Here is a 144179-nt window from a genome sequence, read left to right as displayed (position 1 = left end):
TATTTTCAAAATTTATTGTACTAAGGTGGGATCCACTTATGGACATGAGACCTCCGGGCATGACCCCTCACAAGAGTGGGACTGACAGAACTGCAGCCCGGGGCCTGATATGGTTTTCATAATTTTTTGTTTTTCACACTATAATTTAATATAGAAGAGGGGTCTGTGCAAAATGTAGCTGAGGGCCTGCAAAAAAACCCCATCCTAGGGATCTTGCTAGGATCCTGCTGCAAAATGTAGGCGTGAAGCACGGGTGGGTCCATACCCTAAGACGGCCCTGGGTTTTATGGGTGGTTTTGTTAGATTCTGTAAGTGAATAGTCACCTTAATTTTTCTTCTCAGCTCGCGATGGAAGCTTGATTTATATACTGTTGGTGCTGCCATCTAATCTTGAAATTTTAGGCAACTCGTGCGATAATGAAAAAATAGAGAGAGAGAGGGAGAGTTTGTTATTTTTTGCATAAAGCTTTTTTAAAACGAAAATTTCGGTAACAAAATTCGTACATTTGCAATAATCGATTTTTTTTATGTAGAAAAAATAATTATTTCTTTCCACAAAATATTCGGACAATATGGATGATCGAACAAATAAGTGAAAATACGGATGATGTGGTATTCAGATAGGGTTTCCAGATTCAAAACTGAAGAAAGAGGACGCCTGGTGTGAACCTTAGGCAGTGCCGTCTTAACGCATGCCCCCCCCCCCCGGGCCGTGCCAGAAGGACCTCAAGAGAAGAGGTACCTCAGAAAAAGGAGACGTAGTTGAGTTTTTCGAGAAAAAAAATTTTTTCTTCAAAAAATCCCTTGGCTCGGGGGCCCATGATGCTATTAAGACGATCCTGCCTATCAGCCCCACCCTTTTGGGGGTCATGGAATTCCAGTACTTGATTCCTTTACCTCTATTAATTTACATTAATTAAACAAAAACAGCAATAAAAAAAATCGAAAAATGATAAAAGTTATCGAATTGCAACGTATATTTGATAAAGAGGTGATGAAGTGCTTTAAAAGTATGACAAAAAGTTATGTCTGTTCAATATGATTCGAGCCACGATGAAGTGTCAGCAGGTGGACATCGCGATAATTATTATTAAAAATCTATGAAGTTTGTAAAATTAATTTAAATGCCATTCCCTCTCAATGGATCGTGTTTGATTACGATCCAGCTTTCGACGCGTTCCTGAAATAATGAAAAAATGAGTGTGATAAAATGCGTTCTTTCTGAAAAAAAATTTCCCCTTCAAGACTTACGTTCGTAACTCGAAAAGTTTGTAAGTCGAGGAGCAACTTCGTAAAATTTTTTTAGAGGGGGGGCCGCAATTTTTTTTTTTTTTTTTTTTTTGCATTCGGCCGCGAAATTCTCCCAAGCCCACACACGTCTCTGGTTTTTGAATTTGAATATCTGAGGGAATAATGCAGTTAAAAACATGTAACTTGTTTGTTGGGCTCAGAAGAAAAAGAGCAACAACTGTCTACCTGTCTACTTGGAAGTTAGAGGACGGGGAGGGGGGGGGGGTCGTACAAAAATTAAAATTTTTTTATTTTGTGTACACTGTATTTTCATCTTCAAAACTCGTACAAGGTGATTTTTGGTCACATTTTGAGAATTTTTAAAATTAGAACTATACCACTACGACGAACGGTTGATGAGATAAAGGCTGTAACAACACTCCAAGGAGAAACCATTGAATCTTAGAATGGCCATAATATTACCAATAGGCAGGGCCGCAAGTAGTGGGGATGGGGGGAAAGCAGGTGGTTCTGGTGCCCCGGGCGCATCACAAATGGGAGCGCAAATTTCACCATTCAACCTATCTTTCAGCATTACGAGGGGAGGGGGGGGGGTGCCTAAATGAGTAGTTGCCGCGGCCCTGCCAATATGTATCTTATTTCTGATGAATCACCGTTATATTGGGTATTTTTTCTTTCAGATACATTCTCAAGTTTTTAATTTACACCTGGTGGCATTTCTTTTACTTCTATAGATCAAACTACGATCAAACTACCCACAATGAATGATCCCTAATGACCCACAAAAAGCATGTCCTTATTCTGTAGAACTTGGTTTACTGCATGGGCCCATCTGGGCACTTCTGGCATCGGGGTGTTAAGTGAGAATTAGATCTGATTCCGATTTTCTAGAGTAAATATGCAAATAGGTAGGTAGGAATTTTTAGCTAGGTAGTAGTGCCTCTCTCAGAAAAATCGCTTTGAATGTGGGCGTACGATAATGTTAAGACAGCCCTGGGCGTACTTTATGAAAATTGTGAAAAGCTAATTAAAAAGTCAGCAAAATAATGTGAAGTCTAGTTTGCATTATTATTAGTTTCTCATCTTTTGTGCCATCCTTGTGATAATGATCTTCCATTATACAATCAAGTGTTCTTAAAATTTGAGGATCTTCTATCGGATGATCGATGTTGAAAAAAAATCGTACATTTAAAAAAAACATTTGATATCTTTTTGTGGTGCCCTACTCATTTAGGCACCCCCCCCCCCTTCGTAATGCTGAAAGATAGGTTGAATGGTGAAATTTGCGCTCCCTTTTGTGATGCGCCCGGGGCACCAGAACCGCCTGCTCTCCCCCCATCCCCACTACTTACGGCCCTGCCTATTGGTAATATTATGGTCATCCTAAGATTCAATGGTTTCTCCTTGGAGTGTTGTTATAGTCTTTATCTCATCAACCGTTCGTCGTAGTGGTATAGTTCTAATTTTAAAAATTCTCAAAATGTGACCAGAAATCACCTTGTACGAGTTTTGAAGATGAAAATACAGTGTACACAAAATAAAAAAATGTTAATTTTTGTACTGATGCCCTAAGCACTTGCTTGTTTTGCTTAATGGTTAATCCGGCCCTGCATTCAGTCATAAGAATGAATGAATGAATTAATTCATTCATTTCAATAATTCATTCATTACAATGAATGACTCATTCGTTATTCATTAGAATAAATGAATTCATTCTACAAAATGAATCGTAATGGAGGAGACATTTTTTTTTTACAAAAATGACTCATTTATGGCAATTTATTCGATCATTCTAATAGATGAGTAATTCATTCATTCTACTTTATGAATCCATTCATTCATTCCAAGGCCGTAGCGGGGGGGGGGGGGACTCCCCGAAATGTGAGAAAATGACCGAAAAAAAGGAAAAAGGATGGGCAAATCTATGGTGATGTCACTTTGTTCCCCCCCCCCCCGAACGAAATTTCTGGCTACGGGCCTGATTCATTCATTACTAGACTGATCATATTTCCTCGAGAGAAATACGGGAAATTTTAATTCCAAATACGGGAAAATACGGGACATTGCCAATTATCGCCAAAAATGATGCTAAAACCGAACAAAGTTGCCAAATATTGCTGAAATCACGGATATCATAATGGTGGGAAATGAAGCATTGCTGCAAATTGGAATGGATTAAAATAAATTCCACGACAAAAAAAACGTTCACCAAGACAAATGTGGGATATTAATATTATTTATAGTTGTTATTATCATAATATAATTTATGAGTTGAAAAATAATTTCAATCTTTGACTTCAATAAAGAATAAAAATTCAAGTAGGCCTTCATGTAAAATACGGGAAAAACTGGGACACTTTTGTCAAAAAGTCGGGACGGCCAGAAAAACAAAAAATACCGGGACTGTCCCGGAAAATACGGGGCGTATGGTCACCCTATTCATTCAACACCACACTAGAAATATTTCGTGTGGTGTTGATTCATTAGAATTCACTCATATTTAGGCTGACCATATTTCCTCGAGAGAAATACGGGATATTGAGATTGCAAATACGGGAAAATACGGGACATCGCCAATTATCGCCAAAAATGACGCTAAAACCGAGCAAAGTTGCCAAATATTGTTAAAATTACGGTAAAATCACAATGGCGGGAAATGAAACGTTACTGCAAATTGCAGTGGATTAAAATGAATTTCACGAAAAAAACGTTCACCAAGACAAATGTGGGAGATACATATTCTCATTTATAGTTGTAATTATCATAATATAGTTTATTAGTTGAAAAATAATTTCAATCTTCGACTTCAATAAAGAATAAAAATTCAAGTAAGCGTCGTGTAAAATACGGGAAAAACCGGGACACTTTTGCGAAAAAGTCGGGACGACCAAAAATACAGAAAATACCGGGACTGTCCCGGGAAATACGGGACGTATGGTCACCCTACTCATATTCCTCTCATCACTGGACGTATGGTCAAGTTTCCTATTCGGACCTCGATTAGCTGTATTTCGTCCTAACAAATATGGTCAATGATTTTTTTACGTAAGTGGTTTCGATTCTGATCGTTCGTGAAGACAGATCTACGATTTTTCAGAACATGTTCAGTACTAAGTGCCGAATCATACGAAAACATTCGTATAAATCCGACTGTGATCGTTATGCTTTTAATATTTTTGTGATATTTATTTATTTACTTAAAATCAGCTCAGCTGGGAGAAAAGGAGGAGAGTTCACAGTGAGAGAAACGACAGACGAGAGGTTGTTGTTATGGTGGATGATAGCGAGATCTTTAGACCGCCGCATTAATGTCCAAGGGAAGCGTCATAGATCATTGCTGGTTATTTTCGAAATGCCGCGAGACTGTGATAACAATAATAATATGCTATTGTTCGGACCTGCTTTTATTCTCCAGCGACGTCATTGAGCCAGTTCACGCCCGATGGAAAAAGGCCAAGAGGAATACCATCATATTATTCTGGATGACGACGACGATGAGGAGGACGGCGGCGACGAAATCGTCGCTGCTGCATCATCATCTGCAGCTGGGCCATCATCGCACGCTTTCCATTTCGGCAGCAGCAGCGACGACGACCACCTCCTCCTGCACGGCGGGAACGGTCGCCGCGAGAACTACGACTGTTGGCTGAACCAAGAGTCCGAGGACGATGGTCAACTCGTGTTCCACAGGGTCAACTCGAAGGAGATCATCTATCAGGCCCGCAAGAAGAAAGCCAAGATGATCGGCAAGTACGTCATGGGAGACGTCCTCGGCGAGGGGTCCTACGGCAAAGTCAAGGAGGTCCTCGATTCCGAGACCCTGTGCCGGAGGGCCGTCAAGATACTCAAGAAGAAGAAGCTCAGGAAGATACCCAACGGCGAACAAAATGTTCAGATGTGAGCATGGGTTGTTTTTTTTTTTTGCACGATCTATATAGGTCACTCGTTTGCTCACGTACATGACTGCACATTTTCTAGGTCAGTCATGCTTGTAACTCTTTTCTCACTCATATTCTTACACACACTCTAGGTCTCTCCCTGACTTGGTCCCTCATTCTGTAGGTCACTCTTCTGGTTGCTCAATTACCCAGTAGATTCTGTAGTAGATCACTCACATTCTTGCATAATCTCTAGGTCAGGGCTGCAACTAATGCTTGGTCAGCCAGGGGAAGCATGCATTTTGGCGACCCCTTGCAATGTTTAAAGACAGGTTGAAGGATGAAATTCACACTCTCTCTCAGCTACTTTACTGCACACCAACTCCGGTCGTATATCGCCATACAGTAATTTCTAACCAGTAGAGTTGGGTGGGAAATGAAGGCTCCATCCATTGGTGGTTGCCCTAGGCTCAGTAGGTAAAGAACTTGCTTCTGATGTTCTATGCCCAGATTCGAACCCATGGACCTTGATGGTAACCTTCATAGTGGAAGACGAGCATCTTTGCCACTCGGGCACACTCTTTCTCTTAGCTGGCATGCAAGGCACTAGACCCACCTGCTAGTGCCTGGCCCTAGTTGCAGCCCTGCTCTAGATCACTTTTTCAGTCCCTCACTCACTAGACAGGCAGATTTATAGTTTTGCGCTCTTCTCCCATTCTACTCTAGGGCTAATCTTAGGATCACTCATTCCTAAAATTTATTGTCCCCTTGAACTTGCCACCCTGGTCTATAGCCCGCTGAGTCCCCTTGTGAATATGCATCTTTCTCTAAATTATTCCTTCAGTTGCTGACATGCTTTGATACCCCCCCCCCCCGATCACGCTCTAGGTCACTGTTTTTGTCACTCACATGCTTGCATATCTTCTAGGTCATTCTGACCTATTCCCTTGTTCTTGAGGTCACTGTTTTGGTTGCTCTGCTCATGCGACTGCATACCCTCTAGATCGTTCTGTTTGTCCTTGTGCATAGTCACACCCATGCTTTCTTGAACTCACTCATACTTACACACTCTTGAGGTCCCTTTCACGCTTTCACACTCTTTCTGTCACTTCTATGCTTGCACACTCTTTTGTTCTCTCATTTCTCACTAACTAGATCACTCTCGTATTTACACTCCCTCTAGGTCCCTCCTATGCTTGCATACTTTTTGTTCACCAACTAACCTGGCTCTTTGCTCTCTAGGTCACTCACATACTTGCAAACTCTCTAGGTAACTCTTTTGGCCAAACACCGGCGTAGTCCTTTATTTTTTTTAAATTCATATTTACATCTTTACAGGGAAATAATGCTACTGAAACGACTGAACCACAAGAATGTGATAAAGCTCATTGATGTCCTTTACAACGAAGAAAAACAGAAGATGTATATGGTGATGGAGTTTTGCGTGGCGGTGCTTCAAGAAATTCTCGAAAACATGCCTGAGAAGAAGTTCCCCATATGGCAGGCTCATATGTTAGTTGGTCTTGCGTGAAGTTCTCTTTCGTTTTAGTTATTTTTTAAAACAATTTTTTACTGTCTTAATATAGATATTGCTCTGGTTGTGTGCGATAATTTTTTTTTTTGTTGCAACCATATTCAGGAGTTTAAGTGATGAATGCTAAAATGTATAATTTATGTCAACATTATTATTTTTTAAATATTTCTATTTGCAGGTACTTCAAGCAACTAGTTGATGGTCTAGAGTACCTTCATAGCCAGGGTATAATACACAAAGATATCAAACCAGGGAACTTGCTCCTCACAAACTGCGGAACTCTCAAGATATCTGATTTGGGTGTAGCAGAGGTAAAAATGGAAAAAATCTATCCCAGTCTAAATTGATCATCCTGTACATAAAATGACCATGGTGACACAAAATGATCAAATTGATTTGATGTTTTAACTAGCTATAATACCCAGCGCTTTCCGGGTTTTCTTCAATGAGGCTTTTTGGATCATGTGATATCGCCCTCTTATATACATACAATATAGGAACATACAAATCATATCCAAGTTAACCAATATGGCGACTTCCTTCCTTCAGCTACTCATGAAAGAAAGAAACGTAGAAATGAATAATTTTTTTTCTTTTAATGAACGCTAGGTATTTTGATTTTCTTCCCTTGAACTTCAAGTTATCCAACTGCCTGTTTCTGCTTTAAAAAATGCTTAATTAAAGCTGTGGAATTTCTTCGATGTACTTTACGGGTTCGTAATTAATTTTAATCTTAACCTATGTGAATTTATGCAGTTGAATATTAATATAATAAGACATTATGGAGACATTAATTTTCATACTTAAGAAGATATAAATAAACGTTTGAAATCAATGTTATTACATGGATACTCAACTCAAAAGTAGGTCAGGCTAATTATTTTATATTTAATTTTCTTGGCTTCATATCTCTAAGCAAACTCTATTTCAAAAATCTGGAATTCAATTTTTAAATTATTTATGTGGTAAAAAATCCCACTGAATTTCCACATTAAAATTGGTAATTTTACCACTGATTTCTATGGGATCATCCTTTGCCTGGCCCTCAAAGTGATGCTGATAATGATTCTTAATGATTCAAAAAACCTTATTACTGAGAGGATTGAAAAAGTGACAAGCCATTATAAGGGCATGAATTATTTACATTCATACATATGTATACAGGCAGCATTAAAGAAGTGACAAACCATTGTAAAGGCATATACACATCTGAAGCACATTGCTAAGGAGCCACAGTAACCAAAATAAACATTCGGAAAATGATTTTTGAGTCCCAGAAACCATTGTTGCTTGACAGTTTTTTTTCCCATTTTGGGCATTTGCCCAGCTCTGACAAACTTTTAAAGTAGCCTATCGTTTAAGTCAGGTCCCATTTGGTATATATGTAAACTTTGTGTGTGTGTGGCTACAATAGATTTAAAATTGTAGATTTGTATAGAGAACATACACACAGACAGAAAATCAATTATATAGATTGAGATACAAGTTATTTTAATGAGACTGAATTTATTGATTTAGGTTTATTTCATTTTTTCCATGTGCGAGATAGGCTTTGGACCGATTCGCAGTTGATGACACATGCTATACCAGTCAAGGTTCACCTGCTTTTCAACCTCCAGAGATTGCTGTGGGCCTGGAGAGTTTTTCCGGTTTCAAGGTTGATATCTGGTCATCTGGTGTGACTTTGTAAGTAGGCTACCTCTTTTTTTATTGCATTGTCTTATCCTACATTTTTGTTGATGCATTTTTATTCAATGTAGTTAAAGTCTCACATGAATATTTTGTGATGGCTGCATGTAGATGATGGTAATCGGAAGGTAATTATTTGATAAGCTTAGACTTTGACCCTTGCTTGTGTTGAAATAACCACTGCAATGAAATCAGGAATGTTGGGGTTTTTTTTTTTTTATTGTAAACAAATACACACACATACACATTACACAAATAGTGGACAATAACACACAAAAAGGAATATAAAAGAAAAAAAAAAACCTCTAATTTAGCAATAATAATAAGTAGGAGCTAATTTTAGGTTCCAATATGAAGTAAAGCCCTGGTTTAAGCCAGTACGTGACAAATCAGGAAAAAAAAACAATTAGGCGGCATCCAAATTATAGTCCTCTAAGCATAAGATGAGACTTGGCTATGTCACATCATGTTGTGTTATTCTGTTCTTTTGTAGAAGGGAAAGCCAAACATGAAAGCCCAGTCTTCATAATTCTCGATGTATAATCGAATCATCAGATGACGTGTGATATAATCAAGTCCCATCTTAGGCTTGGAGGACTATATTTAAGAGCCCAGAATTTTTTTTAAAAAAAAGTGGTCCACACAAAATAGATTTTCTTTACATATTTCCAAGGTATTAATTCCTTTTTATGATCATAGATACACTGACATGAATTCTTCAAATTTTATGTTGTCCTTGGCGTCCAATTTCAATCCGTAATCATACATGGGAAATTTTAGGCATAAATACTAGTTTTTCAGTCACCACAATGAACTGTTATTTGTCAAGCTGTGGTTTATGCATGTTCACCACACACTATGTAAATGAAGTGTATGTGAACAAACTGGTCCACTGGCCACTCAGACCCACTTGCCAATTTTATACAGCCCACAAAAGAAGTCATAGAAATATTTCTTTATTTTCAATAGGAAAAAATTAAACATGTTCACCAATTATGTACATTATGTTTCCAAAAGTCTGTGTCCTTTTTTGGAGCAGAAATTTTCTCAAATTTCCAGAAAAATACTGGGCAAATTGTTCTGAAATTTCGGTCAAATAAATGCTATGCTTGGACTCGTAATATCCAGTGAAAATTTAGTCAGGAGTGCATTTAGAGTACCAAAAAAAATTTTTTTTGATCAACCCTGTTTAATAAAAGACTCGAATGATTTGTAACTTTCACAAAAAATTATTCTAACTTTGTGCAATACTTGTGTGCATTTTCATGAGAATAACATGTATATTAATGATCAAATGTTTTCTATAAAAATTCCAATTTTCATCACATGTTTTTCACTTATAACAGGTAGAGTTTTCAACCAATTTTTATGAAATTTACAGAGAAATTGGCACTACTCATGAGACACCCTTTGTAGGAATTTAAATTGTGGCAATTTTATATTCAATGAAATTTGAGCATTTTTAGTAAAAGATTTTTAAAATCTGCATGCATGCATGGAAAATGTTTTATTTTTCCATAATTTGGTTATCAGATACAGTGAAACCTGTGTAAGACAGACACTGTATGAGACAAACCTGTCTTAAACAGAATTAAAATATAGTCTGTTCAATGATTAGTGCTTTCATTTGCACTTTTATAAAACGGAAAATCCTCTGAAATGGAATATTATTTCAGTCTATGGACATTCCGTTTTGTACAGGTTTCACTGTATATGATGCAACTCGTATAAAAATTTCAGTTCAATTTCATGAAGATATATACGATATTATGAGCTGTAATTTAAGTTGCTGGCTGAAAGTACCTGGATGATTAGGGATTTTTCACAAATTCAATTACTTTCTATCAATTGATTATTTTGTTCATTTTTGTCATTTTGACGTCATGTTCAACCATTCCTCTTATATGGCACCAGATACGTCTTTGCTCATTTGCATAAAGCTGTGGGTTTACTTTGTAAATAATCAAATAACATAAATAATTGAAATACCAATTTTTGGAAAATCCTTATCATCCAATGGGGGGGGGGGGGGTGGGTATCAGAGTTTTACCTAATTCTGCTGATAAAAGTGGGGAGTAAAAATGACTAAAATTTTGCTTACATAACAATCGAATAACTTTTTTTTTAAATGATGCTGCTCTGAGATATGTATTTCATTCTAGATTTAAAATCTGTCATTTCCTTTCTCCCATTCAAGTTGAATCAATTCACTCAGTGCTTTAGGTTCCAATTTTATAATCACAGACTATTGACACTAACAATGAATATGATGAAAATATTTACTTTCCTCCTGCTTCAATGTATTTTTTATTCAGTAACTGTTTTATTTTTCTCCCCTTTAAAAGGTATAATTTCACCACTGGACGGTATCCATTTGAAGGAGATAATATATACAAATTGTTCGAGAACATTGGAAAAGGGGAATTTGAGATCAGTGAAGATTTGGATGCATCGCTACAAGATTTGTTGAGAGGTTATTTTACCTTTTTTTCCCCACAAAGTACTATATTTAAGTGTATTATTTGAAATTACTATTAAGTGTCTTACAAATTACTATTTTAGTGTATTATGAGCTAGGCTCATTTTTATTGAATTGCTTATTCATTTTCTAGCTGAATCTGTCCTGTGACACATTTCACTATGGGTTTGAAATAATTGTCTGTGTTGTGGCAATGAACCATCTGAAAGCTTTATCAACAATAAACAAATGAATGTACAGCTTCAGCTGTCCAGCTGTGATGCTCTCACATGAGAGAAAACAGCCATAGTTGTGATGCGTTCTATGACCATAATAATGTCTAGTTTGGAGAAAATGAGAAAATCCTATTGTTGGTGGTGAAGTGAGCGGTACAATAAATACTATAGTATGGAACCATGGTTCTCAACCTTCAGAATCCTGCAGCCTGACAAATTTATTTTTTTTGCAAGTGGAAGGCCTATTCATACACACGACTAATGGGAAATGAGTTCAGGCCCTGATACCAGGTTGCAGCCAGACAGTTGAGAAACACTGGTGTGGAACTGATGTTGAACTTTTTTTCCACTGGTTTTCTTTCCGATGGTGCAAAGAGGATTTTGATTAGAGAACTATTTAAACTCTTTTCAAGATATCCCATCTCGTATTGATTCTCTCCCTACATGATGTCTTAAATTTTTTTTAAAGAATGATTGACATGTTTCAGATCTCATAAAAGGGTTTTAATTTTATAATAATTTTTTGGCATGTAGCATTCATTTTTTTCAATCCAATGTGCCGCAATTGACATTAATTATGCCCATTTCTGAAATTAAATATGAATGAATGGCTTTTATGAATAATAGCAATAAAAAATGCTGAAATAGTAATGCAATTGCAAGTAAAATACGCTGAAATAGTGGAGGAAGTATTGCAAAAATGTACAGTACAATATTCCAACTATATTTTTTACACTGGCTCAGCTATGTTACTGTGTAAAAAATATTACTCAGAGTTTTGTTCCTTGTTTGTGCTTATTGGCTTTTTCTCCAACATTTACAAGATATCTGGCCCAAGCTCATGCTTTGTATTTGGGCAATGCAGAGATACCCCACCTCCTTGAAAGCCTCTTATTTCAGCAATATTGAGCCCATTTTGTAAAAGTATGCTTCTCAGTGGAACATGTTTTCTACCCTGCACCTGTCAGATCAGTTGCTAGTGCGCAGAGCCAGCTTTTGTTCACATTTTCCTAACAGAAGAAAATATATAGTGTGTGGTAGACTGGGTAGTAAAGGGATATGTTTACAGTGCGTATGATAAAAAAACCAGAGTATTTCTCTTTCTCAGTGTGTTCTCAGAGTTGGGGGTAGAGAGGCACTATATATATATATCACCTGCTCACACACAAAGTCGGAAAAAAGATGCTGCATTTTAAAGAGGTTTATAGTGATTATTTACCGCCTGATGTGGTTATCATATTTTGTTTTAAATATATTTATCAATTGACAGTTGATCAACTCAGATGGCAAGTGATACAAATCGCTGACAACCTAGTTTGAAAAAACTCTTATTTTACCAAAGTCTAGTCCTATCTTTCTTTAGTCAAAACAGGTGTCACCTCACTTGATAACTTGTGGTCCATCCTGTTCTTTACCCTTCAAAATTTTGAATGTTTCCATTTTTCTTCAAATTTAAACAAATACACAAGCCTCACATGAGAATTTCCCAACTACAATTGATGATCCCTTCATTTTTGTATTGAAAACCAACATTCTGCAAATTCTAAAAAATTGTTTGATTACATTGATGTTGGTAACACTAATGTCATAAGCAATAGATTGGCTCATTTATGTACACACAACTATATATAAGCCTACACACAACATTTCTGATTCATATCAGTAGAAGAGCATATTAATGAGAAGAGAATTACATATATATATCCAATCAATATTCTGAGAACATAGAAATTTAAAATATGAATTTTCTTTCAGGTATGCTTCGGAAGGATCCAAAAGAAAGATTCACTTTGAACCAGATCAGAGAGCACGAGTGAGTTTTCTTATTTTCTTGGCATCCCCAGAGAATCATAACCTTTTTTCGTAATCCTATATAAATTTGTTTTCATTTAGAACTAAATGTCAAATATGTTGTTTTTTTTTTACGAAATGGGAAAATCTAAACTTCATTAAATTTATTAGCCATTCCTAGTATGACAGTTTTCAATTAGAGTCGAATTGATGCATGAATATGAGTCGCAATACTGAAGAAAACAATTTTGTCAAAGTTTTAACCCTTTGAAGGGCGCAACATCGAAATATGAAAAATATAAAAAAAATAACTTGATGTACTGATGCATATGGGTGTACACATTACATTTTTCAAAAAATTGGAAAAAATTCTCACTTTTATTTATATATCAGGTGGGATACCATTCGTCCCACTGTGCACTTAGTGCTTAGCGCGGTTGAAAATGCTTGGCAGGGAAAGTAACTAAAGAACTAAGGCACATTTACAGTAGTGTTTATTTCATTTTATTAGCCAGGAAAAGATTAGACTAGTTAAAGGATGTCATAATATGGAGAAGTACTTCTAAATTGTATTTTAAATGTTGATGGAAGACAAAGTCTGAAATAATGACATGTGTTAAGTGCAAAATTGAAAACAAATTACATGAAAATATTCTATAGCAATCTCTCTGACAAATGACTCAATAAGGGTTGCACTTTATTCAGTTTATCAAAGTTGGGGTCACATTTCTTTGGCTGAACCGAATTATCGTTCAGGTGTAGGTGGGCCAGGGGAATCTTTTCACTGGCATTAGTTTGCTTATGAAACTATCACCAGAATTGGATTTGTTTACCTGTAGTCTCTGTAGCTAGGGAGTTTTTTTTATGCCCATAGCTAAATTTATGGCTAAAAAGCATAGAAACTTGTCTTTAAAAAATGGATCAAACCTCTTTCCTTCTTGGGTTGCATAAAGATTTGTTTGGAAAATGATATGCTCAATCAGGGCTGATGAAAACAAACAAAAAAAAAATCGCAATAGGAGATTGTTCTTCCAGGTCCAAAATCTCATCACTTGGCCCAGTCCTTTCTCAGAATTCTGGAACAGTGTTGTGTCGTGGGGTTTTACTCCAAGTTATTATATCTATTGTTGATGGTCCTGGAGTCAATGCTTTATCACTAATAGATTCTTCTATGATAGTCAATTCTTCATCCTCCTATACGCGAAATTCTTCCCGTTCTTGCACTTCTTCATCATCATCAAGTTCAATTGAGGATTCTAGATCCGATGGTATTTCTTCAATCAAAGCAAGAGCTTCAGATGTTAGTCCTTTTCGAGGCATTTTGAATTCTCTTCTTCTTTATAGAGGGACCATTCTCTGTACTGAAGAAGACACACAAATAAAAAAAAAATTGCCAGACGCAACAGTATCATGTTACAAAACACGTATTCCAAAGAGATTTCCCAAGGGTGAGGAAATTGGTGCTGCCCTCTGTAGAGGGGGATGCTGTAGACGCGCGGTGGGACTACATGTATCTCACCCTTTTTCTTCAGCAAATTCATTCTGAAAAAAATCTTGTGGATTCAAAAATTACTTGCAAAGACAAAATTCTTAACACTATACATTGAATTTGTATCATTTCACCCAGTTAGTAATGCAAAATTTGGTAAAAATCTGCAATCACTTTTTTTTAGTGTCAGCAAAAATATTTGACAAAAAAAAATACCATTAGTAATATGAAAAAAAGATTGTGGACAACTAGAGCCATCTTCTGATTTTTGGAATTATAAACTACATTTTAATTTGTGTGTGTGTGTGTGATTTGCAGCAAAAAATTCCTATTCCTTTCCTGTGAAGTTATGAATTTTTGAAAAAGGTGGGATAAAGGGGTTCCCACTGCCCTTCAAAGTGTTAAAAAGTCATGATATTTAGAGTTGGTAACATGTTGCGTGAAGTCTCAAACTTAGGATAAACTTGAAAAGCATTCATTTAATTTTATTTAGTTATAATCATGAATGAAGTGCCAGGTTGTTTTATGATTCACAGTAAAACAATCTTACCTCCATGCAGTGGGTAGCATGATGTGCTCACGTTGCGATGGATTCAATCCCTGCAGGTGACACAACAGTGGTGATGGAAAAAAGAAACATATGAAACAGTAACATACTAGGAAAAAACTCAGGTTAATTCATAGAACTTCTGGATGCAATGTGTAGATCACATAATTTTACAGTGAGGGTGTGGTAGCACAGGTTAAGATACTCTCAGAAACAACACAACATACTATACTAAAGAATGTTCAGTTCAATATCTGCCTAGTCTGTGTCGGAATCTTTCATGGTACAAAAGTACAACTACCACACGTGTAAAATATATTACACGGCGAGATAATTACAGTAGAGCATTGATTATCTGAATACTGATCAACCAAAACATCAGTTAACTGAAAGCATTCCAGTTGGCAAATTAAAATTTGTGTGCCATGTAGAAGTTCCGATAGAGGCCTCTAGTGCTCCCCCCTCCCTTACTTGTAAGAGGTGTGATACAAAATATTACATTTTTGTGTTTGATATCACTTTCTTTGTTTTATATTGCTCCTGTGATGCTGGAACAATTTTTTCCCCATGAATGATCTGTAAGCTGAAAAATCAGTTATTTGAACACTCCCAGTCCCCCAATTGTTTCAGATAATCAATGTTCTACTATACTCCCACAGAATGTTGACACATTCATGTACAGGACCTGGATGTTGAGGATATTTGAATTTTTTCACTGTCATTATATTTTTATGGGTTTTTTTGGTATTTTTTTACAGAAAAAGGATTGAAAAAATGATACACCATTTGTAATTGAAATTTTCTAATTGCATGAAATTGAAATTTTCTAATTGCATTTATGAAAAACTATGCTTTAATTTTGTGGAAAATATATTGAAAAACATCACTTTCATATCTCACTTCTTTCCTGTCTTCCAGCTGGATCAGAAAGAAGTATCCTGAAATAGCCGGCCATGAAGTCATCTTATCCCAGACTAGCATTGAAGATGAATTTCGCAATATGAGTGTCATACCTTATCTCATCGATCTTCATTATTCCATGGACGACGATGATGATGAGTCTCAGGAATATATAACAGAACATGACCTTGAAGGTAAACTTTTTTCCCTTCACTTTCCTAGGGTTATTTGGATATTTATTTAAGAATCAATATGGTTTATGCCCATGGGAATAGATATCAACTCACGTTTTCTCATACGTTCAGTTTTTAAACTATATAGACTGTTAAGAAAAGAATGAGACTAAATTTTTTAGAGGAAAGTGCTTCCAGTCCTCCCCCCCCCCCAGATTCTTTAATACCGTTATTGCTCTCAAAGTATTCACTATTCACTGTAGTGCAGTTCTGTAAGCAGAGCTGCTTTTAGGGGTGTATCAACACCAGTCCAGCACTTTTTTTGAGAGGAGCCTCCTTATGTGATACACAGAATATACCTTTTCAGCATATTACAAAATATGTATTATTAATTTTGTTTTGCTCTAACTCTGGGTTTGTACGGTGCTTAAAAATTCCTTAAAAGGTATTAATTTTTGTTTCCTTTTTAAGGCCCTTTGAAAACTCCTTAACCCTTTGAGGGGCACTTTATAAAAAAAAATTTTTTTTTGGCCGAACTAACTTCATATACTTGATACATAGGACTCATATAAATATGTTTTGCAACTATTCTTTTATTTTCATCAAAATCCAGCGAACAACAGGTGGTTGCACAGCGGGGACACCGCACACCTAGAACACTGAAAGCTTCCCTAGGATGTAATGCATGAAAATCATCATTTTGTTTGAAAAATTCCCTTTCCACCGATTTTGTAGGCCAAAATGATCGACATAAGCATATTGATAGCTGGTAAATCTTTTTACCAGTGTAAATTTTCCTTCTTGAGTGGCATATAAATTTATTCGAAATACCAAATTTTCCATCAGTGGCACTGAAAAAAAGAATAAGAACATAAAGATTGGCGATGTATCCGGCATTGGTAGAATTTACTGAGATGGTCCCACTTCATCCTTGAAATCTGGGTTTTGGTTTTTTCTCCTGAACCATGGGAAATTGTCGAGAGGATATAGGCATTGGGCAGTGTATACATCAGCATCATTTTCTATATAATCCATGCAGTAAGCTTTGTTTTATTTTCTTTATCTGGTGTATCATCAGATGCATTAGACTCCAGATCAGAGAGAAGCTCTGAAATTTGTATAATATTGCTACTTAGAAATTTTATAGGCATTTCACACCACCAATAAAAAATAATAAATGCCCAATAATCAGTTGGGGGGGGGGAGACTAAAGGCAAAATAAATTCCAGATAATAAAATTAAAGCAGTAGAGAAAGCATAGACAGTAGTCGTCAAAAGAAAAACTGCTCTAAAACCACTAGAATGAAAGAATGGTTATGTGTGGGACAAAAAAATAACATATGTTGTGTCTTCCATTCTAACCCCCGAAATTTCCACCACAAATACACATCTGAGATGTTTCAACACCATTGCTGCTGTCACCCATTTTCTAGTAAACAAGAAAGAGGGGAGAAAATGAAGAAAAACAAGGTCGCTTCGTCTCAGAGAGGTGGTTTCACACTGACGTCACTTGGTGTATCTCATTGCTCTAGGTGTGTGGTGTCCTCAGTATGGAACCACCTTTTTAAAACTTCCATAATTTGATTTTAAACTATTCTTAAGTTTATTGAATGGCTTGATTTCAACAAATAGGGCAAAATCTATAAAAAACCATCATCAATTTTTGAAAAAAAATATTTTTATATTAGGACATAAATTTTGATACAAGTACCATAAAAATAGAGAAAATGGCAGATTTTTTTACCACTTGCAAAACAAAACCAGTATGATGCTGCCATCTCTGACACAAAATCTAAATCTTAAGCTATTTAATAGGATTTAAATGATTATTGTGCGAAAATTAGTTATATTTTGATGGAATTTTGAAAAGGTGGTTTCGCTATGGGGACACCGTGCCGAAAAGGGTTAAAATCCTTCCAGCTGTTTCTAAAAAAAAAGTCGACTTTTCTCCCACCCTGGAATATTTCCTGCTAAGGTTGATGAATGGTTGATGAGTAGTACTTGATGTTGAAAGAAAGTCCCTGAAAAAAAAGAAGGAAAAAGAAACAAGGCGGGGCAAGAAAAATTTCTTTATAGGATTTCCAGGCCACCCTGTAGCAGGTGGGAACAGCTCTGCCGACGACCAGAGCAGCTAAGAAATAACGGCACCTGATTAGCTGGACTACAGTGGCCACACCCGCTTCTGATATGCTGAGAAAAACGGGAAAAGAAGATTGTTGTGCTATCAAAAAATTGACAATGAAATTGAAATAAAGAAGTTCTAACTATCATTCCTGTCAGAAAATGATGCTACTACTAGTGTTGGGAACTCTGCGCCAAAATTAACATCTTGCTCCTATAGTGTATTTTCGTATTTTTCTGCGTCAATATTTTTTTGTGTACTTGGAAACTCGAAATACTTTTATACCTGCCTTGTATGTACCTTAGGCCGGAATTACACTATAAAAGTTTGATAAAATCCCTTTTTTATAAAACTCGAAAAATCCAACCAATAAAGCTCATAGATTACATTTGTGCAAATGTAACCAATAATCTTATTGGTTTAATTTTTTTCAAATTTTAAAAAAGCTCTTTTAAAAAACTTATATAATGTAATCCTGGTCTTAGAGGAGAAAGAGAAATACTTATATTTTTCTCCTCTATAGTATCTACAATGACGCGCTCAGCGTATTAAATTCCCAGATTTTCTGAAAAGGGCACAAAAAAGTTTTGTTTTCGCGTGCCATGAAACAATTCTTTCCCAGGGAGTGTGTTTTATTCCTTCGTACTTCAGTACCATCCCTTCCTCCCATCTTGCATAGTCGCACTTAGAATTATCCGAGAAAATAATTTTGAAGAGTAATTTCACTCCTCTCAAATTTTAAGGGGAGGTATTTAAAAAGGAAAAATTTTTTTATTAATATTATTTTTTAATTTTTTTCTTTTTTTAAGCGGTATTTTATCTTATGAAAAAAAAGTTACGCAAAATTTGAAAGAGTATTTTCAGTCCTCTACAAAATTTGGAGGATTGAAATTGAATTTAGATGCATATTGGATTTTCCCAGCAAGTTCCCGCTCTCGATTTTGTCCCCGAAAATCAGATTGTGGTAACTGCAGCTCCTTATTCAAATTATCGGGCTTTTCATTGTGAAATTCTGATCGTACAGCTGAAGATGGTTTACTCTAGTCCAGTGTTTCTCATCAACAGATCGCGGTTTCCGTTTTCAAAAAAGAAAAGAAAAAAAGTTGCCACTGCAAACAGTAGAAATTACTATGGTCGATCGTCATTGCATCAAATCCTGATGTTTCGGGGGAGAAAAAATTCATTTCATGAATAGAAGAGCTAGTCCGCCGAATTATTAGTGTTAATTTGTGAATTTCGCCAAATAACGAGTGTTAAATCGCCAATGTCGTCAAACAACGAGTGTTAAATCACCAATGTTGCCAAATAACGAGTGCTAACTCGCTAAACATCGTGTTGAATGTCCTGAAATGTGCTCCCATTTTGCAACAATTTCTTTCTGGAAAAATAAGAAGGAAAATTGAAAAACTTAATTTTAAAGAATTTGTATGTGTTGATCCACTTTGAGCGAGAGGTGAATAAAGAGTTGCTGCTAATATAAATAATTTTGTAAGAAAAATCTTTGTCGGCTGTGGTTTTTTATTTTGAATAATTGGGGGAGGAGGAATGAATATCACTTTTAGAATATTTATAATTTATGTGATGCTGTTACGAGTTATATTTTTGACCAAAACTTGAAGGTTTTAGAACACTTTGGTAACAACAGAAAAGTATGTATGTGGAGTGATTATTTTATGATGCTGGGTAACAAATCGAAAGTTGTAATTTCTGAACCACTTCTACGTCTATATTTTTGAGAAGAGGGAAAATTTGTTTGGCAAATTAAAAATATAAATTTGCATATGTGTCCCCCCCCCCCCCCCATTTTTTTGCTGTAAAACTTGTAAGTTATGAAGTTTGCCATGACTCCTTAAAAAGTCTTAAATTTTTATTTAGGAAATTTTGTATAAACTCTGTATTTCTTGTGTTCGAAGAGAGCAATCCTGTCTGCAAGCTTGCCTTCCGGTCCTTACATACATGCTAGAGACTATTTCTGGTGCTGTCCATCAGAATCATGTCTGTTTGTTTCATTGCTGGCTGTACAATCAGAAACATCTTCCCAGCAGTTGTGCCTTTTTTGTTGGAGGAAAAAATCAGAGCCTGATCAGAGCTGTATTATGAACAAAGTGTACATAATTTTTTGGTCGATGACTGTGCCTGCACAGTAGCCATGTGGGGCCGAGCATTTTCATTATGCAGGTGGTCCACAAGATTGATAATGTTCTTGTCATTTTCCATGACACATTTTTTTGCAGAATTTGTTATCCATTCCTTAACAAGGAGCAGTCCCTGAAAAGCTTGGAATGTTTTTTGCTTATGTAGCTTATTTCATTATATGTAGCAACTCTCAATGCCGATTCATTCAGTTTCATAATTTTCTGACATAAATTCTACACACTTTTTTACTTTAAAGAATTACAGTCAAACCTCGTTAGTGCATCACCCGGTTAACACGTCACTCCGCTTACCGGGTCACTTTTTGGAAGTCCCAATTGTCCTCAGGCAGGAATTGGCACAGCTATGGCTTACTCCGTTTAACGAGTCACTACGCTTACTAAGTCATATTTTTGCTCTCCCAAGAGTGACTCATTAACAAGGTTTCACTGTATTTGAAAATGTTTTTAATTAAAAAAAAAAATTCTTTTGAATCTTGTTTGGACATCGCAGGCCACCAACAGTTCCTTCAGGAGCCCAGAGTTTGATACCCCCTGTGTTAGATAAACGGTCTTTCCCAATGTGTTGATCATGATTTCTTAGACAACAGTTGAGATCCTGCTGGTACCACCCTCCTTTCAGATGAATGTATGTAGTCCTGAAAATTTCATAACCCATGCACAAGGCAATGCATCATCATATGCATTCATGATCACTTCATGTTTCTGTTGCCATTTCACTTGAGCAAAAAAAAAAAAAAAATTTATCAGAAATTACAGTTCTGACTACTTGTGCTGTTGATTTCCACTTGGGCATAACAGTGTCATGCTTAAATGTATTGAATAAAAAGGTGTAAGGTAGGTCTATCAAAATATATAATTGTTGTTGAGGTGTTGCTCTTAAATTTTAATAAAAACTATGTTACATTCTTCAGGGCACTTGTATTTATATTTTCATCGCCCAAACAAGTTATTAATGTATGATCTTTTTGTATCTGTATTTCACCACAGAAATGAGGAAACACAAGACTCGACGGCGGAGGTCATCAACTAGACCCTTAGGTTACAAAATGAGGCACCCGTTCAAGTCATTGAGCTCCGTAGCCAGTCAAAAATTGAGCATTTGCAGACAGTCCTGACACTTTTTAATATTTATCTTCGTCTGCCGAGCTAAAGAACGAGAGATGCAGTGCTTGAAATGCATTTCTGAACTGAAACATAGGACTGATAGCATCTTGAAATTACTCTCTATCAAATTAGATTTTTTGTTTTTTTTAAATAATATTTTTTAGTGATGTTCTTTACTGCGTGTAGGGGAAAATAACATTCTCTTACCTGTTTTAGTCATGAAACTTGATTAGTAAGTTCCAGTCGTTTGATTGGACATGATACAGGAGCAAGTGCATGTTTTTTTAATGTACTTACTTTCCTGTGTCAATCCAGGTGACATATTGTGAAATGAATTCTCTCGATACAGATTTATTTATTTAAATAGAAATTTCGACAAAAAAGTGCTTTAGATGTTTTTCTTTTTTCTAAAAATTATGAATTAATATATGAGGGGGCTCTTCTGCGAAAAAGAGTGATACAGTGAAACCTCACTTATCCAACACAATTGAAACGAGCATGTGTCTGTAAATCCAAATTTTCCAGATAATCGAATATGCTTCAATTTAAATTTCTAGTATCATCTATATACAAAACGCCCGAGTTTTGTAGCCTTATGCGCGGTGGTGAGATGCTCATCTTCCACTATGAAGGTTACCAGAAAGGTCCACAGGTTCAAATCCGGGCAAAAGAACATCAAAAACAATTTCTTTACCTACAGAGCCTGGGGCAACTACTGATAGATGGCACCTTCATTTCCCACCCCAACTTCACTCTTTGTAAATTGCTGTACAACGATATATGAAATGAAAAGGTGTTGGTGTGCGGTAAAATAAGTATAATCTGTAGTCAGTATGAGGTCTATCACTGTTCTGTACAACGTCAGTTTTTTTAGAAGCCCTTCCAGTAATCAGTAAATTTAGCTAATTCAATATTAAGTCATCCTGCTTTATGAAGTCATTTTTATTCTGCCCTCAAAAGTGACACTATATAGAGTGTCTGGTTATATATCAAAGGTCCCACAGGACTCCTAAAAAATGTGAATATTTTCCAAACGAGGATATTTTTATTTTAGCGCATGCTGAATGAGGTTGGGGAGGAATGGAAAACATGTTGGTCAAGCCAAATTGCATTGGTAAGTGAGCTCATCATTGCCAAAATAAGAGGTGTTTTAAGGACGTGAGATATCTCGTAATTGCTGAAATACAAAGCATCAAGTTAGGCTTGATGCTTTGTAAGGCAGCTGTAAGGGTTAACAACATTGATTTTGACGAGTCACACTTTTGTTGCTGCTCTGAACAAGCAATGCCTTTTGAAACTTGCTCAAAGGCTGCCGACGTTGTTTCTTTGTGCTAGCAAAATCGCTTCAACTTCATCCACATCTTAAATTTCATTATTCATCTTAATTTCCTCTGTATTAAAAATTATAAGAAAACCATATCACTAAAGAAACAGACGCTGGTTAACAGTGTTCCGGATTATTGAGATTCTGCTGTATTGACGCCGATCATAAAAGGTATAATAATGTGTGATTCAATTTTTTAACAACCAAGTGTTGTGTATGAAAATGTGTTCACGTTGTCATGTAATAGGCTAATACAAGTTTAGAATAGCCGATAAAAAAGTTCTCAGCAGTTGATAGATGATATTAATGAAATAAGAATAAGCCTCCAAAAAAATGTTATTATCAACCTGTTTTCAGATCTTTCTGATTGAAAACTTGATTAAGAAGAGCTCCTCTTTTATTTCAAAAACATTTTCATTAAACAAAAAAAAAATATATATATATGATGAACCATTTGATGTGCAAAAAAAAAATGAATATTCAATGTGTGATACAGTACAAAAGCTTTCTTGTGAAAATGCTGCAAATGGTCTGACTCTGGCTGTGTTTCTGGCTCTTTGAAAAAAAAAAAAGTATGTAACTGGGTGCATGCACATTGAATGTTTTAGGCATGCAAGTTCGAGATAGAAAACCAGGGGCCTGTCCAGTCAAAATGTAGGTCTATTTTCTGAATCCCTTCACAAAATCTGAAAACTGACCCTTCACAAAATACAAATCAGTGAAACCATAAATTTGAAATTTTATTACTTTTTGTATAAAATGAATTAGGTTATTTTGCTTCCGACAAAATCACTTGATTTTCACAAAAGTATGGATCGTTTCACAAAATGACCCTCGGAGAAAAATCTGGACAGACCCCTAAAATGAATTTGATTCTTCAAGAACCTTCTTTTTCCTGGTATAAACACTGTTTGACAACGTTTTATGTAGGTTTTGAGATGCAGCGTTATGAAAACCCTGACCCATATACTTATAGTCATATCCCAATTTAATGGATCTGATTTGACAGATATTTTCATTCTCTAAATCAGTGTTTTTTTCAAAGTGTGCATCCCGGCTTCTAGGGATGCTCATCAACCTTTTTCAAGGGTGTCAGGGTTGATGGTGAGCTAGTGACATTGATGATTGCCTATTTTGAAGTGGTTAATTTTTTAGACTATTCTGGGAAGCTGTGAATAAGCTTTGTCATGGCAAGGGATCCTCAGGTGGCCAAAGTTAGAGAACCACTACTCTAAATCAATGGTGCGAAAACTCTGGCGCATGAACCAAACTAATCCATTCAAGAATTTTATCTGGTCTTCTCAGATCATTAGAAAAATTATTTTGAAATAGGATATATATAACTTGAAATTAAATGTAATACTTATAAGAGATAGGATTTTATGAACTGTGATTATCTATTAACGCTCGTGAAGATCTATGCAGGTCCTGTTCCTCAAAAGTTCAGGCCCTGAGCAAATATAAACTTTTGAGTCTTTTCCCCCATATGTTGTCTTCTTAAGGCAGAGGGGTACGAGCAGGAAGGGGGCATGTGGACTGTACCTATAAAATACAAAAGAGCAAATTTTAGGGCCTTATGCACCCATGTATGTATTTATGATCCTAGTTTTTTTATCAATCAAATACGTTTGTGCTCATAGCCATAAACAACCTTTGGCCGAGCTCCCCACCCCTAATATTTCCATAATACCTGTAGAAATATTAGGCCCCTTCTAATACTTCCAATAACTTTACACCTATGGTCATGCTAATCATAGTCAGATGCAATGAGATATTGTGCATGAAGCTATTTTTTGTCGAAAATGGTCTCAAAAACATCAACCTCTGTTGTAACAACAAAATTTCGTTGAACCTTCTGTATCGTTATAACTGAGTATGGCTGTAATTTAGCTCTCGTACAGCCTGCAATGCTATTTCTGGATTTAAATATGGCCCCTGACAAGTCAATGAGTTTGTTCACCATACATTGAATCAAGATTAACAAAAAAATGTATGCAGAAGGTATGATCTCGACAAGGGTGGAGCTGACAGGGCTTCTAACCTGGGACAATTACCATCAGTTTTTGTTTTTTTCATGCTAAAATTCACTATAGAGGGGGGCTTGTCAAAGATCCCAGCCTGGGTGTCCTGGCGGGGAATTGAAAATATTTAATAATTGAGAAAAATTTGTTAAATCAGATCACTTGCATTGGGATTTGACTGTAACTGCGTCTCCATATTTTGTATATAATTCTTGAACAGCCACGAATAACAATGTGTAGTTCTCCTCTAGCGAGATTGCATGCATCATGTGATATTGGATGCATGGTTCTATTTTTCGAATATAGCAGTTCAGGGTTATGAATGCAAATGTGCACCAAAATTGTCCTAGTTTTCATTACTGTTTTTATCACGTTACGAAATTGTGAATTTCCTTTGAAATGTATTGGCACACTGATGCACTCGTCTGCGAAAATGAGTTTCAGCTGCGAATTTGCTGGCAAATCTGAAGGATTTTCCTCCCTTTATTTCTTCCCCCCCCCCCTCGATAAATTGACCCTTTTTCCCCATGGAGGTGTTCTCCATGTCCAGTCTTGTTATAGGAGAACTATGCACGATTGAGTTAATCGAATTTTTTGTTGATGTGTGATGCCATGTTTTTGTGTTGATAATAATTTAGAAATCCTAGGGGTATTTTTTTTTTTAATTTTGAAGATGTTATTTATTGTACATATTTAAAGAAATTGGTAATGAATTTTTTAAATAGAATTTTTCGGTCACAACAGCCAGTGTACACTTAATTGTAAACAGTAGACTTTCCGAAGCATAGCTTTTTTTAAGCGACATCATCCGTGAGAGAGATGACGATAATTCAAAAGAAAACACATATATAACCTGTCTCCTTATGATACATAGTTCCAGTGGCATTGAGTCCACCCATTTTGCTTATTTTTCAGTGGAAGAGGTAACCCAAGAACCATCTTAAAGCTTGAGCCCTGTTCAGCGACCTTGGGTGCGGGGGGGGACTATGATTTTGGGAAGTATGTCAATTTGTGGGGCTGTAGATCAGCACCTCCTAGAGATAAAAGGCCTCTGTACTGTTTGCCATAAACGCCATTCAGACTACCTAGCAAGTTTGCCACATTTTGAGACACAACACATCCTATTTAGATTCTTATTTTGATGTAGAATCTTCCTGATTGGCTCACAAATACAGCATAGTGATTGGATGTGGGGCATAGAAATCGCCAATTCTGAGCCCGCTAATTTCTTTTCCTCACAACAATGATACTGTCACGAGCGGGGAATTTTTTCCCCCTGAATATTCTGAGGGAAAATAGACTACTTACTGACATCACAAGCAGACTGCGGAGGCCTTCTATCTGTAGGAGGCGCTGCTTCGGTGCAGGAACTATGATTTTGGGAAGTATGTCAATTTGTGGGGCGGTAGATGCCCTTACCCCAGAATATTACTTTCTTCTGGAACTCATGATGCTGTTAAGATGATTCTGGGGTCTTCTCTTCCTAGTGCATAGCATCAGCTGTATCCATCTTTCAGAGCTGTTTTCAGACTATCTTCTTCATACTAGTATAATGAGCATGTGCAGAGCCTGAAGTCAGACAGCAATTGGTCAAAGTATGTAAATATGTATGGGGGGGGGGGGAACTAACCAGACACTGATAACGCAATTTGTTCAAAATGTATCGAACCAATATAGAGAGAGAAATAGAGAGAGGATCACATACATATGTGCCAAGCCACACCTCCCTAACTTCATTGGTGAGAGAGAGGAGGAGGAAGCATGGTTCGGTACGTATGTAGATGGGATCCTAGTGTGCATAATTGTGCCCGAGTGGCATGGTGGTAAGATGTTCGTCTACCATCGTGAAGGTTGTTGTCAGGGTCCCGGGTTCGAACCCAAGGGAGGATATAGATAAGATATTTTCCCTAACGAACTCGAGGAGACCACCGATAGACAGCGCCTTCACTTCCAACCCATCTCACTAATGGCAGTAAATTACAATATAGCGATATGACCAGAGTTGGTGTTTGGTGAAGTAGTGTGCATGATTGAACTTATTTTCCTGCCTGCAGATGCTGCCAATTCTCAACTGACTGGATGAGTGAGGAAGTGTAAGTAAACGTCTTTACATTTTCGTTTTTGACAAAATGACAGGATAAACTCTAACGATGCTACTGCATTAATCATGATGAAGCCGCTAATTGCGATGCAGAACCTCTTGGTATTACTCCTTAGTGATGGTTGTGCCGTACATACTCGTGATGAACCACATCACTGGAGTCATAGAAGATGGTCATAACTTTTGACATTCTGTCCTAAAAAAACAAATTGTCAGTTAAAATAGAGTGAACAGATCCAATGCTAATGACTGCCTCATCTGCAAGTTCTCGGATTGTTACTCGATGATCCAGCATCACCAGAGTCCTCACTTGGTAAATAACAAGCTCATTTCTAGATGTTAAGAGCCTACCAGACAGTGCTTTACTCTTCATTAATGTGCTGCCATCTTTGAAGCGGTTGTATCACTCCTTTGTCTGTGTGTAGTATCCAGTTCTTTATATCCAAAGGTCTATTGAATCTTGCAGATCGTTTCTACTTGGAAATCACCAAGCTTCAAACAAATTTAATGCAGTAGTGTTGTTCAAATTTTTCCTGCCATTTTGTCAAAAATGAAAATGCAATGGCACTTACACATTCATTGAGGGTCTGCCATTGACTGACAGTTTCTGCAGGCAGGTAACTAGGATCACGTACATATGTGTGCCAAGCCACATCTCCCTAGCTTCATTTGTTTAAGAGCGAAAAATTATGAAATATTCTGACAGTTTTGGAACACACCTCGTATAAAGATGCTAGGAAATTACAAAATATGTGAGGACTTGCGGTAACCTTTATATGAAGACCGTTTGCTTCCTAAAAATTTTGTACATCGCATTGAAAGCTCTTAGCCTTTCTGCAAGTTAGTGGTTCTCAATGCGTGCATTGCAGCTCCTAGTGGGGGATGCTACGCCCATATCAATGTGAACCTGTCCGGTTCTTTGAATATTCTGGGCAGCAACAAATCAATGTCAGCAAAGGAGCTGCATGTGAAAAGTTTGAGAACCACTGCTTCATGTGTTTAGGATAGGGTTCTTCAAACTTTTTCAACAGCTCGTTACAAACCTCTTCATTGCTTCCGAAGTGGCATCCCAATCATTCAAGGCATAGCATCACTGTGGACATTACAGAAACTATGGATTAAACTATGTACACTTTCCACATATCCGCTTGTAGTGCACAATGGCACACCATTATTTGACAAGTCCAATATGTCTCGCTGCTTTCAACTACACTGGTAGGCACGCTTGTCTACTACGCTTCTTTACTTTTATCTCTTTCCCCTTTACTCTTGTTTCTCCCATCACACATTCAAGGGCCTGTCTAAAAGTGTGTATCTTTTTCGGAATGTCCCTCACATGTACTCAGATCTGCATCTCGTTGAATAACTGGTAGGCAATTGATACCCAGCGAGAACAAAGTGACATGCAACATCGACCAACAGGTTCAAGAACACTTCGGAAAGTTTGCTGTTGATCGAACATAGAATGTATTAGCTCTTGTTTTTTTTTTTACTGTAAAACGAGTGTCTCTAATCGAACATTTATCCTTTTTATAATTATAGTAACCGAAGTTTTTTTAATGAGATTTTTTTTTAACCTGCAGCTCTTGTGAGCCGTATCTTGTATTTAACGGCAACATATTTGAATCCAATTGCTGCAAATTATTTGAAATTTGTACCAAAAAAAAAAGGAACGGACAGAGATAGGAAATGCGACCGGTTTATTTACGGAACGATGTTTTGCGGAGAGTGCAATAACTATTATTATTTTTAAAAAATGCTACGAGCGCACAAATAATTAAAAAAAGAGAAGAAATTGTACTATTAACTGTTGTCGATTGTTTTGTTACATTTTAGGTTGTACAAAATATATATATATATCTATATACACTTGTCAGAATAATCCGGCTTTGTATGTATTGCAATTTGTTTTGTTTCTTCAGTACGTAGCAGCACTGCTGTAAAATAATTCGCTTCGATGGATTATAATAGTAATAATTAATTGAAATGCGAGTCTTTGTAAAGTGCCTTAAATGTTATTAATTTGATGTATTAATTGATATCACCATGAAATATATTAGCCGTAGATTGAAATGCGATGAAGGAAAAAAACGTGTATGGTTGGCAAATTTGACAGAGAAATGCCATTTGTATCGGAGACACTGTGGCGAGTTACCTGAATTTATACTTGATTTGGTGGTTGTTCCTTTTGTATACTTTATATGAAATCAATATGCTGTTATATGTGTGTTGTTTTCGTGAAAAACATAACAGATTTTATGCTCGTATGGATCACATGGTTTCTTATATTTAATGGTTTTTTTTTTTTTTGTTAATACTTCCGAATTCCAGTTGTAAAGCCGTAAAACAATGCTCAGAGTGATGACTATGAATATAAGGAAAGTGGAATCTGTTTTCACAGTTTTTATTCATAACCAATAGTTAGGGCCTACTCTTATGCAAAATCTTGTCCAAGTTAGTCGCAAAAAGAATCATAGGTAGGGGTGCAGCATGGTTCAGAAAACACTTGAAAAGAGAACTATAACATATGATATACAAAATAATATACATAATATAAATTACTGTATTTTAACGTGTATAAAAAAAACCCTTGTTTTTTCGGGTTTAAAATTTGGAAAAAAGTTGAAAACGGTAAATTAGTTTATTAAGAAATGACATTTACGCAAACGTTTATAATTTTAACAACTGTCAAACACTTTTATAACTGTTACTGCAACAAAACATGTTCCACAACTGACCGAAGTGTGTGCGGGGAAATGTTCAGCTCGTGGCATGAAATGTTGCCTTTAAGGTCAGGTAAAGTTCTTCGATTGACACAAGTTTCTAGGCGTTTCGAATGCCCCCAAAGCCAAAAATCGCACGGATTAAGGTCCGGGGATAGGGGAGGCCAGTGACACATGCTTCTGTGAAACGTGTTTTAAGAACATTCTTAACACACAAACTGCAATGTGTGGAAGAGCTCCGTCTTTCATAAAGGTTGCGTCTGCAAGGCAATGACGTACTTGCAGAGCTGGAACAATTTTGTTCTGTAGCGGCAATGCATGTTGCTTCCCGGTGAGCAAACATGTCACTGGACCTGTAGAACGTAACTCCTCGTAGAAGTAGGGACAGAATAAATGATGCAGTAAATCCACACCACACCGTCACTTTTGGTGACTGCAACGGAACCTTTAAGATAGCGTACAGATTTTCTGGTTCCCAAATTTGACAGTTGTGAGTATTGACTGCACCATCCAAGTCAAAATGTGCTTCGTCTGTCCGGAGGATATTCCAAGGTCATTCTGAACCGATCTCAGCGTGAGCTCGAAACTGCGGTGATGACCAGAGTCGAACGTCATAATCATGGGGAAGCAACCGCTGCACAAGTGAAAGTTTGTACAGATAATATCAGAGGATATTCCACATGATCTTATGGACAGTTGAATGTGGCATATCCACCGCCTGTGCTACACGCCTGACACTAGTGCTACCACGAGAATTTGAATCTCTGTCCCCTTCCACCTGAAGCAAAACCTCCTGTACTGGGTCTATAGAAATGGGTTTTCTTCCTTTTCCAGGATGAACAGCCAATGATCCTATGGTTTCAAATTTTGTTATCATACTCTGAAGGTTTCTAACATTCATTGGACATTTTCGAATCCTCTTCCAAGTTCAATATTTCCGTAGAGCAGTTACTGCGGAGTTGCTGTTGTGGTAAAACATTTTTACCAAGAAAGTGTGATCTTGCAAACGTATCATCACTGTGAGCAGCAAACACATTGAGAAACAAGATCTTCGTGAATGTTTCTAGGTTTTATAACAGCTGCTGCGTGACATCAAATAAATTTACATGTTTGCTACAGGTATTCAAAGTGAAATACCCTCTGGTGGCGACATGTGAGACTAATTTTTTTTCCCCTGAAACAAATTTCCCATTCACTCCATGAAGTCCTCCACAAAATTTCACATTTTTCTGATGACTGGTTTCACTTGTAGGCTACTTTGAAATAGATCTTTTAATTGTGGATGCCTTGTACATATGTTACTGCCAAAGCTCGAAATTGGTCAATTTAATTAAATATTGACCCATTTTATGAAGTGGCTGGTGATCCCTGCCAAAGCCTCGTAACAAAATACATCATTCTGGATCTTCGTCAAGTTGCCGGATTTTTTCACCATAATTATACCAACCCATCGAACTGCAGTCACAATGTGGTAATCTTTTTTTTCCCCCAAAAAAATTTGGCAGAAAAAAGAAACCTATGTTTATATAATTATTTTCATAGATTTTTTCTCTCATCACATGAAGATAATACAATACAACTGTTATATGTAGACATGCATCAGGTTGGCGATTAAAAAAAATGGATTTGACTCCTACCAGGTCGTCTTATATCAGCACATCAAGCTTTGGCCAGGGATCTCCAGCCAAAGTCAGAATCATTTCTGCAGCTCTGACTTTGGCCAATTCACGAAGTGGTTGGCCTTATTGCGAATTGACTGCACTTGGGGGCTTTGGCAGTAACATATATAGGAAACCCCCTATTCTATGGGATCCAATTTTTTTGGGGGGAAAAGGGGTTCCTTAGACTTGTTAATATACAGTAATTATTGGATTTTATCTGGAACAAAAAATATAATTATGTCCGCCATATGGTACTACACCTGTAAGAAAAGTTCCTTATATGAATAAGCACAGATACGAAATATAAAGAAGTCACCAATGAATATACAAAAACTCCTAATATATATACATTTTGACACATAGTGGGTGCTGTCTTCAGGGAAAAAAAAAAATTTGATCACTGCCATTGCTTAAATTCATTATGAACGGGAATTCTAAGAAAATTCAAACAGACCAATCAGGTAGCTCTATTCCGCAATCGTCCAATTAGGTATTAGTATCACATGCAGGCTCTCAGCTTCACATTCTGACCATGTCGTTTGAAGTGAACAAACATATATTTTCCGCTGAGCAACCGAGAGTTGAGATTTGGTATTCAACCCAAGTGGGATCCTCAGTCAGTGTGTGTGTGTGTGAGATTAGTGGTCAAATATTTTTCCCTCTGAAGACAGCACCCACTGTGTGTCGAAATGCATTATGAGTATTTTTCGTGTATTTGCCTCGTTCATTGGTGACTTAATATTCTTGGACAAAGTCGATCTATTCTTACATACAGGATAGGTATCAAGGTGGGGGCAGCACCATCTGTTGCATATAGCATATTTTAACATGTATAAGGCACCCTCCCTGATTTTTTGGTCTTAAAATTTTTAAAAAATATATACAGTCAAATCCCGTTATAACAAACTCCAAGAGACCAGAGAAATTACTTCGTTATACCGAAATTTTGTTGTAAAGGAATTCCAGGTTTTTGCTTGTTCCAAGGTAAACTTTTCTGGGAGATTAGAAAAGTATTCGTTAAAACAAGATTTTCGTTATAACGGTATATCTATAATATTATTCATGTATGAGAAACCCCTATTATTGGGACCAAATTTTTGACAAAAGGGGCAGGGGGTTCCTTACACACACGTTAAAATACAGTAATTATAATTACAGTATTTCGTATAACTCCAACCCCCAAAGTAGAACGTTTTGCAATGAATCCTTAGCTGACTCAAAATGTTCTGCAGAATAAAACCTCTATAGCACAGAGTTCTTTCTGAGATTGTTCTGCAGCATTGCAGAGCAATCAATGATGTTGCATTTTTGCCATTTTTACAATGTCCCTTTTGCCTGGTGTAGCTATCCACCAGCGAGATAGAAAAACGTCTATGTAGAACATTTTAATTGTAATTTATTCGCGTTTATGTTTGCTAAATCACTGCCACTATAAAACGGATGAATGCATTTTTTTTATGTCCGTAATTTGGTTTTTATCGCAAAGCCTTTCGAAATAACAGCATAATGATTTCATATCAATCGAATAATTTTCCCAATCACCATGTGTTTGAATATTATTGTGGTTTTTTTTAATATACCCCTTGTATATTTAATGAATTCCCGCTGAAAGTTTTATGTTATATACAGTTTGCACACGGATAATGAATTGTGTGCTTCATGCTGTCCAAAAGAGACTCGTCTTGCATATTTATTAATTGTGCCCCACACACAATTAAAATTGATACCGACCGAATTCAGAATTTTTTTTAGACGTCTTGTTTATTTTGCGTTTTATGTCTAACGGTAGCTTTCAACCTAGAGCCTTATGGCCCGAGGCTATTCTAAACAAAGGCAATGGGTGAAAATCCATGACTACTTTCAGGATCCAACAGAACTGCCCATAAAACCTAGACCCTCTTTAATGCAGGGCCTCTGTGTCCATGGGATCAACTATGTGAAATTAATACCAGATCTCATATAAGTACATGGTGTCTCAAAAGGAAATTTTAAAATGGAATAACTCTGGAACGGTGATCGAAAGAACAATAAAACAAGCGATATGTTCTTGCTGAAAGATCTGATACAGAAGTTTCATAATTAGTCCCGGATGTTGCCGACAGTTATGCTGCACCCCGCAGTACAAAGTCCGAGAAATAGGCTATAATCTGTCCTTTGCAAACAGTCATCGTATACACATCACAATAGATTCAGAACGTGCACCTTTCGCAGCATAGAGATGGCACAAACAATGACTACTGCTCAATACATTGCAGTTTTGGAACAGTTTGTTGCTTGGGTTGGAGGATCGATGAGACACTTTGTGATTCATGCAAGATGAGGTCCCTACAAGGGTGGGATGTCAGGGCTCTAGCCCGGACAATTCTCACCCTTTTTTGTCTTTCCACATACATTCGAAATGGAAAAAGCCCATAAAAAGTCTGGCTTGGGAGCCCTGCTGCAGGATGCAGCTGGGTCCAACCGTACCACAATAGTTTTTTGCCTTCTTGAGGAACACTTCTAGAATAGTCGTTGTATTGAACTATTCCACATTTACTGGAACAGGTGTGGATTAGCCTCCACACTCATCCAATCCTACCCTCTGGAACTAATTTCTGTGGGACAAATTGAAAAACACTGAGTGAGCTTCAAGATTTGATCTGTGAGGCACGTGCGTTCATTTCCATATGAGGCTATACAGAGAATGACTGAAAATTTCATTCTTCATTTGCACTCTCTGTGCTGTGAAAGGTATGCATTTTTGAATCTATTGTGATGTGATTGCAACTACTGCTTGCAAAAAGGACTGTTGCCTATTCCTCAAACTCCAAGCTGCTATTACAGCATACAGTGCCTGTCGGAAATATTTGTAACTAATTTTGAGCATTCAGTATCAGATTTTTATGGCTTTCAGAATAAACATACCGCTTGTTTTATTCTTCTATCAATCACCATTCTTGAGTTATTTCTTTTTAAAATCAGGTGAGAGACACTCTGTATGTAAGTTGTTACTTTTTAGCCAAGCAATAACCCACAGAATGTCACTCTGCCCAGCCCTGTACCGAATGATATTGAGACAATTTTGCACAAAACCAGCAGAAAAAGGAAGTTAACTGAACTCTGTCCAAAGGGACATGGGTGGGAAAAAAGGATAAGAAATACCAATCTATTATCTCTATTATTTTGTATTGCATATCTGCTAACCATGCAGAATTGAGAATTCATTACAAAAACCAAATGTAAAAAAAGGATTTTATTAATAAAAAGTAAAATCATAGGGATTTTTGTATGCGATTTTGACCCCCACTCAAGTGAAATAAAAGAAAACTCTGATGAAAAAAAAAACAAACAGATGCAAACAATTGCCACCAAACTGAGAAAAAAAAAGATTAACACTGATCATTACAAGCAATGGACACCGTGCTAACAATTCATGCACGCAGTCACTGATTATCACCGCACTCGCAAGTTAGATTTTGTCACTACTGGGGACTCGAGTCACATTCATGTGATTTGCTATCTCACTATCCCCAGCAGCAGACATTGGAAGCACGCTTGAGCTTATTTTCAAAAGGGAACATTTCCACTTTCGATAAATTTACAGTAGAAGTAAAAAATGTGAGGAACAGTTTTTTCTTTTTTACAAAAGTAGAAAATACCGTAACAAGTAGCATATGGGAGTGCATAAAAATATTTAAAAATCATGTTTCTTGATCAACATTCAAGGGAGTTAATTGCAATTGAATTTTGGAAATGTTCTGTTTTGAAGGAAAATCAGTAGAAATGATTTAAAATTGGAGCTGGTTAAAAATCTGAAAAAATTTGAAAATTTCTATGCCACCTGTTGAATCTAGGTGGTTTCAGCTAACCAAGGGAGTTACCCTTACTACTCTCTTGTAAGTAGTGTAAGAAACACATTCAACCGTGAAACCTCCCGTGATGGACACTTTTTCGAATTACTTCGATGTATTTTACTATTTATCCATTAACAGACACTCCTTGTTAGCAGTCAAAAGTTTCAGCCTCATGGGTGAAAGTGAATGAATGAGGTGGATATGTTCCTTTTTGGTAGAAACGACCAACTTTACATTGTAGTTTTTACCAGAAATATTTCCATTGGGATAAACGCTGTTGGATAATCTAACAGTACTCATCCCAAAAATTCAAAACCATTGAAAAATGATTTTCGAAAAAAAGAAAAGAAATGCTTACGTTTGAGAATAAGCTCCTCACTTGATACCTTGGAATAATGCATCTGACAATTATTTCTCCACTGCAGTGAACTGTGCAATAACATTTGTGGCAACAACTTCCACCAACCGTAAAAATTTCTTATTGTCCCCTTCTCGTCATAATGCCCTTCACCAAAGGCTGTGTTGTAAACGTCAAATATTTTTCATCCTTATTATCAAATTTTTTTGTCAACACCGATCAAAGATCTTGCTTACGTATTTTCACAAACTAAATGAGATTTGCGATGGCGTGTTCCATTGCAACTTTTGTTCCTCTCAATGTCTACTATCAGTCCTCTATAGTTTGTCATAGTCCTCCAACCACGAGATGAGACTTGGCTACGTCGGATGATTTAATTCAATTCTTTTAGATAAACAGATTGGGCATTGAAAATTGCTTGTCAGTGACTGAGCTTCCATGTTTGGCTTGTCTTTCTCGAAAAGAATAGAATCATCCGACGTGATGTGATGCGTCGAAGCCAGGTCTCATCTCGCAGCTGGAGAACTATAACCGACAACAGAATACCCTATATAACACAACCTGAAGACAATTTCTAACACAAATGAATATTAAGAAAAAAAATTTTAATATACAAATGTAAATCTAAAATTGTCTCAAAAATATACACTGTGAACGTGTAGGATGATGAAAGTTCTCGTTTGATGTGAAGTACGGTAATGTTCTAGTTTCTCCCGCCAGTAACCCTCGTCACTGTGGACATACCATCAACAAACTTTGTTCTGAACAACACATTGGCATTGGTAAACATACCTTCTTTCAATGACACCACGATGAACTAGAAATATTCGAAAAATATATCAAATGAAAATGTATTTTTTAATTTATCAATACAAAAACTTCCAATTAATATATTATGGAATTGCTTGAAAACTAGTTTAGGTTAAGGAGAGAGTTGGTGGAAACTTGGTTGGAATAGTCGGCATCAAACAGACATTGATGACTTGTTGCAGGTAATTAATTTGTTGAAGAACGCAATAATGAATTGACAAACAACGTTGAAATCCCTGTTCTTTCCCTAATACTCCTGTTTAGTGATCCCACACAACGTAGCTTTATCTATATACAGACGTGCCAACTTTTGGAATCCAGAAATCCGGGGATTCCCCCGAAGGCACTCATAGACTCGATCAAAAAAAATTCTCAAAAAAAAAAAAAAAATCTAAATTTTTTTTCATCAATTAAGAAAAAGTTCCATTCACCCCCCCCCCAAGGCAGGTCCTGCATTGCCCCCCTCCTGAGCAGAATATAATTTCACTTCAGTCTTTCCATGCCGAATAGAGAAATCACATCTACATTTTCTGTTCATAAAACATAAGTGTTTCCTTTCGTGGATGCTATCAGTGATTGATAATCTTGGGTATATGAACTCTTAAAAGATTTATATTTAGTTCAAAGTTTTATATTTTCTTTCTGAAGACATATTTAATCGGAGGAAACAATTAAAAAAAAACCCTTAAAATACAAAGCTGCTGACGAAGAAACTTGTGTTTACCGCACTGCTGCTAATGGAATACAATAACGATTATACAGGAATTTTGGCAACTAAGGTCATGATAAATGATTGCCGATAAACGCTACTTAAACAAAGTCACGTCTTTGCCAGTTGCTTAAATGCAGTCACCAAGACCTTTTTTTACAACTGCTCGATGGAAATGACTATGGCTGTTCTCTATGGGTGTTTTCCCTTACGACGACGGCAGTCATTGACGTCATGACAACATGAAAGCTCGCGTAAAATCTAATTTTCTGCGAAAATCCGGAGAAATTTCAACAAATCTGGAGAGAGGGAGGAAGGATGAAAAATCTGGAGTCTCCCGCCTAAATTCGGAGAGTTGGGAGGTATGTATATACACTGCTGGCCACCGTAAATGCAACACCCTGAAGGAAGCATGCAAATAATATGAAATTTACAACATGCATTAGCGGAGGTGAGATATGCAAATGATTAGAATTTCAGCGCAGACGCACATCACGCGCGCCTGTGGCGCCACTTCAAAGCGCTATTTAAGGCTTGGAGATTTCGACGATTTGAAGTACGGCAATTGTGTTTTTCTTGTGGTTTTTTCAAAAAAACGATCAATTATGCCTCGTAGAAAACAGCGATCATCTTTTGATCAAGTATCCGACTTCGACAGAGGAAGGATAGTGGCCTACCGAGATTGTGGATTATCTTTCAGGGAAATCGGTAGTCGTGTTGGACGAAACCAAACAACTGTAATGCGGATATGTGATCGTTGGATGCAGGAGGGTACGACGGACCGACGTGTTCGATCGCATCCACGTGTATATGCCTTTACATATGTCACTGTTTGTCACTTCTTTAATGCTGCCAGTACAACGTATAATAAATAGTTCATTCTTTCATAACGGCTTGCTACTTTTTCAATCCTCCCAGAAATTGAAGGAAACCCAGGCAACTCCATGTATTACAGCTTTACCATATATTTATGAGAGAGAAATGCAACAAATGGGAAGGGTTGTTAAGGAGAGACTCTCTTATAACTGTATAGTTCTAAGAGTAAGTAAGAGTTATAATATCTTATCTACTGTACAGAGTTTCCTCCCTTATATATTTTTTTCCATTCTGTCTCCTTTTTTCTACCCCCTCCCCCCACTTTTCTAACATGAGAACAAGAAAACCAGTACTTTTAGAATCATTACTGATACTGCAAATATAGATTGTCCTAATTTGTTGCCAAAAGCCTGCACGTGAAAGGAGGGTTAACGCTGTTTGTTTGGCGACTTAACACTCGTCATTTGGCAGGATAGCTCTATTGCTCGCAAAATGAAACATTTCATTGAGATTTGACCAATTGACAATTGAAACTCTGGTTGTTTCTGCTAATGTCTGTGATGAGATTTTTTTTTTTTTTTTGAAACAGTAACTGATTTCTATTTGAATCTGAAAAACATAGAAAACTAATCTTCAGCAGACCACGATCACGAGTATCTATCAGGCTTTCTCGATGATGGGCAAATGATTTTCAGTGATAAAATCTAGTACTGGGACTATACTAGCAGGGCAGGGCCAGAATGGGGGGGGCAGCACTTTTAGGTAAGAACACAGTTATAAATTACCTAATTTTAAAGTTGTGGGGGGTGGCAAAAATCCTAGGTCCGGACCTGTAGCAAGGAAAAATACATAACTGGGTTCATAAAAAGAATATAACCTTCTTTCTTATTTTGAGACTTTTTCTTGACTTTCATGATCTTTTCCTCACTTTGTAACCTTTCCCTGATGCCAGAAAACCCGGACAATAGTTTCACACATTTTTTTTTCCTCCGTAGCTCCCCTCCCACCTCAAGCTAAACCATAGGATCCTATAATAAACCAACCACTTCTGCTATTCCCTTAGACCATTCCATCTTCCTCCAGGAGGTGATTTGCCCACTTCAGGGAACACTGTCCTGGAGTATGTCTATGCTGCAGTAGCAGATAACAGTGTCACTATCGCAATATTGTTGCCCTTGCAAATCCAATTGTGTAGTGAGCTGATTTTTTAAGCAAAATTTTCATTATATTTACATATAATAGGCACACACATTACAATTTTAATGATTAAAAAAATATTACCTGAGAAGCTCTGAAATGCTTCTTCAACATTTCCCCAATGTTCTGGGTGTGTGATAAATCAAGAGCAGCATCAACCTCATCCAAGATGTAAATGGGAGCAGGTTTGAACAGCAGCAGAGAGAGAATCAACGAAAGAGCCACCAATGACCTGCAAAGTTATCACAATTTAAAATGTTGTGTCGATATCTGAGCCAGAATGATAACACCTAAACAATGAAGCTCAACAAATGCCAGGTAGCCGTGTTTTTTTTTTTCTTCAAAAAAGATCGTCTACAGTTAAAACTTAATGTGATTTGAGCTATCTACACAGAGCTTCAATATATCCATTATGCATACTTTAGGAATGACAAGATGGATGGAGAGAATTTCTAACCTTTAAACCGTCAGCTATGCTGAAATTTTCTGCCTTTAAAAGGGGGACTTCTCAAAAATTCTTCTCAATCCCTTGATTACAGTGATCATAAAAGAATTTCATCAGCAAATCACATTCCCGTAAACTCAGAGCCACACTCATTGGTGGATGAATGAGAAGGTGTGGAAATGGTTATGCATGCCAGAAAGGGTTGTGAATACAGTCAAACTCTCCTATTTAACAAATCCGATGAAACATTTTCATCCCCCAATCAAAATCAAAACATTAGAAAGAGTGGGGGGGGGGGGTATCACCCTTAGACAACATAATCATAGCATAATAAAAAAAAATATCCCTAAAAAAAATTCCCATAGCACTATTTCAGTATCCTGTAAGATTGACTCGAGCCAAATCAAAATGACTTGGTAAAAAAAACAAATTTTGGCTAAAACAGAGCATTAGCAACCACAGATAATCCCTCACAATATATATATATTACATTCTTTTTTTTAAAGTCTTCCACAATCCAGACTGTCAACTCTCTTCGACAATGCACACAGCAAATTATGAAGAGGTAAGTTTTTAAAAAATGATGCTCTTTCGAGATCAATTCCAAAAAGCACAATGCAAATTGTGTAAACTACAAGAGCCGATATAAATAAGTCAAAGTGGACCAGATGGTTTTACTGTGCTGTCCATCCCTTTTTTAAAAGGATTGGTTTAAAATTTATCGCTCAATTTCAATGTAATCATTTTTGACAAATGAAGCACTTTCATTTCTAGCTCTTTGCTGCGCATTGTAAACAATATTTACAATGCTCAGCAAAGCTGTTGGATGCCCTAAAAATACAGAAGAGAATTGAATGTTATCAGTCACAAAACCTAGAATAAGCCTATGTACCCAACTGCTTTGCTATGCAAACTGTTGTGTCACCCATACAAAAACTGCCCATGACTACAGCATATACTTCTTGTATACAAAATTTGAGATGAGAGAGTGTTTATTATCCAATACCTCTTGATATTGAGTCCAGTTGATTCGTTGACAATATGATTTTTGTGTGTGCAAAGAAAGTCTATTATAAAGAACACAGGGTTATGAGGTGAGCTATGCATTGGTTTGGTATAAGTTGGTATGTCAAAAAGAAAGTTTTAAGACAGGCCAAAGTCAATTGTGTCAGGTTGATATCAGCTTTGTGATGGGACATGTGTAGGGATCGTAGGTGAGTCAATATCTAGTTATCAAGGATGAATTTCCTTAGGACTCTTCCACATCTGCTGTTTTCTCTACTATTGAACATTTTGTTTTTGCTATTCCAATCACCTCCAATGAAGATAGGAATTGTGGTTCTAAATATGTGCTGAAGTAAGGGAATGTCAATGCTTTTATTGGGGATTTTATAAATTGCACAAAATAAAATGAGATTTCATTTTAATCATGGAGAGCAGCTCACATTCAATAGAATCTCATTCACAATCACATTCAATAGAATCTCATTCACAATCACATTCAATAGAATCTCATTTACAATAACATTCAATAGAATCTCATTCACAATCACATTCAATAGAATCTCATTCACAATCACATTCAATAGAATCTCATTCACAATCACATTAAATAGAACATGGTTTACGATACAAATATCTGATTTGATTGGCTGGAGTTCAAAATTCAAGGTTGGAGAGCAGACAGACCAATCCCGATGAAGTAGTGCAATTCGAGCAGGAGGAAGGCGTAAGTAGTAGTATTTTTCCGATTGTTATCTAAGATTTTATTTCTTGAAAATGTTTGCAAACATGTGAACAAAACATCGAAAGACTAAAACTTTACCTCATGTCGGCCAAAAACCTGATAATCTTTCATTTTAATTCTAGCAGAAGTTTGAAGCAGCTCACATTCAATAGAATCTCATTCACAATCACATTCAATAGAATCTCATTCACAATCACATTCAATAGAATCTCATTCACAATCACATTCAATAGAATCTCATTCACAATCACATTCAATAGAATCTCATTCACAATCACATTCAATAGAATCTCATTCACAATCACATTAAATAGAACATGGTTTACGATACAAATATCTGATTTGATTGGCCGGAGTTCAAAATTCAAGGTTGGAGAGCAGACAGACCAATCCCGATGAAGTAGTGCAATTCGAGCAGGAAGAAGGCGTAAGTAGTAGTATTTTTCCGATCGTTATCTAAGATTTTATTTCTTGAAAATGTTTGCAAACGTGTGAACAAAACATCGAAAGACTAAAATTTTACCTCATGTCGGCCAAAAACCTGATAATTAATTCTAGCAGAAGTTTGAAATCAACTTCTTACATTAGTTTCTTCTCTCATAAAAAAATAATAATAATCACAACGCAAAAAAATGGCATTACACTGACAATAATTTGACATAAATTTACCTCTGACCACCACTCAATTCCATCAAGCTCTCTTTCCACACGTCACCGAAACCAACCTTGAACTCAAGTCCTTCGATGGAATCTCTTTCCTCTTGAGGATTGAGCTTCGCTTTTGCACCAGGTAAGAGAGTCGAAAAAATTGAACCGAAATCCTGAGGAAGCACAAACGATATAATCCATCTGTGGATATTATATGTTCTTACCAAAAGAATTTTAAACAGAACATGATAAAAGCAACATTTTATATTCCTTACCTCATTGACCTTTTCGCAAGCAGTCCTCAGGGCGACTCTTTTTTGCTCATCCAATTCTTTGATCACATTCTGTATCTGTTCTCTGTCATTGAGAACTATATTTTTCTTGGCTATCAGATCCTTATACTATAATATGAGAAGGGAAGAATATAAAAAAACGATTAAATGACAGAACATGAACACACTGCGTGTCATGAGAGTTTATGCCCTGTACTACAAGCTGAATGAAAACATGTCTTTTCGATAGAACCAAAATCTATCCCTGAAAACATAATAAAATTCTAAATTTTAAGAAAAATACTAAAAAACTGAATATATAGGCACCAGGACCTAATGGCTCAAGCCACTTAAAATTTGTTACTCAAAGAAAATTCAATGAAAAAGATTGAAATTCTATTTTTTAAACGAAAGTTAGGAAACAAACAGCCTTACCTGCTCTTCTGCTGCAGATAACATATTCTGAGCTCGAGTATTTACAGACTTGCTAAGTCTTCCCTTGGCTTCTTGAAGCTTATTCAGTCGAGATGAGGCACCCCTTGCATCATAGTTTGTGAAATCGAATTCTGTATTTGGAACGCCAAAGTACTTTTCATCTTCTTCAATCCACGGGTAGGCATTCACAAAGTGTTCAACCTATTAGCATCATAAGAAAATATCACCAAGTTTTACTAATATCCCCATACTAAATTATGTACTAACTATTTCGCATGTATATTACCATCCCCTAAAGCAGAATATGCCCAAAACTGCAATGTACATCTCAGAAGAATCTAGTTAAGAATTCTAAGAAAAGAATTCGTCTGAGTGGAAAAGATCACACTATTGTGGGAATTTTTTGCCGCAGAACATTTTCAGTCAGCAGAGGGCTCATGACAAAACAATGCAAAGCATTCTGCTTCAGGAGATAACTAAGAGAGGCTTATTTGATCATTTTTGTCACACCACATTCGTTTTCTGCATACTAGAGCTAATTAGATGGGGAAACAAGTTTATTGCTCATTCTAAATGGCAGCGTTCATCATTCTTTTAAATGTGTCTCACCAAGAGGTAAGTGTGCTAACTGCTTCGTAGGTGGGGGCTACCTGATATATCAATGTGTTATGCAGTCGTGTTATCACTATTTATGTTGTACCTCAGCATAAAGAAAAATTTGACAAGGAATACACCAGATCTTTGCTAATGCCTGCCTAATTTTTTAAAATGAACTAAGCGGACACATTTCCAGGTCACTTAATTGGCCCACAAGACATCTACAGATCACTTAAGTGACCAGCAGCACAGTTCCACAGCACTTAAACAGTGTGCGATACATTTATACATCACTTAAGTGACCTATAACATATTCCCAGATCACTTAAGTGACCTATAACATATTCCCAGATCACTTAAGTGGCCTGCAACACATTTTCAAATCAATGAAGTGGTCTGCACAGTTTCCGAAACTTTTAATTCCATTATCCCCTTCTTCAGAATTTTTTTCTCTCAACCCCCCCCTCTCTCCAGCAAGCCCATAGGATCCTGTGTTATACCCATAGCTTCAATTGCCCCCTAGGAGCGACACTTTTTTTTTTTTCAAACCGAGCACAACTCAGGTCTATCGCCATAGGCAATTTACTACCTAGTGAGTTGTGCTGGAAGTGTAGGTGTACCTAACAGTCTGAGTGCGTATCTAGTGTTGTGTATGATTTTTCAGTGCTGCCATCTATATCTCAGAAGTGAGTGATGTGTAGTGACTGAATATTTGTACTGTTTGTAGGACTGTTGCTCTCTGTGGCGAGACTTTTTAATGGGGAGATTGGCTCGCATTTGCGCCTCGAAGTTGGGAACCACAGAAAAAACCAACTTCAGCCGACCACCACTGTGGCGACGGTGGGGCTCGAACCCGGATCCTCGCGATGCGAGTCCGTCACTATGACCACTCGACCACCACAGCGGCTAGGAGCGACACTGCCCACTTTGGGAAACACTGATTTACATAGATGAAGCCTGCATGGCCACTTGATTACCTAGATGAACCTATGCTTTCATACTTGGCTTCTCACTACTGATGCAGATTGCAAAGCTTCCAGCACTCTGTGTCTTGAGCCTCACTCTTCCAGGTCCTCTCCATCACCCTGACAATTGGATCATCCAATCTTGTTGGAGGTCTACCTTGTTTTTGTTGACCATATCTAGGATACCAGCTGGTGACTGGATGTCCATCTGTTGTCTTTGAATCTTGCTATGTGGTCTGCCCATCTCCTCTTGATTACATGTATTACCATTACAACATCATTCACGTATCTGTATTTCTAATGAGATCAAGTTCGGTGACATTGCACATTCGGTGCTCTATAGCGTGTTGAGTTAACTTCAGGTTTTCTTCTTCCTTTTTCGTTGGATTTCATGTTTCAGCTCCATAAATCACATTGAAGGGAGAATATAACAATTTAAAAGACTTGATCTTTTCTTCATTTCAATTTTTGAATCAATCAGAGTGCATGGCCCCAAAGCTATCTGCAATATTTAACATTGTAGGGTGAAATCCAGATTCACAAGTAATACAAGAGACTTGACAGACTCCAGGTTTCAGTGGAAATTTTAATGTGGCCTGCAATGTCTGAGAGGCTGAACTTCTCTGGTTTAGATCATCTTATACTTACATGTAGTGTGATGTTGGTAGAAACCTACAAAAAAAATTTCAGAGAAGCCATAGGGTAATACTGCTTACAAAACACCTTTGCAAAACACAATATATATATATATATATATATATATATATATATATTGTGAGATTAGTGATGGGAGAAAAATTATATATTATATAATTTAAAAGACAAAAAATTAATATCATATTATAAAATTAATATTATAAATTAATATTATATTAATATTATAAAAAATTATATATTATATAATTTTTCTCCCATCAATAATCTCTCTGCAAACAAATGTCAAACAATCGTTCTGGCATTGTATACAGTAAAGATTCGTTAATGCCAGAGAACTTCCTCATTTGTGGTGGTCAAAAAAAGTGAACAGAAAGCTCGGTTTCATTTTCAAAAAGGTCTATTCGTGTTCTGCTTACGTCATTCTTCTGCTTTTCCGAGGCTTAGTTCGTCCTGGACTGGAATATGCTGTAAAGTTTTGGAGACCATACCTACAGAGGGACACATAGACTTGGTTGAAGGGGTGCAGAGAAGAGCTATGTATGTCCTTATTGGCACACAGGGCTTGAGTTATGAAAAGAGACTTCATTTTTTGAATATGTTTACATTGGATGAACGCAGGTGTCGAGGAGATATGATCGAAGTGTTCAAAATTTTCAACGGGATGGATAGGATGGACCATGAATTATTAGTACACCATCAATTGACTGCTTTGACAAGGGGACACCAGTATCGATTGGTAAGGGACAATGGGAGGTTATAGTGTCGCAGGGAATTTTTCTCTAATAGGGTTGTTAATAAGTGGAATAGCTTACCCCCGGAGGTAGTAAATTCTAACACAATTGACATGTTTAAAAAGAAATGATAAACATTATGGGGTAAATCGAGAAGTTATCCATACTTGCAATTAGACAACCATAAGTATTCTTTATGGGCATTGTATAGTATTTCATCATGTATATACATTGTTTGTAATTGTATTTTTAATTGGGTTGCTCGTAATTTTGAAGTATATGACATCCATATTTGTTATGGGCATCTTTTTATCAGCCACCTCATTGGGCATTTTGCCTGTTGTGGCATTGTATTTGTACTACTGCTCTGCCACAAGCTAAAACACACACAAAATTTTATCTAAACTAGCCATGTTAGTGAACAGAGTGAATTGCCAGCATTCTATTAAGTTTCTTAAAAACATTAACAAAAACAAATTTTTTTAGTCATTTTTTCCCAGGAAAAAAAATTGGCCATCTCAAATATAGTTAACACTATTACTTTATAGCTACCTCTAGCAGTTACGATTTGTGACGTCTCACTTTGCTGACTGATTTTCTAGCATTTTTACTTTCATATTTTTTAGGGCTGGGAATCAATTAAAATGGTCAACTGATTAATCAAAAAATTTTGATAGATTAATCAACTGATTAATCAAATTTTAATCTAATATTTTCAAATACTATTCATTCATAGCAAATGTAGTGTTTGTAACTATATAATATAAATTGATGCTATAAAAATATATTCTGTTCATTTCAAGCTTCTATCCACTGAATGGATGTAAACAAATACAGAAATAGATTAAGAAATAAAGGTCGTTTGCTTGAAGCTATTTTAATATCATCCCTTTTTACCAGAAACATGAATGTGAAAATTTCTAGAACTTGGAAAACGACTTTTGAATGTTTACTCTACCCATGTACTCTACCTACCCCCCTGTTTACTCTACCCCTATGGAATTTTTTCTAAAATGTTTTGTAAAATGTGTTTCAATAGGGGGATATACATTCCCATTTCTGGAAAAACATAGATAGCAAAATAAGTGATCCAACCAGCTGATAAACCCAAAAATGAAAATTAGCACACATTCATGTCTCTGGTATAAGGGTAACGATATGCTGAACATACTTGTTATATCTTGGAATTTCTTAACTTTGATCTTGTCATTTTTTAAATCAATAATTTTAGAAATCATCATTAGTTTTCGTTGAACCGACTTGTGTTCACTCATGTAAAAACATTTGATCAAAATATTGATTCAAATATTTTTAAATATGATCACTTATCCGAAATGTTATGTATAGGAACACAATTTAAGACATTTGATCAGTTTAGTCAAATAAATCAAGTAAAATTATAAACTGTTAATAAATAGTTGAATTGAATTTGATCGGATTGATCAAGTTGACCCAACTAAAATTTTTAACTGTGATTAACAATTGATTGATTAATCAGACCAGCCTTAATATTTTGGCAACCTGCAATCAACAGAGAATCAGAAGTTATGTTTTAACTTGTTTCAGAAATGATGCATACATGATATGTATATTCTACTTGTGCCGGGGTCGTAAATAAAATATGTTTTGTAACTCTTATAAACCACCCATAACCTGATCGCCTTCACCTGCACACCACTACATAATGATGCATAGTACAAGAAAACACAAAAAATAGATAAAAAATAAAAACTTTTCTTAAATCCCTATTTAATCGGATCACCACATAGATTAATAATTTCATACTCACACTTTTTTGAGCATTTCTAGCATCCTCTTTGCATTTTGCAACATCATGCTCTAATTGTTGTACACTCAGCTGTGCATTGCCAATATCTCTCGTCAACCCCTCTTTAGTTTTCTGCATCTTGTTGATTTCAGCAGAATGACTTTTTAATAAAGCTTTTTGCGCTTTCACTTCTTCTGCAGCAGCTGCAACAACTTCCTAATAGAGGAAAAACAAATTTGAGGACAAAAATTGATTTTGTATTAAGAGATGGTATTTTTTCGGCCCGAAATATACTGAGAAATTGAATTTTCTGGATGTTATGCAACTAATGTCTGGAAAGAAAAGTGATATGCCTCCTCCCGGAAATTGGTTTTGTTTTTCAAATTTAGAATTTTAATTACTTCAGAGTGTCGAACAGAAACATGCATGATATAAACGCCTCACAAAAAAATACCAACTCTACAGCAATTTGAAAATTAGCAACTGCTGGGATTCACAAGTAATATTATCATATTGGCACACATTTGCCACATAAGAGTAAGCCCTGCAATCTAAAAACCACCAGCAAAAAAATGTTTATTCACTGCAGGAGTCACATGGGTATTAATGGCTGCATCTTTCAAAGGAAAAAAAAAAAAATCACACCTTCATGTAATTACTATTTTTCTGTATATTTCCCCAAACAGATAATTGTGAAAAAATGGTTGAGCACTCTGAACTGTTTTTAAATGGCTGAAATGCAATTTAATTAGCTATTATACAACAATGTTCAGCCAGTATCTTGAAAATTATATTTTTTGAAACAATACTGAAGAGGGTGTCACATCCGAGTAAGTGTTGCAAGCCTCTACAATTGTGTTTTCGAAAATGTAAGCACCACAACAAATAGGCCAAGAAATTCACCATTTTATTTTCAGCCACAAACCAATTTCTAAAGCATACTATGAAATATGAAGCCAGCAAAAATCACACTACATCAATCAAATGTTTCATATAGAAACAAGTTAATTATGTTAAACAAAATTATTGGTTTATAACTTTCCAACCAGAGTGTTGAAGCAATTAAGGACGCCTGTTGAAGTGCTTCCAGATCAGACAGGGATGCCCCAAGATATTTGAAATTTCAGAGTGCTACAAGTTTAAAAAGTTAAGGAATCCCTGTCCGATTCCATGCAAATATTAAGACCATAAATCTTGCTTATGCCTGCAATCAAAACACTTTATTTGTAAAGGTAACAGTCTAAAACAGTAGTTAAGTTACGACACAGAAAATAGATGTAGACCATCGTAAGCAAATAAATATCTGAAGATAACCATGACTTTATGGCAGACCATGTTAATCAACTGAAAGCAAAAACAGAAAATTAAGTAGGAAAGGCTAAAATGGGCGATAGTAAGTCATACCAACAGTTATGATAAAATTAAATTTCCTTTCTAAGGAGCTTGGAATATCATTTTAACTTTTGTGACAACGTGCTTGATACAGTGGAACCTTCTCAAGATAGGCACTGATTGGCATGAGACAGAAACCTATCTTGAACAGAATCAAAAGATAGCTAGATGATTAGAGTGTGCTTACATTCGCACCTTTTATAAAACCAAAATCTGTATAAAAGAAAATACTGCTTCCATCTCTTGACATTCCATTTTGTACAGGTTTCACTGTATTTTGATCATGGGTAAAACTTGTGTATCTTTGATTCAAATATAAATCAAATAAAATATTTCAAAATTTAAACTGATGGGAGGAACTTTGTTTTGAATGTTTAACGTGATGAGCAAACACTTTTTTAGACTGCTCTTAATGAATATCTCAGACAGGCTGTAGAATACCTTCCACTGTGTTAATTCTTCTTCAGCTTCAGCAATTTTTTTTTCCTGATCTAGTGTGTTGTTTGCTAAATCTCCAAGCTGCTCCTCATAGCTGAGCAAATTACTCTTCAAATCTTCACCTTCTAGTTTGAATTGCTCTAGTTCCTGGATGGGAAAACAGGAGTATTGTGTATAAATATATGTCACTACTTGCAGATTGATTAATTCAACACACAATGACTTTTTTAAAATCTAAAGGTTAGTCAAAATAACCAAATCATAAATTCCACAGATTAGAAAAAGTGATTAAAATTTAATTTTCCGATCAATAGACCCAACTAAAGAAATGTTAATGGGTCCACACATAATTATTACAGACGTGCCAACTTTTGAAATCCAGAAATCCGGAGATTCTCTCGAGGGGTTCCCCCCCCCCCCCCATCACTCATAGACTCGATCAAAAAAAAAGTTCATAAAAAAAAAATTCGGAATTCTTTTTTAATAAATTACGAAAAAGTTACATTCTTCCCCCCCCCCCCCACAAGGCAGGTTCTGCATTGCCCCTGAGCAGAATATAATTCCATGTCAGTCTTTCCATGCGGAATAGAGAAATCACATCTACATACTGTTCATAAATTATAAGTGTCTCCTTTCGTGGATGCTATCAGTGATTGATAATCTTGGGCATATGAATTCTTAAAAGCTTTATATTTAGCTGTATATAGCTTAAAGTTTTATATTTTCTTTCTCAAGATGTTTAATCGGAAGAAACGATTTAAAAAATTCAAATTACAAAGCTGCGGACGAAAAAACGTGTTTACCGCACGGCTGTTAATGGAATACAATAACGATTATACAGGAATTTCGGCAACCAAGGTCATGCCCCTGATAAATGATTGCCGATAAACGCTACGAAAACTAAGTCTTTGCCAGTTGCTTAAATGCGGTCACAGAGACTTTTTTTACGGCTGCTCGATGGAAATGATTATGGCTGTCCTCTATGGGTGTTTTCCTTAACGACAACGTGAAAGCTCGCGTAAAATCTAATTTTCCGCCAAAATCCGAAGAGCGGGAAGAAGGATGAAAAATCCGGAGTCTCCCGCCTAAATCAGGAGAGTTGGCAGGTCTGTTATTATATAAACTTTCACTAAATCATGCTAGAATTTCATGGAAAAAGACTTACCTGTTCCCCATCTTTGAAACACTTTTCTGACTCTGCTGCCTTCTTTTGTGCAGTTGTGAGAGCCTTCTCAGCATTCTTAAGTTCTTGTTCTCTAGCTGATTTAGTATCAGTACGTTTCAACTCTTTGTAACGTTCCTCTGCTTTCTTTTTCAGTTGCTTGCACTGTACAATGATATTTTGCTTTTCCTCTGAAACACAATTTCCATTGCTCATAATCACCAAAAATAACAGAAATAAAAAAATTCCATTTCCAACACATTCAACTAGTTGCTTAAAATTTTGTTTGAAAGGATTATTAATCTTTTCAATGAAAATAATTAAGCATGTTGACCCATCTGAGGCAATATAATGCAGAAGGATAGAGATCTGGTGGGTCTATCTGCAGGTGCACAGGACTCGAGCCACTGAGAGAGAAAAAGATTCTTCGACTTTTTCAAACAGAAGATCACAGGTGCGCGGAGTGTATGACTGATACTATGATTTTCAAAGGAATTGATAAGATGAATCATGAGATTCTCTTTTTCTGTCGATCTAGTGCTTCAATAAGACATCTATTCCAGTTAGTAGGAGACAATTCTAGGTTATGGCGTTACAAGGACTCACAACTTTGTTGGTAAAGAATTGCAAACAGAGCTGTGAAACATGATTACTTTTAGCAGTAAATTTTACCTTAATAGAGAAACAATACAAAAACATGCTTTATGATTTAGCTGATATTACTTGGTTAGATCATGCCTTTCATATTAAATCCATCATCACGAATGCATTTGGAAAATAATTATAATTCCAAACAAAAGGGACTTGAGAAGAATAAGGGGGAGAAGAAAGGGACTAGAATAAGAATAAACTAAAATCCAAATTTATGGTTCACCAGAGTGTGTGAAATAAGTCGAGAGAGAACTGAACCTCTTCCAAACAAAGGAGAGGAGAGGGAATGAGTAGAGAGAAAACACCTTTCCTCGGTAATTTTCATTCTATTGTATTTTGCATGGATTGGACTTGTGTACAAGTATACTAAGGAAAATATCCTATGGTTGTTATAAAATATGTTCTAAAAACATTTTGTCAATTAAACTATGAGCAAAATCATATGCATAAAAATTTCTAATCATCAGTAGTGATGTATTTCTCTTAATTCCTTTTTAATCTATTTTTTTAAGATGGCAGAAATCAATAAGTTAAGGGGTGACACATCAGAAATATATATTATACAGGTCAAAGATATTCTTACGTATAGATTCCTTGAGGTTTTCAATTTCTTGCTGTTGTTGATGGTAGTTGCTCTGCTCGATTCTCAACTTTATTGTCTCCAACTCACTGACTTTAACTTCATAAGATGACTGTAAAGACTCATACCTATATACAAGCATCCAAATATTTGTGATTCAAATCATTTGATTAAAAAAATTCATTTGACTTATTAAAGCTTGTGTTTGAAATAAATTTGTTTTTAGGAAAAAAATATATCCCAGGAATAATCAAAACCAGCCTTCTATGTTAAAGCTTTTTCTGAGAACCAATAACCTTTCAAGACAATCTGGAATTTTTAAATCTGAAACACATTACACATTAAGCCAATTCTTTAACATAACTTTTATGATCTGATCAGAGCTTCTGAATTTCCTAAAGAATTCAATCTAGCCCACAACTAAGATGTGCTTCTATATAGTGTGTTTTAAGGTTGTTTTCTTTGGCACTAATAACTTACAACACAAGAAAATATTTAAAAAAAATTTAGACTTGCTAGCAATATCTCACAATACAAGTAATATATATGTACTAAAGCCTCTCCCCTAGAGTTCAGGGGCTGAGCCCAAGCATTTTTCTGAGCTCCTCTGAATGGTATTTATAGCACATACTCATAACTGTCTCACCCTCTTGTCTTGCCTGCAACAGGGCTTTCAAAATGAAGACCCCCCGCCCCTTTTGTGTCATTCGGAAAATAATTGAACCTTTAACATGGAATATGAAGTAAAAATAAAACTAAATAATATAGAGAAAATCAACAAATGCACTTTATTTTTGAAAACAATCATGGTTGGCGTAAGAGAGACAGTTGTGGAACAAATCATTTGAGTTTCCTTTTTTTTTTTATGGGGAAGTTATCCTCTGGCCATATCGCTATATTTCAATTTACTGCCATTAATGAGTTGGGCTGGAAATGAAGGTGCCATCTATTAGTGGTCGCTTCAAGCTCATTAGGGAAAATAACTTCTCTATATTCTCCTCCGGGTTTGAACCTGGGACTGTGATGACAACCATCACAGTAGTAAACAAACATCTTACCACCACGCTATTCTGGTGCCCTCACTATACAGGTGTTTTGGATTATGAGTATGTTTACAAAAAAAATTATATTTGTGAACTGAAGTACAGTCATCCCTCGGTATTCACAGGAGTTATGTTCCAAGGGTCACTAAATAACACAAATCATAAAGTTTCGTATTTTAGGCATCTTGTTTATATCTGCTTTGAACGACAGAAGAAGGGGACATCCAGTGATTCTCAGCAATATTTCCTGAAAGAATATTATAAGTTAGCCGCTTTTTTTTGTTAGCAGTTTATTCTTCATTTCAGTTAATCTGTTGGCGTATGGTGACAAGGCATCCTCTACCAATTTTTCTACATGTGAAAAATGTACCATAGATGGGTCTATGTTACGGAAACACTCTGTTGCTGATTTAACCCTTTAAGTGGTTTTTAAAATTTTTCTGATCCGCATTTTATAATTGTCATGTTGGAAATAAAATCATGTTAAGAACCCGAGATATTTTTGGGCGGCCGAAATAAAGTTTGACGAGATATATCGGGATTGCTGTTATAAGGGTTAAACTAACGAAGCCTTTGCACTATGTTGCTCGAAATTAGCTTGTCTTCCACTTTTTAATCGTGATCATTTTCATGGAGGATCTTTCTTCGGTTTCAGAAGCAGTCGGCTTATTCCATTTCCGAATTTTTCTTTCAAATTTTCACATTCAGGAGCATTTAAACAAGAGTCTTTCAGAAATATTTCCAGAAGCACTAGAAAACCTTTAGGGAGGGATCCTTTTAAAGAGTTTATTTAGCACATGTACAATTTATATTTTATTCTAGTACGAGGGGGGGGGGATAAGCACTGCAATAGTTTTTTCCGTAAAACTGGAAAAGAGACTGTAAGTAATATTAAAAAACCGTGAAGATGAAAACCGTTGATGAAGAAGCAATCTCCACGAACACTGACAGTTTAGAGGGCGAATGGGTGGTCGTGGATGAGGTAGAGGGGGATAGTGATAGGGGTTTAATCATTAGCGATTCTATTGTTAGGGAACTTGGGAACAGAGTGTGTAGGGATTTTTGGAGTTTCGAGCGCTGTTGTCTTACTGGGGGGAAGATTGGCAACGTTTGAGACGTTTTTCATCGCCGAAAGTTGCCCTTGCGGCTGATTCTGTATGTGGGAACGAATCAGGTAGGAGCGAATATTAGTGTGTCTCTGACAGAGTACCGGGATTTACTATTATCCACTAGGGAGGGGGGGTTCAGAAGTGGCAGTGATTCCAGTGCTGCCAAGGGGTAGTAGGGGTATAGGAATAGGATCCACCAATTCAATATAGGCCTGAAGGACATTTGCTCCTCACTTGGGGTCACGTTCTTGGAGCTTCCCGCATTTACCGATAGGTGGCTTCGTTCGGATAGTCTAAATAAGAGGGGGGGGGGGTCTGGGAGGTTTACGATAGTCTTAGGTCAGGTTTTTTACTCCCAGACCATGTAGTCGGGAATGCGGGTTAGTTAATGATAATCACAACAGTACTGACGGGGAATTACCCACCTCTGACTTGGATGGCTTCTTGATTGACACTATATCACCGGGCAAATTAAAATGTGTGTTAATAAATGCCAGGAGCTTGGGTAATAAGAAAGGTTTTTTAGAAACTATGATAGTTGTGGAGGGCTTGGATCTTATAGCCATTACAGAATCTTGGGCAAACGATGGGGATGAATCTTTCTTACACATCTCAGAAATACGATACTTTTTTGAGAAATAGATCTGATAGGAAAGGGGGTGGAGTGTTGATATACGTAAAATCCTGTTTGAAGGCTAGAGAGTGTAACAGGCAGAGAAGTGATATTGAAACCATATGGGTTGAACTTGAGAACAAAAGACGTCATAAACGTATTGTTGGGGTTTGTTACAATTCACCGAATAGGGATCAAAACAACATCGCCAAATTGCATGATGAAATTTCCTACATGTGTAAGCGAAAGAGGGTTCTCATACTAGGGGATTTCAATTACCCAGGTATTGATTGGGAGAACCTTTCATCTAGAGATCAGTATGAAAGAGACTTTCTTAAGTTGGTGCTCGAAAATTTTTTGTATCAGCATGTATCAGAAGCCACTAGGGGTACTGCTATTTTGGATTTAGTCCTTACTAGTTCCGAGGATCTAGTTGAGCATGTTTTGGTGGGGGAAGAGTTTTCTTCCAGTGATCATCGTATCGTCAGATTTCACTGTAACCTTTCCTCGGGTAAGGTTGATAACAAAAGACTGGTTCCTTGTTTTTGGAGAACTAACTTTGATGTTTTGAGAAGAAGGTTAGCAGAAGTTTTCTAAGACCGGTTGGAATAAGTAGGGATAGAAGTCAATGGGCAGAATTTAGTACGAAGGGTATGCTCGACGTCATACCCTTTGTTTGAAAAAAGCGTGTTTGTACATCGCACCCTCTATGGTTCACGGATAGAGTGTGGAACCTTTATCTTGAAAAGAAAAGAGCATTCAGAGAGTATAAAAGTGGATGAGGTGACCTATCATTGTTTACTGATAAAAGAAGACTGTTGAAGAAAGCGATGAGGGATAGTAAAAAGGAAGTTGAATCTAGGTTGACAGATAACATTGGCTCTGACCCAAAATAATTTTTTCGATACGTCAATAATGGATGTAAGGGGACAGTTGGCCCCTTCTTGATAGGAGGCTCTAGGGTAGAGAGCAATGTAGGCTTGTATAAGTGCTTTCAATGACTTTTTCGCGTCGGTTTTTAATGGAGATAATGATATTCTATATATGGGTGTTGCATGGGGTAATAAAACCCTCAACAATATTCAAGTAGAAGACGTGGAGGTCCTAAATCATCTAAGAAATGTATGTTCAAGCAAAGCACCAGGACCAGATGATATCCATCCCAGGGTCCTCAGGGAATGTGCTAATGAATTGTTGGGGCCAGTCGCACAGATATACAGGAGTAGTGTTGCTGAGGGTATCGTCCCAAGAGATTGGAAACTTGCTTACGTTGTTCCGATATTTAAGAAGGGTAGTAGAGAAGCGGTGTCAATCTGTCCAGTGAGTTTGACGAGCTCCCTCTCAGAAATTTTGGAAATTATCATCAAAATGCAGTTTGTGAAGTGGATAGACGAGAATAATGTATTGTCGGATAATCAGCATGGGTTCAGGAAGGGGAAGTCATGTGTAACCAACCTCCTTTGCTTCTATGATTACGTGACTAAGGCTTTGGGTAAGAGCAAAAATGTCAACGTTGTTTACCTTGATTTCCAGAAGGCATTCGATCGGGTCCAACATGGCAAACTCTTGAAGCATTTACATGAGATTGGAATTGGGGGCAACTTGCTGAATTGGATAGAATCGTGGTTAAGAGATAGGTTGCAACGGGTCATGGTGAACAGGGAATTCTCTGGTTGGACAGACGTCACAAGTGGAGTTCCTCAGGGAAGTGTCCTTGGCCCCATACTTTTTTCACTTTTTATCGATAAACTCAAACAGGGTATCGATGGGATTACTAGCAAATTCGCAGATGATGTGAAGCTAATGGGTAATTGGGAATGAAAGCGATAGGGAGTTGCTCCAGACCAACTTAAACAGGATTGCAGCATGGGCAAATGAATGGAGCATGACGTTTAGCGTTGATAAGTGCATGGCCGCTCATTTTGGTTCGAACAAACCACGGTTGTCTTACGAGTTGAATGGTGTCACTATCTTGGATGCAACTAGGGTCACCGATTTGGGAATTCTCATTGACGAGCGACTTAGGTTTTCTGAACATTGTTCAGCAGTGGTCAAAAAATCGAATAGAATGCTTGGTCTCATTTTCAAAAAGGTCTCTTCGCGTTCTCCTAAAGTCATTCCTCCGCTTTTTCGAGGCTTAGTTCGTCCTGGACTGGAGTATGCTATAAGGTTTTGGAGACCATACCTACAGAGACACATAGATTTGGTTGAAGGGGTGCAGAGAAGAGCTACGCGCGTCCTTATTGGCACACAGGGCTTGAGTTATGAAGAGAGACTTGATTTTTTGAATATGTTTACATTGAATGAACGCAGGTTTCGAGGAGATATGATCGAAGTGGTCAAAACTTTCAATGGGATGAATAGGATGGACCATGAACTTTTAGTACACCGCCAATCGACTACTTTTACAAGGGGACACCAGTATCGATTGGTGAGGGACAATGCAAGGTTATGGTGTTGCAGGGAATTTTTTTTTAATGGGGTTGTCAATAAATGGAATAGCTTACCCCCGGAGGTAGTAAATTGTAACACAATTGACACGTTTAAAAAGAAATACGATAAACATGTTGGGGTAAATCGAGAAGCTATCCATTCTTAGAATAAGACAACCATAAGTATTCTTTATGGGCATTGTATAATATTTTATCATGTGTATATACTGTTTATAATTTGTGTTAATTGCATTTTTAATTGGGTTGCTGTATTTTTGAAATATATGACATCCATATTTTTATGGACATCTTTTTATCAGCCACCTCGTTGGGCATTTTGTCTGTTGTGGCGTTGTATTTGTATTTGAATATGAAATCTGAATTAAGAGGGCCTGACTGTATTGTGAGTACTATGTACTTTTTGAAGAGTTTCACCCACAATGAAATATTTCTTTCTGAAGCTTCAGCATACAAGATTTTTAATAAGTGAAAGATCCAATAATTTAAAAGTTGAAAGCAAAATAGTATGGTTTAATAATATACCATCTGTGCTTAAATCTGATTATCATATTTTTTTAAACTGTTAGGCAACATTATATTTAGTGCACATTAATTACAACACATGAAATACTTGTAAAAGGAACGTCAAGGCAGCGATTGTATGGAAATGGCTTTTGTTTTATAATCAATGGGTGGTTCTACCTTTCAGTCAAAGCATTGTATCTTTGCAGTTCTTTGGTGAGATTGGTCAAATTTGCTTTTGCTGTATTAAACTTATGCTCCAAATCACTAATTTTAGCTAATTCAGCTAAATGCCTGGGCCTCTGACTTGTTGAGCCTAAAAAAAAAGTTTTTAAAGAAATGAATTTTCCTTGCTTCACAAAATTGTTTGATTGAATTTGCATAATTTTGTTCAGATTTTCTTAAAATTTGAGCTATTTAAAAGAAATTTAAAAGAAAGAAGAAAAAACCACTAACCTCCAGAGAGAGTTCCAGATGGATCAAAGACTTCACCCTCTAGAGTTACGCATCTCTTCTTAATTCCATCAGCGAATGCCACTCGTTTTGCCGATTCCATGTTCCTACAGATGAAAACATTCCCAAAAACATGCTGCATCGCTGGCTCCACTGCTTTATTATATGTGATGAGAGAGAGAGCTGTGCTGACATTCTCTTTGCCAACCTATGGGTAAAAAATTTCATGATGCCTAAGGTCTGGATTACACTATAAAAGTATGATAAAATATCTTTTACAAAACGTGAAAAAAACCCAACCAATAAGCTTATTGCTTGTTTTTTTACATTTTGTAAAAGATTTTTTATCAAACTCTTTATAGTCTGATGAAACCATCAGCAGTTCTAAGATGCTTCAAAATACTTTAATGGAATGCAATACATTCAAGTATTTTGAATGAATTGCATTCATGTACAAATGGGTCAGTCTCAAGCAGATCATCCAAAAAGACGTAATTCATAAGTTCACTTTGATTCAATAATTTCTTGTAAATAAGAAATTCATTTGCTTGATTGATACTGATTTTCCCATAGCATAAAATATAATCAGAAATATAATCATAAATAATAAGGAAAAACATAACAATGTACCAATCTTTCAGCATAATCTGCAACAGATTTTTCTATCATATGAGACTTGATCTTGTTCAGTGGAATGATGGTCACTCTCTGCCGGAGTTGACCCCTCTCAAGCAACAGTTTACCGGTGCTGTCGTTGTCTACAACTACATTCATAAGCTTAAAGGCAAAGAAAAAATTATTTTAATGAAAAGAATTAATCAAACAAGAAAAATAATATCATGAAAAAATATGCCCTGAAACTGAAATTTTTGGTTGCCTACAATAATCTTAAAAAAGCAGACCAAGTAGATAGTTATTCAACACTCACAACGCAACGGTAACTAAACAGTTCGTAAAACAGCAAGCAGAAGGTAAAACATATGCACAAAAGTTAACATGTGATCATTCTTTTTTGAGTCATAATATAATTTTCTCCCTAATTTTTTAAGTAAAAGATCACTCACTTTTCCTCCAGCAGCAAGTTCTAGAGCAAGAGTTGCTGCAGGGTCCTTGACTTTCAATAAGCTGCAAACTTTACCAAAAACTTTCTTTCGATCAAAATTTTTCACTGGATCAGCAAAGTCAAACAACAGATGAGGGAACCTGGAAAGATGCATTATATAATATAACTGCATGCACAGTTACACAATGCATTAAGTGAGCATTGTTAAACAAGTTATGCAACAACCTGGATTTCATTCTGTCCAATTCATCCCTAAGCATATGAATTTCATTATCCAGTCTGTCCTTGTCAAACCTGAGCTTTTGTGCTTTTTGTTCATCATATCCAAGGCTATCAATTTCTTGCTGAAATGAAAAACAATCAGACATGAAATCAATTACATAAAAATAAACCGAATCCAGAGAGGAGAGTGACATACTTTTTCTCACAAAAATTCGTGTTTAATACAAATACACCACAACAGGTAAAATGCTTAACGAGATCGCTGAGAAAAACTTGCCCATAACAAATATGGATGTCATACTTCAAAATTACAGCAACCCTAATTAATAGAAAAGCAATTACAAAAACTAGAAACAATATATATATACATGATGAAATATTACACAATAACCATAAAGAATACTTATGGTTGTCTTATTGTAAGTATGGATAGCTTCTCGATTTACCCCAACATGTTTATCGTATTTTATTTCTTTTTAAATGTTTTTCAATTGTATTAGAATTTACTACCTCCAGGGGTAAGCTATTCCATTTATTAACCACCCTATTAGAGAAAAACTCCCTGCGGCACCCTAACTTAGAATTGTCCCTTACCAATCGATACGTGTTTTACCCCTCTCCATAAAGTACGAGTGGGAAAGATGGGAACAACAAAATTCCTGAGAAAGATTTAGACAATTGCTACTTCAGAGCTTTTCCCGTTATCACACTAGAATAGAGCTGGCAAAAGCCTTGTTTTTCAAAAACTATACCACCGGCTCATACTAAGATTTTATCTTACATAAGTTAGACTTGTTTCAATCATGTGATTTATTTGTTCCAGACTCCGAAAAAATTGAATTGATTATATCACAATTGTCCTATATAGTAAAAACTTTCTTGAAAGTGAGAAAACCAGAAACACTTCAACAGTTATTTGTAATGATTGATCAGTTTTCTAGATCTAGAGAGACTACTGTACAAAGTGCTCCACCACAAACCGGTAATGCATAGAGATTCAACCAAAACAGAGCTAACAGGTCTCCATCGGTTTTGAGATGTTTCCAGTGTAACCAGAAAGGGCATATTTGCCAACAATGCCCCTTAAATCAGGCTCAGGGAAACGCGCAGTCGGATACATAGGAGGGGGCAATGTGTCTGATAAGAAGGTGTCCCCTGAATTGAATTTTTTACGCCCAGTAGTACGCATAAATCACATTTTTTCAAGGGCAGTGGTGGGCACAGGTGCTGATAGATCAGTTTCCAACTAGCACAACAAGTGGGTTCTTCCCACAATCAAATTAAACCCTATAGAGGTGCAGATTTTAGGTTGGCCTCTGGTGAGCGCTGTCGACCCGTGGGAGTCCATCAGGCTCAAATAGAAATACATATCAGCAGTGTTCACACAGAGTTGATAGCGCTCACTAGAGTCTCCTTCGACATTCTAATTGGGAAAGGAATACTTAGTGAAGTCGAAATAATTGTGGACTTCAAAAATCATGAACTTAAGGGTGGACTCTTAAGATATAGAGGTAAAATAGATCAACAGAAAATTACACAATTAGTTGAAAATTCAGAGTTCGACCAACAACAGAAACATGAATTGACAAGATTATTGAACAAGTTCCCTGATCTGTTTCGGGATAAACCTGGAAGAACACAAGATTATCACTGAGGGCAAGCCAGTTTCTGACCCCCTTTTCTCTTCCAACGTGGAAGAAAAAATTGGTAGAAGGTACAAGAGATGCTGAAAGATGATATAATAGAACCCGCATCTACGAACGGGGGATCTCCATGTTTTTTAGTCAGCAAAAAGTCTGGGGACTGGAGATTTGTAAAAAATATTGAACAAAATCACTGCTCCCGATCGTTGTCCTATGCCCTGTATCAATCAAATTCTTCAGCGAATAGGTGACTCAATGTACATGTCTACGTTTGATCTGGCATCAGGATATTGGCAGGTTCCCGTCAGGCTGGAAGACCGGGACAAGATGGCATTTGTTACCGAGTCCGGCATGTACAGATTCAAAGTTATGCCTTTCGGCCTGAACAATGCCTCTGCCATGTTCCAACGGATGATGACAATGGTCTTGGGTCACCCAGTCGGTAAATGTACTGACTTCTATATTGAGGATATTGTCGTATACAGCAAAGATTTTCAGTCCCATCTAAAAAATTTAGAAACTTTTCTCTTGTCTAAGGGATGGTGTATTAACACTTAAACCCGAAAAATGTAGTCTGCATATACGAACCCTCGAGTATTTAGGACTCAATTTAACCCAAGAGGGTTGGAACGTAAAACCCAGTCAGACTGATGCAATCCAGCAGTTTACAAAACCAAAAACTGTCAAACAACTTCAACGTTTTATTGGATTGTGTGGTTGGTATCGTCAATTTGTTCCACATTTCGGAGATATCGCTCATCCTCTCTACCAGTTGACCAAAAAGAATCAGACCTTCAAGTGGGAAAAAATTCATCAGGAGGCATTCGAAGAACTGAAGAGGGCCTTGACACGCGCTCCGGTTTTGATTACTAGAAAGATGAATTGTCCTTTGAAAATTTATGCAGATGCATCTGGCATTGGCATAGGAGCCGTACTACAACAGGTCGAATCTGATGGTGAAAAACCGTTAGCATACGCTAGCCGCACCCTAAACACAGCCGAGAAGAACTATTCGGTTATGGAACAAGAAGGGCTTGCTATGGTTTGGACGTGCAATAAATTCAGAGCATGGTTTTCTGGTGATCCTATAACCATCGTAACCAACCACAAAGCAGTCTCCTGGTTTTTCGATGCCAAACAATTACTGCAACTTCTTTAAAATATGTTATGGTAATAAATGTTTAGATCTGGAACATGTCTTGTTCACTAATTATTGCCTGTGAGTTAATTGGATCCTTGAATCACGGGACAGTAGCACACAAATACACTACAGTGTCCCCATGTAAAATCAGTCGATTGACAGTAACAATAATTCATGGCCCATCCTATCCATCCCGTTAAAAATTTTGAACACTTTGATCATATCTGCCCGACACCTGAGTTCATCCAATGTGAACATATTTAAAAAAAAAGAAGTCTCTTCATAACTCAAGCCCTGTGTGTTAATAAGAACATGTGTAGCTCTTCTCTGCACCCCTTCAACCAAGTCTATGTCCCTCTGTAGGTTTGGGTCTCCAAAACCTTACGGCATATTCCAGTCAAGGATGAACTGTGCCTAGGAAAATCCGAATAATTACTTTAGGAGCACACGACAAGACCATTTTGAAAATAAAACCAAGCCTTCTATTTGCTTTTTTAAACACCGCTGAACAATGTTCAGAATACCTGAGCCGCTCATCAATGAGAGAATTCCCAAATCGGTCACCCTAGTTGCATCCAGGATAATGACACCATTCAATTCGTAAGAGAAGCATGGGTTGTTCGAGCCAAAATGAGTGACCATGCACTTGTTAATGCTATGGTGCCGCTGTGGTGGTCGAGTGCCGCTGTGGTGGTCGAGTGGTTATAGTGACGGACTCGCGATGCGAGGATCCGGGTTCGAACCCCACAGTGGTGGTCGGCTGAAGTTGGTTTTCTGTGGTTCCCAACTTCAAGGCGCAAATGCGAGCCGATCTCCCCGTTAAAAAGTCTCGCCACAGAGAGCAACAGTCCTACAACGATAAATCATTCAATCATAACACTTCACTCATAGTTAGAAAAACAACTGGTGGCAGATGGCAGCACTACACATAACAAACATTACACAGAAACAAACTTTACGTCAGGTTGCACTACACGTACACGCACATTCCCGCATGTACCGATTCGTTGGGGGGTTCCGTGGGGGGGGTGCATTTGGGGTGTAGCAGTAGTAGGTAGGGTCTCCAAAAAATGGCTCGGGGTTCCATGATGTTCTTAAGTCAGCCACTTCGTTGGGCAATTTGCCTGTTGTGGCGTTGTATTTGTATTTGTATTGTATTAAACTTCATGCTCCAATCTGTTTGAGTTGGTCTGAAGCAACTCTCTATCTCTGATTCAAAACTACCCCATTAGCTTTACATCATCGGCAAATTTGCTAGCAATCCCATAGATACCCTGATCGAGTATATCGAAAAAAAAGAGAAAAAGTATGGGGCCAAGAACACTGCCTTGAGGAACGCTACTTGTGACGCCTGTCCAATTAGAGAATTCCCCGTTGCGATCTATCTCTTAACCATGATTCTATCCAATTCAGCAAGTTGCCCCCAATCCCAATCTCATGTAAACGCCTCAAAAGTTTACCATGTTGGACCCGATCGAATGCCTTCTGGAAATTAACTTAACCATCTATATTCTTGCCCTTGCCCAAAGCCTTAGTCACATGATCATAGAAGCGAAGAAAGCTAGTTACACATGACTTCCCCTTCCTGAACTCATGCCATAGCTGCCAACTTTTGAAAATGAAAATTCGGGAGATTTTCGCGCACACCCGTATTTTATGCTAAAACCATTCCCTAATAAATACAATAGGGATTTTTCCTAATAAAATAGGGATTTTCCAAACATAAAAGTTGAAGCGTAGGGAATAAACTCCCTATTCAAAAACTGAAGTCAAATTAAAATAAGGATTTTACACACATGGAAGTTAAACCCTTGGGAATAAAATTCCTACGCAAAAAACAAGTGAAATTGGAGGTCAAAACTTCAATGATGTAAAAATAAATATTGTGTTCAATCAGAAACGCTGTGAACAAACATTCTCTGTGAATGACCCCAAAATCATCGGAAGATGAAGGAAAACACCGTCAATTTTTGAAGAACACTGACTTTTTGTGACACTTGCTTGATGTTTTTTTTTCACTTCACGACTGATGATGGCAGTCTTTCCATGACCGATGTTTATGTCCGTAACACAACTTGTACAAAAAGGAAAAGTCAGCCCTCTTCTGGAACGTTTGATGAAAGGAAATTCATCGGAATAAGTATCTTTAAAATTGATTAAATATGTTTTTGCTTATCATTATTCATGCTTTGTTATATCGCACGTACGTAACTTCAACAAAAGAAATTTTGACCACATGTGCATCACCATAATCTTCAATTATTATCCAGGCCTATTGGCTGCTAAGCCATTTCCCTACACGATAAGACAAACAACTTTCTTGTTACCATCAGAGGGTTTGTAAAACTTCCTTAAAAAGGGAATTTCCCCATTTACGACGTGTGACGTCATTTCGAAAGGGAAAAAAAAGAGGCTTCATGTCCCACAAGAAATTTCTTAGGGATTGTTTTCATAAGTGGGGATTTTTTTAATGAAGTAGGGAATTTTTAGGGACAATTAGGGATTTTAGTGATTTTTGTAAAAATTTGGGAGATTTAAGAACTTTTCGGGAGATCGAGCGATGAAGATAAAATTCGGCAGATTCCCAAAAAATTCGGGAGACTTGGCAGCTATGTCATGCTGATTATCCGACAATACATTATTTTTGTCTATCCACTTTACCAACTGCCTTTTGATAATACAGTAAAACCTCATTAAGTCATGTCCCTAATGAGTCATCACTCCGCCTAAGTCGTCGTTTTTCTTCAGGCCTGTCCAGCTTTCATAGACAACAATGTTATTAAACCCTTGTTTACTCATCGCTAATTTCAGTTAACTCGTTATGATTAAAATTTTTTAGGCAGTAACAGATAATTTCTATGGCTTCCTTTAGAAAAATAGCTTGTTAACAACACTGCCATATGATTACAAGTCACTATAAAAGCCTTATGTACCAAAACGGAACAAGTAACGGAAGTTACGCTGGGGAAGTTTGTTTGCCGACTGAAGTTTTTGAAACATTAGGGACTGTTTGAGCTACATCTGATTTCTGCATGGGTCCTACTGATTTTGGGCTTAAAATTTAAACAAATTATCTTTATTGAAAAACCAGACTTTTTTTCCAGAACTGATCTTCTAATGTATGCTTTTCCCTATATCAATAAATGTTATATTACTTTAAATTTATATGATTTTCACAATATTGCTCATTGAAACTGAGGGCACTTAAGTCATCACTCCGCTTAAGCCATCCTAATTTTTCAATAACATGAAGTGACGACTTATCGAGGTTTTACTGTAATTTCAAAAGTTTTCAAGAGGGAGCTCACCAAACTCACGAGACGATAATTGGACACAGTCTCTCTACTACTCTTTTTTAATATCGGAACAACATTAGCAAGCTTCCAATCTCTTGGGACGATACCCTCAGCAACACTACTCCTGTAAATCTGTGCGACTGACCCCAACAATTCATTAGCACGTTCCCTGATGACCCTGGAATAGATATCATCTGGTCCTGGTGCTTTGCTTGCACACACATTTTTTTAGAAGATTTGGGACCTCCACGTCTTCCACTTGAATATCGTTGAGAATTTTATCACCCCAAGCAACACCCATACATTGAATAGCATTTTCTCTATTAAAAACCAATGTGAAAAAGTCTTTGAAAGCACTACACATGCCTACATTGCTCTCTACCCTAGACCCTTCTATCGTGAGGAGACCAACTGTCCCCTTGCATCCATTATTGATGTACCTAAAAATGATTTTGGGTCAGAGCCAATGTTATCTGCCAACCTAGATTCAACTTCTTTGTTACTATCCCTTATCGCTTTCAACGTTCTTTTTTTATTAGCAAACAATGGCAGGTCACCTCCTTCACTTATATACTCTCTGAACGCTCTTTTTTTTTCTGGAAATCAAGGTAGCCATCTATATTCTTGCCCTTACCCAAAGCCTTAGTCACGTGATCATAGAAGCAAAGGAGGCTAGTTACACATCACTTCCCCTTCCTGAACTCATGCTGATTATCCAACAATACATTATTTTTGTCTATCCCCTTTACCAATTACCTTTTGATAATACAGTAAAACCTCATTAAGTCATCAAGAAAAGGTTACACACGCTATCCGTGAACCGTAGGAGGCACGATATACAAACATGCTTTTTTTTGAACAAGGGGAATGACGTCGGGCAAAACAGAGGACAGCTTCGTAAAAAAAGCTAAATTCTTTAAACTGACTTATCACTCAGACTAATTACAACCAGCCTTTGAAAACTTCTGCTAACCGTTCTCTCAAAACATCAAAGTTAATTCTGAAAACAAGGAACTAGTCTTTTGTTATCAACCTTACCCTAAGAAAAGTTAACAGAAAAAACTAACGACATGTTGATCACTGGAAGTAAGCTCATCCCCTACCAAAACATGTTCAATAAGATCCTTGGAACTAGTGAGAACAAAATCCAAAATAGCAGTACCCCTCGTGGCTCCTGATACATGCTGGTGCAAAATATTATCGAGCACCAAATTAAGAAAGTCTCTTTCATATTGATCTTTAGCTAAAAGGTTCTCCCAAATGATAACTGGGTAATTAAAATCTCCTAATATGACAACCCTCTTATGCTTGCACATGTAGGAAATTTCATCATGAAGTTTGGCGATATAGTTTTGATCCCTATTTGGCGGATTGTAACAAGCCCCTACAATAAGTTTATGATGCCTTTTGTTTCAATATCACTTCTCTGTCCGTTACACTCCATAGTCTTCAAACATGATTTCACATATATTAAGACTCCACCCTCTTTTCCTATCCGATCTATTTCTTAAAAAAGTATCATATCCTGAGATTTGCAAGAAAGATTCATTACCATGGTTTGCCCAAGTTTCTGTAATGGCTATAAGATCTTATAAATCTTATAACATTTACACACATTTCATGATTTTATATATATAGGCCAGTACATATATTTTTGTATTAAAGACACATTTGATTTTCAACAAATTATTCCAAAAATATTAATAACTCCTCACCTTCAATCTCTCTATTTGCTTTTCCAGAGCTTTATAAGAAGTTTGACCCGCCTTGTAAGCATCATCCATTTCTGTGTACGCTGCCTGCTTCCTCGTTAACTCTTCCTTCATCATTGTCAAGTTCATCGAGGCCATCTTTTCTTCTGTCTCTGATTTTTTAATATCTCCTTCTGCAGCTGAAGTGAGATAAAAAAATTCACCCTTTCCAGCAATTAATTTTACCAATATACATAGTATTACAGCTCAATATGTACAGTATCATAGCTTTGTTCAATTCATTTCCCGGAGTCACTGATCTCTAAAGTACTTTATATACACATAGACCATTCTTCAAATTACACGCATGCATGGAAAAATTGATAAGTGTTGAATTAATTCACGACCATGAATGTAATGTGCTCATAGAGAAAGATTCAAATTTTTCAAATAATAAATTCAACTGTTTGACTACTGGATAACTGAGTGCAGATTTCATCAGCCTTATGAATGAATTTTTTTCTCCCCATACTGGGATCGCAACAATTAATTTTCACACATTTTAAAAACAATTAAATTAACATTATTTCTACTAACTCTGTAACGAACAATTTCCCAAGTGTTGTTAACCACAATTAAGTTTACATTACCCATCAACTGGGAAGCGATTGTGGCAGCCTTTCCATCTGCATCCTGGACCATGCCTGCATTCACATCATGAAGATATTTTTCTGCCGCTTTAGCAGCCATGGCATCTTCCTCCGATACTTGCTTCAATTTTTCGATTTTCTTCTCCTGGTTCAAGATGTCTTTTTCTTTATTAGCTAGAGCATGTGTTTCCTGCATGAAAACATCAGTATGTCCAATCAGGAATTATGACTTAATTTAATGAATAATTTCTTTTAATGATGGAACACACAATCGGACTCGCTCATAACTAGCCAGCTTTTGGTGAGTCTGGATTTAATAAGGAAATTAATGTCTTTTGTTAGGTACAATGGTAATTGCATAGAAATTCTGTCTCTTTTAGCAAGAAGGTTTTTTTTACCATAGCTCAGATTTAACAAACAATTCAATGAAAAACCTTGAAAAAATGATTGCAAAAATAATAGAAAGTGAAAATTAAATGCAAGAAAAACTATAGTCGGCTGCCCTGTATTAGCGGTACCCATATTCGCAGTTTCTGTATTTGCGGGTTTTTTTTCCTTCATGGGGAAATTTTTTTTGCCAACACTCACAAATCGTCATTCATGTGTTTTGTTTACAAAATTTAAGTTGTGCATATTTAGGATGACTCGCTAATGCCATTACTGTCATCACCAGAGCTGTGGCAGTCTTACGAGGGAAACAGTCTACAGTTCTACAGAGCCAAATGAAGAGATTATAAAAGACATTGTGACGATAGCGAAACAGGTTGGTGGAGTATCAATGATATGGATGTAGAAGAAGTCAAACAGCTAATTAATACCAATTCAGAGGCACTGACCAAGGAAGAATTAATTTAGCTGACTGTTCCTGAAACAGAAGTGGTACCAGCTGAAGATCAAGATAAAGAAGTGGAAGACAAGTTCGCCATTGAGTAACATAGCGGAAGGGCTTCGCATTTTCAAATCAGCAATAGATTATTTTCATGATATAGATCCCTCTATGGTACTTTCTTCACATGTAGAAAAGTTGGTAGAGGAAGCCTTGTCAACACACCAACATACCCCCACATACTTGATATGAAGAAGAGAAGAAACAGCAAACAGAAATAACAATGTTCTTTCAGAAAACATCGCCAACAATCGCTGCACACTCTTTTACATTCCTTTCCACCCTCTGCGTTACCCTGCTCTTCTCATGATGTTCAATAAACGAGATATACAAAAACTATGGTTTCGGTTATTCACGGATTTCCGTATTAGCGGCCACCCCCAGAACGTAACCCCCGTGAATATGGGGGGCAGACTGTATAAAGTTTTGAGTTTCTTTCACTACTGTAATAATATGGCGATAATGTACTTTGACGAGGGATGACTGTCAATCAATGGTTCAACAAAAAGTTTTTCATCAGTTTGTTGTCAATGTGCAGGAGCAGCAGCACTTCAACTAAAAGGAAGGAATGAGCATGGAAAATGAAGACAAGAAACTGACAAAATCAGAATTTTTAAAAATTGGCTAATTCAGCCCTTGCTAAACTTCCAATCTGTGTGTTTAAATGTGAGGATCATCAGAGGAATTTTTCCTTCTTCATGTGTTGAATTGTTTGTTACATTTTGAGGAGGGGGATGTGCATAAACTTCACTGTTTTCATCGTCAAAGGTTGAACAGAAATCACCAAATTACATCCACATTTTTTATGGGCATCATTTTCAGCCACCTCATTGGGCATTTTGACTGTTGCGGCCTTTGTTTGTATTTGTACTAGAAAAAGGTTAAAAAAAAATTCATACACAAATATCAATATCTCATACCAACAAATTTCAACCTCGAAATTTGCTCCCTATAAGCACTTAATTTCCGACATTTCATTTTCTTCGCTTGAAAATGGATTTAGTGCGTGACCGGATATAATGATCACTTTCGCCAAAAACGAGCTTCCCATTACGAGCAAGTTAGACTATCAATTTATTTTAATAATATAAATATAATAATATAAATCTTATATATTTTATTAGCATAATTTACTATTTCTAGCACAGCGAAGAGTTCTAGTAACACAATTAGAATAGTCAAAACATTAAAAATAATAATTATTTTTCATGCTTAAATAAGATGGCCTTAAAACAAGTAAAATAATAATCTGAGTACATTCAGTCTTTGCAGTGAAATGTGGGCCGCAACAAGATACTTTGTGATTTGGTTCAAGCATACATTTTGGCAACCTCCCCCACCACTAAGTGTGTAGCTTAGAATAAAACAGAATGAAAAAATACTATTGACACTGTAACTGTAAAATTTGTAGTACTAAAGCTTTAACTTACATCTTTCTGGTTTTTCAGAAGGTCTTTCTTCTTTTTGCCAAGATCCACAAGGTTCGATTTCATATTTTGCAACACGTTCATTTTTTTCGTTTCCTCCAATGTTTTCTTCTTCAAAGTAGTTTCCAACTGCTGTAACTTACTGCCTGTTTCCTTGAATAAGAAGGACAGAAAAGAAGAGTTGCACCTTTTGATATAACATAGGTTATAGTGTAGGCATCTCAACATTTTCAATCTTTGAAAGCTCGAACCATGTTCTCTCTCCCCAGATTTCAAAAATTTTGTTTTTAAAATCTCGATGTTTTGAAACATAGCATGACGTTAGTAGAGAAGCTGCTCAAACATCCCAACACTAAATAAACAGGTCAATAACACTCTCATATGGTTATACAATATTATGTACGATATGTATTTGTTATCAAAATAACTTTCTCAGTTAAGGAAAGAATATACTGACAAGCAAATTTATGTTTTCATGCTGAAAAACAGCTCTTGCTTGTTTACAATTATTCAACATGGCTGTCTGAAATAAGTGCAATGAGATACTCTTGGACCTAAATTTCATGTACATAAGTGGGTGCATGCAATTGATTATAAAAATTTTGACGTTACTTTTTAATCCTATACATTTCCATTGCAACTGTTTACATTATATGAATGAATATATTTGAATGAATATCAAAATGAATATAATTTTTTATTACATCCAAACAGCGCCGTAATTAGGCACAGGGTCCACTTGGAAGGGGGAGCTGGGCTAAATGCAAATTCTTGCACAGGAATGGTTAGTTACGGCACTGCATCCAAATATGGTATACTCTTTAAAAAAAACTCATTTTCTTTCAAACATTCAATATAACAACCTCCAAATATAGCAATTTAATATCCCAGTTAGGAAAGCATCAATGTTATGTAAAATTTCATTTTCAATTGCCCTTCTAAATGAAGTCATGGAGGAACTAAAAATGCTCTTGTAAAACAGCCGTTGTTATAACAGGAAATTAAAAAAAATTTCTTTCACTATATCTGTTCATTATCTCAATTAAATGAAGTGCTGTTGCAAATTATAAATTGAAGAGGCTTACTTCATCTCGTTTCTGCTCTAGTTCTTTCATTCTTGTGTCTACTTCCGCCAATTGTGCTTTCATTTCTTGTATTTTTGCCTCAGTCAATTTAATTTGTTCATGAATCTTTTCAACACCATCATTGGACTTAGAGCTCATCTCCTAAAATACAATAAATGAAAACTAATGAGTATAATTTAAAATGTTGGATGGAAGAACAGCTTTTGTACAGAGGTTAATCAAGTAGCTGGAAACCCTGAAAAAAATCAAATTCAAGCTTTTAAACAGCTAACATCCGCACCATCAGTCGGCTTGAGTGGTGTGGTGGTAAGATGCTCGTCTACCACCGTAAAAGTTGCTGTCACGGCTCCAGGTTCAAACCTGAGGGAGGATATAGATATTTTCCCTAACGAGCTTGAGACGACAACCTCTAGACAGTGCTTTCATTTCCAACATTAATGGCAGTAAATTGCAGTATAGCAATATGATCAGAGTTGTGTTCGGTGTAGTAGCACAATCAGTCTCTTTCACCACATGTTTGTCATTTTTTACAAGTAAAAAATTTCAACCCAAAATTTGAAGGAGTGTTTTCATTCTTTAAAGAAGTTTGGGGGTGCAGAAATGGATTTTAATGCATGAAATACAGATATACCTCAGCTAACAAAGATAATTTGTTCCAGAATCATGTTCGTTAGCTGAAAAGCAATTTCCCATAGGTTTCTATAGAAAATCATTTAATTCGTTTCAGAAATGGTCCAAATTTAATTATAAGTTCATTAAAATATCAAGGAAAGCTATGAAAAAAAGACAAAAACTGACCGAAGGTTAGAATGAATAGATAAATATACTAAATTATATAAATGAGAATTCAAAGGGAAATGACATACTGAAAATATTTTTATTTTACACTATGCAGTACACCAGCAGTAATCTACTGAAGCTAGTGTTGACACAATCTGGTCGAGTTCATAGGTGTCTTCATTCATTTGTAATTTGGTCAGCTCATTTCTGCGTCTCGTGTTTATGAAGATGGAAATGACAATTTCCTAGAATGTTAAGACTGTTCAGTTTGATGCTTAGAGTCTTTCACTGAAAGAGTGCATGTTCTGAAAACGTAGGCTACTTTTTTCTTTCCAATGCATACTAATGGTAAAACTTTCATGTTTACATAAAATGGTTTAAAAACTTTCAGAAAGAGGAGTGGCATTGCAACTGGGAAAAGATTCTGAAGTGGACACGAGTTAATAAGGCTTAAATGACAGTAATTCTGATAATGATTTTGTGAAAATTCAGCTCACAATGCAGCTATTTTATGTCAGAGCATACATCTATATCGCCAAAAATGTTTGTTAGCTGAGGCAGAAAAATCAGAAAAAATCTTCATTAGCCAAAAAATTTGTAAGCAAAGGCCTTCGTTAGCTGAGGTATCACCGTATGTGTCTAGATTTGTATTAATAAACACTGATTCCAGGCATTATCAAGCTACTCAATAACAAAAAAAGCGTGTGAATTTTCAAGTTTTGATATATTAAAAAAATTATATTTTGAAAAATTGTTTTGTATTGAAGTACCGTTATTTCACACAACTATGGTCCAAACACTTGAGCTCACTAAAAAACATTGATAATCAAAATGCTAAAAACATCTAGTGAACTATTTAATTACTACTGCAAGGAGTATAGATAGTATAATATAGAGATATGGTTAGGACAACCTCTTTTCAATTCTTTCGTGCAAATCAGCTGTTAGTTGGGGTTATGTTTTTCACATTATCTTGTCAGCTGCAAACTTTCTCTGCTACAAGTAACTACAACAAGCTGTTCTGCACTATTGAGATGTTCTGTATTACAGGTAATTTAGTACTTACATATGTTTAATAAACATTTTTACTGTTGCGTGAGTATAAACATATTTATAGGAAAAAATAATAGAAAACTGTACTTTTTTTGTTCTCAACTATGGTCCAACCATTTTTATGGACCACAAGCAGTTACTTGCAGCTTAGCTCGCGTGGATTTGGTAATCTGAAAATTACTCATTAATGATTCCCCCATGTAACATTTGAACCTCTCATGACCCCTTTGGGAGATTAATTCTCAGAAATCCCGTTTTAGTGGGTATCTACTTTCTAAAAATATTATTCACTAAATATCATATTTATGGCTTCAGCAATTCCGGCTTAGTGATGATTGCTCCATATAACTTTCGAACCCCACTCTCTTAGGGGGTTGAAGGCTTTAACGGTTTCCCAGCTCGGCTGATTTCTCCATACGACCCTCCCCTCTAGCAGCTGAATTTTGAAAAACCCTTTAATAGGTAGTCTTTACGTCATGAAACGAAACTTTCGACCAAATTTCATGGTGATAGTTTCTGTGATTTTGGCTCACTGTGATTTCTCTATGAATCTCCTTTGACCCCCTTATGGGTCGAATTAGAAAAACATCTTCTAGCAAAGAAGATAAAGATGGATATATGATATATTTGTAGTACATTCTCTCAACTATGGTTCATAAGCAATTTATAACACAAAATATTTGACAGACTATAGTTGGGACTTCATAACACAACTACGCTCCAAAATTTAATTTTTTCAAAATCCAAATTTGAGCTACATAAGGAATAAAAAAATGTTTAATATTAGTTCTTGATCTTTTTACAGGCAATATCAGCAAAAAAAAATTTTCAATAGCTTGAACACAGAAGTTATGATGATTAATCTAGAAAATGGAGTTATTTTGGACCATAGTTTTGTGAAATTACGGTACCTGAAAACTAGAGATACTTCACATTGAGAAGGAAAGAAAACAATTTAATTAATCACGCCTCAAAAGCTTATGGTTTTTCACTTTAAAAAACTAATAGCGTTGAAATATAAAGTGGCAAAATATCTTTCACAACTGACCTGAGCCTGCAAATATTGCCAAGCAACATGCAACTTTGTCAAGTGATCTAACTCGCGGCAAATTTTTGTGTATTCCACATAATCTCGACGCTCTTCTTTCAGCTTTGTCAGAGTAGGCGTTATTTCTTCTTCAATAACCTGTACAATAAACTCTGATTACACAATAGTACTAAAATAAAACACACGTTGATATCAACAGAAGTAAATACTTTTTAAAAAATGAAAAATACAGTAAAATCTGTCTTTAACGGAATCACAATGGACAGAGATTTTTTTCCATTGAACATAGGTGTTTCCGCTTAATAAAGGTTCAATTGATATAATGTGTAAAATTATGTAACGATCTTGTGTGTGATTGAAATGAATGAAAATAAATTAATCAAAGATGAAGTAAATAATTTAAATATAGATAAAATAAATAATTAGTCTATAATTACTAAATACTGTATTTAGATTTTGACAGCAACTGTATAAAATTCTGACCTACACTATTTTTCTTCTAAAATAACAACATATACTAATTTACAAAAATTTTCAATCAGGGTGTCAATATTTATTTGTCGTGTCAGGTTCGGTTCATATATTATCAGCATGCTTATGTAATTCTCAGCATCACTGTCGTAACTAGAAATTTTGTGACTGAAGAGAAACACGATTTTCCCGCCCCTACCACTATAAAATTTGATGATTTTATAACTGTGTTAAATACAAATACAACGCCACAACAGGCAAATTGCCCAACGAGGTGGCTGACTTAAGAACATCATGGATCCCCGAGCCTCTACCTACTACTGCTACACCACACATGCACCCCCCCCCCCGCGGAACCCCCCAACGAATCGGTACATGCGGGAATGTGCGTGTACGTGTAGTGCAACCTGACGTAAAGTTTGTTTCTGTGTAATGCTTGTTATGTGTAGTGCTGTCATCTGCCCCCAGTTTTACTAACTATGAGTGAAGTGTTATGGTTGAATGATTTACCGTTGTAGGACTGATGCTCTCTGTGTCGAGACTTTTTGACGGGGAGATCGGCTCGCATTTGCACCTTGAAGTTGGGAACCACAGAAAACCAACTTCAGCAGACCACCACTGTGGGGTTCGAACCCGGATCCTCGCATCACGAGTCCGGCACTATAACCACTCGACCACCACAGCGGCGAGTCAGCGGTTTAAGTCACCAAGATCCATCTAAAATACCCCATCCAAATTTTGTTACCAAGGCAGCTGGCTTTTGCTTCTCTCTAATTAATTCTGACCCTACTCAGTCTTGTGATCAAAGAATTAACACAGCCTGCACACAATTTTGTTGCTTCCATATCATTTGGAAATTCAACACTTAAGCTGATTAAGCTCCCGTGGAAAAGCCTGCTTTTCCGAAAAATTTTGTTACAATTTCAGAAAGCAACTGTTTTACTATATATGGCTTATCAAAACGACAGGATCAAGTACAGAAACGAACTCACATTTTCAAGCATAGATTGCATAAATAATTTCAGTGTACCACTGTATATTTTGTATGATCCTTTGGTCATCAAACATTTAGTATTTGTGTGAAATTTTCCGTTAATGGGTAGAATTTTCCTTCCCGTTTCCACGTTAGACAGGCTCTGTTCAATCCAGGTTTTTAGTATGTATTTTGGCATTGAAATCATGCAACAACAATTTTTTTCCATTGAAGACAGTTTCACTGTATATACAAATTTCAACCCCATCAAACATTCTTCAATCTCAACACAATTGGCAATGTTGGGAGAAAACTCATCATTTTGGTAAAATGCAAATTCTATTTGTAATTCATCTCCTTCAGGAGGAAAATGAAAGATTCACAAAATATTCCACAGACATGAAGCAAGCTGTCAACCACAGATTCGCATTAACAATGGAAACACATTCTACTAGGAATTATCACATAGCTGAACTTTTTTCTACAGCAGAATAAAACCATTTTTCAGCAGCAGATGTGACTATCCAAATTTTCAAACGAGCTTTTGTATAGCTCACAATGAATTAGTTCTGCCAACCAAATATCGAAAAATAATTTGATTTCGCTTTTCATTGATTACAGAAATCAAAGCACATTCATTAACAAAAATAATCAAGAATGTCCTGGAAAATGGGACATCATTTAAAATACTGCCCGACATCAACTATGTCGAGGGAAAAGGTTGCGATAAAATTCTTGACAAAAGAGGGGAGTTCAGGGGTGGGAAGTGACTAAGTCCATTTCGGAGCAGCCTTGCAGCAGCAAAATTCAGGATTCGGAGCAGTTTTGAAGCAGCAAATTCAGGATTTGGAGCAGTTTTGGAGCAGAAAATTCGGGATTCGGAGCAGATATTTATAAATTGGAGCAGTGAAATTAACAAGAATATTTTCATTAACCCTCAACCCTTTTCAAAATAAAACTGCATTGTCTTTTGTTATCAAACATCTTTTTGTCAGCTTGATTTTTGTTTTTGGTGTTTTAGGCTTTTGACACCTGGTTTGAAAGAGCGGCTGTCATAAAATTTTTTGCACCCGTCTATTTAAGATGATTTTTGCTTACTAAGGGCACTATTTGCTGCCTTGAACAGCAGCACTTCAAATGAGCTAAAAAAGTTTTATAAATTTTTAATTTTTTTATACTTGGAAAGAAATTGTTGCAAAATGGGAGAGAATTTCGGAAGAATCAACTCTATGTTTGGCGATTCAGCACTCATTATCTGGCGAGATTGGCGATCTGACACTCCTTATTTGGCGAGATTGGCGATTTAACGCTTGTTATTTGGCGACATTGACGATTTAACGCTCATTATTCGGCAACATAGGCGATATTCGGCGAAGTTTCTAAATTAACATTCGTAATTCGGCGGACATGCACTTTTTACTCCCGGAATGAAAATTTTTTTCACGAAACATCGGGATTTAGCACAATGACAATCGACTACAGTAATTTCTGCTGCTTCCAGTGACGACTTTTCTTTTAAACGGAAACACTCGAATTTGCACTTTAAAGCTGAAAGGCATTGCAAACTGTAACATGACGACCTGGGATCTCTTACAATCCTGTTGTTCAATTAATCTTGTTTAGGCCCCAGGGTTCGTTGGTTACCGGAAACCACCCGAGGCTTCCGCTGACAATCCGGTTCGGGTCAGTTAGTTCGCTTAGTCTGACGGTCCGGAGGTGGGGTCTCCTAGCCGTCGGGCGAGAACGGGGCCAGAGGTCGGGCTACCAACGTTCCATATAAATTCCGCTTTACATCTATGTCAGAGATCCCAATAGCTCGTCTGGTTACCTTCTCTTTCCCTCTGGGGGGGCTCCCGTGGTTCGTCGGTGGAGGCCACGTCGAGTCGTCATCGTCAAACTCTATTTTAATTGTGTAATATATTAGTGCAATATAATATAAATGTTCAGCAAAGTGTTATATAAATATGTAATATATTTTACCTCCATGCCGTCGGTGGTTCCTAGGACCATCTCACGGTTTATAATGTCATGAGTTTTTACAATGTGCAATAGGCCTAAAAGTTGTGGATCCTGGCCAGATCTCCAATTTGTTATGTTTGGATGCCAGATTTAATATTATAATGCTTACAGTATTTCCTTTTCTCATGAAGTTATGTAAATCAGATACAAGCTAATGTTGTGATTGGTTTTCCTTTTCTCATGAAGTTATGTAAATCAGATACAAGCTAATACCGCACCTTCTTGTTGTGATTGGTTCTTCAGTAAGGCATTGTGGGAATGCTACTATATAAAAGCCAGCTAGAGATGTGCTGACTCACTCACTACCTACCTACTTCCTCACCTACGACTTACGACCGACTTAATCAGTAAGGCGTCACGCCCTGTCATGGTGTGAGCTAGATCGTCTCATAAGTAGCGATGAAGTTACAATAATAGAAGTGTGCCTTGACACTTATCCCGTCTCATCGCACGTAAGGTTTCAATGTCGTCGTGATCCAGTGACCGGTTAGTGGCCAGACCGGCCACCGTGGACTTTCATCTCCAGTTCCATGTGCAGTGGCTGAGCTTTCATCTCAACGTGTGTTTACACCAAAGTCGTCTGAAGCTGGTGACGACGAGTCTTTGGCTGTGTGGTAGACACCTGGGAGTATCTACCGGACGATGTGATAAGACGTGAAAACCTGGACAACGGCAGTGAGATCGATTCATATTTTTGTTTCATTGTGACAGTGAGAGAAAAGACTAACTGTGATAATTGTGATAAAACATTAATTAATAGTTTAACATATAAAAGGGCCTGTGATAATTGTGATTACGCTGATTAATGGTTTAACAATATAATTGAATAAATGTTATAGTTCTATCTAAACTTTGTCTATTCCATTGTTGTCATCCACTCAATGTTTACTGGGGGAAAAAATATTGAAGAACCGGGAGGTAACGATCAAGAACGTTACATAAATTCTGGGGGCTCGACCGATACCAGTTCATTGATTTTGGATGACAGTTTTGGAATCGCAATATTGAGATCGTATTTTTAATCTCGGGTTTGAGTTTTTGTGATCATATCGCAAATTCATGTTTTAATGGGCGATCGCATTGCAAATTCGTGTTTAAACGAGCGATCGCGAACATCGCTTGTGTTTTGTTAGTCGATTTAGTCGTAGGTATTATATCTAGTCAAATATTATGATCGTATGGTAAATTTGAACTTTTCGAAAATGTTGTGATCGATGATCGAACCCAATTTTAAATTTTTTTTTGCACTTGTGTTTTGATTCTAATATTTTTTACGGGATTTTTTTTTCGCAAATATTTTTGATAAATTAATGTTTAATTGTAACAATGAATTCTAGTTATTTGAATAGTACGCCTGGATATTCAGGTAGAGATGATTTTTGTATACAAGTTGAATCCGATCGTAATGATCTTATTTTCGAGAATGACGATCGGACTCGATCGGGGTTTTCACCCACGATCCCATTGAATTCCGGCAATTCATTTACTGGGCCGGCTTATCCGAGTAATGATCGTTTAACATTTTCCGGACATAATAATGTTCGAGAATTTTTGAGCAAGTGTGATATTTTCTTTTCTCTACAAAATATCCGGAATAAAATCGAAATTGCAGTAAGTGTCTTTGAGGGTAGAGCTCAATTGTGGTGGGCCAATATAGGTAAAGATGAACTTCAAAAAATGGATTATGGTGATCCTTGGGAAAATTTTAGGAAGTTAATGCTACAAACATTTTCACCGCATCATACATGGATTGAGTTGGCTCAGGCCTTATTTTCTCAAAATTATTTGAGTGGCTCCTATTTGGACTTTGTCTTGTATAAACTTGAATCATTTAAATCTTACGATTCATCGATACTGGTATCTGAAAAAATTGAATTGATTATCAAACAATTTCCACCGCGGGTAAGAACCTTTTTGGAAATACGTCAACCAGATACGTTGCAAAAATTATTTGTGTTGTTGGATCAATACAACTCCTTTCAAAATTCAAGTTCTCAAAATTATCGAAATGTACCTTTTCAGAGGTCTAATTTACCAAGAGTGCCCTTTCAGTCTCGTAATGTACAGGGTTTTACTAGACCTCCTATGCTAAAGACCCAGGCACCGAAATATTCTCAATTAATTTGTTTTGGTTGTAATCAACCCGGTCATGTAGTTCGAAATTGCCCTTTACAACAAAACAGTGGACAGGGAAACGGGCCTACAGGTACATAAAGAGGGGTGGTGTTCCTGTGGTTTCTAGTACCTCTCAAATTGATTTTTTATTTCCGATTGTTAAAATTAATGACAGTTATGTAAGAGCTATAATTGATACTGGGGCTGATAAATCAGTGATCAGCCTTGAATTGGCACAGAGGGTGTACAAAAACAAAAATGAAATTAGACCCTATATAGGAGGTAATTTTCAGTTGGCCTCGGGCGAGTGTTGTCAACCTGTTGGAGTTCTAATGACTCGGGTCGAAGTACGAAATAGTACTATTGACACGGATTTGATAGTTCTCGCCGGAGCGCCTACTGAGGTCTTGTTGGGAATAGATATTTTATCTAAATTGGAGTTAATAATTGATTTCAGACACAAGGAACTGAATGGAGGACTTCAGCAATATAGGGGGGAAATTGACAAACAAAAAATTACAAATTTAATTGAATCTTCTGAATTTTGTGATAATCAGAAAAAATTATTGTTTGAATTGTTGTCAGAATTTGAAAATCTTTTTCGGGATAAACCAGGTAGAACACATTTAATAGAACATAAAATTGTTACACAGGGTGGCCCTACTTTTAGATCTCCATTTCCCTTACCTAGGTGGAAAAAACAATTGGTTGAAGAACAGGTTAAACAAATGTTGGAAGATGACATTATAGAACCGGCTTCCACCAGTTGGAGTTCACCTTGTTTTCTTATCAAAAAGAAAACGGGAGATTGGAGATTTGTTATTGACTATAAAAAACTTAATAAAATTACCGCTCCAGATAGGTACCCCTTGCCATCGATTGATCAGATACTACAAAGAATTGGCAGCTCAGCCTTTATATCCACTTTTGACTTAGCGTCAGGATATTGGCAGGTGCCAGTAAGGTTTGAGGATCGTGACAAAACTTCTTTTGTCACAGACTCTGGCATGTACCGCTTTAAGGTCATGCCGTTTGGCCTTAATAATGCGCCTGCCACCTTTCAGCGCATGATGACTATGGTACTTGGTCATTTGGTAGGGAGGTGTACAGAGTTTTATCTGGATGATATTGTTGTTTATAGTTCAACTTTTGAACAACATTTACAAAATTTAAGAATTGTTTTTTCTTGTCTTCAAAGGGCGGGGTTAACATTAAAACCAGAAAAATGTTGTCTATTTAAGAATAATTTAGAATTTTTGGGTCTAAATTTGTCCCGTGAAGGATGGCATGTTAAGCCCACACAAACAGAGGCTATTTCTCAATACAAAAGACCATTAAATGTAAAACAACTCCAACGATTTCTTGGACTCTGTAGTTGGTATAGACAATTTGTTTCTCACTTTAGTAATATTGCGTATCCTTTATATCAATTGACAAAAAAGGGATGGACAGAAATCCATCAACAGGCATTTGAGAAATTAAAGAGGGCTTTAATTGATACTCCAGTATTAACAACCAGAAAGGAAGGTTGTAGATTAAAGATTTATACTGATGCTTCGGGTATAGGAATAGGCGCTGTTTTACAGCAAGTTGAACCTGAGGGCGAGAAACCCTTGGCTTTTGCTAGTCGTACACTCAATTCGGCAGAGCAGAATTACTCAGTTTCAGAGCAAGAGGGTTTAGCAGTAGTATGGGCATGCCATAAATTTAGGGGCTTCTTTACAGGAGAGTCTGTAACTGTGGTCACTGACCATAGAGCTGTAGCCTGGTTTTTTGACGCAAAAAATCTAAAAGGAAGGCTCAGTAGATGGGCCCAACTTTTGCAAGAATATACTCTTTGTTTTGAGTACCGTAAAGGTTCAACAATGCAAGTTCCCGATGCCCTATCACGGATGCCCTCTTCATCAAATGATGAAATGGATTTTGAGGAATGTATTGATAACAGATTATTTTTATTTTCTCTTTTGGATGTTTCGGAATTGGTTACCAAACAGAGACTGGAATACACAGACATCATAAAATATTTTCAAGAAAAAAATTTGGGAAATAGAATTGTTGATCATAAATTGGAAAAATATTATCTTTATGAATCAGATAAATTGTATTATTTACATAAACATGCAAAATTATTGGTTATTCCTAATGCATGTAGAAAAAAATTTCTTATGGAGATGCATAATCATCCCACTTCGGGACATATGGGGGTAGGAAAAACTTATCAAAGATGCTTAAAGCGAGCCTATTGGCCTGGTATACGAAGGGATGTCAAAAATTATGTACTTAGTTGCCCTATTTGTCAAACACGAAAGTTTGACAATAAAAAAAGATGGGGTCCTATGGTGTCCTCGACTGTAAATTTCCCAGGAGAGGTCGTAGGAGTGGATACCATGGGTCCTTTTCCTGTTTCCTCTAGGGGAAATGTGCATCTTTTGGTAGTGGTAGATTACTATTCAAAATGGGTTGAAGTTTTTCCCCTTCGTAGAATAACAGCCTCTGTGGTTGCCAAAAAATTTGTTTTTGAATATTGTACAAGATTTGGTTTTCCAAAAAATCTTGTTTCCGATAATGGTCCCTGTTTTATTTCTAATTTGTTGAAAGAAACTTGTAATGTCCTTAAGATAAAACAGCGATTTATTACCCCATATCATCCACAGTCAAATTTGACAGAAAGAATAAATAAAACATTGAAGCAGATGATTGCCTGTTTTATTTCTGATAATCACCGTACTTGGGACAAAAATTTATCTTTCTTTGGTTTGGCTTTACGGTCTGTTCCGTCTGAAACCACTGGTGTCTCTCCCTCGAAGTTGTTTCTCGGTCGTGAGCTTGCTTTACCCTTTGACTGGGCTCTGGATACCCCAATTTGGGAAAGGGCCAATATACCAGATATTTTGGTTCAACAGGTTAAGGAAAGAGTTAAAAAACAGCAAAGGAGACAGAAGTATTATTATGATAAAAAGAGAATTCAACATGAGTTTAAGGTGGGAGATAGTGTGTTAGTCCGTACTCATTACAGATCCAGCGCCCCTGGAAATGTTATGGGCAAACTGAAACCTAGGTGGGATGGACCATTTTTCATTCAAAAAAAAATATCACCTGTTGTTTATTTAATTCGCGATCAGAGTTTTGTGATTGTTGGTAAATATAATGCCTGTGATCTTAAGGCCTTTATTGTGGCTGGGGAGAGTGGAGAGATTAATCCTGAAACTAGTCAATCTTTTACTAGTCAAGAGGCCTTCCCTATTCAAGAACAGACATATCGGTCAGAGGATGTTAATTCTAGTCAAAGTGCTATTGCATCTAATGGTGAGTCTAGTCAAAATTTGAATCCTTCAATTAAACATGTATTTAGTGATGAGACAGTGCCAAAGGTTAGAACTCGTTCTAGTTTTCATAATCCTCGTAGATTTTCTGAACTGATGGTTCCTTTACAAAGAGGTTGGCAAAGAATGCTAGTTAAGAGAAAGAAAGGACCTCGCGTGGATGTATATTATTATAATCCTGACGGTTTAAAGTTCCGTAGTTCAGTGGAAATTCTTCGTTATCTCAGTCAACAGGATACTGATCTTCGGGTTGAAAATTTCTGTTTCAATGGTCAAAAATCTTTACAGGGAGATAATTATCGTATTGTGGGCAGACGGTAAATTTAAAAAAAAAAAAAAAAAAAAAAAAAAAGGTTTAATAGATTTGTTCTATTTAGGTTAGGTATTATTTTATGTTGTCTCTGTGTTTCACTCCTTGTTTGAGTGAGCAAAATTTTTTTTTTATTTTGTAGTTATGAAAATTTTTTTGTCAGGGTAAAAAATTTTCTTTTGCAGAGGGGGAGGAAGTGTAACATGACGACCTGGGATCTCTTACAATCCTGTTGTTCAATTAATCTTGTTTAGGCCCCAGGGTTCGTTGGTTACCGGAAACCACCCGAGGCTTCCGCTGACAATCCGGTTCGGGTCAGTTAGTTCGCTTAATCTGACGGTCCGGAGGTGGGGTCTCCTAGCCGTCGGGCGAGAACGGGGCCAGAGGTCGGGCTACCAACGTTCCATATAAATTCCGCTTTACATCTATGTCAGAGATCCCAATAGCTCGTCTGGTTACCTTCTCTTTCCCTCTGGGGGGGCTCCCGTGGTTCGTCGGTGGAGGCCACGTCGAGTCGTCAAACTCTATTTTAATTGTGTAATATATTAGTGCAATATAATATAAATGTTTAGCAAAGTGTTATATAAATATGTAATATATTTTACCTCCATGCCATCGGTGGTTCCTAGGACCATCTCACGGTTTATAATGTCATGAGTTTTTACAATGTGCAATAGGCCTAAAAGTTGTGGATCCTGGCCAGATCTCCAATTTGTTATGTTTGGATGCCAGATTTAATATTATAATGCTTACAGTATTTCCTTTTCTCATGAAGTTATGTAAATCAGATACAAGCTAATGTTGTGATTGGTTTTCCTTTTCTCATGAAGTTATGTAAATCAGATACAAGCTAATACCGCACCTTCTTGTTGTGATTGGTTCTTCAGTAAGGCATTGTGGGAATGCTACTATATAAAAGCCAGCTAGAGATGTGCTGACTCACTCACTACCTACCTACTTCCTCACCTACGACTTACGACCAACTTAATCAGTAAGGCGTCACGCCCTGTCATGGTGTGAGCTAGATCGTCTCATAAGTAGCGATGAAGTTACAATAATAGAAGTGTGCCTTGACACTTATCCCGTCTCATCGCACGTAAGGTTTCAATGTCGTCGTGATCCAGTGATCGGTTAGTGGCCAGACCGGCCACCGTGGACTTTCATCTCCAGTTCCATGTGCAGTGGCTGAGCTTTCATCTCAACGTGTGTTTACACCAAAGTCGTCTGAAGCTGGTGACGACGAGTCTTTGGCTGTGTGGTAGACACCTGGGAGTATCTACCGGACGATGTGATAAGACGTGAAAACCTGGACAACGGCAGTGAGATCGATTCATATTTTTGTTTCATTGTGACAGTGAGAGAAAAGACTAACTGTGATAATTGTGATAAAACATTAATTAATAGTTTAACATATAAAAGGGCCTGTGATAATTGTGATTACGCTGATTAATGGTTTAACAATATAATTGAATAAATGTTATAGTTCTATCTAAACTTTGTCTATTCCATTGTTGTCATCCACTCAATGTTTACTGGGGGAAAAAATATTGAAGAACCGGGAGGTAACGATCAAGAACGTTACAAAACCATCTTCAGTTCCACGATCACAGACAATATCGGGGTTTCGCGATGGAAAGCCTGATCAGGAGGCGATAGTTTAAGTATAGTGGAATAAAACACGCTCTTCTTGTAAAGAAACGTTTCGTGGCTAGCAGGAACAAAAATTTTTTGGCGTCCTTTCCGAAATTCCGGGCATACTGAAGCAAAATTCGCTATTTGGCGCAGAAAAATTCGAAAATACGCTATTGGAGCAGGATGGCACAAGATATTAGTTTTGGCGCAGTGCGGCGCAAAGTTCCCACCCCTGGGAGTTGCGCTTCAAAAAGTTTGGGAACTACTACACTACATGATAAACTTTAATATACAGAGGATATAATTACTTTATCTATTTCCATCAGCCTGTCCTCTTTTTTCATCATTATCTTCAATGAATTCTCTTTTTTCATTTCATACATCCTCGTGCCCGCTGCTTCCTCCACCATAGATAGAATCTACAACAACAAAAAATTATATGAATCTAATGAATTTGATGACAATGTTAATAATGAATTTTACGAGATGGTTACAAGATAAAATGACATATACACATTGTCCTGCGGTTCACATCAAAGTAAGGAAAAATAAAAGAATCAAAAAATTGTGTTTTAATAATTTACACTTATTCTGTGCCATTCATAGTAGAAACTACAATTAAATACAAGATGAAAGTCAATATACAGGGTTATTAAAAATGAACGATGTAAAATACATGCCTGTCTCTCACAGCTGTAATTAATTTATTTCACACATATCAATGTAATGTGAAAGGAGAACTTCCAGAGCTTCACTTGGCGACACTAAAAAGCTGCCATCTCCTAAATGTTCACTTTATGTGCTTTTATTCAAAATAAGTAAGTAAAAAGCATACAGTGCACAAGAAGAATATGAAAAACTTCATTGCTTTGTGATTTTTTTTACTGATTTGAGAGTATGTGAAAAAGGCTTCTCCCACTGGACTAATATCTTCTTCATTAAGATGATTTTTTCCCCTTTGATGATGAATATTTTCCAATGAACACTTCTTAGTGTTGCCAAATAAAACTTTGAGAGTATGCTCTTCACATTGATATGTGTGAAATAAATTGAATGTAGCAGTCACAGGCATATTTTCTTTTTGCAACCATTCATTTTGAATTACCTAGTATTTTCTACCAAACTAGCCGACTTTCAATCAACCTGCTTAGAATAAGAGCAATGCTGGTTAGTAGGGAATCACAAAAAAAACTTTTAATCTGAAAATTTACTCATTTCTTTCTTAGGATAGAGGAAAACACATAGAAAATTATAAAACAAAATTATGAAAAATTATTAACAGAAAATTATACAACATCAATAGAGATGTGATTAAATTAAAAACATTATTATCACAGCCTGCTGTGATAATAATGTTTTTGTATAATATTGTTTTAGTTATTAAAATCCTGTAAGGTTTGTGGTTGCTACCATATCAGATGCCAATACTTACGAACCACCAAGGGAGCTACAACTATGCAACTTGAGTAATGTAAAGTGGTTATGCTTGATCAGATGCAATAAAAATTAAGGTATATAAACATGAAAACTCATATACAACCACCATACTCAAAAAATGTCAATAAAATTTACAGCTCTCAGTTACATTGAAGGGAAATTTTCTCCATAACATTTGGATAGAAATTCTGTAAGGTAAGTGAAATTCTCTATTTTTGTCACTCTTTTTACATCTGTCGCTGTAGACCTTGTAAAACTTAGCTTCTCTGACATTTTTTTTCAATTTCAGTAGCAAAAATCAGAAATCTCAATTATCATGTCATTGATTTTTTAATATAATACACATTACCACATATATTCTCGACAATACTCTCTGGAAGGACTTCTATAACTGGAGAACATTCTCATCGAGGAGAATATTCTGGATTATCAATAACTTGAGAATAATTCTTACTATAAATAGTTGATAAGGTTTTCGCGGCCATCATTTGATAAAAATTGTTTTTTCGAGTTCGAAGACCGTCGTCCGTTTGAGTTTGTTCTCAACGTTTCCCCAACACTAGTGGTTGGCATCATCAGGAGAATTGATAAACTGGATCAAAGTCAAGTTTTCCGGAGTCTCAGGTTGTATTTATGCACATAAGTGGCTTGAACTACACTATTGTTTTGTGATTGGTCAGTTGATTCTATGGCTGGCAGCGTATTGTAAACAGTTGTTATGCTGGTAGAACCTGATTGGCCGAGAGATGTGGAGTTATCTGATTGGCTGTTGTCATCATTCTGTTGCTGGACCTTGAAGGGGAAGGTTCTTGTTCTTCTGAGAGCTGGTGTCCAGGATCTGCTCAATTTCAAAGTTTCTTCTCTTCTATTATAGCTGTTTTTGTGCTTGTATATTTCAATAGCCTCTCTGTAGATTCGTGGGAAGAAGTGGTCAACATTAGCTATTACCTGTGTTTTGCTGAACTGTACACTGTGGTTGTCGTAAAGCGCATGCTCTGCCACCGCCGACTTTTCTGTTTGGCCCATTCTGCAGCATCGTTCGTGCTCTTTTATTCTCGTGGCCACAGATCTTTTTGTGGTTCCAATATATACCTGACCACAGGTGCACGGTATTCGGTAGATCCCCGGTGTTGATAGAGGGTCACGGCGGTCTTTTGCTGATCGTAGCATTTCACATATTTTTCTGGTTGGTGTGAAAATGGTCTTTATACGATGTTTTTTCATGACCTTGCTGATTCTTGCCGTCACTCCGGGGATAAAAGGCAGCACAGCTTTTCCAATTGATTGTGACTGCTCATTTTCCGTTGGTGATTCCTTGATGGAGCGTAAGGCTTTCTTGATGTCGTCTTTCGTGTACCCATTAGAGCGGAAAACTGATTTCAAGTGCTCAATCTCTTTACCTAGATCTTTTCCTTCACATAGTCTTCTTGCCCTCTCGATCAAGGTTTTCAGTACGCCTTGTTTTTGGTGAGGATGATGATTGGAGAGCTTATGCACATACCTGTTGGTGTGAGTAGGCTTACGATAAATGCTGTGGCCTAAACGTTGACCTTGACGGCTGACCAGAACGTCCAAGAACGGGATCTGTCCTTCTTTCTCTATTTCCATAGTGAACTTGATGTTCGGATGGATTCCGTTGAGATGGTCCAAGAATCGGTGAAGATTTTCTTCACCATGCCCCCAAACAACGAATGTATCGTCAACGTAACGGAGCCAAATTGTTGGTTTGAGAGGCGCTGTTGTTACTGCCTGCTCTTCGAATTTTTCCATAAAGAAGTTGGCAACTACCGGGCTCAAGGGGCTTCCCATAGCTACTCCATCCGTCTGTTCATAGATGACGTTGTTCCAGGTGAAATAGGTTGTAGTAAGGCAAAGCTGGAAAAGGCCTACTATATCTTTTTGGAATATTTCATCGAGTAGTCTTAAGACGTCTTTCAGTGGCACCTTGGTGAACAATGATACGATGTCGAAGCTAACCAGTATATCATCAGGTTGCAAGTTGATATTTCTTATTTTTTCGACGAAGTGACCAGAATCTTTCACAAATGTGCTTGTTTTTCCTATGTGTGGCTGCAAGATGGTGGTTAACACTTTGGCTAGATTGTAAGTGGGAAATCCAATGGAACTCACAATCGGCCGCAACGGAACCAGTTCTTTATGTATTTTCGGCAAACCATAAATGCGAGGAGAAAGTGCTTCTGTTCTGCAGATACCTTTTTTCTCATTCTCAGGTAAAGACGAGGATTTTACCAAACTGTTCATCTTCCTCAGGATCTTTTGTGTTGGGTCTTTTTTGAGCACTCTATACGTTGATGGATCCAAGAGTTCTGTCATTTTACGGCCGTATTCTTCTGTCTTCATTATTACCGTTGCATTTCCCTTGTCTGCTGACAGAATGAGAATATCTTTATCGGAGTTGAGGCTCCTAATCGCTCGTAGTTCGGCTGCTTTTAGATTTTTCCGGGGTGGCTTGGCTCTTGTCAGAATTCTGGATGTTTCTACTCGTATTTCTTCTGCTTGCTCTTCTGGCATGTTTCTCATGGCTGCTTCAACATTTGCGATGATTTCTTCAGTGGGAATTTCACGTGGGGTGATGGCAAAATTTCCTCCCTTGGCGAGCACTGATACTTCGTTTTCTGTAAGCACTCGATCTGTCAAGTTCACCACAGTCTTTTTCATGTCCATGGGTGGATGCTCAAACCGGCATTGATTGATCTTATGAAACTTCACTTTTTGACGTTCTGTGTTGCGGTTGATGTGGTTCTCCATACTCCTGTACGTGATCCCATCGATTTTATTCCAGTCCTCGGGACTCAGCTTGCCACTCAGGTGATAGAATATATCCAGTATGTTTTTGTCGGTTCTGGCAAGTTCTCTTCGCGTGAAGTGAATACGTTCGCGAACCAACGATTTCTCCAATCGGTTGTAGATGCGGTGAGCTTGTGCAGTAACGAAGAGGCGTTTCATCTTCAGAAAGGCGGGAATGATATTCGAATCTCGGCAACGTGACAAGAATGCGAGCGACGACAGCAGTTGCGCTTTTGATCTCCTAACTTTACTTAACTTCCGGTAAGACTTGACAACTTCCTCCCCGTAGAGGCGATGTAAATAGTTGATAAGGTTTTCGCGGCCATCATTTGATAAAAATTGTTTTTTCGGGTTCGAAGACCGTCGTCCGTTTGAGTTTGTTCTCAACGTTTCCCCAACACTAGTGGTTGGCATCATCAGGAGAATTGATAAACTGGATCAAAGTCAAGTTTTCCGGAGTCTCAGGTTGTATTTATGCACATAAGTGGCTTGAACTACACTATTGTTTTGTGATTGGTCAGTTGATTCTATGGCTGGCAGCGTATTGTAAACAGTTGTTATGCTGGTAGAACCTGATTGGCCGAGAGATGTGGAGTTATCTGATTGGCTGTTGTCATCATTCTGTTGCTGGACCTTGAAGGGGAAGGTTCTTGTTCTTCTGAGAGCTGGTGTCCAGGATCTGCTCAATTTCAAAGTTTCTTCTCTTCTATTATAGCTGTTTTTGTGCTTGTATATTTCAATAGCCTCTCTGTAGATTCGTGGGAAGAAGTGGTCAACATTAGCTATTACCTGTGTTTTGCTGAACTGTACACTGTGGTTGTCGTAAAGCGCATGCTCTGCCACCGCCGACTTTTCTGTTTGGCCCATTCTGCAGCATCGTTCGTGCTCTTTTATTCTCGTGGCCACAGATCTTTTTGTGGTTCCAATATATACCTGACCACAGGTGCACGGTATTCGGTAGATCCCCGGTGTTGATAGAGGGTCACGGCGGTCTTTTGCTGATCGTAGCATTTCACATATTTTTCTGGTTGGTGTGAAAATGGTCTTTATACGATGTTTTTTCATGACCTTGCTGATTCTTGCTGTCACTCCGGGGATAAAAGGCAGCACAGCTTTTCCAATTGATTGTGACTGCTCATTTTCCGTTGGTGATTCCTTGATGGAGCGTAAGGCTTTCTTGATGTCGTCTTTCGTGTACCCATTAGAGCGGAAAACTGATTTCAAGTGCTCAATCTCTTTACCTAGATCTTTTCCTTCACATAGTCTTCTTGCCCTCTCGATCAAGGTTTTCAGTACGCCTTGTTTTTGGTGAGGATGATGATTGGAGAGCTTATGCACATACCTGTTGGTGTGAGTAGGCTTACGATAAATGCTGTGGCCTAAACGTTGACCTTGACGGCTGACCAGAACGTCCAAGAACGGGATCTGTCCTTCTTTCTCTATTTCCATAGTGAACTTGATGTTCGGATGGATTCCGTTGAGATGGTCCAAGAATCGGTGAAGATTTTCTTCACCATGCCCCCAAACAACGAATGTATCGTCAACGTAACGGAGCCAAATTGTTGGTTTGAGAGGCGCTGTTGTTACTGCCTGCTCTTCGAATTTTTCCATAAAGAAGTTGGCAACTACCGGGCTCAAGGGGCTTCCCATAGCTACTCCATCCGTCTGTTCATAGATGACGTTGTTCCAGGTGAAATAGGTTGTAGTAAGGCAAAGCTGGAAAAGGCCTACTATATCTTTTTGGAATATTTCATCGAGTAGTCTTAAGACGTCTTTCAGTGGCACCTTGGTGAACAATGATACGATGTCGAAGCTAACCAGTATATCATCAGGTTGCAAGTTGATATTTCTTATTTTTTCGACGAAGTGACCAGAATCTTTCACAAATGTGCTTGTTTTTCCTATGTGTGGCTGCAAGATGGTGGTTAACACTTTGGCTAGATTGTAAGTGGGAGATCCAATGGAACTCACAATCGGCCGCAATGGAACCAGTTCTTTATGTATTTTCGGCAAACCATAAATGCGAGGAGAAAGTGCTTCTGTTCTGCAGATACCTTTTTTCTCATTCTCAGGTAAAGACGAGGATTTTACCAAACTGTTCATCTTCCTCAGGATCTTTTGTGTTGGGTCTTTTTTGAGCACTCTATACGTTGATGGATCCAAGAGTTCTGTCATTTTACGGCCGTATTCTTCTGTCTTCATTATTACCGTTGCATTTCCCTTGTCTGCTGACAGAATGAGAATATCTTTATCGGAGTTGAGGCTCCTAATCGCTCGTAGTTCGGCTGCTTTTAGATTTTTCCGGGGTGGCTTGGCTCTTGTCAGAATTCTGGATGTTTCTACTCGTATTTCTTCTGCTTGCTCTTCTGGCATGTTTCTCATGGCTGCTTCAACATTTGCGATGATTTCTTCAGTGGGAATTTCACGTGGGGTGATGGCAAAATTTCCTCCCTTGGCGAGCACTGATACTTCGTTTTCTGTAAGCACTCGATCTGTCAAGTTCACCACAGTCTTTTTCATGTCCATGGGTGGATGCTCAAACCGGCATTGATTGATCTTATGAAACTTCACTTTTTGACGTTCTGTGTTGCGGTTGATGTGGTTCTCCATACTCCTGTACGTGATCCCATCGATTTTATTCCAGTCCTCGGGACTCAGCTTGCCACTCAGGTGATAGAATATATCCAGTATGTTTTTGTCGGTTCTGGCAAGTTCTCTTCGCGTGAAGTGAATACGTTCGCGAACCAACGATTTCTCCAATCGGTTGTAGATGCGGTGAGCTTGTGCAGTAACGAAGAGGCGTTTCATCTTCAGAAAGGCGGGAATGATATTCGAATCTCGGCAACGTGACAAGAATGCGAGCGACGACAGCAGTTGCGCTTTTGATCTCCTAACTTTACTTAACTTCCGGTAAGACTTGACAACTTCCTCCCCGTAGAGGCGATGTAAATAGTTGATAAGGTTTTCGCGGCCATCATTTGATAAAAATTGTTTTTTCGGGTTCGAAGACCGTCGTCCGTTTGAGTTTGTTCTCAACGTTTCCCCAACACTAGTGGTTGGCATCATCAGGAGAATTGATAAACTGGATCAAAGTCAAGTTTTCCGGAGTCTCAGGTTGTATTTATGCACATAAGTGGCTTGAACTACACTATTGTTCTGTGATTGGTCAGTTGATTCTATGGCTGGCAGCGTATTGTAAACAGTTGTTATGCTGGTAGAACCTGATTGGCCGAGAGATGTGGAGTTATCTGATTGGCTGTTGTCATCATTCTGTTGCTGGACCTTGAAGGGGAAGGTTCTTGTTCTTCTGAGAGCTGGTGTCCAGGATCTGCTCAATTTCAAAGTTTCTTCTCTTCTATTATAGCTGTTTTTGTGCTTGTATATTTCAATAGCCTCTCTGTAGATTCGTGGGAAGAAGTGGTCAACATTAGCTATTACCTGTGTTTTGCTGAACTGTACACTGTGGTTGTCGTAAAGCGCATGCTCTGCCACCGCCGACTTTTCTGTTTGGCCCATTCTGCAGCATCGTTCGTGCTCTTTTATTCTCGTGGCCACAGATCTTTTTGTGGTTCCAATATATACCTGACCACAGGTGCACGGTATTCGGTAGATCCCCGGTGTTGATAGAGGGTCACGGCGGTCTTTTGCTGATCGTATAAAATATACAAGCACAAAAACAGCTATAATAGAAGAGAAGAAACTTTGAAATTGAGCAGATCCTGGACACCAGCTCTCAGAAGAACAAGAACCTTCCCCTTCAAGGTCCAGCAACAGAATGATGACAACAGCCAATCAGATAACTCCACATCTCTCGGCCAATCAGGTTCTACCAGCATAACAACTGTTTACAATACGCTGCCAGCCATAGAATCAACTGACCAATCACAGAACAATAGTGTAGTTCAAGCCACTTATGTGCATAAATACAACCTGAGACTCCGGAAAACTTGACTTTGATCCAGTTTATCAATTCTCCTGATGATGCCAACCACTAGTGTTGGGGAAACGTTGAGAACAAACTCAAACGGACGACGGTCTTCGAACCCGAAAAAACAATTCTTACTATTTTCGTTGATATTCCCCCAGTAATTTATAAAAGTAGTCATTCTAGAGAATATCCTCAAGGATATTATATATTATATGTAAATATATTACAAATAACAGGAGGATATTCTCATCAAGAACTTATAAGAATATGCTCAATTTATTTATGATAGAAATTGCTCAAGGATATTCATCTAAAGATTATTCTTGAGAATTTTACATCTCTAATTTATCATTATGTCAAATGATTTTTTCGTGAAATCACAATTAATCAAGATTTATAGAAGTCTCACCCCCTCCCCAACTTTCTTTTCCTTGGCAATTTTCAGCAATAAATTAGGAATTTTGCCAGCAATTTATATGGTTATAAATGCTTAGCAAATTTTTAAAAATTTTACACTATATCAAACTTATTTGACATCTAACCATTTATCTTGATTGATGATTATAAATTTATATGGAATAAGGAAATGAAAGTTTTATCACATACAGAGCAAAAAAGAAACAGGGGAAAATAAATATAGTCTTGATCGAACCTCTCTCGGTTTCATATTCAGAACTTTGGTAATTCTTCCCTGCATGATCAAAAAATGAGGGTTGTTCACATTCAGTTGCACAGACTGAAAGAAGTCCTGCAACCTGTGGTTGTTAGCAGCAACGCCATTGATCAAATACTTGTTCCGGCCTCCAACAATGACCTAAGTTGGAAGAGAAATATCTAAGTTTTTAACAAGTAAAAAATTATTCATTCAAACTGCACCAGCCATACAAATTATAATTGAAACACCACAACATATTACCATATCATTGTGTATTATACAATGACAAATGATGGTACTTGCATACGTCACGTCAGGCTGGAGTTGCCAGGCTGCTGACAAGGACTGAAGCGCCAACACGAGACAAACTACACAGTTATTAGTTTTCACAGGAAAAGGGGGCTGGTATAATTCACATTATTGCTAGTCCTACTGCAGACAGACAGACATACATGACCCCCTGACCACCCAGAGTGACCATCTTGGGATGGTTTGTGCTCTTTTCTAAAGGGATGAACGGTCTCGAACTATAATAGCATACATAAGTACCCAAATTTGCATAAAGGGATTCTGCTTAAGATGTCATTGTAGGGACCATGCAACAAAAATGTATTAAGAAAACTTATTAAACAGCAATGCTTTTAGATGTTAATAAAATCGTGACTCTGGAAACGAGACTTAATAGATGTAAAAACATCTCAAGTAGGGACTTTTATGCAGGATACACTGTATAAGATCAGCAACAAAACTCTCAGTGATGCGAGCTACTTTTGTGGGAATATAACTTCCTCAGTCATTGCATCGCCTGTGGGCGACACTAAATAGCACTTTAAAAAAAGTCCACTAGCTGAACTAAATGCTCACAGATACCTAAAAATCAGATTCATAAGTTCTTTCCCCATTGAACCTGAGTGTGGCCACCAAAAAGGTTCGGGGCTCCAGCTGGGTGGACTGGGGAGGGAAGGGGGGAACGTCCGGACGAATGTCACAAATTTGTATTTTTTCACACTATAAATTCTCTATAAAGGCGTAGCTGCCAATTTTGGAAAATAAGAATTAGGGAGATTTTCACGCGAATTTAAATTCCGTACAAAAATTAATATAAAAATTTTTTTTTGTAAAATATAGGGATTTTTCATTAATGAAAGTAAAATTGTAAGGATTTTCCCCCTATGTAAAAACGTATCATCGTTTCAAGCCATCGCTGATTAGTGCGAAGTCATAAACCAGTAGGCTGAATCACTTTTGCCAAGAAAGAAAAATCACCATCGGGCTTGAAACAGAACATACAGACTTAACAAGACATAGTCAAAGCAGATACAAGTTTTCTCGCTAATTTCTGATGTCGAAAGATCAAACTTATGCTGGCTGATGGCTAATTTTGTCTTTTTCCTCCAAAAACAAACAAAATATTTTTGTAATTTTGACATAATGACAATTTACACTTACAACATTATTTCAGGGATTAAAACAAAAGTAACAATCTTTTTTCCGAGTAAATTTTTTCTCTTGAAAATATGAATTTCTTACAATCACGGTTAAAATTTAGGTGATATAGAATTTGTCTGGAGTCCGAAAAATGGAGTAGAATTTCGGGAGCCTAGACTTGACAGCTGTATAAAGGGGCCCACCAAAGTCCATGGGTTCGAATACGGGCATAGGATGTCAGAGAAACAAGTTCTTTACATACCAAGCCTGAGGCAACTACCAATAGCCACCGTCTTCATTTCCCACCAACTCCACTGGCTGGAAATTACTTTATAGCGATTTATGACTGGAGTTAGTGTGCAGTAAAGTACATTGCTCAAAACAATTAGGGGAGCACATGGTTTTGAAAAAATTACGCAAAGATGTACACCGATAAGTAACATAAAATGAATCATCCATAATTTAAAGCCTAGCAGGAAACGGAAGAAGAAAACTTCATATGCAAATCAAAGTTCATGACGTCAAAAACCAGAAAAAGGAGATAAGGGCAGAAATCGGGATGTTGCAGAAACGTCTGTTTTACTGTGAAATTCGATTGCGCAGTATTGTTTTTTGAGACAAGGTGACTTGAGGATGTCTCAACAACGTGATTTACCGGAATCCATGGCATGGCGTGTGATAGGCAGACTGGAATCTGGGCAAACACAACGTAGTGTCGCGGACGCTGTTGGAGTCGCCAGAAGTGTTGTTGCAAGGCTGTGGAATCGATTCCGAGAAACAGGAAATGTTAGACGTCGACCAGGGCAAGGTCGGCCACGCGCCACTACAGCAACTGATGACCGGTATGTACGGTTAACAGCCCGTCGAAACAGAACAGAGAATGCTACGCAGCTGCAAAGACGGTTGCTCTTGGCAATAGGACGAAGAGTGTCCAGCCAAACAGTACGTAATCGCTTCATGAGGGAGGGCTCTATGCACGTAGGCCAATGGTCTGCATTCCGTTGACCCCACGCCACCGTGCGGCCCGAAGAAGATGGGCTGCTGAACATCGAGATTGGGAGCAACATGATTGGAGCCAAGTGCTGTTTACAGACGAGTCCCGATTCAGTCTGGAGTGTGACACCCGGCGTGTTCTGGTATGGAGGGACAGGGGAACTCGAAATAACCCCGCATTCGTTCGTGAAAGGTCACAATACAGACGAGCTGGTTGGATGGTATGGGGTGGAATCAGCATAGGCGGACGTACGGACCCGCATATCATTCGGAATGGCACTTTGACGGCCCGAAGGTATGCAGACGAGATACTGCGACCTCATGTCATCCCTTACGCTGGAGCCATTGGAGATTCCTTTGTTTTCCAGGATGATAATGCCCGACCGCATAGAGCTCGTCTGGTGGAGAACATGCTTGAAGCTGAAACAATACAGCGTATGGAATGGCCAGCGTGCTCTCCTGACCTGAATCCACGACGACGCATTGCTGCGCGACCAAGGCCGCCTGTTACTGTCCGAGACTTGCAGATTGCACTTCTTGAGGAGTGGAACAGTATTCCCCAAAGTCTGATCGATAACCTCATCGCATCCATGGCAAACAGGTGTGCAGCAGTCTTAGCTGTTCGAGGAGACCACACGCCCTATTAAAACTCATGCATCATGTCTAAACAGTACTTTTTTTATCATTTACATGTAACCAAATTGTTGCCCTAAATCATCTTTTCATGTTTTTTCCCATATTTTCAAAGAATTAAAGCTTAATTCCAAATTTTTTTACGTCTTTTTTCTGTACTGCGCATTGATACGCGTGTACTATCCATTGTATGCCAATACGTGGCTGTCTCGCACGGTTTTCTTCACTTTTTTGCTTGCTCCCTTACTTGTTGTGAGCAGTGTAGCTTAGGGGGCCCGCTACCGGATGTGGAAGGACCCATGGAGGTGACCACCGTGAGGTGGAGTCTTTTCAATATGCCCTCACTGAAAGTCTTGTCCATGCTCAAGACAAGGAAGGAAGTACAACATGACTTTAGAGTGGAAAATTCTCAACCCACTCTATCGGTAGAAAATTGCTGTACAGCGATGTGACTGGAGTTGGTGTGGCCTGTGGTGAAAAGGTATTGTGAAATAAGGAAGACTTTGTGTGATATTAAGATTCTAATGTAGCAACCTGAGTCTCAAATTAATACAGAAAATTGATTTTCTAGTTGTCATCGTGACTTGGGATTTGTCAAGCCCTGATCTAAAATAATGCTTTTATGTTTTTTTCCTCCAACTTTCCAGAGACGGTGTTTCCATGTTGGCTAACACAAATTCCCATAATCTTCTGTTGCCTCCAGGCTCTGATTCATTAATCACATTCAACCTTAGTTGCCAAAGTGCTTTAGGATTTGTCGAGCCCTAGAATACACTAATTCAAGGGAAAAGTACTTACAATTCGAGTAACGGTAATCTCTCTGTGCTGTTCATATCCAAGAGGAGAATTTGCAGTGTCACTGTTATCAAAGGTTATAGTCACAACTGCTTTTGTTACACCGGCCTGACCAGCTTTGTAAACAAGTTCTTGTAGGCTGTTAGCTCTTACCTAAAACGAAGAAAAGAATTAAGGAATAAATGTATTTATACATAGAAAGTACAAGTAATGCTTTAGAAATATAATCTAAGCCTGTTATAAAAGCAGTTCACAATCACAGGAAAAATTTTTGTTACAACAGACTTCTCGTTATAAGTGAATGCTTTTTCTTTTGTAATATTAGCTCTTTGACAATCACCCACAAATCACTCGCTATAAGCTCTATTCGTTATAACAGATTTTTACTGTACATACAAAAGTATATGGAAAGCACAGGTACTAATCTTTGATTAATAGTGGAAAGAGGGGGAGGGAATTCGCAAAATTTCTTACTCTACATAGTCGTACAACATTTTGTTAATCAGAAAAATAAGGTTAAAAAACATATTTTTTCAGTATAAAGCATGATTTTATACATCACTAAAGAGACGTCAAACTTCACTGCAGGTCACTAAAGTGATCTGTAAATGTGAGGTGGACCACTTAACTGAGTTGGAACAGTGGGTTGCTTAAGTGCAATGAAACTGTGCCGCGAATCACTCAAGTGATCTGTAAATAGAATGCAGGTCAATCAGGGGGGTGCCGCTGTGGTGATCGAGTGGTCATAATGACGGACTCGCATCGCGGGGACCCGGGTTCGAGCCCCACCGTTACCACAGTGGTGGTCGGCTGAAGTTGGTTTTCTGTGGTTCCAAACTTCAAGGCGCAAATGCGAGCCGATCTCCCCATTAAAAAGTCTCACCACAGAGAGCAACAGTCCCACAAACAGTACAAATATTCAGTCATTACACTACTCATTTCACTTCTGAGATATAGATGGCAGCACTAAAAAATACACAACACTAAATACACACTCAGACTGTTAGGTACACATACTTACACTTCCGGCACAACTCACTAGGTAGTGACACTAGGTAGTTTCACATTCTCGCATGTACCGATTCGTTGGGGAGTTCCACGGGGGGGGGGGGGGGTGCATATGTGGTGTAGCAGTAGTAGGTAGGGCCTCCAAAAAATGGCTCGGGGATCCATGATGTTCTTAAGTCAGCCACCTCGTTGGGCAATTTGCCTGTTGTGGTGTCGTATTTGTATTTGTAGTAAATTGCCCATGGCGATAGACCCAAGTTGTGCTCGGCTGCATGATTTCAATGCCAAAATACATACTAAAAACCTGGATTGAACAGAGCCTGTCTAACGTGGAAACGGAAAGGAAAATTCTACCCATTAACGGAAAATTTCACACAAATACTAAATGTTTGATGACCAAAGGATCATACAAAATATACAGTGGTACACTGAAATTATTTATGCAATCTATGCTTGAAAATGTGAGTTCGTTTCTGTACTTGATCCTGTCGTTTTGATAAGCCATATATAGTAAAACAGTTGCTTTCTGAAATTGTAACAAAATTTTTCGGAAAAGCAGGCTTTTCCACGGGAGCTTAATCAGCTTAAGTGTTGAATTTCCAAATGATATGGAAGCAACAAAATTGTGTGCAGGCTGTGTTAATTCTGTGATCACAAGACTGAGTAGGGTCAGAATTAATTAGAGAGAAGCAAAAGCCAGCTGCCTTGGTAACAAAATTTGGATGGGGTATTTTAGATGGATCTTGGTGACTTAAACCGCTGACTCGCCGCTGTGGTGGTCGAGTGGTTATAGTGCCGGACTCGTGATGCGAGGATCCGGGTTCGAACCCCACAGTGGTGGTCTGCTGAAGTTGGTTTTCTGTGGTTCCCAACTTCAAGGCGCAAATGCGAGCCGATCTCCCTGTTAAAAAGTCTCGCCACAGAGCAACAGTCCTACAAATATTCAGTCACTACACATTACTAACTTCACTTCTGAGATATAAATGGCAGCACTGAAAAATCATACACAACACTAGATACGCACTCAGACTGTTAGGTACACGCACTTACACTTCCGGCACAACTCACTAGGTAGAAATTACCTATGGCAATAGAGCTGCGTTGTGCTCGGTTTAAAAAAAAAAAAAGGCCAATCTGGGAAGGGCGCTGAAGTGATCTGCCAAAAAACTGCAAATCACTTAAGAATATGGGAATGTTTTGAGAATTACTTGATGTGAAACCGCACTTCTGGTCATTTAAGTATTCTGTAAATGTGCCGCATACTGCTAGAGTAATGTAAAGGTGCAGCAGAGAACCACATTTGGCCCGCAGGCCATGGGTTGAGCCTGTATGCCTTAAAATGTCGATTGACAAAAAAAATGTAATCGCTACTTTCGCATTTCCAATATCTATGACACCCAAGGTGGCACTCCTTGTCCACAGCATTCAGGAAAGTGTCTATTACTGGGGAGTGTGTTAACGGGGAACGCCTTTAATTGGAAGTTTAAGGAATTGAAAGATAATTATCACTACAGTTATGTGTCTTCAAGTGACAATGCATGAAACACACACATATTATCTCACATACAAACAAAGAATACTAATGTTGTGCACATAATAACAAGTCTCGATCAACAAATGACATTCAAAGAGATGCAAGATTCTCACTGACATGTTGCAAGTTCGTTATCCCCAATACAAAGCAAATAGCATCTAATATGTTGGACTTGCCACTGCCGTTGAGGCCAGTGATGGCGTTGAAGAAAGGATCGAAGCCATTGATCTCGACTTTGGTGCCGTACGATTTAAAGCCGTTGATCTCGATCGACTTGATGTACATCGTTTTCCACTATTGCAGCCGTACGTCGTTCATTAGCCTCCTTTTTCGCTGAGTTCCCGCCTAAACACTGCTTCCGATGTTGTTGCCAAGGGTCACTTCTACAAATCTAAAAATTTCGATGTGCCCATATAAATCGTTCATCGCGGGACATGCAACATTTTTCTATAATAAGGCTGATATTCAGAGGAAATGGTACAATGATTTGCTTAAGAGACGCGAGAAAAGTGATTAAGAATCTTAAAAGATGGTATTTTTTATTATATTCTATAAATAGTCCGGCATTGTAATCAAATTTATAAATCAACAGCTTTACCATCACCGTATGAAGCATTTTTAATTTTGAAATTAGATGGCAGCACTCACAGTGTGGACTGGTTGAATCCGAATTTTCCTAGGAGCAGGTTTCCTGCGCCACGCACAACGTGATTCACCCAGCGCGACACGCCGTCCACTCACCAATAAGAAAAGCAGCATGACTGTTTTCCTACAGAGCGCAATACGCCTCACGACTGCGCTTTACGTCGCGCGTGATTGGCCGACTGCTTCTGGAGAAGTCAAATGCGTCGTGCGCCGCGGTCTCGCCGATATTCTCTTCACTACTTCTTCAAAACCAAAGCCGCTTGAAAGGTACTCTTATGCAGCTCTGAAATTATGAAACTCTTAATGCAGCTTTGTTAAAAACAGAGCATGCAGACGACAGAGTAGCTGATGCCAAGGCCATATACTATAACACAGCCGCCCTGATCTAATGTGCTCCGTTAGGAAGACACAAACGCGCAGCGTGATTATGTAACACGTTGCTGCCGACGTGAAATGATACTATTCGGTTCACGTGGCGCAAAACACCTATTCCTTGGAAAACCCGGTTTTATAGTTAAAACTCCCTTCACATCTCGTCTGCTTTTTCAAAATTTCTTCGTTAAAGCCGGGTTTTCCTAGGAATAGGTTTCTTGCGCCGCGTGAACCGAATTAGACCATTTCGCGCCGGCAGAAACGTGTTACATAATCACGATACGCGTTTGTGTTTTCCTAGCATAGCGCATCAGATCAGGGCGGCTATATAAAGTATATGGCCCTGGCATATGCTAAAAATTAAGGCTCTTCCCCCTTTTTCATCATCGCATGAGTTGCCTGAAATTTCGGGATTAGATAGCAGTACCAACAGTATTATAAATCAAGCCTCAGAATCTCTGTCGTCTGCGTTCTCCAGGTTCCTTGTTTTGGGCGTCTCCTTGTGTCTTGAAAAAATTACTGAACTGGAAGTTTGAACTGCCAGTTCTGTTTGTGAACTTAGCTTATAGGGAACCGAACAAACCGACTTCTTGTCTGTCGTCTGCTCATTAAGATGTTCTTTGTTTTGGACGTCTCCTTATGCTCAAATAAAATAACCGAACTTTTAGTTTGAATTTCCAGTTCAGTTTATGAGCTTTGTTTATAAGGAACTGAGCGGAATAAATAAGTTGACCATATTTCCTCGAGAGCAATACGGGACATTGCGTTTCCAAATACGGGAAAATACGGGACATTGCCAATTATCGCCAAAAACAATGCCAAAACCAAACAATTATCGTTGCCAAATATTGTTGAAATTACGGAAAAATCCCAATGGCGGGAAATGATGCAAATTGCAGTGGATTACAATGTATTCCACGAAAGACAAGCGTTCAATCAAATGTGGGAGATTAATATTCTCATATATAGTTGTAATTATCGTAAAATAATTTATGAGTTGAAAAATAATGTCAATCTTTGACTTTAATAAAGAATAAAAATTCAAGTTGGCTTCGTGTAAAATACGGGAAAAACCGGGACACTTTTGTCAAAAAGTCGGGACGGCCAAAAAAACAGAAAATACCTGGACTGTCCCGGGAAATACGGGATGTATGGTCACGCTAGGAATAAAGAATATAGTTTTTTTTTATTTTAAACTTCATCATCACCACATTAGTAACTTTTAAATTTGAGATTAGATGGCAGCACCTACTATAAAGTGGAGTGTGGAAATGATCTTAATCGTTATTGTTGTCTGCTTGTTTGGAGGTCCTTTGTTTTGGATGTCTCCTTGGGTCTTGAAAAAATAACTGAACTGGAAGTTTGATCTTTCGGGTCAGTTTATGAGCTCTGTTTATAAAGTCAGGTTTTAATAGCAGTAGAATTTCTGCGCCGTGTGCAACGTGAAAATAATGATTGGTTAAAAACCTGAAATTCACGTTTTTTAACCAACCAGCATTTTCACGCTGCACACGATGTAGAATTTTTACTCCTAGGAAAAATCGGCTTTAGGAGCAAAGCTGAATACTTGAGCTTCGTCATCACCATATAAGGCACTTCTGATTTTGAAAGTAGATAGCAGCACCAACAATGTTTTTAAAAATGAATGCCTTAAAGTACGGGGTAATTATAAAAAACTATCCCGACATATGGGCCCTAACTATCACACCATTCACAGAAACTGAATGAAATTTTGACATAAGGTATTTTGAGGTATGCGCTCAAGAATGATATGGAAAACAACAGTGTCACTCTAACAGTTACGGTTACAGTGAGAAAATTTCGAAAATATCAAATGGCAACACCAAGTTTTTTGTATTGGAATGCGGTCTCCATACTGAAAAACACTAAATAGCGTTGGAATGGCACCTTTAGCACGAAAATCCCCGGAGCTAGGCAAAGAAAAAGGACTTTGCCGTGCACCAGAGCATTAATGTTCGTTTCATTCGTCACACCGTTTCTTCGGCTGAGATCCCACAAGGCCTGATTAGTCCTCCACAAGGTCATGTGGAAAATTTGTGAAACACAATAAAATGCTTTATTTCATGCTGCTTCTCTGTCCTTATTGGTTGTCCTCACTTTTAGCCTATCTACCTCCGGTGATTTTCATGCTACAGTTGCCGTTCGAACGCTATTTAGGGTTTTTCACAATGGAGATCACATTCCAATACAAAAAACTTGGTGTTGCCATTTGATATTTTCGAAATTTTCTCACTGTAACCGTAACTGTTAGAGTGACACTGTTGTTTTCCATATCATTCTTGAGCGCATACCTCAAAATACCTTATGCCAAAATTCCATTCAGTTTCTGTGAATGGTATGATAGTTAGGGGCCCATATGTCGGGATAGTTTTTTTATAATCACCCTGTATTTTGGAGTATTAAATTAGTTTTAATTCCTTTAAAATTGTTACTTCCTAGACACAATATCTATAGGGCGTACTGTCCTAGTCAGGAAGACTGGATGCATTTATCACACCCGTCCTGCAGCAAGGGTCGTTTGGATAGGTTGGAGCCTTAGAGGCCAGCTTTTTCACTGGTCCCCCGATAAAGAATTTATAGTATGAAAAAAACAAAAATTATAAGAATTTAGGCTGCCTTTCAGCCCCACAGAGGCCGTGCGACCTGTGCAGCCACATGGGGCACGTCTCTAGGAAAGGGTGCCAAATCCGAGTTGGAAGGTAAAAAAAAAAAATTGTTGAGCTGAGAAACGTCATCGGGGACACCAAAAATAGATCCCGCACGGGCAGAGATATCTTTCTCTTTTCTGCCTCCAAATTAAAACCAAAAATATTTGACCTCAGTGGAAGCCAGTAATTTATTTTGGAAGGGGCAGTGCTGTGTTAACGCATGGGCCACCGGGGCACCAGGGCCCCCCCTCAAGTACAAAAGGAGGCTCGTGATAATGAGATCTGGTTACAATTTTCAGTAGTTTGAAGCAGGGTATTTCTAGCTTGGTGAGAGAGAAGGCGGCAGAAAAATTACTTTGCCAGTGCGGGCCTATGGTGCACTTAAGACGGCCCTGCGGGAGGAAGTCGGTGTAACCAAAGAATAGAACAACAAACTCTTGATCATGTTATCCCATCTCCATCGGCCATTTTCCTCGCATTTTGGGTAAGGGGGAAATCCCCTTCTCTACACTGTGGTCTTAGTAGTTGACTTTAATTAACGGCCCCTTATGTTTAAGAATGTTGATAGATGTGAGGAAAGCTAACATTAAACTGCTGATGATAATTTATACGTTTTTTATATTCCTATATAACACTTATTTTCATTTAATTTAATTTTTATGGCATAATGTGTGCTGTAGTGCACTCATAACGTACGGGAGAAACTGATAAGTGGTTGAATTTATGCGATATTTTCGCACGATTCCTTCCATATTTATCATTTCTCCATATTCTCAGTGCATACTCATCCCCAAAAAAGAAATTCTCATGCAAATTATTTCCACACGTTTTTTTATTTGGGAGTTTCTAATGAAGGGTGAGTTGGTTATCCTATAGTAATGTTGTTCATTGTAACAAGTTATAATTTCTTTACAGAGCAATTGGTACGTCTTACTTTTTTTGAAAAAAAACAAAAACTGTCGAAGATTTTTGTGTCTTACGTAATTTTAAGTATTACGTCATCATCGAGGGGGGGAGGGGGTTTTCGATTTGCTGACTTTTGATGACAAGGGGGGAGGGGGGGGTTTGGATAATGCTTACGTCATCAACCACCCTTTATGATAGTATGAGTTAGGATTCAGAGGGGCAGAGGTGATGACGAAATTTTGCTGACAGGGAGGGGGGGGGGGGGGGTCAAAAATGGCTAAAAATTTGCTTACGTAATACTTGACCGGCCACTTGTTGAATCTTAACCAGGATGAAATAAGTAATTTTTTTTTTCTGTATCCGGCTTGAGCAACGGCTACCATCAAAGGTGACAAACATCTTTGATAATTTACTAAAAAAAATCCTCTCCCTAAATGCTGTTTATCTTTTAAGTGAAATACGAACACTTGCCAATTTGCTTATTATTCACGTGCATTTTCAAAAAAGCAATACTCATCCTAAAAATTATAAAAATGTGATTGAAATTTCGTTAAACTTCAAAAATGCGCACTTATTCTGGAATTCTTCAATTTTATACATTTGTGATATGAAAAAGGTCAAAATTTGCAAGTGTGGTGTCTCACGCAGACGACCCCCCAAGAGTCGGGTCAACGACCTCAAGTGTGTCACGTGATCCCGGGTACTGGAGACGACCGTCTGGAAAACAGCAGAGCAGAGAGTCACTGCACACAAAAGCGTGAGGTTCGAAAATTTCTATGCCTGTCTTACTTTTTCATTAACCCAGATAATCATTATGTGTCGTCAAAATAAATGTTTATTCCGAAGAGCTGTGGCTCTGTGTGGTGACTCCGCAGTGGTGACCAGCGACGTTTAGGAACATTAACCATCATAAAAAGTCCATCTTCATTGAAGATTTAATCTCATGCAATTTCGGAAATTTTCTTCTTTCCGAGCCTCCATTATGTCTGTGGTTACGACGACAAGATTCTTCCCTGAAGAACAGGCCCCTCTCACCCACGCATCATCATCTGCTCTTCTTCTCTTCTGGTGTGACCTCCTCCTCTCTCTCGTCATCTCTTCTTTTTTTTCTCTCTCCCCCGTTAGAGCTGAGCGATGGCGGAAGAAAATGCTCAAGTTTCGAGGATTGGACTTCGATTACCTCCGTTTTGGAAATCCAATGTCCAACTATGGATTCAACAGTGCAACAGTGCTTTTCAACTCAGTGGAATCAGTAACGATGACACGAAGTATGCAGGGAGAATGCTTGTCTTTCGTCTCGGATCTGATATTAAATCCTCCGGCAATCAACCGCTATCAAGCCTTGTCGGATCGCCTCATAAAGGAGTTCGCCGCGACGGAACATCAAAAAGTCAAGAAACTTTTGAACGAGCTACAGCTGGGTGATCAAAAGCCAAGTCAACTGCTGCGAAAGATGAAAGAACTCTCCGGCAACAAAGTCACTGGCGAGTTCTTGCGCACCTTGTGGATGCAACGCTTACCGCAAACTATTCAAGCAGTGTTATCGGTTTCCAGTGAGCCATTAGATCAACTTGCTGTCCTAGCCGACAAAGTGGCTGAAGTCACTACCTAAAATTACGTGTGTCGAATCCAGCCATCGTCGTCATCTCAAATGCAGTCTACTCCAGATCGAACCGATTCGACATCAGCCATCAAAACGCTCACCAAACAAGTGGCAGAGCTAACGGCTACGGTGAATCGGCTCTCCAGATGGAGATATCGTAATAGCTCCCAACAGCGGCGAGCTAGGCGTTCAACATCTCGTTCAAGTCGAGCACGGGATATCTGCTTCTATCACAACAAGTTCGGTGAGAATGCCCGCTACTGCCGTCAGCCATGTAAATTCCAGAAAAAAAACGGCGACCTTCCATCATCGCTGGTATGATGGAATCGGGCAGCAAATCCAGCAGGCTCTTCGTGATTGACAGAGTTACGGGTGATGGTTTCCTTGTTGACTCTGGCAGTGAAGTTTCTGTTATACCGCCTAAGAAAAATTCGTCAGCACTACATCCAAGTTTCCATTTGTTCGCCGCTAACAACAGTAAGATTCTTGCCTATGGTTCCACGGTCAAGAAACTGGATTTAGGTCTCCGGAAACCTTTTCCCTAGAGCCGGAAACAATTGAGCAATTGCGTAAATTTTTAGGTCTCATAAATTTTTATCGCCGTTTCCTACCGCATGCAGCTGAGACACAAGTGCCACTGCATGATCTATTGAAAGGTTCCACGAAAAAAAGAAAAGACAAAACAAAAATTGTGTGGTCTACATCAACTTTGAAAGCATTTGAAGATTGCAAAAAGCTACTAGCTAATGCCGCATTGTTGGCACATCCATCCCCGTCTGCCCAATTAGCTCTACACGTAGATGCTTCCGACTATGCTATAGGCGGTGCACTGCACCAGGTGACGGACAATGGTCTTCAACCGCTAGGTTTTTTCTCACGTAAACTTTCACCCACCGAAACACGATATAGCGCATACGATCAAGAACTTCTTGCCGCATATTCTTCCATAAAATTTTTCAGATATATGCTTGAAGCTCGTGAGTTTATACTTTTCAGTGACCATAAACCACTGTGCTATGCGTTTCGACAAAAAAGTGAAAAATGCTCACCTAGACAGCTAAGGCATTTAGATTATATATCGCAGTTCACAACGAACATTTGCCATATTCCTGGATCGCAAAATATTTCCGCTGATATCTTATCACGCGTAACAGCAATTTCAGTTCCTGGGCCTCTTGATTTTACTGCCATCGCTGAGCAACAAGAGGGGGATAAAGAACTAGAGGAACTTCTAAAGAGCAAATCAGCTTTGCAACTGGAGAAAGTATTTCTTCCAGACGCAGCTAAAGCGCTCTACTGCGATTTATCAACAGGTGCTGTTCGACCTTATATTCCAGAAAAATTTCGATATGATGTGTTTTGGAATATGCACAAACTCTCACATCCAGGAATAAGACGTACTATTGATTTGGTCAGAAAGCGATTCATTTGGCCATGTCTAGCTAAAGACTGTGCTAAATGGACAAAAGTGTGCATACCATGCCAAAGATCCAAAGTGCACAAGCACACGAGATCCACACTTCAATCGTTTGTGGAACCTTCCCAACGATTTCAACATATTCATTTGGATATCATTGGCCCACTGCCCATTTCCGATGGGTATTCTTATTGCCTAACAATGATAGACCGGTTTTCACGATGGCCAGAAGCGGTACCTATCCGCGACATCACAGCAACCACGGTAGCTACAGCTTTTCTTTCCACCTGGATTTCTCGATACGGCACACCTTTGACAGTAACAATTGATCAAGGTCGCCAATTCGAATCGCAGCTATTCCGAGAGCTGTCCGAATTCATCGGAGCAAAACGGGTTAGAACAACTGGATACCATCCACAAGCAAACGGTATGTTGGAAGAGTGGCATCGCCCTATCAAAGCCGCGTTGAAATGCAACCAAACCCATAAATGGACTGAAGCATTACCTATAGTTCTACTCGGTCTTCGGTGCTCTCTGAAACAAGATTTGGGGTGCACACCTGCAGAACTACTGTACGGAGAAACTTTACGATTACCTGGTGAGTTTTTCCAAGCACAAGCTAATTCCAACTCAACTGACGCTTCTGAGTTTCTACAAATGCTGAGAACTCGCGTCCAAACTTTCCAGCCACGACCAATCAAACGGAATGGAGGACATCCTACATTTGTTCACCATGATTTAAAAACTATTTCTCACGTTTTCGTGAGAACTGATAGGGTGAAACGTCCTCTGGAACAGCCATTTGAAGGACCATACAGAGTGATCAGCCGGACCGACAAAGTGTTCAACGTGGACATAAGAGGAAAATCAGTGTCATTGTCAGTCGATCGGCTTAAACCGGCATTTCTCGTGAATCCGACGGTGGAGCCGGTACCTGTATCTCCAAACCTACCAACTGCAGTTACGTCTGACAGACTCGCAGCTGATTCTGCTGTGAAACCAGTCAGAACTACTTGTTCTGGACGTACTGTCCACTTCGTCTACAGTGCTCATGATCACTGATGCTACTTCATAGTACGCGATCACCTCTTATTACTCGTGATCACTGGGGAGGGAGTGTGTGGTGTGTCACGCAGACGACCCCCCAAGAGTCGGGTCAACGACCTCAAGTGTGTCACGTGATCCCGGGTACTGGAGACGACCGTCTGGAAAACAGCAGAGCAGAGAGTCACTGCACACAAAAGCGTGAGGTTCGAAAATTTCTATGCCTGTCTTACTTTTTCATTAACCCAGATAATCATTATGTTTGGGTCGTCAAAATAAATGTTTATTCCGAAGCTGTGGGTCTGTGTGGTGACTCCGCAAATTTTATACATTTGTGATATGAAAAAGGTCAAAATTTGCAAATGCGTGTTCACGCAGGGCCGTAATTAGGATTTTATCTGCCCGGGGAAAACATGATCCAGGCTCCAGGGGAAACATCATTTTGCCGCTCCGACAACTCTGAAATTCGGCAATTTTGTAACAGTGTTCTTTGTTTCCACCTGAAACTGCCGCCCTCTAAATTTTGCCGCCTGGGGCAATTGCCCCTTCTAGTTTCGGCCCTGTGTGCACGTATTTCCATTACAGTTGCCAAGCTTATTTAATGTTCCGGTTTCATTGGTTAATTTTTTTTTTTTAAAGAATTTTCGACCAGTCGGAAAGGGGAAGTAGGATGACGACAGCGAACGAAATTTTTGGCTACGGACCTACGTTGGGTCATGGTTACTATGACATCTTTGACCTTTGAAGACACATATATGTTTCAGATTGACAAAAAGAAAATCAATTCCCCTAAAAAAATGGTTCTAGAAACCTGAAAAGGAGGACAAGAGGACTAATTTTCCGAAGCGTTAGAGGACGCTCCGAATGATACCAAAAAGGAGGACGGTTGGTAAACATACCTGAATGCGTCCACATTATCTATGCAGTGCAGTAGATATTGTGCTACCATCTAGGGGTCGTTCAAGTATTACGTAAGCAAATTTTTAGCCATTTTTGACCCCCTTCTCCAGTTATCAGCAAAAGTCAGCAAAACGCTGACCCCCTCTCCCCCTCTGCATCCTAACTCATATTTTCATAAAGGGTTGTCGATGACGTAAGCATTACACAACCCCCCCCCTCCCCGCTTGTCATCAAAAGTCAGCAAATCGGAACCCCCCCCCCCATCGATGATGACGTAATACTTGAATGACCCCCTATTGAAATTTTATCAATACCCAAATTATCGAATGAATCCACTTTTTAATTATTTTAGCGTTGGCAGTCCGAAATTTCGAATGAATGTAGCATTTAGTTACTAAATAATGGAGTTTGTTTTAAATGTCTAATGGGTTTTTTATGAATTGAAAAATTATTTGAATATGACAAAATCTATTCATATAATATGAATGGATTTTTATCATACTTCCCAGTACATACAGTACTGCATTATAACTTTACATTAATCTTTCATGGATATTAGTAGAGCCCGCGGATTATATGCAAATGCATCTCCGCATATGCATTTGCATATTTGGCGTTTTTTGGCATGAAATCAAAGAATTTTCCGAATAAGTGCATATTCTTGAAAGTGTTAATTCAAGCTCAATAACTTTTTCTATTTTAAAATAAATATTGCGCTCATACAGGGTCTTAGTGTGCTTTCGTGTGGGTCCCGTCGTGGGCAGTGCCGTCTTAACGCATCTCCCAAGAGAGGAAGGGCCCTAAGAAAAACGAGATGTAGTTGAATTTTTCGAGAATTTTCCAGGTAGGGCCTCAAAAAAATCACTTGCCCCGGAATTGCCCATGATGCATGAAGACTGCCCTGGGCCCGGGGTGAACTCATAGGCGGAAATAGACTTGGAAGTCTGGAGGGACATGGTCATTATTTCTGGAGGGGTGGGGGGCACGATGAGGAAGATGTCAATTCATATATGCATATATACATTAGATCAGTCAACTTCACCTTTGACGCTGGAAGGGCAATGACCCCCCCGTATCTCCGCCCATGGGTGAACTTTCCCTTGGGGGGGGGGGGGGCTCCTCTTGAAAGAATTATTATTACTATGCAAAACAAGTGTAAATGTTTGTGGGTGCCCCCATTCAGCTCGGGGCCCAGGGGCAGTGCCGTGGTTGTCCAAGCCTAGTTACGGCACTGTACTCATAATATTTTCATAACATCGGTTCTTTTTCCCCGGAGGGGGATTTAGTGTGAATTAATGTTAGTTTTCATTTTTTTTCTCCAAATATCAACAGTTTTATTGTAAGACTATTTCTAGAAATACCGTCAAACCTCGTTAATGAGTCACTCTTGGGAGAGCAAAAATATGACTTAGTAAGCGGAGTGACTCGTTAAACGGAGTGTTAGTGAAACCATAGCTGTCGCAATTCCTGCCCGAGGACAATTGGGACTTTTAAAAAGTGACCCGGTAAGCAGAGCGACGTGTTAACGGGGTGACGCACTAACGAGGTTTGACTGTATTAAGAGTGTCATTTTTAGAAATAACGTCGAAATGCTTCTGTTACTGGCATTTCGTCACTGAGCAGCTTCATAAAATACGCAACTGCCCCTTTTTTTTGCATGGCGATTTTTTGTTTATGCATGCTTTCTCATTTTTGGTCCATATTTCGTAATTTTTAAATTGAAGAGTTAAATTTTAGGCGATTTTTTTCACAATATTTTAGTGCATATTTTTTGGCATTTTCTCAAGTGCATATAATCTTCTAGCTATTTGTAATTTTCCTTATGACGTGAACATTGGGTTTCGTCACTTTCAAAACAAATTTATAGTGTGCTGCTCTATTGTACATTTACTTATTTATGAAATTTGAATGCCATGAAGCATTTATCAAAATTCTTCAAAATTTGCAGCATTTGTTAATTCAAAAAATAAATAAGGAGATATATACTGAATACTCTACATTTAATGAATTTAAAATTGAATAATTTACAATTAACACTATCATATAAACAAACATGTACAGTAAATATACAAAAATATTTGATGTTGCACGATATTAATGAGCCAGGAACTGTAGTGATCAGTTTCTACTGTCCATATATATATACACTTTGTTCATGTCGATTCACTCACACACGAATATCTATCACAGTCACGAATCACAAGTTCGCCATCATTCCATTTAGTCCACTTCTTCGACGGTAGGTCCGGCACCGGCACGGCCTGCGCTGCCAGTGGAAGCATTGGCACCGGCTCCAGCCGCCTGGTGGATCTTCGTCATGTAGGGCGAGAGCTCGGACTGGACCTCTTTCATCTTGTGCTCGATCTCGTCTTTCTCGGCCAACGTGTTGTTGTCCATCCACGTTACGGCCGAGTCGCAGCACTCCTTGACTTTGGCCTTGTCCGAAGCCGACAGCCGGTCCTCGGGGGCAGATTCGGCGGCCTGCTTGACGGAATAGACGTAGCTCTCCAGGGCATTTCTAGATGCTATCTTCTCCCTCTGCTGTTGGTCCTCTTTCTCGTACTCTTTGGCTTCGGACAACATGCGTTCGATCTCTTCCTTGGACAGGCGTCCCTTGTCGTTGGTGATCCGGATGCTCTGGGACCTGCCCGTCCCCTTTTCCATGGCCGAGACCTGAAGGATGCCGTTGGCGTCCAGATCGAATGTGACCTCGATCTGGGGGACACCCCTAGGAGCCGGTGGGATACCAGACAGCTGGAACCTGCCCAGGAGATGGTTGTCTTTCGTCATTGCTCTTTCACCTTCGTATACTTGGATGTCGACACCCGGTTGGTTGTCGGAATAGGTCGTGAATACCTGCGACGTCTTGCATGGGATCCTGGAATTTCTTTCGATGATCTTCGTCATCACGCCACCGGCAGTTTCTATGCCCAGGGACAGAGGTGCGACGTCAACGAGCAGAACGTCCTTAATGTTGTCGCTGGTGTCACCGGTCAGCACGGCAGCCTGAACTGCGGCACCGTACGCCACTGCCTCGTCCGGATTGATGGACATGCACAGTTCTTTGCCGTTGAAGAAGTCCTTGAGCAGCTTCTGTATCTTCGGGATCCTCGTCGATCCCCCGACAAGTACCACGTCGTGAATGCTGCTCTTATCCATCTTGGCGTCTTTCAGGGCTTTCTCGACTGGTTCGAGGGTACTTCTGAACAAGTCCATGCACAGTTCTTCGAACCTTGCCCTAGTGATCTTGGAGTAGAAGTCGATTCCTTCGAATAGAGCGTCTATTTCGATGCTCGCTTCGGTGCTGCTCGAGAGCGTTCTCTTGGCCCTCTCGCATGCAGTGCGCAGTCTTCGCAGGGCCCTGGGATTCAGTCGCAGGTCTTTCTTGTGTTTCCTCTTGAATTCTTCGATGAAGTGATTCACCATCCTGTTATCGAAGTCCTCGCCACCGAGATGTGTGTCCCCAGATGTGGCTCTGACTTCAAACAGAGAACCCTCGTCTATGGTCAGGATAGAAACGTCGAAAGTGCCACCGCCGAGGTCAAAGATCAAGACGTTCTTCTCACCTTTCAGGTTCTTGTCAAGTCCGTAAGCAAGGGCCGCTGCTGTGGGTTCATTGATGATCCTCAACACATTCAGTCCAGCTATTCTTCCCGCATCTTTCGTGGCCTGCCTCTGAGAGTCATTGAAATAAGCCGGAACCGTGACGACAGCATCGGTAACTTTCTGGCCGAGGTACATCTCGGCGGTCTCCTTCATCTTGATCAACACCATGGCGCTGATCTCCTCGGGATTGAAGAGCTTTCTCTCGCCCTTGTAGTCGACGCTGATCTTGGGTTTGCCGATCTCGCTGACCACCTTGAACGGCCAGTGCTTCATATCGGCCTGGATCTTCGGGTCGTCGAATTTCCTCCCGATCAGTCGCTTTGCGTCGAAGACCGTATTCTCGGGATTGAGGGCAACTTGAGCCTTCGCCGCGTCGCCGATGAGCCTTTCGGTGTCGGTGAAGGCGACGTAACTCGGGGTCGTCCTGTTGCCCTGGTCATTGGCTATGATCTCGACGTGCCCGTGCTGGAAAACCCCGACGCAGGAGTAAGTCGTCCCGAGGTCGATGCCGATCGCCGGTGATTTCGGTGCCATTCAAAGTCCTTATCGTTTGAATGAGCGCAAAAATCCGGTTGATTCAAACACGAAATGTGAATTCAAACAGCTTTCACAATGTCCAAAATACTCAGGAATTGCGGCTGAATAAGCGCAGTCAATGCTAGACAGTCAAATAGCTAACAGTTGATGCACGAGCGAGATTGTATTGATGCCCATCAGCTGTTTCCGCCGTGTATTTAAAGCCTCGCGGAAAAATCGAGAAAGTTCTGGTTTCTCCTCTCCGTCATCATCGGGGTTGCCGCAAGAGCAGGAAACGACCTTGGCGACGAAAACTGATGCCAATCTCCTTGTTTTCGGTGCCAAGGCCGGAAAATGAAATTGCCGATGAGAGTAGGGATGCGTAAATTTCGCAAATTAAAAAGTTTTGAAATCGGAAATTTCGCATTTATTCGCAAAAAAAAAAAAAAAAAAAAAAAAAAAACTTCCGATAAAAGATTTTGCAGTTTTTATCTAAAAAAACAATTTTTTTTTTTTCCAAGTACAGTCGAATCTCGTTATAACGAACTCCAAGAGATATCGGGGAAATCCCCTCGTTACAATGAAATTTCGTTATGAACCATGTAAACTTATCTGGGGGATTAGAAAAGTGTTCATTAAAACGAGATTTTTTTTCACTATAACGATATTCGTTAAAACGGGATATAATTTCAGTTTTATTGATTTTGAAATTGTTTCTTTCATCGATAATGAAATTATTTCTTACATTGATCCTGAAATTATTGATTCTGAAACCATTTATTTTATTTATTTATTATACAAACTACAGGCAAAAGCCCGGTTACAGTTTGCATATATGAATAAGAAAAACATGTATGTACAAAATTCAAAGTTTAAAAATATACATCATCAGTATTACTGCATCTCAGAAATCGGTACAATGGAGAATTTTTCAAAACACCAGAACGATATGGAGGAACATAACAAAAAGATTACGACTTTTCTAAGATTGATTCGTGGGCAATAAAAAGTAATAAGGTTTAAGTAATATCAGGTGCATCAATATCAGAGTGAATAATTTTTACAAAAAACCTAGTAAAAGGGCCCTGAGACTGCGAGTTTCAAGGGAACCATAACAGAACGGTGAGCGAAGTATTTCGTTTGATAAGTAGTGATTATATGACTGATGTTTCTTAAAATATACATAGCGTAAAAACCTGTTTTGAACACGTTCAATTTTAACTATATTAAATAAGCAATGTGGATTCCAAATTATGCTACAGTATTCCAAAACAGATCGGACATAGGAATTGAAAAGTAACAAAATAGTTTCAACATTGTGAGAAAGCTTACTATTACGAATTATAAAACCAAGACTTCTGGATGTTTTAGACACAATATAATTAACATGTTGGTTAAACGAAAAAGAACTGTGAAATATTACACCTAAATCCTTCACACAATCAACCCTTAGAAGTAATTGACCATCAATACTGTAATCGTATATAAGTGGAGAACGCTTCCTACTATAGGTAATACATTTACACTTATCAATGTTTAAATACAACTTATTATTTACACACCATAAATTCAGTTTGTTAATAGATTCTTGTAATTTAGCAGCGTCATCAGCATTATTATGTATCTATTTATTTCATTTATCTGATTTTATTTCAATTCTGAAATTATTCCTTCCAAAGATTCAAATTTCTTTTTATTGGTAGTGATATTATTTCTTTCATTTATCTGCTTTTTAATTGATTCCAAAACTATTTTTCTTCTTTCATTTTCTGAAACTATTTCTTCCATTTATTCTGAGAGATTTCCTTCGGTTCTGAAATTATTTCTTTCATCAGGTCATAATTTCGGTTAATTCTAGAGTTTTCATTAATTTTGGAGTCATTTCTGCCATCAATTTTGAATTTTCGATAATTCTAGAATAATTTCTTTTGTGCATTTCAGAAGTTCCATTAATTCTAGAAGTTTAATTAATTCTATCATTTCCATTAAATCTGGAATTTTCATCCATTCTGTAGTAATTTCATTTATCGATTCTGAACTTTCATTAATTCTGGAATATTTTTAGTTCTGGAATAGTTTCTTTCATCGATTAAAAACTTCAACTAAAAGCAAATATATATATATATATATATATATACATGAGCTAATTTCCTTCCATTTGGAAGCCTTTTTCTCTTCAATTTCGCAACCCTAAATTTCTCTAGAAAATTTGCTTTTAACCCCTTAAACACCGACCCACGTTACGAGGGTCTCTCCCAACAAAAGGTGAGACCTTTTTCTTAATTGTATTATAACAAGCCATCGTAAGAAATGAATATCAAAAAGGTTTCATTAAAATCTCAAAATATTCGTCCATTAACACTCAAATAAGTTAACTAATTCCAATTACAAATCCTATTTCAGGGGGGGTCTTCAACCTTTCACTCATTGCGGGCCAAATTAAAACTTTCCACGAAATCCGCGGGCCACAGTCTTATCGTGAAAAATTCCTGTTATTAAACAGGACTCCCCCACATTATTATTGAAATTATTTCTTTCATTAAATTTGAATAATAGCTAAAAATAATTTCTTTCACTGACTCCAATTTCTTTTATTAATCATTTCTCTTTTTATTAATTTTGAAATTCGTCCCGATAATTCTGAAATTATTTTTCCGTAAATTCCGAAATTCGTCCCGATAATTCTGAAATTATTTTTCCATAAATTCCGAAATTCGTCCCGATAATTCTGAAATTATTTTTCCATAAATTCCGAAATTCGTCCCGATAATTCTGAAATTATTTTTCCACAAATTCTTAAATTATTTATTCATTAATTGTAAATTTCCATTAGTTCTGAAATCATTTTTTCCATTAATTGTAAATTTTCATTAATTATGAAATTATTTGTTGCAAATCCTTAATTTATTTCCATGAACTACACAATATTACTTTTAACAGTTTTAAAATTACTCTCAATAATTCTAAAATTACTTCTTTAGCATAGCTCAGCAATTATTTTTTTTCAGTAGCTTCTGCAATTATTTCTTTCAATAGTTTTTGCAGTTATTTCATATTCAGTAGTTCCGTAATAATTTCCTCTCAGTAGTTCTGTAATTATTTTTCTCAGTAGTTGTAATTATGTATACCTTTTGGATGCCGAATTTTGCCACTCGCAATATATGAAATCACTTTTCTCAGAACGTGTTTTGGCTCCTGACAACTCCCCCCCCCCCCCCAATTCGTTACGACGTCCCTTTTAATGTACCACGTGCACAGTATTGCTATTGAATCTGGAAAGTGTCTCGCAGTTGCTAAATACAATTATACAGATTTCAATGACCTTCTCTAACTATTTCATTTTGTGTAAAAGGGGTCTCACGACTCTTTCAGTACGAAAAAAGGAGAAAAATGTTCGCTTACTTTGAGTGGTTTTCTTAAATAGTAAATATCACTCAATCAATTCAAAAACTTTATATGTTGTTAAGAACATTTCATATATTCATAAACATTTTTTATTTGTCACTCTTGTTTGTATACTTTTTTAAAAAAAAATTTAAATTAAACAAATATTCCAGATTTTTTAAACCGCAGTATCCCACCATCCGTAAGATTGTCAATGAAAAAAATCAGATAAATTAAATTTTTTGGCACGAAATTAAACTATGTGAATGCCCAAATCGAATAGACCTCTATTGTGGCAATTGACAAAAAGGAACTATTTAAAAAAAAATTTTAAACACAAATTTTCAAAATTTACTATTTTTTTGAAAATGTATAAATTTATAAAAATTGAAAAAATTGTCGGATATCTACAACTGAGGTCTATTCTACTAGTATATGTTATATAAACATTCTTGCAAAGTTTCAGCAAATTTAGTCCAATAGTTTTTCTTTTATCTTACGGATAAACTCCAAAAACTACATTCTGAGTAAATCGCGTTCAAAGTTTTTTTAAAGTGTAATTTGCATACTTTTTGTTTTCACTCAATCAAAAGTGCCCCTTTTGATACACCAAACCTTCTTGGTCAAGGATATGTTTATTTGCTTCACTTTCATGCATTCGTCTTGCTCTCCTGGCCTCTAATGTGGTCAAGTCAGCACGTCTTTCAGCAACTCGCACACGCTGCTGATCTGCTTTCGTAGCTGCTGTATGAAAAAAACAACCAGGCTCCATTCCTAGTGCACTCAGAACCTTTGCCCTAGCAGTTGCTCCCTCATTAAAACTTATTACAGCTTCATTGACTGCAATTTCTGCTTTTTTTCGCCCACATCCTGACACTTTAGGGCAAAATTTCCAAATTAAGTTGTTTAGCGACTCATTGTTGTTTTGAGTTTTAGCTCCTAAACATCTCTTTAGAAGCTCAGGTTCTGATAAATGTATAAAAACCTTTTTGATGTGTTTTGCAATCGCTGGAGGAATAGGGTTCCTATGATGATACTGATGTACTTGACCTTTGGGTAACTGTTTATATTTTTGGTACTTACACCAGGAGTCTGAACCTTGGGGACAAAAGAAGTGCATCGGTTCAGCATCAGTTGAACAAGTATGGCAGTAAATTGCCCAGACAGCTTTCCGCATATCTTCTAACGAGTCACTGTTATTTCTTATTGCATTTCCATAATAACATGATAACTTATCGATAAGTTTGTCAGTTAGACGTCCTTTTCCACTGAGCGGTTTCCCATCTTCAAGTTTCACTCCTTTCATTTCGGTTTTTAATTTGCGAAGTCTAGTCCCCATGCGCTTTTGAACATGTCCCACACATTCTATTTTGGCGATTGGCACATCTTTTCCATAGCGGTTACATCGACTCACTTCCAGAAATGTCTTTGCATCACCATCACCAATGTATTGCACATATTTCACACCCCGTCTCTCAATGGATCGTTCGAAAATTCGCCTCATACCGTCAACTTCCATCTTCCCTGCTGATCCCACATGATTCTGAATACATTCATGGGAAGTAGAAGCAGAAAATTCACATTTTTTACAGTAACTTGACATTACTTCGGTGTCTATGGCTTTACCGCTTTGTGCGCCAACCACAGTGCACACACCAATCCGAGAAGTGTGGCCCCTAGTTTTCCAGGTACCGTCTCCACTCACACAAATCTCTGTGGATCCAGTGAGAGAAATTTCATTCTCAGCAGCTTCTTTCATAGAAATTATTGCCACATTTGTAGAAGCGTCTCTAATCTTATTTGTAATTTTATCATATGCATTTTGTGTGACAGGTGAAGGAAGATTCATTGTCGCACAGAATGTTTTTAGACTCGCCAGTCCTTTTCCCAAACAGCGCATAGCATATATGGCTCTTCTGTTTATCTCAGCAATATGATGGTTCTTCCCAATCATTCGAGAAGACCGTATCGGCTTCAAATATTTACATTTACTACAGTTTATGATGAAATTTGATGCTAAGCCTCTGATTTGACCCTCTGTTACATCAATTTCACCATGACAAGTTTTGCAGCACAACAAACTCTTTAAATTTGAAATAAATAGTGATATCTCAATAAGTCTATATCCTTCAATCGAAGACGTTGCAGGGCTTTGTGGAATTTTGAAGCTAGGAACACTCAAGTTCAGTTTCTTTGCAGATGCACTTGTGGCTGCTGTGTCGTCCATCCTTTCACTCTTGGGAGTATGCTGGTTTCCATAAAACCTACGCTTTCGTGATCTGTACCCACATTGCTTCATTATCCACGAATAAAGCGAAACTAATTAATAAAAAGTATATTTCAAAAATTCAATATTACCAAGAACTCAATATAAACAAGATCAAAAATAAAAACGAGATGTGGAAATAGCGTGGTTTCATACGAATGTAAACAAACAATGTTCTGGAGTGGTATAAAGTGCTTATCTTCTGTTTTTCTTCTTTAAAGTAGTCTGTAAGATAGATAGATTCAATATCTTCCTTTTCTTGAAAAAAATCTCCACTTGCTCCGAAAAAAAGTCACGAAAAACAGAGAAATATCTATATTCAAAAGATGGGCGTTTAAAGGGCCATTTAAAAGGACCTTTAAATTTCTTTGTTTACAATTCTTTTTTCTTAAATAGCAGAAGAAAGAAATGGCCGATCGACAAGCGGTTTTTTGCATTCGATTCCTGATGAAATGAAGAATTTTTTAAAATTATTTTTGAAAAATCGATTTTTTGAAGCGTCAAAGAGTAGTGAGACCCCTTTGTCTCGTTTTTCAATCTTAAATAGCTATTTTCTCAAAATGGCCGGCGGTTTTGAGTAATTCTAAGTATTCTTTATGGGCTTTGTATGATATTTTATCATGTACATTGTTTCTAGTTTTTGTAATCGAATTTTTGATTCGGTTGCCGTATTTTAGAAGTATATGACATCCATATTTGTTATGGGCACCTTTTTCTCAGTCACCTCGTTGAGCATTTTGCCTGTTGTGGCGTCGTGTGTATTTCGGCCCACGAGCCATTGGGTTGAAGGCCCCAGTCCTATTCCAACGATAGTTTTAAAAATATTTTTTTTTTATATTATTTATCCAATTCCTGAATATTCAGTCGCGCTCGGAAAAAAAAAAACCGATCAAATATTTCATTATGTATTTGTATTTCGAAAATCCTATTTGAAGCAGTGTCGTTTATATATTAATTCCCACGCCAAAAGTTGGATAATTGAGACTTTCTGGTAACTCAAACTCCGCGTCTACGTTTCCAACGCACGTGACGTCACGTATGATGACGTCACTGTGACGTCATGGTGCCAGATGATTCTTGAATGACCTCGAAAATTCTTTAAAAAGGGGAGAGATACGTAGTTTTTCTTCTCTTCTTATTTTTAAATTTAGTGTTTGTTGTTATTCTTTCTTTCTTCTACAAATATTTTCGTTCTGAAATAATCGTAATTTATCTTCTGAAAAGAAATTTATTCATCGACCTTTCCATGTCCATTTGATTATTTTTCTCTCATTACTAGAGCCCGGATTATATGCACTAAAAAAGTGGCAAAATATGCTCTAAAAATATGCAAATATGCGCTTAAAAATGAAAGAATATGCACTTAAAAAACGCAAAAAATGCACTTAAAAATGCAAAAATAAGCATTTAAAATACAAAATCTGCACTTAAAATAAAATACAAAATGTGCACTTAAAATAAAATACAAAATGTGCACTTAAAAATGCAAAAATAAGCATTTAAAATAGAAAATCTGCACTTAAAATAAAATACAAAATGTGCACTTAAAATAAAATACAAAATGTGCACTTAAAATAAAATACAAAATGTGCACTTAAAATAAAATACCAAAATGTGCACTTAAAATAAAATACCAAAATGTGCACTTAAAATAAAATACCAAAATGTGCACTTAAAATAAAATACCAAAATGTGCACTGGGAATCCAAAATTATGAAATTAACATTCCAGGATATGCACTAGAAATTTTTAAAAGTAAAAAATTCCGAAATGTAGGCAAAAAAATGAGAAAATATGATTTTAAAAGTCACACTCCAAAAAAAAAAAAAAAGCAGATGTATTTTTAAAATGCATCTTTTCTATTTCTTAGTGCATATGCATTCATTTACAAAAAAATACCCCTTCATATATACCGCATATATATGCAAATAACTTCTACATATTCAGGCATTTTTTAATTTTCAGTTTGTTGTAGTTGCTCGAAAATACTAGTGAAAAAAGAATTTCGACACTATTTTCTAAAAACATTCAACACTGACATATCTCTAGCAATACAATAAAACGGTTGATATTCCTAAAATACTTTATAAATATGTATTAATTCACTAAATTTCACCTGCGGGGAAAAAAACCGATGCCATGAAAATATTGTGAACAATATTTATTTGAAAAATTATTTTAAAAAATTGTGAGTGGGCTTAAATCAACCGTCAAAAATATGCACTTATCCTGAAAATTCTTTGATTTTATGCATTTATGTGCATTAATGTTAAAAAAGGTCAAAATATGCAAACACATATGCACATATGCATTTGCATATAATCCGGGCTCTACTCATTACCTTTTTAACATGATGAAAAAAAGACTCAAAAACTATGCTCTGATTGACCTATCATTAAAAACATTATTTAACTACACTACTCAAAACAATTAGGGGAGCACATGGTTTTGAAAAAATTACGCAAAGATGTATACTGATAAGTAACATAAAATGAATCATCCATAATTTAAAGCCTAGCAGGAAACGGAAGAAGAAAACTTCATATGCAAATCAAAGTTCATGACGTCAAAAACCAGAAAAAGGAGATAAGGGCAGAAATCGGGATGTTGCAGAAACGTCTGTTTTACTGTGAAATTCGATTGCGCAGTATTGTTTTTTGAGACAGGGTGACTTGAGGATGTCTCAACAACGTGATTTACCGGAATCCATGGCATGGCGTGTTATAGGCAGACTGGAATCCGGGCAAACACAACGTAGTGTCGCGGACGCTGTTGGAGTCACCAGAAGTGTTGTTGCAAGGCTGTGGAATCGATTCCAAGAAACAGGAAATGTTAGACGTCGACCAGGGCAAGGTCGGCCACGCGCCACTACAGCAACTGATGACCGGTATGTACGGTTAACAGCCCGTCGAAACAGAACAAAGAATGCTACGCAGCTGCAAAGACGGTTGCTCTTGGCAACAGGACGAAGGGTGTCCAGCCAAACAGTACTTAATCGGCTTCATGAGGGAGGGCTCTATGCACGTAGGTCAATGGTCTGCATTCCGTTGACCCCACGCCACCGTGCGGCCCGAAGAAGATGGGCTGCTGAACATCGAGCAACATGATTGGAGCCAAGTGCTGTTTACAGACGAGTCCCGATTCAGTCTGGAGTGTGACACCCGACGTGTTCTGGTATGGAGGGACAGGGGCACTCGAAATAACCCCGCATTCGTTCGTGAAAGGTCACAATACAGACGAGCTGGTTGGATGGTATGGGATGGAATCGGCATAGACGGACCTGCATATCATTCGGAATGGCACTTTGACGGCCCGAAGGTATGCAGACGAGATACTGCGAACTCATGTCATCCCTTACGCTGGAGCCATTGGAGATTCCTTTGTTTTCCAGGATGATAATGCCCGACCGCATAGAGCTCGTCTGGTGGAGAACATGCTTGAAGCTGAAACAATACAGCGTATGGAATGGCCAGCGTGCTCTCCTGACCTGAATCCAATCGAGCATGTTTGGGACATGCTCGGACGACGCATTGCTGCGCGACCAAGGCCGCCTGTTACTGTCCGAGACTTGCAGATTGCACTTGTTGAGGAGTGGAACAGTATTCCCCAAAGTCTGATCGATAACCTCATCGCATCCATGGCAAACAGGTGTGCAGCAGTCTTAGCTGTTCGAGGAGACCACACGCCCTATTAAAACTCATGCATCATGTCCAAACAGTACTTTTATTTATCGTTTACATGTAACCAAATTGTTGCCCTAAATCATCTTTTCATGTTTTTTCCATATTTTCAAAGAATTAAAGCTTAATTCGAAATTTTTTTACGTCTTTTTTCTGTATTGCGCATTGATACGCGTGCACTACCCATTGTATGCCAATACGTGGCTGTCTCGCACGGTTTTCTTCACTTTTTTGCTTGCTCCCCTAATTGTTTTGAGCAGTGTATATTAATTTACTTCAATTTTTTGATCCACATGTTGTTGATTGCTTATATGCCAGAGGTTCTTAAATGCTTTTCAAAATCAACAACACGACCAACTTTGCGACCCATTGGAGTAATATTTCTGATCAACGAAATGTTTGATTTTCGAAATTAATCGAAAACCATTCAATAGCATCTTAACAGGTGGGCCAACAGGGCGGACCCAAACTAATGGAAGTTTTCAATAATTCCCGAAATTACTTCGTTCGTAATATTAGTTAATAACTAATTAAGTAGAATTATTTTAACTATTTGCTTTTTTCATTAATTTTCTAATTATTTCTTCAATTATTTTGTAGTTATTTTTCATTTATTTTAGGTATGGGATCATTCAAGTATTACGTCAGTATCGATGGGGGGGGGGGTTTCCCAATTTGGTGAATTTTGATTACAAGGGAGGAGGGGGGGGGGGGTTTGGACGATGCTTACGTCATCAACCACCCTTTATAAAAATATGAAATATTCTTAATGGTATCACAAGGTTTTGTGGCAACTTTTGTAGGCACATTAACTAACAATCTACCTATTGATTAGTCTCCCAGAGAGCCATTTCAGCGATGTCTAAATGTTTCGTGGATCCTTCAAGTGATCTAGAAATGTTCTTGGGGGCCGCTTAAGTACTCTCGAACTGTGCCACTCATCGTTCAAGTAATCCGTAATCATGCCGCGGATCACTTAAGTTATCTGGGGGTATGTGCCCCTTGAATGATATAGACCCGCTCTGGGGGTCGCTTAAGTGCTCTAAAACTGTGCCAACCGTCACTCAAGGGATTAGTTCTAAATATGCCACGGATCACTTAAGTGTTCTGGAACTGTGTCGCGGGTCACTTACGTGATCTGTGAATGTGAAAAAAAATACAGGCCTACTTGTGTGATCTGAAAAATGTGCCACGGGCCGCCTAAATGCTCTGGAATTGTGCCATGGGTCAAGTAAGCGATCTGTAAATGTGCCGCTCAGTTCATTTTTACAAAATTGTGTTTGAGGGGGCGGGCCACATCAGATTACCACATTTAATCCACGGGACAAAGCTTTATCATTATATGGCTTAGACTTAGAGGATGGGTCACAATGAACTTCTTGAAAATAAATTTTGAGTTCTTAGCCTTCGAACAGCATTGAAATTAACAGAAATTGGTTATAATAACATATAAAGGGGTTTTTTTTTCGAAATTTTGATTTAAAAAAAGTTGCATTAAAAAAAATGATTTTTTGACCGTTTGGGGGGGGGCCCATTTCCCCCTCCCCGCGTACAGTCTCTGATCCCACCAATATGTGATAGGTGGGGGGCAGAGATGACGAAATTTTTCTGACAAGGGGCGGGGAAGGGGGTCAGAGCTTTGCTGACTTTTGCTGAAGGGGGGAGGTAAAAAATGGCTGACGTAATACTTGAATGGCCCCTATTTATGTAATTTAGTTATTTATAATTATTTTTCATCAATACACTGGAATCAGTTTCCATTAGTTTTGCAAATGTTTTTCATTGATTTTGCAAATGTTTTTCATTGATTTTGCAAATGTTTTTCATTGATTTTGCAAATGTTTTTCATTGATTTCGCAAATGTTTTTCATTGATTTCGCAAATGTTTTTCATTGATTTTGCAAATGTTTTTCATTGATTTTGCAAATGTTTTTCATTGATGTTATTCTTTCATTATTGTCAAATTCTCATAATGTCTGAATTTTCATTAATATTTGTTCAATGCGTTCATATTTTCACGCAGATACTTTTCAGAGAGAGAGAGGGAATATTTCCTGTTCACATTCTGTAATGATTAGGGCTAGGATTTTTATGACCTAAAAACCGACAAAATATATGCTCCATAAAAAATACATTTAAAAAATAACATTTAAATATGCCGTTAAAAACCCAAAAATATACTTTTGTAACCATATTTCCTTGATGCCATATTTGGCTGACCATATTTCCTCGAGAAAAATACGGGAGGTTACAGAAAAAATCACCAATTATGATAAAAAATAACAGCTAAGAAGGTCTGTAACTAGGATCAGGAATCTAGTAACGGGACAAACATGATTCAGCCGCTCTCGGGGAAAACATTATTTTTCCGTCCCCACAACTTTAAAATTCGATAATTTTGCAACGGTCTTATTTGTTCCCACCTAAAATTCCGCCTGGGGCAGTTGCAAAATCACAGAAAATCATGAAAAAAATGCTCTATTTCGTAACAATTGTGAAATGCATAAAAAAATATGCAGTCATAGAAATTCTAGCCCTAGTAATGATATTTATGCTCTTTCGGATTTCGACTTCTCCCAAAAATACAAAAAAATTATGGTTCATAGAGGCCCCCCCCCCTTCCCAAACATATCACAGGCCACCAAAATTATTAATACGCCACTGAAACCCGTGTAGCAACAAATGAGTTTATAGCCGGATTGTTTATGGATTCACGCGACCCATCTCAAGAGCCCCAGTGACCCAAGTTTGTGTCACCGCCCATTGGGTAAGAACCCCTGTATATACTATGCCGTAATAAGACAATTTTCTCACATAAAAATGCATTGTTTCAGACAAAAATGCATTGTTAACACATTGCGCACGATAGTCATTAAAGCCAGACACTCTGCCATTACTCAATCCTTTGTACACCCTTCCAAAAACTGGTCATACAGCGCCAACAAGCCTAAAATAGAATAGAGAAATAATCGGTTCCGTTCATAATCCCGACCCACGAAATCTTGACACGCCACAATCCCGACTGGGTCGAAATCCCGACACGGAAAATTGAAAAATTTAATTTCACCGTATATAAAGTCACACTTCCCGCTTTCTCTCGGGCTTTTCATTTCTCGAAGCGGGGGGCGATTGGGGGGGGGGTGAAGGTAATAACTGTGATCAAATAAATTTTTAAATTTTAATTTCCACTTTACTTCGCACTTGGACGGCAATATTGAATAAGCTTGACAACTGTGGGAGGGACTTATTACTTTTTTGCAGATTATGACAGTTTTACTTTACAAACATCTACTATATCACAGGATCTCAACCGTGGCTCTTCACCCCCCCCCCCCCGACAAAGAGTCTATTTCCCTCTGTAGGTATGGTCTCCAAAACATGACGGCATACTCAAATCCAGAACGAACTAAATCCCGGCAAAGTGGAAAGATGATTTTAGGAGAACGCGAAGACACCTTTGTAAGAATGAAACCCGGCATTCCATTCGATTTTTTGACCACCGCTGAACAAAGTTCAGAAAACCCGAGCCACTCATCAATAAGAATATCCTGATTGGTGATCCTTGTTTCATCCGGAATAATAACATCATTCAACTCTTGAGTTAAACATGGGTTGTTCAAACCAAAATGAGGAGCATGCACTTCTCAACGCATTATTTCACAAACCAGTTTTCTATACATATCAATAAATCTAATTCTTCCGCTTTTTCGAGGCTTAGTTCGTCCTGGACTGGAGTATGCTGTAAGGTTTTGGAGACCATACCTACAGAGGGACATAGACTTGATTGAAGGGGTGCAGAGAAGAGCTACGCGTGTCCTTATTGGCACACAGGGCTTGAGTTATGAAGAGAGACTTCATTTTTTGAATATGTTTACATTGGATGAACGCAGGTGTCGAGGAGATATGATCGAAGTGTTCAAAATTTTCAATGGGATGGATAGGATGGACCATGAACTTTTAGTACACCGCCAATCGACTGCTTTTACAAGGGGACACCAGTATCGATTGGTGAGGGACAATGCAAGGTTATGGTGTCGCAGGGAATTTTTCTCCAATAGGGTTGTTAATAAATGGAATAGCTTACCCCCGGAGGTAGTAAATTGTAACACAATTGACACGTTTAAAAAGAAATACGATAAACATGTTGGGGTAAATCGAGAAGCTCTATCCATACTTAGAAAAAAGACAACCATAAGTATTCTTTATGGGCATTGTATAATATTTTATCATGTGTATATATTGTTTATAATTTGTGTTAATTGCATTTTTAATGGGGTTGCTGTATTTTTGAAACATATGACATTCATATTTTTATGGACATCTTTTTATCATCCACCTCGTTGGGCATTTTGCCTGTTGTGGCGTTGTATTTGTATTTGTATAATGTAGAAGTTGGAAATCTGTGAAATGAATTTTTCCTAATTTTCATCCTGACTCAAAAGTTTATAAATTGCGTATGTCTCAAAACTACAGTTTTGGTCTTAATGATTTCTGCCTCAACGACGACGATATGCAATAAGCAAGTGAAATTGCCAAATATCACAAAAAAAAAAAAAAACCACTGGCAGACACAAACAAATAAAGTTGCTAATTACCAAAGGTAAGTCAAACAGCCAAAAAAAAAAAGCAAGTAAAGTTGCCATCTCTTTCTGAAATTGCTGAAAAAAATCACCTATAGCGGGAAATGAAGGACTACTGCGAGTTGCAGGGAGTAAAAAAATATAATTAATCAAAAAACATTTTGACAATTATGTGAAATAAATATATATATATGACTGCAGAAGTAATTATCAATCGTAGTTATATCAAAATATAATTTGTATGCCATGAAAATAATCATAATTCTTGATTTCAAAAGTTCAAGTAAACACCCGTTTACACGCGTTAAGTGATTTAGTAGTTAACTAAAATATTTTAATTCGTCAGGTACTTCAAAATGTATGCAGACGATAAGGGCCGTTTACACGCCGTTTAGTTGGTGAGCGATTTAGTTGCAGACGGTTCTATTTTTTCCGTTAAGTAGACCTATGCGCAAAAATTTGTGCACTCCCTGTATTTTATTTTTACGGAACATAAAGGCGTTTCAAAGGCCCACTGTTAAAACCATGATGTGGGATTTATATATTCTTAAGTGGCAACATGCTTGCATTCCGTGAGTTTCGATTTGAGTTGTGTTGATCCAAACAAAACAGAATTCTCTTCTGTTTTGAATTCGTACCCCTTGCGTGTTTGGTGCCATATGGACAGCACCCCCGTGAAGAAAGACGACGAAGATGGTGCCGGTGGTGCTTCTTCGCCCCTGGAAGCCTTCGACGAATTGGGCAGCCTGTCGCCGTACGTCTCGAGGAAGCTGAAGACGATGATCGGCACCCTGGTGACTGTGATGTTCCGTTCCTCGACCCTGGCGCGATCGAAGGGCCGCTCCACTGTCACCGCTGAGGACGTCCTGCAGCTCCTAAACCACGACGAGACTCTCAGGTGCAGGCGCTTCAAGAAGATCCTCAAAGAAATATTGCGCAACAAGTAGAAGAAGGACTAACTAAACAAGGTTGACATGTCTGCATGTACAACTGAAGGAAAACGTCACTTCCTTGGTTTGGAAAATGTATTAAATGTTTATTTAGAGATTGCTGATTGAATCCTTGCCTGTAAGTGGATTTGCACGACCCATTTCGAAAGCCCCCCTATGTGAATTTAGTTTGAATCGTGACCAGGGCCGCAACCAGAGGGGGTGCAGGCGGGTCTTGTGCCTCAGACTAGAGGGAGCGCAAATTTCACTCTTTAACCTCGCCTTCGACATTATGAGGGGGCGTCAAAATGCGTGCTTGCGCCGGCTGACAAAGCATCTAGTTGTGGCCCTGGTCGTGACCCATGGCTCAAAAACCCTTTACTGTAAGAAGATTCATGACCCCCGCGAATCAAGTTTGGTTCTGGACTCATAGCTCAAGAGCCCCTAACTGTGAGATGGATTTCAATGACCCGTCTCAGAAGCCTTTGCCGCGATCCTTATATATAATTTAAGTCTAAACATGTTGACGCCAGATTTCATAATAACAAAACCGGGACATTCTGCGCACCACACACACATATTGATTGTATTTACAACTACTGATACGACCTAATTAAATTGCAGTATAGATTATAGTCCCGGGCGGGCTGTCTTTAAGCATGGCCCGTGGAGGAGGGGGGTTGTGTGCCCTTCAAGGTTATGAAATCTGGTGCTAAGCAGGCCCGTCATGTAGGGGGTGGAGCCTGGCTTTTGATAATATATTAAAAATGGCATATATATATATATATACATACATTGAGTACATGTGCTTTGCCGCCCTCCCCCCTGGAAAAAGTTGAAATGACGGCCCTGTGTTGCTAAGGTCTCCGAGAGTAAGCACATGTAAGATGTAATCGGATTTCTGTTAATTCCAGTTGCACAGGGACCTTCAAGGGGGACCCTGTCCCCTTGACCATTGACATACGCAAAGGTTATTAGTGTTATTTTAAGATTAGTGTTACTTTGTAGGAAAAAAGTAATCCCCAGAAGGAAAAAAATCTGTAAACACCCCTCTCGAGAAAATTCTGCGTTCACCTATGCCCTTGACAACTCAGAAACTGGTCAATAATTAAATTTACTATACAGTATAATAGACCGAGCCATCTACACGCATAGGGCCCCAACTCGAGGCGGGGGCTAGTGTTAATTGAGATTTAGAAAGATTTTTTTTTTTTTTTTGAGATTAAGTACATAATGGAAGGCTGGTTAGTCCCCAGAACACCACTTTGAATGACGGGAAGGGGCTTCATAGGCTTAAAAAGTAAGAAAATTGTCGAAGTTTTGAGATTAGGAAAGGGGCATTAAAATCATAAATCCGTCAATGCCCATAGAGCGGTGGTTCTCAAATTTACGTTTTACCCTCGGTTTCTTTGCCCTATCTCCCCCAGAATAGTTTAGTAGATATTGTTACATTCGTAAAAGAACTACTTCGAAGCATATATAGGCACGAATGTCAATATTTTAGGCTCGTCGCGGCACCCCCTGACAAATGTTGGTGACGCTCGTAGATGCCGCCACGCACACGTTAAGAAACATTGCCATAGAGCGAGGGACAGGTCTGATTGAGGGACAGGCTACCAAAAGAGTGATTTATAGAGTGTATACAAGTATGTAAACGATCACAATAGTGACCTAGAGAGCATGTGAACGATCAAAAGAGTGACCTAGAGCGTGTAGCAGCATGGGAGTGACCAAGAGAGTTAAGTTAACCTAGAGAGTTAGTCAGGGGCGTAGCCAGAAATTTCGTTCGGGGGGGGACCAAAGTGACAGAACAATAGATTTGGCCATCTTTTTTCATTTTCTCACATTTCGGGGGGGGGACCAGACCCACAAGTCCCCCCCCCCCCCTGGCTACGCCCTTGGAGTTAGTAGTGTTAAGTATGGGCATGACATTGGGAGCGAGGAACCCCCATCAGTGACTGACCAAAAGCGTCAACTAGAAAGTGTGTGAGTGACCTGAAAAGTTTGCGACCATGAGAGTGATCTAAAGAGTGTATTTGCTACGAGTGATCTAAAGAGTGTATTTGCCACGAGTGATCTAAAGAGTGTATTTGCTACGAGTGATCTAAAGAGTGTATTTGCTACGAGTGATCTAAAGAGTGTATTTGCTACGAGTGATCTAAAGAGTGTATTTGCTACGAGTGATCTAAAGAGTGTATTTGCTACGAGTGATCTAAAGAGTGTATTTGCTACGAGTGATCTAAAGAGTGTATTTGCTACGAGTGATCTAAAGAGTGTATTTGCCACGAGTGATCTAAAGAGTGTGCAAGCATGCGAGTGACTAAAAAGTGACCAAGAGAGTGTGGGAGCATGGGCATATGATGTAGGAAGCAAGGAGCAAACATCAGCGAGCGACCAAAAGAGTGAACTGGAAAGTGTCTGAGCATAGAAGTAGCCTAAAGAATGTGAAAACATTAGGGGGGAGGGGATGATCTCATAGGCGGAGATAGACTTGGAAGTCTGGGGGGAAGCAAGATGATGATGATGATGTCAATTTGTATATACATATATACATTAGATCAGTCGACTCCACCTTTGACGCTGGGGGGGGGGAGGCATTGCCCCCGTATCTCTGCCCATGGATGACCTATAGAGCAAGGAACCACGTAAGTGGCCAAAAGAGTGATTTAAAGAATGTGTACGCATGAGAATGTGTGTGATTTGAAGAGTATGGAAGCATATGGAGTGATTCAGAAACAGGGGATGGGGGAAGCTACAGAACAGAGCGAAATTTTGAAAAATGAGCGGTCAAGAAAATTTAACTTGAAAAAATTCAGAGCGACAAAACTATAAATTCACATCAGGGCTCCGTTGCAACTTTGAAGACTGCCCTGTGTTTCTATTGGGTTATAGCCATAAGCCCACATCTTCCAGTAGAACCTTTCCACATATTTTATAGTAAATTTGTGTGACTAATTAAAGAAAACTTTGATCATTGCGAGCAGGGCTTAATAACCCCCAGAGCACTTTCCCAGGGTGGTCTTGCCACAAAATTTGAAGGCTCAAAAATTTAAACCACAAATATAATCACTGAATACCTACACATTCCTTATCTTAGTACTATAACTATGGAGGGACAATGTTATCTTTACCCAAAGCGAAGTGCAAATTATTCAATTCCACAAGTTGGGTAGACGTTAATATTGACCCTATAAGTTATGTAATATAAAGTGTATTCACGTCGATGTGTGTATGTTTCTGATCCACATGTTCTTGTGTAATCTAAAGCAATGTGTAAATCGGCTTTCTGTACAGGGAAGAGACAGAAAATGTATCACAAACACATTGTAAATTGCAAAAAAAAAAGTGACACAACGAAGATGATATAACGTCACACCTGGGGGTTGGGGCCAAATCAAGATGACTTTATAAGCAAACTGACACTATAGAGTAAGTATAATTTGCAATTATGTTGGATGGGATTTTTAATAATTGAGAATACTAGCGGTATATATTATATCAAGGTCTGACTGCATTTGCTTCCATGAAGACATATTTTATGATTTAACATTTTGCACGTTATCGAAGCATTTGCAATAAATGGTATGACAATCAGCTGAAGTACAACTCAATTATAACCGTTAAATCTTATATAATTTTATCGTCATTTCTCCTATTTTGAGATACATATGAAATCATGTTAACCTTTCTGATTACACGGAAGCATATGACATCCAAGATATACAATGATACATTTAGGTACTAAAAGTTAAGCGTTCTCAACTTGCAAGCCCAAAAAACTTACAGGTTTGATAAAAAGAGAGAACGCTCTAGTTTTATAAGTGGTAACTGACAGCGATTGTCGGATTTTGCCGTGCTTGTCTGATAACCGAAACTTTCCACCCTTTCATACAATATTATAGTAACTGATTATTATGAGGGTGTTGATATTTTTAGGATGTGAAACGGAATGAGAGATCTGCTCAAGCAAGAGTTCTTCACGATATAAGTAACTTTTAGATGAATGAATCGAACTTGAGTTACCATCGTATATCTCAATCGCTATTTTTGGCGACACAATAATATCCATAGACGATCAATTGCACCAAATATGTTTAATAAAAAGCACAAAAATTGAAAAAAAAAAAAAAACTGGCTACAGACGTAACAATGAAAAAAAAATCCAACAAAATAATATTTTCGCAACAACATGTATTTGATGAATAGAAATGAATTTAACGCAACATGCCATGAAATGTTTTTCCCTCTAACGCCAGATTCGAATAGTTCCACCACTTAATATGACACATGGGTTGGAAACAATTTTTAAAAACCAAAAACCTACTCGTATAAATTACTACGATGAGAAAAAGAACAAAAACTTTTCCGATACTCAGAAAATATGTCCTCTAATCTTCACATTATATAGCAATCTTTTTGATAATAATTAAATATCTTGTCTACGTTTATTTTTTCCCTCTTCACATACCAAGTGCGTCATAAAAGGCACTTAAATATAAGTTTTTTAATTAAATATTATTGCTTGTACTTTTCATTTGTATGTATACACACACACATATATGTGATTCATTTGACATTTTTATGCGGAGCAGAGTCGTACAAACTATCATTATATATTCAGAGTTCCCGCTGCCGTTCCCATTATGCCAAATTGCGATGAAATTTTTGTTTTGCGATTAAATAAAACCATTAATCAGCGTACTTAAAACCAAACAGCGTGTGAATTTGGCTGACTTTTTTACCACATCGTTAGCCAAATAGGTAAAATCGATGAAAAAAGGCCAGTGGGAAACCTGGTTTGGGTGATTTAAATGTTTGTGCACAGAGCGAAAGATAAATCATGTCTATGAATATATAATCACAAATTCCTTTCTCACAGTCATAATTTTATGTTTGGAGGAAGTTCTCGTTTCTATTTCTGAAATTTGAATCGAAACGGAAGAATGACTAATTCTGCTTGTATTTGAAAATGCGGTTTTCATCTTTTCATGAAATAATCCCTTGCAACTCCATTACAACAAAAAGTAAAGTGTATTTTAGCTCAACAATTAACCAGGGTTTGACAAATCTTCAGTGCCTGGTCATCATGGCCAGGACCACAACCAGGTTTGGGGGGAGGGGTGTGGTACCAGACCCAACAGCCGAACTGGGGGGATGGAAACACAAATTTCACCCATCAATCTGTTCTTCAAGGCAAATTGCATGCATGCTCGCCTTGTCTGACAAGGCATCTAGTTAGAGCTTCACTCATGGCGAATGAAAAAAAAAAATCGTATTGTTGTTCAACGTTTTCTACTCATACGATTATTAAATTAGGCAGGGTGCACACTGGAGCGATATAACCCGCCACTCTATATGGATTGGTTAAAAACCTGAAATTCAGATTTTGTCCCATCCCTGTTGAGTTGCAGGTTGCATTGCTTATCAGTGTCCCCCTTTTAGGGGACAATGGAATTGCCAGTATGAATGTTCCAAATTGTTGAGCTTCAGATGGGGGGGGGGGGGGGGGTCATGCAAAAAATTCTAGGTGAGAGAGCTAGACTACAAAAAGCAACAAACTTCTTTCCTTGGTGCTTTTATGCCCTGAACAGGACCCGAACATGGGCAGTCAGGCCTAACTCAGGCCAATAATAGCACACAACTACTGACGCTGCCATGAGATGGCGATTTATCCAAAATGATCACTCTCTGCTATTGATAAGAATGTTTCAACAACAAAATGATGCGAAGATGGATATTCAATAAATAAAATTAAGCCATTAAAACTTTCGTATGTAGAGAGTGGTGTCACCCTAGAACTAAATTGAAGCCTGAGTGAGGACAGCACAAAATTACGTCAGCGTGCCTGCTTGCATAAAAAAGGAATGGGAGAAAGTCCCTGAATCCCGGATAAGTCACGATAGTCACACAAATTTATGCCAGGCATACTCATTGCATTATTCGTTATAATCATATAATTTTCATGATCTGATGTGACACGAACATAATATTTATATGCGAGCAGGTAAGACATGCCTCAACTATGATAATTTGTAGAAAAAATTCTAAATAAAAACAGTAGGACTACTGAAGTTGACGTGTTGAGCTGCAATACATATACATAGAGCGAATGTGACAATGGTATGTTGTCGAAATTGATGTGCAACAACAAATAAATTTTATAAATTATATATATATATGTATAAATAAAAACAAATACTGAATTTGATCAAGATTCCGACACAAATAATCAATGATCGATACTCATCTTACATCAGTGAGCAATATATATAATATTTCTTCGATTTGTCAGGCCCAGATGACTACAACATAGCATATGGCACTAACAAAACATTTTATGGTTTCAAGCGGTTGCATATTTAAAAACGTAAAAAAAAATTGGACAACAGTAGCGAGAAATTCCCTGATAAGACCAAAAAAACCCATATCGTCACCTTAATAAAAACCGCATACATCGAAAATCCCCAACTTCAAGGTGGGGAGGGGGGGGGGTTAAGAATGCAATGTCCCATTGAATAACACACAAAAGGGTTAATTTCTTTCTTTATAGAGAGCAAATTGTTGCCGTTATTATTTTTAATTTTGTATAATAGGTGAGAGAATGTTATTAATCTAAAACAGTCAAAAAGTCATTGTCGAAAGAAAAATTGACGTACAAGGCTAGGTTTTCATTATATATAAGGTGATGATACATCATTTTCTTTCACACAAAAGAAATCGGCAAAGGCAATAACTCCAACCTATCCCATAAATAAAATTTATCACAATTCTAATACATACACAACATACAAAAGGATGACTAGGTCTCAACTTATCAATGTTCAATAATTAAACAAGTACAATCGCATTTCATGGATTACAGCAACTTAACTAGAAACATCAAGATGGTCTACATTTGTAGTTCCGATGAAATTATTATCAAAAAGTTAAAAGCATAACACATGAAATAAATAAGGTTTTCTTGGGCCAATCCGCTGTCCCAAAACAGTATCGACTCAAAGTTTCAATACTTGATGTTGCAAAAATGAATATAGACTCAACATCTCTTCAAAACGTGTGAACAGTGTAATCAGGAGTTGATAGATGTAGGTTCTTTTATGTAGGATCCTGTTCTTGCGTGAATATGGTCATTAACTTTGTGGAATGTAAGTATAAACAAAACAATCTAGTTAATTTAACCACAGGGCCATAATTTCAACTTTTTATGGGGGTGGGGGTAAAGAACATGTAATCAAAATGTGTGTACATATATATTTAAAGCCAGGGAACCGTTGCCTCCCCTTAGAGCTTCCCCCAAATGATGGGCCTGAATTTAACACAAGAAATGCCAAATATGTGGTTTCTGTGTGTCTCGTGAAGGGTCTTGTGCCTGGACCCAAATTTATCGATATACTCCCAACTCCGGTTGCATATCGCCATACAGCAATTTCCAATCAGTGGAGTAGGGTGGGAAATGAAGGTGGCTGCCCCAGGCTTGGTAGGTAACAAACTTGTTTTTGATGTTCACCCCTCCCCCCCCAGATTCGAACCAGTGGGCCTTGAAGGCGGAAAACGAGCCTGTTACCACTGCACCACTCAGGCACCTGAACAGACTGCTTGGTGCCAGAATTTTTTTTTGTCAAACCCTAGTGTTTGTATCATTTCTATTCCTCTCTGAAAAACAAGAGGGGAAAAAACAGTCTTTGCCAAATAAAACCTCCGCCATAGGCACTGGAACCAGCAGGTTGAAGCGATTTGAGCTCCTCCCCACAATAAACTTTGTAATTAACGAATACACTTCTTAAAAATGAATGAATATACAACACAATCCTTCCCTTCCTGCACAAAGGATCAAAAGTGCCCAGTATATACTCATACTTTCAGCCACCCCATCAATGTTTTGTTCATGTTGGCACCTCTGATTTGTTTCGATGAATTTGATAAGGTGGTCAGGCACTGATTGGTTTTTGGGATAGCTAACTGGCGATGAAATAATTAGCCAAGGTTTATGTGGGATTGTTTAGACAGTTAAAAATGTATTGCAGCTCGAATTAAAGCATTAAAGGCTACCATCGAAAAATGCTGTAAATCATGCCGACTTCAAAAAGCACACCAATGGATGTCCTGATAACTACTGTCCAGTGCTCTATGACCGCCAAAGTAGCGCAGATGCTTGTCTTCCACTATGGAAGTTGCTGTTAAAGTCCATGGGTTCAAATCCAGCCAAAAGAACAGAAAAAGTTCTTTACCTATCGAGCTTGGAGCAACCACCTATAGATGGCACCTTCATTTCCCACCCAACTCCACTAACTACTACTTCACCAAACACCAACTCTGGCCATATCGCTATATTGCAATTTACTGCCATTAGTGAGATGGGTTGGAAGTGAAGGCGCTGTCTATCGGTGGTCGCCTCGAGTTCGTTAGGGAAAATATCTTATCTATATCCTCCCTTGGGTTCGAACCCGGGACCCTGACAACAACCTTCGCGATGGTAGACGAACATCTTACCACCATGCCACTCGGGCACAACTCCACTAACTGGAAATTGCCATGTGGTGATACATCACTCGAGTTGGTGTGCGGAAAAGTAGTGCTATAGAACCAGAACTTGATCTGTTTGGCTCAAATGGTTTTTTTCATCTTCTTGTATTTGCCTCGGCTCAAGAAAATCTTATTTAATGGTTAAGCGAGGCTGCGCCAAATTTGGTAATTTATTTTTTTTGTCAACTGATTATGTTGGTGCTTTGGTTCTTCCAAAATTTATAATGACAATGTTTTTCCAGCTCTCAACATGCTACCCTTATCTATTTTAGCGCCATTTTCATTTCTTGTTGTCACCAGCGTCTTAGGTTTGTAATCCTTTAAATTTAAATAGGCCAAACCCTTTTCTTCATTGTGGGCCTTTTGATCAGGGCCGCAACTAGATGCTTGGTCACCCAGGGCAAGCGCACATTTTAACGCCCCCCCCTTGTAATGTTGAAGGAGACGTTTTAGAATGAAATTGGTGCCCCCTCGGGTTGCGACCCTGATTTTGATAGGGAATTTTTTTCAACTTTTTTTTATGGATGAGCATTCTTTAGTTGGACAGAAAACCACTTCAGTTTTTGACAGAATTCAGCGCAATATTGCAAAAGAAATTATAGTTTCTGGCGCAAAATATGTTAGCATCGTTTCGAATGCAGAAAGAAATTTGGTTGCCATTTGGTGCTGGGTTGCCAGAATAGGAACTCAAAGCACAAATGTAATGGGTTGGTGTGAATTCCATGAAACTTCCTTCATTTGTTCTAGAATTTCTCCCCCCTTCCAGCTTGCCAAAAAAATTTAGTGCAGAATTTCTTTCTTGTCAGGTATCTTGATTTTCACGATCATGAAGATGCTCGGCGAACAAAAAAATTCTTGGTCACCAAGGGCAAATAAACCTTATGAAATTAGGAATCGCCAAATTTTGTGCAATCCCGCTTATCGATACGAAATCCAGGCCCATCTAACCACGGTCACAGTAATATAATCGACTTTTAATAACATTTCAAATTAGACACCTCATGGGGATCCAAATATAATAAATAAATGAAAAAACGGTTGAATTATTCATGTAAGAGATTGATTTTTTGTGACATAATGTAACACATGTATATCGTGTCAGCGATATTTCAAGATTTAGGAAGTGTGATTAATTGGATACAACTTCGAACATTGTTTCAAGCACAAGCATTATTATATAGATGTGTATATATAATTCCTTTTTTTAAATATTAAAAATTAGATTTCATAGGATTTCGCTGAGTTGATCATCTTCGTCCTCAGACATAGAGAAATTACTGTTAATATTGAAGCTTCGACTAATCCTAAGATCCGAAAACGACTGGCTATTGCTGTTGTTGTGACTGGATGGATGGCCATCAACCAAACTGTTAGTCATCTCCTGCGCGTGGCCGGCGACAGCATCGAAAGAAGACTTGCGGCTCGGTCTGGAGTTCTGGGCCCTGCTGTTGGTGGCCCTGGGGACCCTGGGCTTCGAAGAGTGCTTCGTCGTTATCGCCGGGCCGGCGCCTGCGGGCTGCTGCTTGCAAGGCAGCTTGCGCATCGCACTCAGCAGCTTTTCTATGGAAGGCGCGAAGGAGGATATTTCCTCGGCGGCGTTGCATCTGTGGTTCAGGTGCTCGATCTGCTGGTCCTTGTCCTTGCACAGCTGCTCCAGGTGGCAGACTCGGTCCCTCAGCTGCGACACCGCGGCGTTCAGGTCGTCGATCTCGGCGTCCTTGAGTTCCGTGAGCTCTCTCACGGTGTCGTGGTAGAGTTCGTCTTTCCTCTTGATGGCCTCGGACTGGGAGTCCACGGTCTTCTCCAGCTCGAAGACCCTCTCGTGCAGCAGCTGCAGGTGGTCGTTGGCCTCTTTGATGCTGGTGCGGTTCGGACTGGGATTGACTGTTCGGTTCGCGAACATAATAATTCCGAGTCTATTCCGCGGTCATCGGTGCTCACGAGTCGCATCTGCCATGACTATAGCGTACATGTCACTCGATGGCCGTGGGGCCCCCCCACCAGCAAAATAAAAACGTAAACAAAGCGTACGGTGGCGTGAGAGTTGTTTGCTTCGTCGGTATGAGGCCACACCCTTCCACCAATAGAGCAGTTTTTGTTTTTAGTTTCGATATTTATGTTTCGAATAAATATGGGTGTTTTTTTAGTATTCTTTTATCTATATTCATCAAGATACGAATTTAAATTTTAGTGTCAGTTTTTGAATCAGTTTTGTCACACTTCATGACCATATTTTATAATGGACAAAATGGAAACCACCAAAGAAGTTAAAAAAAAAATTGCCAATCATTGCTCAAATTGGTGGAAATTGCTCGTTGGGGGAAAGGAGGGGAGATTAAAGCCAGGTTTTACTAGCAATAGGTTTGTTGCGCAGCGTGAACCGAATTAGACTATTTCGCGCCGACAGAAACGTGTTACATAATCACGCTACGCGTTTGTGTTCTCCTAGCGATGCGCATCAGATCAGGGCGGCTATATAAAGTATATGGCTTTGGCATCAGCTACTCTGTCGTCTGCATGCTCCGGTTTGAAGGGAAGGAAAAGAAAACACACAAGAGTGAAGAGAATATCGGCAAAACCGCGGCGCACGACGCATTTGACTCCTCCAGAAGGAGTCAGCCAATAACGCCCAACGTAAAGCGCTGTCGTTGCGCTCTGTAGGAAAACAGACATGCTGTTTTTCTTACTGGTGAGTGGACGGCGTGTCGCGCTGGGCGAATCACGATGCGCGCGGCACAGGAAACCTGCTCCTAGGAAAACCAGGCTTAAAGGCTGCTACAAGCCCATGGAGGAAAGAATATTAGAATATTATTCTTTCCTCCATGCTACAAGTCCAAGTGAATTGAAATGTATTGCGATAACTTTGTGCTGCCATCTGTTGTTGAAATCAAAGATGACCCATGTTAATTTGAGGAAGTTTGAATTTTTCATTCAGTGAGAATTTCTCCAGAGTGGGATTGCAGGTTCAGTTCAGTTTCACTGTAGGTGAGGGGACGTCCGAAACAATGAGGTGATAATCAGATGAGAAGGAGTGTTTCCACTGTTTGATCGATTATTTTGGTGCTGCCATCTAATAAAGAAATCGGAAATGATTCATCTGGTGGGGATAAAATTGGAGTCATTGGGAGCAGAATTCTTCAGTTCCCCACTGGTGAGGCAAACAAACTGAACCAAATTGCAAGTTCAGATCATTTCACTGCAGATAAGGAGACGTCCAAAACAATATACCAGAAAACAGACGTGAAATGAAGAGGGAGTGTTCATTGTTCAATTCTTGACATACCGGTCTGATGATGATGATGATGCCAATCCATATATAAGCAAATACATTAGATCACTCGGCTTTATGTTTAGGCATTGCCCCCCCCCCCCATGTCCCCCATATCCCTGCCCATGATTCTTGATGTTTGTTGTGCTGCTATCTAACGTCAGAATCAAAGATGACTAATGTAGTGACCATGAAGATTATATTACTGGAGGGAGCATCCAGCCGTCACGACGGCAGAAATATCAAATGCAAGAAAATCACGTGACTCGGTGAAAACAAAGTTTGTGCCTGGCAATTTCCCCATAGCAAATATACAGTTCGGTCTCTAAATATTGCGTTTTAAAGATTAAAAAAAAGGATGGGGGAAGTCTTCTGAAGGTGAAAAAAGATTAAATTGTTTATTTCATTAATGCCGGAATTATTTCTTTCCTCAATTTTGGAATTTTCCTTCATTAATTCTGGAATTATCTTTCATTAATGCTAAAATTATCTTTCATTAATGCTAAAATTATCGTTGGTTAATGCTGGAATTATCGCTTTCCTTAATTTTGAAATCATCTTTTATTAATGCTGGAATTATCTTTCATCAATGCTGGAATTATCTTTCATCAATGCTGGAATTATCTTTCATCAATGCTGGAATTATCTTTCATCAATGCTGGAATTATCTTTCATCAATGCTGGAATTATCTTTCATCAATGCTGGAATTATCTTTCATCAATGCTGGAATTATCTTTCATCAATGCTGGAATTATCTTTCATCAATGCTGAAATTATCTCTTTCATTAAATTTGGAATTATCTCATCGATGCTGAAATTATTTTTTCATTTATTGTTTTAAACTCCTATGAGGCTTTTTGGATCACGTGATATTTCCTTCTTTCGTGAGGGACATACAAGATAACAATATTGTACCATCATTGATGTGGCCTCAAGAAACTTATTTAGAACCACATGGTGATAACAATTATTTAATTTACTCATCTGACTCCATGAATTGTCACTACTCAAGAGATATTCAAACAATTAATTTATTAAAAACATAACTTCAGAACTGGTTAACACGTTAAAAACTTATATAACTTAAAACGGATAACGGGGATACATAATGTAAAAAGTTAAATACTGAAAAAGAGCGAAGAGCGAGTCGTCAACCGCATTTTATACAACACTAGCGGTGATGTCACATCGACATAACACAAGGTGCGATGACGTTACAACAATATAAAACATTCACAGCGACACCTACAATATGGCGACTTCCTGTGCGGCTCATGAAAGAAACAAATCTAAATCAAAGAAACATAGAAATGAATCTTTTTCTTTTATGGGAGCTAGATATTTCGAAATTTTTTTTGAAGTTATTGATCTGACTGTTTTTGCTTCAGAAAATGCTTGGTTAAAACTACGGAATTTCTTCAATGTAATTTATATGGGCCCATAATTAATTTCAAAACATCCTAAACTATATGGATTGATGCATTTGGATAGTATAAGTCAATACGGAGACATTAATTCTAATTTTCGTGCTTGAGAACATATAAATAAAAAGCTGAAATTAATGTAATTGCATGGATATCCACCTCAGTGGGTCTGACTCATTATTTTGTATTTAATTTTCTGGGCTTCGTATCTCTAAGCGAACTCAATATTTTAAAAATCAAAAATTCAATTCAATTTTTCAAATTATTGATGCGGGGGAAAACCCTACTAAATTTCCGCATTCCTATGCTGAAATCGGCAATTTTAACATTAATCTCTATGGGGATCGTGTTTGTTTTCGCCGAGTCACGTGATCTTACGACGGAGATGTTGGGGGACACCTTTCTCAGCACTGCCAAGGCGGAGACCGCTGACGTCATACTCCCTCCAGTAATATAAGCTCGATGGTAGTGACTATGAAGTTCTGGACAAGAAAAAGCAGAACTTTTCATTCAATACGATTTCCTACAAGCGTAGCCCACAAACTGAACTGGATAGTGGACTGTCTGCTTTCGGTTCGCCGAAATTTTCATTCACTTTAGTTTCTCACGAACAGAACTCACAAACTGAATCGGATGACCAATTCGGTTCTTTTTTCAGGACAAGTGAGCAGGGCCGTCTTAAGAGCATCATGGGGCCCCCGGGCCAAGTGATTTATCTAAGGCACTACGGGTGGGCTCATGCGTTAAGATGTCACTGCAAGTAAGGAGTCGTCATAAACGAAGAACCTTTGAAGAAGCAGACGAGTGAAGGAAGTTTTCACTTTCCAAGTCTTTAAAAGATTATAATGTCTTTAAAAGATTTTAAAAAGTCTCACCGCAGTGAGCAACAGGCCTACAAACGTTACAGTTATTCATTAATTACACTTCGCTCACTATGAGTTGAGAAAAAAAACTCATAGTTTTAAAAAATTGATTGCAGATGGCAGCACTACACATAACAGGTATTACACAGAAAAAAACTTCACGGAAGGTTCACTATACACACACACATTCGAACATGTACTGGAAGTTAGAAGTTCCGCAGAGGAATATGGACGAGGTGAATGTCTAGTTTAGTAGTAGGGTATTTCCTGCTTCAGCCGTGCTTATGTTTTTGAAAACGTTATTTTGGTGGCTCGCTAAGCAAACGTTGGTGTAGCATCTACATTAGATTTTGTTTTGTTAAAACATATTTCGAAAAATTTAGTATGAAAATTTATTATCATATGACATTGCTTAGTGTAGAAAATTACTTTAAACTGAAAATTATTACAAAGTCAAACAAAATATTAGAGATAGACAGCATTTTCTCAGCCAGTCATATCAAGAAAACAGGTATTATTCTGGATTCTATGCCGAGGGGAACTCGGAAAGAAAAGTCATCTGGTCTCCCCCGGGACTTGAACCTAGGCCCTCTTGCACTTTCTAATTGGGTTTTTGGGCACCCAATTAACTGTATAAAAGTTAATTTTTGTATGTAAATGGTCCCCTTGGGAAATTTAAGACATTTCAAGTAACCACACGTCATTTGAAAAAAATTGCAATCGAAAGTATGTTTCTCTCTCCCCTAAAGTCAACGGTCACAGAGATAGCTGATGTGCATACAATTTGGGACAACCCATATAGAAAAAACCATGCCATTTTTATATATTGTTCAATACTACTACTACTACTTATTCGTACATCCACCTCGTACACATTCCTCTACGGAATTTCTAACGAATCGGCACATGCCGGAATGTGTATTCTGAGTGTATGTGTGGCCCTAACGTATTTCTGTTGTCGGAGTGGCACTTGTTTCGTGTTTTCGTGTTCGTGCTGCCACCTGTCTTCCATTTTCTGAAGTAAAGATAGAAATGCTTGAACTTTTCATGTTACGTCCGTATCGTGTTGTAGGTCTGTCTGCTCTCTGCAGAGAGGCCTTTTTCAAATGGTAAAAGTCACTTAATTTCTGTATTCGATCGACATCGAAGTATTACATCGAATGACGTCTAGTTCGATCTAGTTCGACGTCGGATTCTCTACATGGAGCTATATAACAAAATCTATGCCGTTTTAATGTAGTTCTATATTGGAATGCGACATCCAACGGTATCGAAAACTCTACGTCGTTCTACATCGCTGTGCTACCGGGGATGATGCCATCTGGCTTCCGTACCTTGAAGTAAAGTTGGTAAATGCTTGAATTCTGGGCCGTCTTAAGAGCATCATGCCCCCCCCCCCCCGAACCAAGTGATGTTTTTGAGGCCCTACCTGGAAAATTCTCGAATATTTCAACAACTTCTCATTTTTGTGGGCCCCTCCTCCTATTGGAGTCCTCGGGCAGTGCACGGGTGGGCCCACGCGTTAAGACGGCACTACTTGAATTGTCATATTCCTACTTTTATGTTTTTTACATATGTCCAGAACGTTTAATGTGCCTTACTTGTAATTTGTCCTCACCAGTGAAGTGTCCCACATACAAAATCCATTCCTAAAACTCGGGGGGGTCTTCAACTTTCAGACGCGGCGAGCCAAATCGAAATTGCCCACGAGCCAAAAACTCATGTAATTAAGCAACATCTTAATGGGGCGACATATTATCAGATGCCAATGGGGGCCCCCCGAGTTAAACAGGGACAAAAATAATTAAAGGCTTTTATCTATACTGAGATTATTTCTTTTATCAATTATCAAATTTGACTAGTTATCAGATAATTTTTATTCACTAATTCTAAAAAAAGGTTTTTCAATTACTAATGATTAAATTTATTAATCCTGAAAATTAATTTTAATCTGAAATCATTTTCAATTATTCTGTAATTATTCATTTCGGTATT

General features: G+C 38.0%; 4 protein-coding genes across 4 annotated transcripts; 1 reads left to right on the top strand and 3 right to left on the bottom strand.

Moving 5' to 3' along the window:
* Positions 1 to 4486: 4486 nt before the first annotated feature.
* On the top strand, positions 4487 to 23071 carry LOC149063752 (serine/threonine-protein kinase STK11-like). The gene is made up of 8 exons (XM_089255659.1): positions 4487 to 5148; positions 6468 to 6641; positions 6842 to 6974; positions 8213 to 8349; positions 10698 to 10825; positions 12802 to 12859; positions 15792 to 15967; positions 21212 to 23071. Exons 1-8 carry the CDS (start codon positions 4694 to 4696, stop codon positions 21337 to 21339), a joined length of 1389 nt encoding a protein of 462 aa, XP_089111785.1. The 5' UTR covers positions 4487 to 4693; the 3' UTR covers positions 21340 to 23071.
* Positions 23072 to 35937: 12866 nt separating this feature from the next.
* SMC2 (structural maintenance of chromosomes 2) lies at positions 35938 to 99942 on the bottom strand. Its single transcript, XM_089255611.1, has 23 exons — positions 99706 to 99942; positions 97050 to 97199; positions 93195 to 93356; positions 84678 to 84788; positions 73527 to 73664; positions 70646 to 70786; positions 69564 to 69713; positions 67248 to 67437; positions 66622 to 66797; positions 58830 to 58948; positions 58606 to 58744; positions 58172 to 58318; positions 57545 to 57749; positions 57269 to 57404; positions 51373 to 51497; positions 50142 to 50329; positions 48980 to 49123; positions 47168 to 47362; positions 42429 to 42629; positions 41997 to 42122; positions 41743 to 41894; positions 38966 to 39113; positions 35938 to 36166 (listed from the first exon to the last, which is right to left on the bottom strand). The coding sequence occupies exons 1-23, from the start codon at positions 99871 to 99873 to the stop codon at positions 36053 to 36055; spliced, it is 3525 nt and encodes a 1174-aa protein (XP_089111737.1). The 5' UTR covers positions 99874 to 99942; the 3' UTR covers positions 35938 to 36052.
* Positions 99943 to 111190: 11248 nt separating this feature from the next.
* Positions 111191 to 113470, bottom strand: LOC149063750 (major heat shock 70 kDa protein Ba-like). Its single transcript, XM_089255639.1, has one exon. It carries the CDS (start codon positions 113282 to 113284, stop codon positions 111365 to 111367), a length of 1920 nt encoding a protein of 639 aa, XP_089111765.1. The 5' UTR covers positions 113285 to 113470; the 3' UTR covers positions 111191 to 111364.
* Positions 113471 to 117054: 3584 nt separating this feature from the next.
* LOC149063749 (uncharacterized) lies at positions 117055 to 118921 on the bottom strand. Its single transcript, XM_089255640.1, has one exon. It carries the CDS (start codon positions 118875 to 118877, stop codon positions 117237 to 117239), a length of 1641 nt encoding a protein of 546 aa, XP_089111766.1. The 5' UTR covers positions 118878 to 118921; the 3' UTR covers positions 117055 to 117236.
* Positions 118922 to 144179: the final 25258 nt, after the last annotated feature.

This window comes from Pholcus phalangioides, unplaced genomic scaffold (genome assembly GCF_987345545.1).
Source record: "Pholcus phalangioides strain wild (caught in Gottingen) unplaced genomic scaffold, Ppha-v1.0 ptg000043l_1, whole genome shotgun sequence".
NCBI classification, from domain to species: domain Eukaryota; kingdom Metazoa; phylum Arthropoda; class Arachnida; order Araneae; family Pholcidae; genus Pholcus; species Pholcus phalangioides.
Note: the sequence above shows the minus strand (reverse complement) of the source record. Positions and strands in the feature narration are given on the sequence as shown.

Bases quoted from the DNA above. Each gene is read 5' to 3' on its own strand.
- SMC2 (XM_089255611.1), bottom strand. From the start codon at position 99,873: ATGTACATCAAGTCGATCGAGATCAACGGCTTTAAATCGTACGGCACC. The intron at 70,787-73,526 runs GTCAGTTGTGAA...ATTGTATTTTAG, and splicing joins GGCAATATTTGCAGGCTCAG to GAGATGAGCTCTAAGTCCAA. The intron at 41,895-41,996 runs GTAAGGAATATA...GTGCTTCCTCAG, and splicing joins CTTGCGAAAAGGTCAATGAG to GATTTCGGTTCAATTTTTTC.
- LOC149063752 (XM_089255659.1), top strand. From the start codon at position 4,694: ATGGAAAAAGGCCAAGAGGAATACCATCATATTATTCTGGATGACGAC. The intron at 5,149-6,467 runs GTGAGCATGGGT...ACATCTTTACAG, and splicing joins GGCGAACAAAATGTTCAGAT to GGAAATAATGCTACTGAAAC. The intron at 10,826-12,801 runs GTTATTTTACCT...ATTTTCTTTCAG, and splicing joins GCTACAAGATTTGTTGAGAG to GTATGCTTCGGAAGGATCCA.
- LOC149063749 (XM_089255640.1), bottom strand. From the start codon at position 118,877: ATGGACGACACAGCAGCCACAAGTGCATCTGCAAAGAAACTGAACTTG.
- LOC149063750 (XM_089255639.1), bottom strand. From the start codon at position 113,284: ATGGCACCGAAATCACCGGCGATCGGCATCGACCTCGGGACGACTTAC.